This window comes from Falco biarmicus, chromosome 4, assembly GCF_023638135.1.
Source record: "Falco biarmicus isolate bFalBia1 chromosome 4, bFalBia1.pri, whole genome shotgun sequence".
Lineage (NCBI taxonomy): Eukaryota > Metazoa > Chordata > Aves > Falconiformes > Falconidae > Falco > Falco biarmicus.
In genome coordinates this window covers 68,329,330-68,465,775 of record NC_079291.1, presented here as the reverse complement: position 1 = coordinate 68,465,775, position 136,446 = coordinate 68,329,330, and the positions used below count along the sequence as shown (strand labels likewise).

Here is a 136,446-nt window from a genome sequence, read left to right as displayed (position 1 = left end):
TTGCTTTTGTTGCTCTTAAATTCTAACCATCTCTTGGTCTTGAACGGACTATGTGCAACTTCTCCGTTGGAATAAAAGGATACTCTTATCCTATTCTGAGTATTTGATCAACAGTGTGTTTAAGCACCAGCTGGTGGCATGGAGTTGGGTAGGCACCCTGCAGGCAGCACTTGGCTGGATGAGGCTGGGAGTACCTTGGCTACTAGATTTAGTTCTGTCTCAGCTGCTGGCTCTGAGTAATGGTACGTTGTGTTTTCCTGTGATACCGGCGTGTCTGGAACACAGTTGAGGACTTGGAGTTGATCAAAATGTGAGCTTCCATGGTCTGTGATGAAGACCAATCTCTTTTGGACTGTGACAGTTCAGTGCCTGTTGCCTGTAACCTTTCACTGACTTTTTGGTGAGAGCCAAAATGGAGACCTGTAAGTCATCTACGTAGATTCAGAGGTTCGGAGACTAAAAGGAAACAAGCATCGTCACCTGAAGGGGACAGGAAAGGTGTAGCTTAGTAACGATGTCTTGTCTGCTTTAGTGTAAGAAGCTGACTTCACACTGTGTTAGTTTAAATTGTTGCATTTATAGTTGTGCTTTTTCCTCATTGACAAGTCTTAAACGCCAAGAAATCGCACGAACGTTTTTCTCAAGATCCTGGATCAGCCTCGTTCCGAGTGGCTGCAGCGGCCGCGAGCTTTGAGGGTTTCTGCTGTCCTTTTCTCCGCAACATCCCTGTCCAGCTGGGGGATGCCACGTATTCAGGTGTGGGGGCGAAGGGAACGTGAAGGGGAGGTAAACTGTTGCTGATGACCGTATGTTGCAAGGCAGAACCTTAGGAAGAGCAGGGCGCAACTCATGTGGTGATTTGAAATGTATGTTAGGCACTGAGTTTCTGATGCAGTGAGTGAATTTAACTTGACACCGAGTAGTTTAGAACTTCGTATCTGCCTCAAAAAATGTTACCTTTTTGCTATGGCAGTAAACTCCAAATTACTGGAATGTCGTTGAAAATGCCAACTGTGTTGGTGAAGATGAAATATCCTTGGTTTTCCATGTGATTTACTGGTGATTGCAAGAGGACTCCTCCCAGAGTTACACTGGCAAGAAGTGCTCTTGTGCAAAGTGCAAGATGTCGAGTGAAGCTGCTGTGGTAGCATCCGGCCTCGCAGGGATCAGCTGAAGCTGAAACTGAAGAATCCTTTGAAGAGCTGTGAGATACCAAAAGAGGAAACGGCCGTGCAGCTGGTGGTAAAGTGTGACCAATTTGTATGTTTAGCAAAGCTTGAGAGCTGCAGCCTTGCAGTAATGTTTGTACAGTGCTTTAAAGTTGTAAAATCCTGTATAATTCTTGATTCATATGGCAAGGTTTGAGCTTTGCTGACTTCTCTGCTAGACAGAGTGATGTACTATTAAAGAGAGTTGGCAGTTCCTTCCTGTTGTAAACCCCCGTCTTTGTTCCCTCCGTGTCTTTTAAAAATGATTGATCTTGTTGGTTTTGGGAGCCTTTGAAATACTCAGTATGTTTTTAGGAGGTAAAAGAAAGTTGCCTTTTTAAATTAGCTCTGAAGTGATGGTGAAACAAGTCTTAAAAGCAACGTAACTTTGTCAGACCGGTTGGGGTTTGCTTGTTCTTGGGTTTTTTTGTTTGTTTGTTTTGTTGTGGTTTTTTTTGCTTTGGTGGCTGTGTACAAGCTGTATGGATTTCTGATACCCACAGTGAGTCTTTCTGCATCGCATCCGATCTGAAGCGAGAGCTCCCTTCCTTCTTCCTCTTCCAACTCACTTTCCACGCTGCTACTGGCTCAAGAGTGCTGTCCTCGAGCTATTGCACTTTGATCCTATATTCACGTCTGTTTAATACATGGTAAGTGTATTGGGTTTGAATGTTGCATGGAAGATCTTTGCCTAACTGTGACTTCCTGGTGCCTTAGTGCATTGAAAACAACAAAAAAATGTTATAAAACAACAACCAACCAACCAACCAAACCCTGGGGTTTTGCTGATCGCACTGTTTGTATAATACCTAGCTCCTCTGACTTCCAACTCTCTTGTTACAAAGTGACTGAGATTTAGTGACCCTCAGGGGGTTTTTGTATATGTCTGCATAGCGGTATTTTTATTGTTTCTGTTACCAATGTATACTAAAGGTTTGGGTTTTTTAATGAAAACTTGAGATACTTGTCAGAGAACAGAACTTTGGGGTTTTTTTAGTTGAATAGCGCATCTTTTTGCAGAAGTCATAGTAGCAGTAATGTGTTTCTTGATGTCATGGGGTGATGAGTCTGTCCAGGAGCAGCCCCTGCCAGTGGGCTGTCCTGTATTAAAGAGCACTGGAGCTTGTGCCCAATGTGAGCAGTTAGATGTGCGCCGAGTAAGTTTAGAATATTAAAAAGTTAGGCACTGCCTTTTTCTAACATAAAAATACACTAGTGACTGATGTGCAGGGAAACTGAAGTTTTGGTTAGGTTAATTCTTGGTATCATAGGATCACTTTTTTAGGGGAGAAGTAGTAACAAAAAAATATGTAAGAAAGGATAGGCTTTCACACCTTCTGCGACTCTGCGGCTGAGGGAGCAGGTAACTGCGTCTGAGCAGCAGATCTGTGTGTTTGGGTTGATGGATTGCTTCCCGGGTCAGGTTATTTGGTCACAGTCTGTTCAGTTGGGTCACGCTGGCATATTCAGCCTCCAAGGTGTTTCCTGTTTCTGTCATGGGGAGTTTTTCGCGTTGCCCTCAGTGACCCACTGTGCGTTCGCTGTCGCCTGTGCTTTGAGTGTGTGTGGGGGACCTGCCGGCGTCGCTTCCCACGGGTAAACACCAGGAAGTGCAAAACGCAGCAGAATGTGTGGCTGGAAAGTTTGGGTTTGTCCAAGGCCGTGGAAGGCCGCTAGCAGAGCTTACAGAGTTTTTGCAAACACATGCAAAAGTTTTTGACAAGCCCTGAAATCACGTTGTGCCGCAAAGAGCAGCGAGCGGCTGCGACTCAGCCTGGACTGGGGCTGTTGTGGGTCTAAACTCTTTACCATGGGAGTATTTAAGGTGTGGGCAGAAGTTTTTAGAGGTATTTCACTACCAGGATGCATTTAGGTGTGTTTCACTGTAAAAGGACAGGCTTTTAGAATAACCTAGGTATGTTAGATCTGATTTTTAAAGACAAAAAAAAAAAAAGAAAAAAAGACTAGTTTTCTTAGCCTTGGCAAGAGGTGAGGCACCAGCAGTGTTCTGGTTCAGGTGCTGGGATGCCCATCCCAGTGACTGTTGGGAACTGGTTGCTGAGTTGGGGTGTGATGAATCCAAAGGACACACTTCACCCGACCGCTGCTTTCGGTCACCCTGGTAAATGTGCCAAGCTGTTAGTGAGCTCCGCGTGCGCGCAGCCGTTTGGGTTGTACCCACCGCCCTGTGTGGGGAAGGCGGCGAAGTTGGCTTCGGAGTAGGATCGGCTGGAAAATGGGTTTCCTTCCCCCTCCAGTGCGTGCCTTATGCAGTGCGCTTGTCGGTGCTTGGACTGTTTCCTGTGAGGCAAATGCTGAACATGCTGGATGTTATTCTTAAACTTTTCACTCTGCTGGGTAGTTAGAACAGGTGTCGCTTCAAAGCTTTATTTTTCAGCGAGCTCCTCGACACTGGCCTTAAGGGCAAAGACTAAGCAGGAATCTTGGATTTTTTTTTCTAGCACTGCAGCTGTCAGCTATATTACCACTTACTGTTTCCTGGCTTGTCTGTATACCACTAGCTTCGGGGTTTGTTTTTAGGATTTTTTACAAAGACGTGCATATCTATAATAGGAAAACAAATTAGTTTTCGTGGATTAATGACATCAGCCTGGCAGCAGAGGAGGTGCGCAACACGCTGACCGTGACCAGAGGGGTTCTGGCTGATCTCTCAGTCTCAGGTGTTGGTTTGCATCTTTGTGGTGTGTAACAGAGTGGGAAATCCTTTTCTTTAAGGCAGAGAGGGTTGTGTTTACCTGAGAGCAGCTAAGGGTATTTTGGGGGGCTGCGCCGAGGATGTGCTGGCCTCTGTGCCCAGAAGGGGATATTGCATCATGGCTCTCGCCAAGCACAGACTGACCTTCATGCCGTGCTGACTGCGCTTTCGGCGCTCTGCTGCTGGCTGGCAATGCCTGTGCCCTGACAGCGCAGAGTGCAGCCCTGGGCTCTCGTCTAACAGCCAATCTGAGGTGTTTGCCACTCGGAATCACCCACAAAGGCTGAGTCAGCAGCTGCCCAGGTGGGCTGGCTGTGCCAGCTGACAGCTGACTTACGGCTCTAATGGTTGTGTCCAGCCTGTGCTGAATGACAGTGGCTTGCAGAGCTCATCCTGAAACGCGCGTGCTGGCAGCCGAGTTATATTTTATATAAAAGACGTGTGTCAGCTTGAGAGTTTAATGTCAGGGAGGAAATAGGACTTCTAGAATCTCATCTTTTTTTTAACTGCTGGGGAAAAAACCATCTTCTAGATACTGAAAAGACTGAAACTGGCCTGCAGGGAAGAACATCCTTGTAATTGAAACAAGGGAATGAAATACCAGCTTTCAAATTCTTCTTGGAGATTCTGTTTTTAAAGGCAAGGCTTTCCTAGCGTGTCCCTGAATGTGAAGAACTAAGGCTCCCTACGTGTGTGATTTTTAGAATTGGGTTGTTCTTGGAATTCTAAAAAAAAAAATAATCTTACTGGCTGTCTTAATGCTTTTTGGAGGCATCTGGGTGGCTTTAACCTTTACGGTAGAGTTCCAAGATTTGCTGATGTAAGCCTGAAAGTAAGTATTCAGCTGACGAGATCGAAGGGCAGCACTGTTAAAACTCGACCCTATTTCAAACTGGGATATTTTTCGTATGGGAGGTGGCTGGCTGAATCACTCGGGTGGCACAGGGCGAGTGGGCACGCCTGTGGACCGTGGTGGCAGATGAGGTTTTCCACAGTTTGTCACCTGCTCTCCCCAACCGGCTCCTCGGCAGCGTTCAGAGGCGAGACATGGCCCCGCTCCTCAGCTTGCCAGCCCCGCAGGGAAGCGAAGCTGCCTTACAGCCACCTTGTGCGCAATGAGGGTGGTAATTTGTGCTCTTTATGCTCTATCTCTGCTTTTAATTTCCTCGCCTTGATGACCGAAGCAAACTTTACTTGGCTAGTGACTAGCAGTAATGTTTCACTTTGCCTCGTTGCTCCCAGCTCCATGAACATCCCCAGGATGATTCTTCCCTGTTCGCTCTTCAGTGAATTGCAGTGCTGCAGTCCCTGGGATGCTGCTGTTAAACACACCCAGTGCTTTTTTTTTTTTTTTTTTTTTTGAGACACATGATATTGGAAGGTCTTAACAGGTCAAATACTCTCCCCTGCTTTGATAAGCAGCAGATGTGTGTGATTGAAAAGAGGTGAGGGGCTGAGGAGCGTCGAGGCAGTGGAGTGAGCTGGTGGAGAGCGGGTTTGTTCCTTACTGATGGCTCTCTGGGATGCAGGGTTATGGGATGACTAATCACTTACTGTAAGAAATAGCATGAGATCTGAATGGATGGTCAGAGCTGAGTCACTGCCTTGTCCGTGCTACAGTTGTGCTGATTTCCAAACGCATTCATTTCTTATTAATCAGCACACAGTGTGCCATTAATGAGCTTTATTGGGTATTTTTACTGAAAACCGCCCCATCCTTGTCCGGTTGCACATCGCTGCTGGGTGTCTGAGCGTGGCTTGGAGCCTTCTGTTGTCCGCAGCTGCTTTTAACTCCTCTGGTCCGTTCAGCACATGCAATCCCAGGCTGGCTTTTGCAATGCAGCGTCGAGCTTTTGAGTCTGTGTTATTTCCAACCTGTCTTTGCAACTTGAATTTTCCTCTTTTGCAAAAAAAAAAAAAATATTGTCTTGTGGGGCTGGGAGGAGGTGGTTTTTTTCTTGAAAGCTGCATGTTGGCAGAAGGGCTGCCCTCGTGGAGTGACTGTAAATACACTGTTAGTTGAATGTCATGGCCATTGGATTTTTTTGCATTTATTTTTAAACTATTCCATGTTTGATACTGTGTATAATAAATTTGCAGAATTTAGAGGACTATAACTTTCTTCATTCTTACTCTGCCTGACCGTGCACACGAGGTGGGGTTGACGGAGGGTGCTTTGTGTCGAACCCCGCCGGTGGGGCTTGTCCTTGTGTTGCTGTCTTGGAGCTTTGCCCTGCGTTAGGGATGCTGTCACCCTTCACAGTCCTCTCACGTCCCCTTCCACCTTCCCCCAGGGACAGGAGACCTGAGCCTTGTCCCCTGAGCAGATGCGCTGGGCAGGCTGCTGCAGGCAATTAATTTACCCCATGCCTCAGGCTTGTTGAAATATATTTTTATTGCATTTCTGCAGGTTTTACAAAAATATGACAAAATAAATTAAAAAGAAATAAATAACCCCCTTAATTTCTTTTAATTTCAAAAAAAATAAAACAGAACGGAAAAAAAACCCACAACCAAAAAACCAAGCAAACCAACTTAACTCTTCCCTCCTTAGTACAGTAACTGCCCAGAAGAGTGAGATACCAGACAGGCGGCTGTTTGTAGAAATACTTTGTATAGAGAAATGTTTAAAAATGCCCTGGACTTGCAGGGTCCTGGCAGCACTGGGACCCTGCCCTCCCCTCCAGCAGTGGGGCAGGAATGGATGGTACCAGGACTGTTACTCTCAGGAGGGAAATGGGCCAAAAGAAACTCCCTTTAAGACCAGCGTGTGTTCAGGAATAGCGCATCAGAGCTGGCCCCGACCAGCCAAACCCAAGCAGAGAAATTAAATGAGATGGAGAAAGGGAGAGCGCTGCGTGCGTCGCCTGCAGTCCTGCCCCATCTCGGGGTGCGGGCAGGCTGGCGTGGGGCAATCTTTGGGCTCTACAGAGCCCCAAGGACCAGGCAGCAGGGTGCCAAGCCGAGGCAGGGATGTTTGGGGTCACCTAGTACCCCCCAGACAGGCTGGGGTCTTTTCTCCTGCTATTGCACAACGCGCTGCTGCTCCCGCCCTGGGGCATGGCTGCGGTGGTGCTGGGCTCACTGGGTTTCTGGGGACCCATGTGCCCCAGTTTCCCAACGCTCCCTTTTCCCTGGCCTTGCCCCAGAAACCTCTCCCACATCCTTGGCTCCTTGCGCTCAGGAGAGGGCAGGGCTGGCATGGGAGGGTGAGGAGGGGACCAGGAGCGTCGTATGCCCCAGGGAGGGGGCTCTGTCCGACCTCCGGGGCTGTCTGTGGGGAGCCAGCCCTGGCCCTGGGGACAGCAAAGCACAGGGCTGTACCCAGCTAACGTGGGGATCTCGCCCCCACTGGGAGCCCACCCTGGTGGGGATGGGGATGGTGCCCTTGGCCCCAGAGAGCATCTCCCTGCCTGTGCTGGACCATCGGTGGCACTTGGGCTTCCATGCTGCAGCGCAGGTGAGCGGAGCAGCAGGTAAAGCCTTCACCGCCTCCTGCCCTTATTGCTGTATAAAATGGCTTGATTCAAAGACCCCAAAAAAATGACATGACGTGTAGAAAGAGATGGTGGGGGGCAGAAAAACAACCTGACGTTTCCTACAGCCCAGGCCTTGGGGAGAGAGGGGTGGCAGACCCTGTGTGACCGCCTAGGCCTGGACCAGGCACAGTGATGGGGTGGCCGCCCAGGCGCCCCCCTGGCTCCCGGCAGCCCCCTGCCACCCCCCCCCACCCCCCCCCCGTTTGCTTTGGAAATGGTTGGTGGCTGGTGGGCAGTGAGCAGAGGTGGTGGTCAGGAGCAGGAGGGAGCTGGCAGGGCTGGATGTCCCCAGCCATGTCAGCTGTGGGCACCGCGTTGGGGTGCCACCACCCCGTCCTGCCCCCTAAAGCAAAGCAGCACCGAGCAGAGCCACTGAAAAGCGAGGAGCAGCCTCCTCCCCACGCAGTCGGAGCAAGGACAGCGGCTGTTAAAGCACGACTAGACCCAGCGATGGCAAACCCTTTTTGCCCTGGCAGAAGCCAAGCTGCTCCCACCCCCCACCCCTCCCTTGTGGAGAGGTCACGTTCCCCCCCCCCCCCCCCCCCCCCCCAGCCCTGCTCCTTCTCCTGGGCTCCGGCATGACCTCCACGTGCGAGTGCCTTATTGCAAAATAATTCCACAAAATAAGAAAGTGGAGAGGGGAAGGGACCATCCCAGCTCGTGTTGCAGTCGCTGGGGCCGCTGCCCACACCTGGCCAGGCTCTGCTGACCGTGGCACTGGTGCCAGCTCTCGCCTCTGCTGCCTCAAGCCGTCGGATGAAGAAGGGGAGAGAGTCGCTCGCGTTGGGTTTTGTTTTGGTTTTAGTGCAAGAAATGCTGCCCATGCATGGGAATCCAGGTGGCTGGCGCTCGCTGCTCACCCCCCTCCCTCCCGGCCATCCGGGCTTCGGGCAGGAAAACGTCCCGGTGCTGGGAAGGAATCCACGTGGAGGCTGCCAGGAGCAGGACGGAGCAGGGCAAGGCGCCAGTGCTGGCGGGACACCAGGCGGTGGCTGCGCGGCGGGGACTGTAGGCACGGGTGAGTGGAGCTCCTCTCGCCGCCGCTCCCACGAGCACTGTGGTTGCATCGCTCCGCGATGGGAGACGTGGTGCTGAGTCTGGCGGGCTGGTCCTGGGGGATATGGCAGCACCACGCTCCCCTGTGTCTCCTTGGGCCGGACCATGGCATCTCCCTTTGCTGACTCCTTGGGGTGATGCTGGTGGCCGGGACCCCAGGCTCATGGCACAGAACCAGACCGGGGCATCTCCCACCGGTGAGCATGGGAAGAGCCGCAGGAGGGAAACCTCTTGGGATGCTCCATCCAAAGCTGCGGCCAGACCCTGCTGCTGCTCGCACCGATGGCGCTTCGCTCAGGTCCTTGGTGCAGGATGCGGCCGGACCCCCGCTGGGGCTGGGGTGGCAGCAGATCCCAGCAGAGGGGCTGGAGGGATGCAAGGGGACGCGGCAGAGGGGGATGGTGCAGAGCGAGGGGCCAGCGCTGGCACCAGCCCTGCGTTCCCTGCAGCAGGGGACAGCGAGGGGCGGCGAGGGGGGGACGATGTCCACGGCTGCCTGGAGGAGGGCATGGGCAGCCCCGGGAGGTCCGGTTAGAGTTTATAGCTCCCGCTCTCGTCCTCTGCCCGGCTATCTGGCTCCTCTCGGCTCCCCTCTTCCGGCACCCCGTTGAGATGGGACTTGCTGGGGACCAGCCGCTCACCCGTGTCTGCCGAGGGGCCGGGCCGGGGCTGGGGGGAGGCAGTGGCCACAGCACCGTTGCCCCCAGCCCCTTCGGACTTGCCGAAGTTGAAGAGCTTGCTGGGATTGAATGGCTTGGTGGGCGACTGGACCTTCTCGGTCCCTGCGTCCCGCTTAGTCTCAGGGGATTTCAGGAACTTGAAGCTGAGGAAGCCGGGGAGTTTGTTCTCGCTGCCAGTGGGTGACTGGGGGGACCTGGCAGTGGCTGTGCTGCTGGCCCCGGCCCCCCCGGAGAGGAACTTGCCCTGCAAAGGGATGATCTGCTTCAGCTTCATCACGTTGTTGGTGGCCAGGAGGGAGCTGGGTCGCTTGGGCTTGTCGGAGCCATGCGAGCTGCCCCCGGAGCCCTTCCCCTTGCTCTGGCTCTTCTCGTGGGCCGGGTCCTGCCCAGCAGCCTCGGGCTTGGCATCGTCGCGGCTGGACTCGCGTTCCTTGCGAGCCTGGTACTCAGCGTGCCGCTGCCGCTCCTCCTCCTCCCGCTTGCGCCGCTGCTGCTGCTGGAAGTGGTGCTGCGCCTGCCGCTCGTGCTTCTGTCAACGGGGAGCCTGTCAGCCCCAGGGACACCTTGGGGAGCCCACCGGCCCCGGGGACAGGGGGTCCCAACTGTGTGCTCGGCCCCAAGGAAGGTCCCATCCTGGCATCGCCTACCTTGAAGGCCTCGCGGCGCTGGTACTCCAGCTTGGCCATCTCCTCAGCTACCCAGGCAGGGATGTCGGGGATGGCCACTTGGATGATGTACTTCAGGAACAAGGCGAAATGCTGGAGGGGGCACATGGGTCCGGCTGAGCATCCCCACCCCGGCCACCACCCGTCCCAAAATGCACCCCACCAGGGATAGGGGACCAGAGAGACCCTGCAATAACAGCCTGGGGGACCCTGGCCCGTCGCATTGCTCGGCAGCACCCACCGCCTGCAGGGAGCTGCCTGGGGTTACAGCAGAGGGTTTAGGGCTGAGACCCCCATCCCTGGAAGGGAGGGTCTGCGGGAATCCTCGGCTGGCTGAGCCAAGATGACACCTTGTCACGCGCAGGGAGACCCTAGTGGAACAGCCAGCCACAGAGTGGGCGGCAGGTGCACCGTACCTCCAGCACCACCACGGAGATGATGGCTCCCTCGGGGCTGAGCCAGGGGAAGAGGCGCTGGAGCTGCCCGCACTGGGCGATCAGGTAGCAGTTGACTACAATAGCCAGGACGCCCATGGCCTCCATCACCTTCTGCAAGAGTCATGGTGCCAGGGATGAGACCCTGGCCAGCTGGGCCCCCCCGGGGCCCCCCGCCACCCCCAGCCCACCTGCCACTGCCCGATGCTCTCGACGCGCTGGCCGAAGGGCCGCTGGAGCCCCGTGCACAGCTTGAAGGCGTCGCTCCGGATCTCAATGATGTTGTTCACTAGGGCGCACATGGCAGCCAGGGGGAAGGCAGAGGAGAAGAGCACCACGTAGCCAAACTGGATGAACATCTCCTGGTAGTCCTGGAAGGTGTCCTGGCAAGGAGGAGGTGGAGGAAGAGCGCACTGCAATGGGGCTGTGGGGGTACACTGCACCCCACTGTCCCTGTGCCCTCCCGGACCACTCACCTCATACTTCTTCATGCAGCTCTCCACCTCTGCCTGTGTCAGCTGCGTGGAGTAGTCTTCCTCTGGTGGGTCGATCCACGACGCCCGGTTGCGCTTCCGCCCTTCCTCCTCTCCCTCCTCCTCCTCCCGACTCTCAGCCCCCCGCCTCCTCCGGCCAGCCCGTGGGACCACTGCCGGCTCTGCCGCCTTGACCGGGCTGCCAGGGGGACCTTCGGCCTCATCCTCATCCTCACAGAGCTCGAAGACAGACGCAGGGTCCATGCCCTTCTCCACCATGGTGGGGCTGCCCTCCTCCAGGAAGCTCTCATCCTCGGGGCCGCCGGGCTCCCCACCGCGCCGCTCTGCCTTCTCGATGAAGCTCACCTTCTTCAGCTTCAACCCGCAATCCAGGGCGCTCTCCTCCTCCGAGTCCGACTCACGCCGCTCTTCCTCCTCCTCCTCTTCCTCCGGCACCCCACAGCCCCCGTTCAGACACTTCTTCTCCCCCCGAGACCCCTCAGGGGGGGCTGGGGGGCGGCAGCGGGGGGTGAGCAGGCAGAGGACAGTGTGGGCGAGCTGGCGGAGGCTGCGGAGGCTGAGGTCCCCCCGGCGCAGCCGGCGGTACAGGTGGGGCTGTGACACCTCCCTGACGTTCTGCAGGAACTGGCGGGTGATGAGCAGTGTGGCCAGCATCTGCACGGGGACATGGGGCACACGCTGTCACCTGGGGAGGGAGGACAGCACCCAGGGCAGGGTGCATGTGTCCCTGCACCCCCATTGCCTGCCCCTGCGGGGTCCCTGCTCCTCCCCGAGGCCATGCTGGCGGAGTGGGACACCCAAGCCCTGTCCCCCCCCTCCTGTGACCCCCCACCCTGTCGGTGACAATGGATGGGATGGGACCTCAGCGGTGCTGGGGTCATGCGTGCCACTGCCAGCCAGAGCAGAGCTGGGGACACCTGTGTCCCTCCCGGGGGCAGTGGGGGTCCCGAGGTGGGGGGTCCCTCCCCGCTCCTACTTTGGATACTCCCAGTCTCCAGCAAAAGCCCAGGAGGCCCTTAAAGAAGATGAGAGAGAGGTGGAGGTGGAGGAGGATGAAGGGAAGGAGAGCCTCTCTGAGCTGACGCACGAGGCTTTGGGAGAGAGAGAAGATGAGCAGGAGCTGTGGAAGGGACAGAAGAACAGACAGACAGAGAGAGACCGTGAGCAGGAGCAGGAGCTGGGGACCTGGCGCAGCCTCCGGCCAGGAGCACAGGGACATGTGGGGACACCGGCCCCCCGGGAGGGCGCGGGGGGTGGTGGTGGCAGGGGTGGCTCGAGGACATCCATCTGTCCGTCCAGGTGATGCCAGGGGGGCTCAGGCTGGCCCCGCCGCCCCTGGGCATGGCCCTTACCTCCTTCAGCCGCTCCATGTCTTTGAGGTAGAAACCGATGTAGAAAAGACTCAGGTATGAATTTACAAACTGAAACTGGGGGGGAGGGGGGGGTGAGCACAGGGCAGCTGCCGGGACCCCCCCCGGTCCCTCTGCCCCTCCCCCAGTCCCCCTCACCAGGACGATTTTGATGATGAGGTGTTTCTCGTAGGCACTCTGCAGGCGGTAGTTCTCTGCAAAGCAGAGGAAGGGGTGTCAGCGTGGGGCTCAGGGAGGGGTCCCAGCACCCAGCACCCAACCCTGCCAGAAGCACCCCCGGGTGCTGCCCCCACGCACCCATGTCGTTCAGCCAGTATGCAATCTTCTTGTAAACCTCGTCGCAGGCAGTGACGATGACAGCCAGGATGATTTTGGGGAGGAAACGGATGATCCGGGGCAGCTCCTGGATGCTCAGCACAAACTCCTGCAGGGGTGAGGAGGGGGGCAGGGTCAGGGGCAGGGGCAGGGGCAGCACAGAGGGGGCTGGCAGCCCAGAGTGGGCAGGATGAGGACCCACCTGGAGCTGGAAGCAGCCCAGCATGAGGAGGAAGACGAAGGAGAGGCAGGTGAGGCAGACGGGGAGGCTGACTAGGCACTGGAAGAGCAGGCGCTTCCATGGTGGGTAGTAAAACTCCTCTGCGCTGGTCACGGGGCTGATTCTCTTAATGCCCTAATGGGGGGGGTACAGCAGTGTGTGACCCTCCTTGCGGTGAGGAGCCCCTCTGTGACCCCAGTTCTGGTGGGACCCAGCACAGACCCCCTTGGATGGCTTGTCAGGGTCAGCAGGGCTCAGCCAGACCCCAGCCCCAAGGACACCCCCCAGGCATGGGAACTGCACCTCCCCAGGGCTCACCCTGAACTGGGGCCGGGGCTCCTCGATGGACTCGGCCGGGGTGTCCAGTGTCCCCCACTTGTAGGCGAACTCGGCCCCACGGCGCTTCCACTCCTCGAGGAAGAGGGTGGCCCAGATGACGTTGAAGATGGCAAAGACCACACAGCAGATGTCCTGGCTGGTCTGTGGGACGGGTGGCACCAACTGCACCAGGGTCGGTCCCCTCCTGTCCCCAACACCCCCCCAAAGCCCTCGGAAGCCACATGGTGCTGCCCCAGCCCCACCACTGTGGGCTCAGGAGCCTCCCAGCTCAGCAGCCATTGCAGCATTAAAGCATCATAGGGAAAGCCCAGAGCAAGGAGGGATGGAAACCCCTCCACAACCCCCACACAGGGATGTACCCCGTTTCCTGACCCTCCTCACCTGGTCACTCTCAGTGAAGGTGTAGAGGATGGAGCCAAAGACAGCGGGGTACACCATGGCCGAGGTGTAAAAGCCCAGCCAGGCGAAGTACATGGCGATTTTCACCCCGAAGTAGTCACAGATCTCATCTGGAGGGGCCAAGCAGGGTGTGAGCAGGGCTGGGACCTCCAGACCTCCCCCCCCATGCCACCCCCTCGATACCTTACCGAGTGGCTGAGCCTCGCAGACTGCCTGCACCCAGGACTTCATGAGCCGCTTGAGGATCCTCTGCTCGTGCAGCGGGAAGACCTGCTGGATGACGCCGCGGGCTGCCAGCTCTGGGACTGCACCGCGGGACACGGGCTGAGGGATGGGCTGGGGGGACACCAGCAGCCCGCCCCAGCCCCCCACGTGTGTCCCCGGATGACCCTGACGCAGACGGCTTTGGGCAAGCACAACAGGGGGGATGGTTTTGGGGTGACCGTGGCACACCGGGCCTCTGTGCCCAGCCACAGCACAGCCACTGCCCACCCACCACCCTTGTCCGGCGCACAGCCCCGGGGATGGGGACACGTGGTGACAGGGGACCTTTGCTGGGCTTGTGTCCTCCGGGGCTACCATGGCACAGCTCGGGCAGGGGGCGAGAGGCAGTGGGGTGGCAGTGCCGTGCCGTGCTGTGGTGTGCCGTGCTGTCCCATGGTGTGCTGTGCCGTGGTGTGCCGTGCCGTGGTGTGCTGTGTGATGCCACGGTGTGCTGTGCCGTGCCGCGGTGTGCCATGCTGTGCCGCAGTGTGCTGTCCCGCGGTGTGCCGTGCCGTGCCGTACTCACTGATGGGCTGCCCCTCGAGGAAGTGGATGTTGTGCAGCGACTCGCCCTGCTTGGCACGCAGGTTCTCCAGCCAGTACCTGATGATGTTTTGCCGTTCCTGCAGCACCGCAGTGGGGTTGAGCCCCGGGCAATGGTCCCACTGCCCAGCTCCCGACCCCTCTCCTGCCACACCCGCAGCCCCAGCCCCTGTCCCCTCCCCACACCCGCCTTGTACGCGGCGTGGGGCATGGCTGGATCAGTCTGCAGTGGGGCTGGGGCTCCCTGATCCCCTTCTTCACCTGGGGAGGGGGACAGGACCTGTCTTTTCTGCCCCATGTCCCTGCATCCCTACATCCCTGCATCCCTACATCCCTGCACCTGCACATCCCTGCCCCATGTCCCTGCATCCCTGCCCTGTATGCCTACATCCCGACATCCCTGCATCCCCGCATTCCCACACCCGCGCATCCCTGCATCCCCACATCCCTGTATGCCCACATCCCTGCCCCATGTCCTCACATCTCTGCCCTGCATCCCCACATCCCTGCATCTGCACATCCCTGCATCCCCGCATCCCTGCATCCCCGCATCCCCACATCCCTGCATCCCCGCATCCCCACATCCCTGCATCCCCGCATCCCTGCCTCACGTCCCTCTGCATCCCACCTGAGAGGTGAAGAAGTAAAGCTCATTCTCGATGTTCTCATAGATGTAATCCTCCTCGCAGGAGAAGCTCCGCATGCCTCCGCCAAACTCAGCTTTCACTGGCTTTCGCAGCCCTATCTCGTCAGCCCCACGCAGCAAACTGCAGGGAGATGGGACGCAGCTGGGGACATGGCGGGTGACACAGTGGGGACTGAGGATGTGGCTGGGACCCTACCTCTCGTAGGTGGCGGTGACAAAGAAGGCGTAGACATGGGTGTGCTTGTGGTGCCGGACCTGGACGATGAGCTCGGGGATGCCGAGGCGGATGTGGTTCAGGAGCCAGAGCAGCGTGTGATCGTCAGTGGTGTCTGGACGGTGATGGTCAGCATGGTCCACGTCCCCCAGCGCAGCCCATCCTGGTGCTCACACGTTCCCATGTCCCCTGTCCCTCCCCACGTCCCCCATCCCCCATCCCTCCCCACATCCCCTATACCTCCCCGAATCCCCCATTCCTCCCTACATCCCCCATTCCTTCCCTTCCTATGTCCCCCACCCATTTTCACATCCCCCATCCCTCCCCATGTCCCCAATCCCTCCCCATGTCCCAAATCCCTCCCCACATCCTCCATCCCCACTGCAGCTCTGTGCCACCATCCGGCCGCTCCACACCGGCACCATCAGCCCCTGCCCCCGGGCATCTCCCTACCCGGGAAGGTCATGAGCACGTCGCAGTTCTCTGTGGGTACCGTCTTCATCCAGGCCTTGTGGGACATGATGTAGCGCCCGGCTTGGAGCAGCCGCTTCCCGAAGAGCTTATCTGCCAGAGGGAGGCAGGGGGTGAGCAGCCACGGGACCGCGTGGGGCAGCCCCCACCCACAGCCCTGGGAACCAGACCCCCAAGCACCGAATCAGCTGTCAGCGCATGGGATGGGTGCGGGTACATGTCCCCAGCGGTGGCCACTGCCAGGTCACGGCCCCACTCCCTCGTGGTGAGGGTGACGCTGGCCCTGGCTCAGGTTTCTCCTCCAGCAGCTCAGGGTGCCCAAAAAGGCCCCGACAGCTGCCGGGGAGGAGCTGGCGATGTGTCCTGGCACCCCTGAGGTGCCAGCTGCCGCGGGGAGCCCCGGGGTGCCCCCCTGCAACCCCCCAGCTGCTCACCTCTGCCCGAAGCCCTTCGGCAGGGCCAGGATCTTGCAGGGCTGCGGCTACGGGAGATGGGAAACCGCAGGAAAAATGGGGAGAGTGAAAAAGCAGCCGGTCTCCATGGAAACCCAGGGAGGCCCCGCGCCGCCGTGATGAGAGGTGGGATGGGGACAGTCCCCAGGGTCCCCTTGTCGCCCCCCGGCAGGGGCCAGTGCAGGGACATGGCCCCTGTCTGCTGCGAGGTGCCCACACCGTGGGGACAGGCTGTCCCCATGCCCAGCGTCCCCATCGCACCTCCTGGGGCTGACAGGGACCAGGTGCATCCCAAAACGCTGCCTGGAGCTGGCAGGGATGACAGGATGAGGCTCCTCGGTGGTGCTGGAGTGGGTGCCTGCCACAGCACCTCGTGTCGTCCAGCCCCACGCTGGCAGTGTGCCCAGCTACCTCCCTGCCTCAGTTTCCCCTCCGGAGCCAGGGTGGCAGAGCCAGGACTGTCTGGGCTGACCGATGCCGGGGGGGGGGATGTCATGATGCCCGGGGATGTCATGGCCTCTCCAGCTGCCCCAGGGCTGGGAAGGTCCCTGGGTTCCGGAAACTCCGCTCACCCCAGGACCGGCTGGCCCCGAAAAACAGGAAATGCCAAACCTGCTCCGGTAGCTCATCCCAGGGAATGCACCCCAGGTCTAGTCCCCCCAGACCCCCCTGAGCTGGGGGCAGCACAGCAGGGTCCCACCACCTGGGCTGAGACCCAACAAACTCATCGCCTGAGCCGCTGCCAGGAAAGGGCCACGGCGCCCAGCTCTGAAAGGCCACCCTGTCCTGGCACCGTGGGCGAAGGCCAGGGACAGCGCCAGGCTGCCAGCCAGCCACCCCCAGAGCGGGCCCGATCCTGCACCCCACGACACAGCTTGCACCGCAGGCCCAGGCTGCCAGGGTGCTGGGGCAGGGGCACGGTGCTGGTGGCGGTGGCTCGGCCGCGCTCGCTGGGCAGCTCGCCGATGCCGGCAGGGTGATCTCACCCATCCTGAATTATTTACACCACGCCGGGAGTGGTGTAACCCGGCCGGCAGCGCAGGTGGCACAGTGGGGGCACCGTGGGGGCTTGGCCGGGCAGCGGCGGAGGCAGCCAGCAGCACCCGCACACGCGTGTGCACCCGCGTGCAAAGCACAGTGATGCCGGGGTGGGTGTCCACCCTAAGGCGCCCACCCCAAGGCCTCGGCTCTGGGTGCTGGAGGGTCCTTCCCTGCCCAAGGTCATGGGAAAAGAGGTGGCCAAGCTGCAGGGGAGTCCCCAGTGCTGCTCTGCCCCCTGCCCTGGCTGGGCATGGGGGGGGCAAACCCTGCCTTTGCCCCGCTGCAGCCGCGGGGTCCTCCTGGCCCCACTGCCAGCGAGAGCGGCCCCCAGCCCCCTCAGCCCCCGGTGCCAGCACCAAACTGGCACGAGGGGTCCACCGGCAGGGCGCGGGGATGGAGCCCCGCAGAATCCCAGCCCACCCCCAGACCTGTGCCCCCCATCATGCCCCACGGCCCCCCGCTCCCCCGTCACGCCGGGGCCGTGCCGCTCACCTTGGCTCACCAGGATAAGGTCATGGGAGCTGCAGCGTGCGGGGACGGGCACGGCACTGCCCCGCTGTCGAGCGGAGCCCGCGGAGGGAGGCATCTGGGGGGGCGGCGATGCCGCCTGCCACGGGCGGCCGTGTCCCGGGGGGGCACAAAGTGGGTCACCCACCCGCGGGCGGGAGTCCCGCTCGGTGGCACGCGGGCAGTGGGCCCTGCCAGCACCGCCTGACCCGGTGGACCCCAGCCCGGCCGTGGGGATGTCACCTGCCCCCCGGGGCCACATGGAGGGGGGGGAGACCCCAACCCCCAGCCTGGGGACCCTGACTCAAACCCCCTGTACTGCACCTGCTGCCAATCTCTGTCCTGGGGGACACAGAGCTGGTCGGAGGTGGGCATGGGCCTGTCTCAGGGGGGCAAATGGACCTTCCCGGGGGAGCTACACGGTCCCGAGGTGACACAGGGGGTGCATGGACCCGGTGCTGGGGGGGGGCACTGGTTCGACTCTGGGGAAACAGACCTGTGCGTGGACCCCATTCCGGGGGGTCACGGACCAGTGGTGGGGTGGGGAGGGACACGCACATCCCTGGGCCCCGGAGAACCACAGCACCCCCCAGTCCCCCTCCAGGGATGGAACGCCGGGGGGGGGGCACGGAGCTGTCCCGGAGGGAGCACGGAGGGTGCTCAGAGCCCACTTCCCCCCCATCCCCGGGGAGCCGCATCCCGGACGGGCCCCGCCGACATCCGCATCGAGCCGCAGGGAGCTGCCCCCCCGGCCCGCAGCCGCCCCCCCGCCTCGCCGCCCGGTGCCACCTTACCCAGGACGCCGGCGGGGGCCGCCGGTTCCGTGCGCTCCTCCCCGGCCGCGGCCCGCCGGGGCCGGTCGCCGTCCTGCGCTGCCAGCGGCGGCTCGGGCATGGCGCGGGGCTCGGCGGCGGCTGGGCGGCGGGGGCCGGTGCATGGGGCCGCTGCCGCCGCTGCCGCCCGAGCCGCCGCCGCCGCCGCCGGGCGGGAGGAGGGACAAAGGCGGCGGAGCGGGGCGCCGCGCTCCCGGCCCCTTTAATTGTCTGGCGGGGCCGCCGCCGCCCAGCGCCCGCCGCACCGGCCACGCGTGTCCGGCCGCGCCCCGTGGGGTGGTCCTGGGGGAGCGGGGCGGGGGCTCAGCCCCCCGCGGGGGGGCGCGGAGTGTATTCCCCCCGCTGCGTGACCCCCGCAACACCCCAGCTGCGTATCCCCAGCATCCCCCTCCCCGGCTGCGTGTCCCAGCAGTCACCCCGCTGCGTGTCCCCCACAGCACCTGTCCCCAGCAAAACCCCAGCTGCGTGTCCCCAGTATCCCCCCCGCGACTGCGTGTCCCCAGCATCCCACTATGCCCACCCCTCCTCGGCGCTGCCCCAAGTCCCCAGCATCCCCCTCCCCCCCGACTGTATGCCCCCAGCATCTCCCCCCCACCGCCTGCGTGTCCCCAACACCCCCCCACCGCCTGCATGTCCCCAGCATCCCCCCCTGCTGCGTGACCCCATCAACACCCCAGCTGCATGTCCTCAGCCAGCATTCCCCTGCCTGCGTGTCCCCAGCGTCCCCCCTCCCCGGCTGCGTGTCCCCAGCATCCCACCCCGGTTGCAGTGTCCCCACCAGCCCCCCGCCCGATGTCCCCAGCACCCCCCACTCGGGATTGTCCCACGTCCGCAGTGCCCCCACCCCCGGGACTGTCCCCTGAATCTCCAAACCCCCTGTACCCTGCCTGCTCCCCCCACACCTCCCCGGGGTTGCCCCATGTTTCAGCATCCCCCACCCCGGGCTGCCCCTGCATCCCCAACCCCCTCCTACCCTGCCTGCCCCCAGGGTGCCCCCCATCCCCCCTGCCCCCGTGCCCCCCCCATCCCCCCCCCCCGGCCCCGGCATGGCACCCAGCCCTGCGGGTCAGGCTGTTCCCTGGAGTGCCTGGGCAGGGGGGGACACCGGTAACCCGACCGGGGCTGCACGCTGCCGCCCTGACCTTTTGGGAGCCCTCCTCTGCTACCCACTTCACAGCCCTCCTCGGGGTGGGGGGGCCCCTTCAGCCCCATGGGTCCTGGGGCCCAGCACAGCCTGGCCAGGGCCCCCTGTGAGCCCCCTCGGCAGTGTGGGCATTGGAGTGGGGGGCACCCCTGTGCCAGGTCCCGCTTGCCCCCCCCTCCCTTCCCCACACAGGCCCGCGGCTATTTTGGGGCAGGGGCTGGGTGCCAGCACTGACGAAGGGTGCCACAAGGAGCTGTCCCCAGTTGGAGGGGGGGGGACACAGGCTGGCACATCTCCCAGGACAGGCCACTGGCCACTGTCCCTGCCTTGGCTGGGCACGGGTGCTCCCCCGCTACCCCTGCCCAGGGGGTCTGGCAGAGCCCAAATCTGCCCTAGATCCTCCTGGGACCCCCATGGGCCAGGGCCAGCTGCTTGGTGGGCTGGAGAAGGCTGAGCTGCTCAGAGCTGGGGGGAAAGGGGGGGCCCATAGAGCTGCACCCCAGGGTGGGGAGAAGGTCCGGGCTGCACTGGTCACCCAGGGTCTGCACTGGGGCCTTGCAGGTGTGTGCAGGGCAGCATGCACCCGAGGACCCCAGAGCCCCCCAGGAGACACCCCCACTAGCCCCAGAGCTGGGGCCACTCCCTGGTGATGCTCTGTGGCCGCTCTGAGCTCCTGGACCTTGTCCCGTGCCCACAGAGCATGGGGGTCTCGGGGGCTTTGGGGGTGTCCACAGGGATTCAGCAGAGGAGGTGGCAGTGAGTGTCCAGCATCCTGGGGATTCCAACATCCCTGCCTGCACCCCTGCCTGTATCCCTGCCAGCATCCCAGCCATGCTGCTGTTGGCTCCTCCCTGCTCCAGCGCCTTTGTCTACATGGCTGTCGTGCCCCCCCCGCCCCGCCCCATCCCCGTCCCTGTCCTCGTTGTCCCCCCACTGCAGTGCCCACAGCCCTCCCCAGGCCCCAGCTACCACCAAACCACCAACAACTGAGTCAAAATTTTGGGGACTGTCGTGGGGGGGGTGGTGAAGACCCCCAGAGCAGGGGGGGGCCCCTTGGTCCTGGCTGCTGGTACCCCAAGCCCTGTGTACCGGCTGGCCTGCCTCCACCCCCCCACCCCCAGTCCATGAGCCCTGAGCAGGAGGGGAGGGGGACAGGGATAAGGTCCCCCAGGCCTGGGCGAGGGGGGACAACGGGGAGTGGGGAGTGGGATGCGGGATGGGGGGAAGGAAGCCTGGCGGTGCTTGGGGAAAATTTCTATGGTTCACTGAGCGGCAGGGCCGCGGGCGGCTGCGGGCTCTCCCCAGGTGCACGTGGCAGGGGGGCAGCTGGTGGGACCCCCCACCCCGCAGCCCAGGGGTAAGCCCCAGGCACCATGGTGGGGGTGATACCCCCGGGATGTGGTGGGGGTTCTCTGGAGGAAAAGCGGCTCCAGTTTCATTGGGTGAGGAGCTGGGGGTCAGCCACCGTGGGGTGTGGGGTGCTCAGTGCAGGGCCCCCGCCAGGGGGGCAGGGGTCCTCAAAAAGCTCAAGTGCTGCTGGAGAGCCCGTGCCAGAGTGGGGGCAAGAGGGCAAGGGGACCCCTACCCCCGAGGGGCGGGGACAGCGTCGGGTGCAGAGGGGACGGTGGGAAAGGAACTGAGTAAGGGTGGGCTCTGCTGGGGGACACACGCAGGTGCTGCACCCCTCCTCCGGACACGGGACCCCCAACAGCTCGGGGTCCTACGGCACTGGGGCGGGGGGGTGGGAGGGGCATTTTTAGGGTGCAGCCGGGGGTCGTGGGTATCCGGCTCCCGCCGGGCCCCGCACTCGCAGGGCGGCCCCGCAATACCTTGGGGACCCCCGGGGTGTGTGTGGGGGTTACTGCAACCCAGCACCCTGCGGGGGCAGCACCCGGGGGGCGAGGGGCGTGCAGCGCCTGGGAGGGTCCGGGGCGGGGGGCTGCAGCCTGGCAGCCCTGTCCGGCCGGCGCGGGCAGGCAGGGAGCCTAAGGGGGGGGGGGAGGGGGCGGGCAGGGACCCCTGCGGGGCCGGACAGCCCCTCGCCGGGCGGAAGCGATCGACTGCCCAGCTGCAGGCGGTGCGGAGTCATTGCTGGCACGCTGACCAATCAGAAACGGGGCCGCAGGGGTGAAGCCCGCCCCTCTCTGCACGATGGCCAATCAGCGGGAGCAGGTGGGCGGGGCTAGGCGCTGCGCTGAGGCCGCCGCGGGGTGTGGGCGGCGTGCGCCGGGGGCTCATGGCGTTGCGCAGGGCGCTGGGCGCCGCGGGGCGCAGGTGAGGGCACCCCGGGGTGGGGGTTCTCCGGGGTGGTGGCACCCTGGGGACGGGGTGCAGGGGAAGGGGTGCGCACAGGGGTGAGCACGGCGGAGGCTGCACCTTCAGGATGGGGCGGCGGGAGAGGGGGGCACCCCTGCACTCTGCCTGCTTGGCAGGTTGCAGGGGAATGGGTGCAACCTTGGGGGGGGGGGGGGGGATGGAGAAAGAAGAGCTGCACCCCTTGCTCTTGGGGGAAGGCACAGGGAGGGGGCTGCACCCCCGTGGGATGTGTGTCTGTGGGGTGCACGGGGAGGCGTCCCGGGGGGTGAACGGGGGGGACTTAGAAAATCTGTCCTCATGCCTTAAGCAGTGCTGCTGCCGGAGCAGGGCAGAGATGCTATTAGCAGCCTCTCAGCCCCATGGCGGGGGGGGGGGATGGTGCGGATAGGGACCCCCCCCTCCATGGGGTGCGGATAGGGATCCCCCCCTCCATGGGGTGCGGATAGGGACCCCTGCTCCATGCCCCCCATTGCAGGTGGGCGCGGCGCCTCTGCTCCGCGGCGGGGGGGGACACCATCTTCGCCGTGTCGTCGGGGCAGGGCCGGTGCGCGGTGGCCGTGATCCGCACCAGCGGCCCGGGCAGCTGCGGGGCCCTGCGCTGCCTCACCGGGCGGCGGGAGCCACCCCCGCCCCGCCTGCTGGCCCTGCGCCGCATCCGCGACCCCGCCACCGCCGAGACCCTTGACCGCGGCCTCGTCGTCTGGTTCCCAGGTGGGGGTCGGGGGGCGTCCCGGTGGGCGGTGCAGGGAGGTCCCAGTGCGCGTGGTGCTAGGGAGGGTCCCGGTGATGGGGGGGTTCCCGGTGGGCGGTGCTTGGGGATTTCCCGGTGTTTCCCGGTGCGTGTTGTGCCGGGGATCCTGGTGCCCGGTGCTGGGTGTCTTGGCGCCTTGTGCTGGGGGTCCTGGTAGGGCATCCTGGTGAGTGGTGGTGGGGATCCTTGGTGGTGGGTCTCAGTGGCCAGTGGTGGGTCTTGGTGATCCTGGTGCATGGTGGTGGGTTTCGGTGCCTGGTGGGGGTCTCAGTACCCAGCGGGGGTCTTGGTGCCCGGCACAGGCAGGGCTGAGCCCCTCTTGGCTTCCCTGGCACCGTGTAGTGGGCTCAGCACGGATGCCCATGGGGATGCTCCTGATTCAACTCTGGTCCCTTTGCACCGCTCCTGTATAGCTGCAGTACAGCTGCTAGTGTGTGTGGGTCTCTTCTGAGTCCCCCAAAATCCCTGGGGGGTCGAAGCACACGTGCTGCCACAGGAGGGGAAGGGATGGGGTGTGCCGGATGCGGCTGGGGGTGAGCTTCCAGTGGTGGGCTCAGCCAGCACCCATCCAAGCAATGTCCCGGCTCTGCAGGTCCCCACAGCTTCACCGGGGAGGACTGTGCCGAGCTGCACGTGCACGGGGGGCCGGCGGTGGTGAGCGGGGTGCTGCGGGCACTGGGTGAGGCTCCCCCCCTCCCTCCTCCTCCCCTCCCCTCTGGTCCTGCCCCTCAGGGTGCTGCTGGAGGGTGCCCCCTGCTTGGGGAGGGGGGCTCACTGTGGGGCTGGCAGGGCGCTTGCCTGGGCTGCGTCCCGCCGAGCCAGGGGAGTTCACGCGCCGAGCCTTCCGCCGTGGGAAGCTGGACCTGACGGCGGTCGAGGGGCTGGGGGACCTGATCCGGGCGGAGACAGAGGCGCAGCGGCGGCAGGCACTGCGGCAGATGGAGGGTGAGCTGGGCCGGCTCTACCAGCGCTGGAGCGAGACCCTCACCCAGGTACGGATGGCAGTCGGCTGCCTGGAGTCCTCTGCTCGGTGCATGGTGGCTTGGGGACATGATGCTGGGCTGTTCTTCCTGACCCTCCCATCCCACTCCAGGCTCTCGCCCACCTTGAAGCCTACATTGACTTCAGCGAGGATGACAATGTGGAGGAAGAGGTCTTGTCCCAAGGTGAGGGCTGATGGGGTGGGGGGGAGGTGCTGAGACACCCTGTCCCTGCTGTCCCTCCCCACCATGTCCCCCTGTTCTGTCCCCACAGTGGATGCCACCGTGCGGGTGCTGGAGCAGGAGATCGGTGCCCACCTGCAGGACGGGCGGCGTGGGGAACTGCTCCGCGGGGGGGTCCACACTGTCATTGCCGGCCCCCCCAACGTGGGCAAGAGCAGCCTGCTCAACCTGCTGTGTGAGCGGGGCGCGCGGGGGGCTGCTGGCAGCCTGGACGAGGCTCCCCCTCCCTGAGGACAGCAGCCCACCGTCCGTCCCCGATGCCCAGAGGGCAGGGGGGTCCCTGGCACTGTCCCCTGAGCCCTGTCATGTCACACACACCGCAGGCCAGCGTCCAGCAGCCATCGTGTCGCCGGTGGCAGGGACGACGCGGGACGTGGTGGAGGTGGCCCTGAACGTTGGTGGTTACCCACTGGTGCTGAGCGACACGGCCGGGCTCCGTGATGCTACCGACCCTGTCGAGCAGGAAGGGGTCAGCCGTGCACGGGACCGGTGAGGCTGGGGGGTGGCCAGTCTGGGGGTACCCCCTGCTGCAGGGGCTGGGATGGCTGGGAGGTGGCAGATGTAGCCCCTTGCCCTACGCTGTTGCCCCCTTCCCCAGGCTGCAGCAAGCAGACCTGGTGCTGGCCGTGCTGGATGCCACGGCGGTGCCCACCGAGCCGGCCGCCTTGGGGGCTGCCCTGGGGTCCCTGCTGCCCCCCACCTCCACTCCCTGCATCCTGGTGCTCAACAAGGCTGACCTGCTACGGGGGGGCCAGGGGGCCCTGCATGACGCCTGTACCCGGGGGGACACCTTGCCCCCCACCATCCTCTTCTCCTGCAAGACGGGCGAGGGGCTCGATCACCTCCTGGAGCTGCTGGCACGGCAGCTGGCACAGCTGTGAGTATAGGGGGGAACGCCGGCCACCCTGTCCTGGCCGGGGGGGTGCTGCAGGCTGGTTTCTTGCCCCCCCAGGTGCGGGGACCCCCTGGCAGGCTCGCCCAGCCTGACGCAGAGCCGGCACAGCCTCCACCTGGGTGACTGCGTGGCAGCACTGGTGCGGTATGGCCGGGAGCGCCAGTGGGACCTGGGGCTGGCGGCCGAGCAGCTGCGGTTGGCACGGCGGCATCTGGGTCGCATCACCGGCCACGTGGGTGCCGAGGACGTCCTCGACATCATCTTCAGGGACTTTTGTGTTGGCAAGTGAGGGGGGCAGCGGGGGTCCCCCCGACTGCCAGTGTTGAGGACCGTGGGCAGGGGAGCTCTTGGCTCCATGCTGGTATTAAACCGTGGTGCCTTTGGCAGCTCTGGTGTCGTTCCCCTTCCCTGGTCCCCAGTGCCGTGGGGCTTGGTGTCCCTGTGCTGGGCTGTAGTGTTTTCCTAGCCGGAGGGATCGTGACCTGAGCCCCAGACATGGAAAAAAACACTGGGAAGCGGCCCTGTTTCCTGGCCAGGAGGACAAACAAGGAGCTGGAGCAACTGGAAGGGAAAAGTCACCCTGACCTCCCCCTGGGGCATCCCCCTCCACACCGTGGAGTGGGGGATGCGGGGCTCAGCGTGTTGGCGGGGCTTATCCTTGCACCCACAGCCGTAGAGATGCAGCGCTGGGTACTTGGGACCCCTAGGGTCCCCAGCTTGGGGAGCTGTGGGATCCCCCCAGCGCTTGCACTCAGCACCGAAGATGGGGGTTTCCCAGGGACTTTGCTCTCCCCCCTGCCCCATCTGGGGCTCCCAGGCTGCAGATGTGCCTGGTGGTCCAAGATTCTTTATAGTGAAGCTCCAGGAAATCCTCTGGCACCGAGCAGATCCCCCTGGTCCCCCAGCCAGGCTGTGCAGGGGCAGCTAGGACAGCGGGGAGCCCCTCTGTCACCCCGATCCCACCCTGCCACCGTGCTCTTCCAAGGGCTGGGCAGGGATGGGGGGACCCAGTGATATCCCCCTCCTCTAGCAGCAGAGAGTGGTGGGAGCATGTGGCTCCCTGTATCCCAGGAGGGATGTGGCTTGCGGGACCCAAATGGGATCTGGGGGTGCTGGCTGGGGATGGGGGCACGCTGGGAGCACTGCATCCCCCTCCCGGGGAGGGGATGGCGTGCAGGCAGCCCGGCAGGCAGGAAAGGCCTTAGGGACAGGAAGGAGTGGGAAGCACGGTGTATCAGCCAGTGGCAGCTGGTGATTAATCACCACACTCTGGCCCCACGCCCCCGGTGTGCCGAGGGGGGCTCGATGGCAGGATGGGGGCTGCCAAGGCTCGGCGGCTCTGGGCTTCCTGCTCGCTCAGCCTTGTGCGCTTCCCGCCCCAAAGGGGCATGTGAAGCCAGGATGGGATGTTCCTGCTCCCCGTCCCGGCCGTGGGCCTCTGCACCCCCCCCCCCCCCACAGGCATCCAGACACACGTGCAGCGAGCTGTGTTGGTGCTCAGAGCTGGATGTATTTACAGCTGCCAACCGCCCCGTCTCCAAGTGTATAGGTACATGCATAGGGGGAGGTGAGCATGCGGGAGGGGGATGAGTGCAGGGACTCGGGGAGGGGGGGTGGGGTGGTCCTGGCTCCCGCGGTGCTGGCAGCCCCCCACCCGGGGCAGGGGGAGGACAGTGGTGGTGCTGGCTGTTCGCTCCCAGTCAGGGTTTGCCATCCGTGCCATGGGAAGCACCTCCCGGGCTTGTTCTTGAGCCCCTCGCCGCCATTTTCCGTGCACTGCTCAGCTGTTAGCTACTGCAGAGAGGGCAGGATCAGGCCCTCACCCCAGCACTGCTCACTCCCAGCCCCCTATGCCCCCCTTTCCCAGTGGAATCCCTCACCTGGGGTCCTTCAGGGCGGACGCGAACTGCTCCGTGATCTTCTGTGCCATCCGCTGGATCTCCTCCATGTTGATTTTGCCTGGTGGGATGGAGCAATAGAATCTGAGCTGGGTAGCAGTGGGGATGGTGACCGCCAACATGAGGGGGGGGGAGGGGGGCATCCCACAGTGAGCCCCCTACCCAGAACTCACCCATGTTCCCAAAGATGCGCTGGTTCCTCAGAGCATCCATGTAGGAGCCCGTGCTGGTGAAGGGTCCCAGTCGCCCGCTGCTCCCCGGCACCCGCGAGCCTGTGATGTCGAAGAAGGTGTCTATCTGTGGAGGAGAGCGGGTGGTGGCAGTCAGTGCTGGCACCTCTGGGTGAAGGGGGTCTGAGGGTGCTGCAGCGGCTTGTGCCTGCCCGGGGTGCACCCGCAGCTGTGCAGGATTGTGTTTGCAAAAGAAAGATGCACCTGCGAAAGTGCATGTGCAAAAGAAAATGTGTGTGCAAAAGGGCGTTTGCAGAAGTACATGTGCAGAGGAAAGATGCGCATGCAAAATTGCATGTGCAGAAGGATGTATGTGTCCAGCCCTGTGTGCTACCGGTGCAGCTGCGGAGGGTGCTGGGGGATGTCCCTGCACCCCAGCAGCTCCCTCACCTTCGAGCCCATGCAGATATTCAGCTGCTCCTTGAAGTACACAGCCTGCGCAGCGGCTCTGCTTTTCTCCTCCAGCTCCTTGCGGAGCTGCTCCTTCTCCGCCAGCAGCTTCTTCTTCTCCTCTTGGCCACCCTTGAGCTGTGCCTCAACTTTCTGCAGCTGCTTGTCCAACTCCTGCTTCTCTTTGGAGCAGTTGGTGTGACACTGGACCAGATTCATGTCACAGAAGCTTTTCTCCATGTAGTTGGTCTCCCATTCCTGCTGCCGGAGGAAAAGCTCCTCTGTTCGCTGTGTCAGCCGGCTGATCTGCTCGTGGATGGCGCTGCAGCTGTACGGGCTGACCATGTCCTTGATGCGCTGGAAGATGTAGTTCATGTCAGACTTCAAGGAACTGCATTCCCGCTTCAGCAGCTCCAGGTTGCTTTTGGTGGGCTTGTAGATGGCCTTGGTGGTCAGCAGTTCCCACTGGCAGTTCTCCTGCTCCTGGGTGGCTTTGGTCAGCATGGCATCCACTTGGCGGCATTTTTCCTCCACCTCCTTCTTGGCCAGGGTTTTCTGGTCCAACTGGTGTTGCAGCAGCACCCTCTCGGCTGCAGGGTTGCGGGGGCACAGAATTAGGGTACGTGGTTTTCCCCCCCTCATGACTCCCACCCCACATCTCAGGGTAATAACCCTGCCTAGCCCAGGGAGAGGGCAGACCCCCCCATGCTGGCTGTGGTGGGTGCCAGAGAGGTGCTGGGGGTCTCCGGGGGGCTGGGAGGGGGAGTGCCCAGGGGTGGGGGGGCAGGTGTGTGTGGGTCTCTTACCGCTACAGTTGGCGTCGATGCGGCTACGGTTCATTTGACACTCATCCAGCTTTGTTTTCTGGAGGAAGATGATCATCTTCATAATCTCCTGCAGTTGAGATGGAGGGAGGAAGAGGAGTAGGTTCAGAGCGTCCTGTAAAGACCCCCCCCCAGCATCACTGTGCTCCCTCCCAGGTGCTGGTGAGAGCACTGGGGGCTGGTGGGGGCAGCGGATGAGGAGGAGGGCTGCGAGACTGGAACCCCTTTGGCCAACAGCTGCTGTCTGGATGCCAGGGCTGAGACCTGCCTGGGCCTGGGGGGGGGGACACATTGGCATCACCGGTGGGCTCTGCCACCCCCTGCCCTCTTGTCTGCACCTGCTGATGCTCGCAGAGCTGAAGGGGGCTGCAAGAAGCTGGGACCTCACAGCACCCCTGGGTGCATCTCTGCCCCCAGTACCCAGGGGGCTTTGCCGTCCCTCCCTGGGGAGGGGGTGTCTCACCGTATTGATGGAGTTGGGTGCCTGGGTGCTATTGCACTTATCCAGGTCCCGTTGCACCTTCTGGGTGAGGACCTGCAGCCCTTGCTTCTCCTTGAGGGTGGCGTTGAGGGTGCGCGTCAGGTTCAGGTTCCTCCCGCTGAGGGTGATGATCTTGTTGTAGCGATCCTGCAGCTGCTGCTCCAGCAGCCGGAGGTGCGTGTCGGTGCCCGCCTGCGCGTTGCCGTACACCATGAACAGCACCAGCCCCAGGATGATGAGGAACTGAATGAGAGAGGTGAAGAGGAAGATGTACTTCACATAAAACCCGCAATCTCGCTTGGGCATTGCTTCCTTGGCCTCCAGACCAAACTTGGCCATGGGGTAGCTGCTCTTCTCCATCCCGCTGATGCTCTGTGCACCCCACCCCACGGCGGTCCCTTTCAAGGGCGCCGTGCCGGGGCGGAGCGCGCTCTCGCCGCCGTGTTTATATTGCTCTATCTAATATTTCCTTCTGCTGGGTTCCTTCCTGCCTCTCCGGATGCCTTGGACAGGCCACGTTATCGCGACCCAGCTTCTGTTTGCAGGAGGACTATTGTTCCTGGTTGCTAACAGACGGGGGCGAAGTCTGGGACCTCAGTCCCCCACCCCAGACTGGTGGTCCCCTGGGACCAGCTCTCACCCTGAAATAGACCCGGGCATGGCGGGTGCCAGGGATGCCCGGGGAATGAGTCCGCAGGGGCAGCAGGGTGGTCTGCGGCTGCTGGTGCTCGCTGGTGGGTGATAGAGGGGGATCCCACCACCTGCACTGGGCACCCCGGGTTGGTCCTGGTGTCACATCCTCGTGGTGAGACAGTGGCGTGTGAGTCACCGCTGGACCCAGCTGCTTGCCAGGTCGGTGGCACGAAGGGAGTGATGCTCCACATCTGCTCTCCTGCACCTTGCAGGCAGCTTGTGGGCAGGGGAAGGATGCAGCTGTGGGGTGGGCTGGGGCATGTGGGGTTGTGGGATGAAGCCACCTGTAGGAACCTGCAGCTGTTGTACCCATGGGTGCTGTCACTCTGCAGAGCCACCATCCTGCCGTGGGGCCTGGGGAGCTGATTCTGGTCTCTGTGCCTTGCTGGGAACATCTCTGCTGGGCAAGGAGCAGCTGGTGGAGGGGGGCAAGGGGCAAATCCAGACCTTTCTGTGCCCATCTGCAGCATGGCTGGGTCCCCCGGCTGCTGAGGAAGCCCTGACTGAGCACAAGGAGCGCAGTGGCCCCAGCCCCGTGCAGGGATGGCCACACATGCCAGCATTGCTGCCACGGTGGCCCAGAACCATGGGTTTGCAGCCATCTCCCCCATCGCACTCCAGGTCTGGGGTCCCCTTTGCACCACACTGGGCTGAGGGGTGAGGGGTGGGGGTGAGGGCTGGTTTGGGGACAGGCTGGGGACACGGAGGGGGCTCCTCAGTGCAAGGAAAAGGGGTCTCATTGGGTGCAGGCAGCACCGTGGCGGGGACTGGAGGGAGGGGGGATGCTGCCTGTCGGACCCTCAGCACCAGTGACCACAAACCAGGGCTGGGCTGAGCTGGACCATGCTCAGATCCTGGCCACGGCCATTACCACCCTGTCCCCATCCCTCAGGAGCCCTGGGCTGCAGTGGAGGGGCTGGCTGTGCCCAGGACCCCCCCCCCAGCTCTGCAGGATACCCAGCCTGGGCTGGGGGGGGCTGGCTGGGGGGGCCGAGGCGTGAGGCTGCACCAGGCACTGACCCCGAGCCTCTCGCTGTTTCCTGCCTTCTGGCTGCGTCGCGGTCCCTGGAGACCGGGAAGTGTCTGTGATAGCCGGGATGGTGTCGGTCCCGAATCCATTCTCAGCTACTGCTGTTTCCTTCCTGAGCTGCAAATAACAGTGAGTCACCCCTGGCCCCACCAGGGATGCTGCCGGGGCTCTGCTGGACCCCTGGCCCTGGCGCTGGCCCTGGGACCCTGGTGCGCTGGTGGCTTTGCCAGTTGGATGCTCCCGCCAGCAATCCACCCAAGGGCTCCTCACAGCCTCCTGGGGTCAGCAGGAATCCCGATGGGGCAACTGCCCCCCACGGTGCTGCAGACCCACCCTCTGTCCCATTTTCCAGTTAGCACCCCTCCTATAATTAATCCTTCCTATGCCAAGGGCTCATGTTGCGTTGAGGTCGGGCCATGGGAACGGCTGTGCCTTGTTGCCCTCCCCATCCCAAACTGCTGCAGGGCTGGGGTCTCTGCTCTGGGACCACCAGGTCTGGGGTGCAGGAATGGGGCTGGTCCCCCCACAACAGGCTCCACAGCCCGAGGAGCCCCGGCCTGGGTGGAGACCTCCTTGCAGAGACACTTCAACCTGGAAAGCTGCCTGCCAGCACCCTCCCTGCCCCCTCCCAAGCTGGGGGGCAGTGGGGGGCATGGGGTGCGATCCCCCATGAGGGGTGCAGGCAGGAGGAGGCCGGATGCCTGTGAGCAGCCTGCCTGCCCTCTGCACAGGATATTGCAGCAGTGACAGCAGGAAAATCTGCAACTTTCCTGGAAACTTTCTTCAAAGCGGATCAAAGATGCTGGGAAGCGACTGCAGAACAGCAGCATCTGCTGATCCCTGTCCCCCCATCCTCAACTCGGCCCCTCATCCCCGGCCAGGCCCCCCAGGGTGTCTTTGGGGTCCCTGGCAGAGCCGGGTCCTGCCCTGGCAGCCGCTGGCCATCGCGGTGGCAGAGCCTGGTTAAAGCCCTGGGGTGTGTGTGATGCCCAAGCGGGGCTGTGGGGATGGCTGGGCTTGGCTCGGGGGGACAGCTGGGCTTGGGGGGCATGGCTGCGACTGGGGGGGGGGACATGACTGGGCTCAGGGGGATGGCTGGGCTTGGGGGCCATCACTGGGCTCAGGGGGGACATGGCTGGGCTCAGCTCAGGTGGATGGCTGGGCTCAGGGGGGACATGGCTAAGCTCAGGCAGGCATGGCTGGGATCAGGGACATGGCTGGGCTTGGGGGATGGCTGGGGGGGACATGGCTGGGATCAGGGACATGGCTGGGCTTGGGGTATGGCTGGGGGGGGACATGGCTGGGATCAAGGACATGGCTGGGCTTGGGGGATGGCTGGGCTCAGCTTGTGGGGGGGACATGGCTGGGTTCGGGGGGGGCATGGCTGGGATCAGGGACATGGCTGGGCTTGGGGGATGGCTGGGGGGGGACATGACTGGGATCAGGGACATGGCTGGGCTTGGGGGATGGCTGGGCTCAGCTTGCGGGGGGGGGGCATGGCTGGGTTGGGGGGGCATGGCTGAGCTCGGGGGGGTCATGGCTGGGATCAGGGACATGGCTGGGCTTGGGGGGACTGCTAGACTTGGGGGGGGACACATCTAGGCTTGGGGGAGAGCTGGGCTTGGGGGGATAGCTGGAATTGGGGGGTGCACAGCTGGGCTCGAGGGGACAGCTGGGCTCAGGGGGAACAGAGGGACGACCCAGTGAGCAGAGCAGCCTTTATTGCCCAAATGCCTGCCCAGTCATCCCAGTTTCTGGAGTGCACCGGGAACATGGCACTAAACCCTGGAGCTGGTTACAGCAGCCCCAAGCAGCCGGTGGGGAAACCGTTCCCTGGCTGAGCTAACACTGCCCACAAGCTGGATGGCTGACTGCTCCGGCCCAGCTGCGGCACTGGCATCGGGACAGCAGGATCGGGACACAGGGCAGCGTCACGACAAGAAGGCAGGATTAGGACACACGGTGGGATTGGGACACAGGGTAGGATTAGGATATACAGCAGGATCGGGACATGGCAGCATCACGACAAGATGGCAGAATCAGGACACACAGTGGGATCGAGACACACAGTGGGACTGGGACACACGGCAGGATCAGGACACAGGGCAGCATCATGACAAGATGTCAGGATCGGGACACACGGCGGGATCAGAACATAAGGCAGCATCACGACAACAGGATCGGGACACACAGCCGGATCGGGAAGCACGACAGGACTGGGACACAGGGCAGCATCATGGCAAGACGGCAGGGTCGGGACACGCGGTGGGATCGGGACAGGCGGTGCCCACCAGCATCCTTCGCCTGGACGCGCTGGCTCCGGTCGGACGCGGCCGGGCTGAGCCGCTGCTGGGTCCCAGTGCTAAGGGGCGCTGTGGGACTGGGAATGATGGGCTCAGCGGGGCGGGGGGGCCCGGCCCCAGCCTCCGGGGGCGGGGGGCTGCGGGGCTTCAGCCTTTCCTGCAAAAGAGGGGAATGCAGGGAGTGAATCCCTCCACAGCCCCCGGGTCCTGCTCCCCTGGGGACACCGGTGACAATGGCACATGCCGGCAAGCGTGCCCATGAGCACTCAAACTGGTGACACTGGTGAAGCCCCCTCCCCAGGCCGGGCCCCTCCCCTAGCTGTGCACCCACAGAAAGTACCGGGACGGGGGGCACCTGCGCCCAGTTGCTCGGTCCCTCATCCGCCGCCGCAGCACGTCGACCTCAGCCGCGTAGTCCCGTCTGCGGGTAGAGCGGAGACGTGTGAGGGGGGTGTCTCTGCCTGGGGGGACGATGGAGGGTCTCCGTGGGGAGGGGGGGCCAGGGCAGGGTGATGGAGGGGCTGGGCTGGGTTGGGGGGGTAGATGTTCTGGAGTGCCCAGCCTGTGGCAGGGGACAAGGACCTTACAGGGTGGCTTCAAGCTCTCTCTGCCGGGCCTCGCACTGCTCCCCACGTGCCTGCAGCGCTCGCTGCTGCTCTGCTGCCTCCTCCAGCTGCTGCCGCAGCCCCCGCACCTGCGCCTCGCCCTGCGCCAGCTCCTCTGCAGGATGAAGGGGACAGCGGGGTCACACGTACACCCCAACCCCTGACACCCCAAACCCCCACACCCCAAACCAGAGCCTGCCCTGCTGGGCATTGTCCCCAAAGGGCACGTGGCTGGGGGAATGGCATGGGGCTCCTTGCATGGGGGGGAATGGGGACGGAGACCTGCGCCCCACGCTGCTGCTGTGGGGGCATGGAGCTCACCTTGCAGAGCTGCCTTGTCACGGGCCAGCTCAGCCCGCTCGCGCCGCAGGGCCAGCACCTTGTCCCCCAGCACTGTCACATTGGCCTCCAGCCTGGCCTGGGGAGAGGGGACATGGCAGCATGGGGACAGAGGTGGGCAGTGCCCTCCCATCTCTTCATCTGCTGCTGGAGCCCCTCCTCACCACTGCCCCAAGTCCCCATGCTGTCCCCATGCTCCCTGGTGGCCTTAGGTTCCCCCGTCACATTTCTCAAAGAGGTAGAGACATGGATTTGGGAAAAATCACGCTTCCCTGGAAGGATGGCTCAACCTGAGCTTGGTGAGGATGCTGGTGCACCAGGGATGTTGCAGGAGTCCCTGGCCACCCAAGCGCCCAGTGGGTGGCATCCCTGGTGCCTGGGAGGGGACGGGGCTCCTCCCAGCCGTGTCCCTGAGAGGCAACAACCCAGTCCCACTCCCGGCGCCAGCCCTGGGAAGCTGGAGCACTTTTCCAGCCTCTCTGGGCCATTGTTTGGCCGGATGAACCCAGAGGGGCGGTGGGACCCGACTCTTCCTCCGGGCTGTGGCCGCAGCGCTGAGGCCAGGCCCTTTCCCAGCCAGGGCCACAGCTAAAAATACCTGGGAGGAGAAACGGCAGCTCCGCATCAGCTCCAGCCTCCGCTGCTGCTTTGGGATGGGGTAATTATATGTGCGTGGAGCAGCTTGGTCACAGCTAAGAATAGCTGCCCCAGGCCGGGCAAGGGCACCCAGGCTGGGGGTCAGCAGGAGCAGGGCAGTGCTGAGGGTCCAGGAGCAGCCGGGGCTCCCCTCTCGGGGTGTCCCATACAGGAAGGTGGCCATGCCCCCCTGGGGCTGCCTCCCCCTCATCCCGGCTCATCGTTCCAGCCAGCCTTTGCTCTCCAGGGCTTGCGTGTCTTGCAGCATCCTTCCCATCAGTGCCGAGGCTTTCCACAAGCCTGGTTGAAATCCTCCAGGGATGAGGCATCACTCTTGGACTTGGCTACTGAGCTCCCCCAGGACCCCCCCCTCTCCGCTCCAGCATTGCTCACCCCGTGCAAGCAGCCATATGGCCGAGGTCCCCCCCTTGTCCCCATCCCCGCCAGCACCTACCGCCCGCTCCCAGCAGGATGCCAGGCTGGCATTGAGCTTCTTGCCATCACCGCGGGCCTGGGTGAGCTCCTGCCGCAGAGCATCCTCTGCCTGTGCGCCCGCCGCCGCTGCCCGCTGCAGCCGGGCTCGCTCCTGCTCCAGCTCGGCCACGCGGTTCCCCAGCTCCCGGCTCTCGTTGGCCGCCTGTTCCCGGCAGCCCTGCAGCTTCCCCACTGCCTCTGAACGCCACACCATCACTGCCACCGCCACCGTCACCGCCGCCACCAGCACCAGCAGCATCGCACACAGCCCCAGCACCTTCAGGGTGGCTTTGGGCACGGCGGGGTCCATACCGGAGGGGGACATGGGGCTGCTCGCCCGCTCCAGCGGTGCCTGCCCGGGATGTGCCAGTGTCCCTGGGTCAGGTCACTCCCTGGGTTGCTGTAATTGCCGCCTGTGGGTTTTTTCTCACCAAACACCGCTTTGGGCTGCGGTTTCTCACAGGTCACAGCCCAGAATAGATTTGTTTGTGCTGGAGGTGGGAGGGTGCTCTGTCCCTGTGCCTGACCATGGGTGACAGCTGCAGGGAGAAGCGGGGATGCAGTTGGGGTCCAGTGGGTGTCAGGGATGCTGAGGCTGCTGTCTGCCTGGGGGGTTTCTGCATCACCCCCTTGCCCCTGCTGTGCAACAGGGTCAGGGTTCCAGGTCCCCAAGAAGTGCTGGAGCAACAAAATGCTGGTTTTTCAATAAGGTTTTATTACAAATCGGTTAAAAATCACTTAACTATGGAGAGGCCTCAGGGCAGCCCTGCCATGTCTCTGTCCCCTCCAGCCCCGGCCTGTCCTCTCCCTCGTCCTGGGCACAGCCCCTGGTGCCTGGACGGAAATCACCTCCCTGGAATGCCCCATGGTGAACTGGGTGGATTTGGCTACCAGAGAGTGCAGGGAGGTATGGCCAGTGGCCAGAGGCAGTCCCAGGGCAGGGGTGAGCAGGAGGCAGGGCTGAGTGGGCAGTGGGCTCCTGCAGTGGGCACTGTGCCCGCTGCCACCCCCAGACAACTGGGCTGGATGAGGACGGTCCCTCCTCACCCTACATCAGGGGATGGGGAATCATTTGGGCCCATGTTCCTGCTGCTGTGGGCTCACAGGAGGAGCATCCCGGGGAGGAGGAGAGCCAGGAGGCTGAGGGACACTGCCGAGAGCCTGTTCCCACCTGAGTGCTGTCTCTTCATGTCCTGCAGGTGGTTCTGCAGGAGCTGGTTCTGCAGCTGGAGCTTGTCCCTAGGGAGGGACACAGGGAGAGTCGGTGACAGAGCGCAGGGCTGGGGATGGCACGGGGGAGTGGGGGGCTCACCTGCTGCTCTGCAGGTCCTGCAGCTGCCTCTGCTGCTGGGCCACCTCTGTCTTGAGCGCCTTGTTCTCCTCTGCAGGGAGGTGATGGCAGGTGGGGATCAGGGTGTCCCGGGGATGGGGATCAAGATGTCCCCAGGGGACAGAAATCAGAGTGTCCCAGGGGACTGGGGATCAAGATGCCCTCAAAGGACAGGGGTCAGGGTGTCTCAGGGGATGGGGAGCAGGGTGTCCCAGGGGACAGGGATCAGGATGTCCCAGGGAATGGGGATCAGGGTGTTCCGGGGGACTGGGGATCAAGACGTCCTCAAAGGACAGGGATCAGGATGTCCCAGGGGACAGAGACCAGGGTAGCCCAGGGGCTGTTGCCCGTGCCCACACTCCCCTGCACCCCTCCCACCCGGGACTCACCTTGCAGCTGGGTTATATTGGCGAGTGCCTGCTCCAGCTCCAAGGATTTCCCCTCCAGCATACCCTGAGCAGGGGCAGAGGAAAGCGGCTGGAGGCTCCCGCTCGGGCACTCCCCCACACCATCCAAGCACACCCAATTTAGGCCGAGGGGCTGCAGGTTTCCCTGCATGATCCTGGCCCTCCACCCACCAGCAGGACCTCAGCACTTACCAGCCTCTTCCTGCAGGCATCCCTCTGCCCGCGGGCTTCGGTGAGGGACTGGTTGGTGTTGGCCAGTGCCTCCTCCAGCTGTGCCAGCCCCACCGAGCAGTTCATTGCCACCACGGAACCCACGACTTGCTGGCAGAACAAGAAGGTGAGGACCGCCGACAGCACCAAGACAGCTACCCCAAAGGCCAGGGCGCTACACCTCTTCCAAGACATCTTTTCTGGGAGCAGCCGGCACGGACTGCAGCCCACCATCCTGCCTGTGATGCCCTGCCCGGGCAAAAACACACGGTGCTGGCAGGAAGTTTAATGTTTGCCCCGAAATCGACCAGTTTCGTTTCTCAGAGAGGGACTTTCCAGGAAATCATGTGGTTCATTGCGTCCGGAGCGTTCAGGGAGTCGAGCAGCCACTCAGCTGTCAGGGTCCCTGCTGGGGCTGGGGCTGATACTGGCAGGGCTTGGGCATGCTGCAGGGGACCCCCCCCCACTGCAGGGGGTGATCTCAGCCCTGTGTCCCAGGCTGTGGGGGGCAGAGCTGGTGGGCTGCAGGTGCACATGCAGCCCCATGGGGCTGCCAGTGGGGCCAGTGCCCACAGTGGGGGGGGACACAAGGCAGAGCATCCCCCAGGGTGAGGGGTAATAGGGGCGGGGGTGGGCGTGGGTGGGCTGGAGGAGGGGGGATAAATGAGGGGGGTATCAGGAGCACGGGCTGCCTGTGGTATGGAGAATTAGGGATGCAGGGTACTCAGGGTATGGAGAATTAGGGGTACAGTGTACTTAGGGTATGGGGAATTAGGGGTATGTGGTACTGGGGGCATGAGGTACTGGGGGTACAGAGAATTAGGAATACAGGGTACTTGGGGTATGGAGAATTATGGGTACGGGCCACTGGAGGTATGGAGAATCAGGAGTATGTGGTACTGGGGATATGGAGAATTAGGGAAACAGGGTACTCAGGGTATGGAGAATTCGGGGTACAGGGTACTGGGGGTATGAAGAAATGGGGGTACGGGGTACCCAGGCTATGGGGTACCTGGGGTATAAGCTAACTGGGGTTTGGGGTGCCTGGGCTCAGGGCTACCTTGGGTATGGGAGTGTGGGGCAGCCAGGTGAATGGGTACCTGGGGTGCGGGGCACCCAGGGTGTGGGGTTACTGGGGGGGGTGGTACCAGCCTGCCAACCCACAGCACAGCCTCCCCCCAGCCCGGCGTGGCTGCCCCAGCTCTGGCTGGGCACGGGGGCTCTGCCAGCGCCAGGATCCCGCCCTGGCTTCTGGCGAGCGCTTGGTCCCGTGATGACCACGTCAGTCCAGGCTTTCACAGGACTTCCCCATCCAGAACACTCCTCGGCTGCTGTTCAGGAGGGTTTTTTGGGGGGAGAAGAGCTGGCAAGGGGGGGGAGGAGGAGGGTTAAAGGGTGGGGAAGGGCGGCGAGCCCTCCACTCCCATCCTTGGGGAGCAGCATCGCAGTCCAGCCACCGCATGGGCTGGTTTTTGGGAGGCCGGGAGCAGGGCTGAGCCAGCGCCTGCTCTCCTTCTGTTGGGGAGAAATTTGAAACGCTTTTTTTCCAGGAGTTATGCTAAAATCCTGGGTTTTTTTAATGCTTTTCCTGCTGTCATTTCTCAGCAGGGAAACAGCCCCCAAGCAAAGGCAGCACTGGCTGGTCCATCATGGCCCTGAAGGACCCCGAAGCACTCGGGAGGATGGGGAAAAGCGTCTTCCCAGGTCATCTCCCTGCCACTGTGTGGGACTGGGAGGAGATGGGGGGCACGGCATGGGATGTGGATGTGATATTTGGGTATGGGATACATGATATAGTGTGTGGACTGTAGGATGTGAGGTACAGGGTGCAGCATATGGGATGTGGGATGCAGGATATGGGGTGCACGATATGGGATACGGGATGCAGAATATAGGATCTGGGATGTGGAATGCAGGATATGGGCTATGGGATGCCAGATATGGGCTATGGGATGCAGGATATGGGGCTATGGGATGCAGGATATGGGGATATAGGATATGGGATATGGAATGCAGAGTGTGGGATGCAGGACTGGGGTGGCACTCTGCAGCCAGGGATGTCACTGTGCCTCACACCAGAGCTCATCACCTAAATAAATTCGAATCCAGCCAAGGCAATGCCTACTGGGAGCAACCCCAGCCAGGCTGGAGCTGGAGGGGTGCTAAGGTGGCTGGGTGTGGGGTGTCCTGCTGTCACCATGTTTCCACAGCCAGCTGCTGCTGCCACTGTCCCTGCCACTGTGACTGTGCTGGGGAGCCAAGACCCCAGGCACAGAGCCCTGGCACAGGCAACCCAACCCCAGGGATGCTTCGGCCGCATCCTGACACGTGGAGGCAGCGGCCACCGCCTCACCTTTCCTCCCCCCAGCTCCAGAAATAGCTGTTCCAGTTTTAGTATTTTTATTCTGCAGCTTCATGTGATAGAAAAAGCAATGGCTGTGAAATTGAAAACACACAAAATATTTACCAAACTTCAAGTTTTTGAGTCAGATTTTCAACATCTGGAGAATTAAAAGGGTCTGGCAGATTCGGTGAGCTGTCAGCGTAAAGCCTTTAAATATGTTGTTATTATTATTTATGGTCTGGAGCCTGGAGAGGAACGAAGGCCAAAGGTTTCAAAAATAGCTTGAAAAACGGGAATGGATGTTTTTTCCAGAACCAGCTCACTTTGAACAGTGAGATATTGAGATGCAACTCTTAAAAAATATATCTAAAAAGCAACTGGGAGAGGAATGTGCATCATCAAGGGCTGCCCCGAAGCCGCCCCAGCACGGTGGAGCTTGGCCATCCCCGTGGTGTCCCGGCTTGGGCTTGCTTCAGAAAGTGTTACGCTCCAAGCAGCCCCTCTCCCTCTTCCCAGTTTTCCCCCAAATCCTGGCTTCCAATGGCTGCTTTCCCAGGGAACAGCGATACCCCTCAGTGCATCCACTTTGGGAGGAGTCGGGGTCTCTCGCCTCTGGCTTGTCCATGTTTGAGGACCAGGGCTTTTTTCCCCTCCTCCGGCAGGTTGTCCAGAGGGAGTGCCGGGAGCGGAGCAGTGTCTCTTGGCCAGACGGCCTGGAATTCGGCAGCTGGATCTGGCCTGGCCCTGCCATAACAGCAGAGACGGGGACCTGGCACCTCCCATATCCCCCTGCAGCTGGATGCCCAGGGATGCTCTGGATGCCCAGGGATGCTCCTGTTCAGGGTCCCTGGGGATGCTCTGGATGCCTGGGGATGCTCCCATTCAGGGTCCCTGGGGATGCTCTGGATGCCTGGGGATGTTCCAGTTTAGGGTCCCCAGGGATGCTCTAGTTTTGGGTCCAAAGAGATGCTCCAGTTCAGGGCAGGGGATGGAGGAGATGCCTCTGCACCTGCTGAGACTGGAGCCTTGGGCAGAATGCGGCCCCTGAAGCAGCAGTGCTGGGCATGGTGCAAAGGAGCAAAGCCGGCAGGGAGAGGGTGTGTGGGGACCCATTTTAGGCTGCCAGGGGCAGGGGCTGGTGCAGTGGTGATACTCTGCATCCCCCTCAGCCCCTCACCCCATGGCTCAGCCCTGGGGAGGTAGTGGGGCAGCACAGCTCCCCCAGCCCCTTTGTGGGGCTGAAAGGAGGGTCCTGGGCACGCACAGCGCCTCTGCTTTTCCCTTTCATCCCTTGCCTGCGTCTGTTCCCTTTCAGCCTGAAACGTGGGTTTCTCTCCTATTTTGGGTTGGCTTTTCAGCTGCTTTCTTTTATTATTTTAATTTAGGCAATGTCATTATATTTTCCATTATTAAAAAAAAAAAAAAGAAGAAGAAAGAAAGGGAGCTGCTTCCCAAGGTGGTTTCCAGCTCCCGGCTGCTGCTCAGAGCTTTTGTTCCTGGCCAGCACCAGGACGTGCTCATGGGGTCCAGCGTGGCAGCACCCCCTTCCCACCACCCATGCCCTGGGGGGGGCAATGGGGCTGTTGGGGGGGTGTACCCCAATGTGGGGATGCTGTTGGTGGGGGACCAAGCAAATAGCAGCCCCATCCCCACTGCAGGGGCCCCAGCAGCACCAAACGACGTGCCGATGCACCATCCTGCTCATTTACGTTGGGCTCCGGCCATCCCTAATTGCTGGTGGGGTGGGACAGGAGCTGCCAGCTCCCAGGCTCCTTTTTCCCTTCCCTGCTTTGCTATTCCCTTTTGGCCGGGGTCCGGGGGGTAACAAGAAGCAGCTGATCCTGGCCCCCCCAGCCCCCCCACCTGCCTTTCTCATCACCACAGGATATGCATCCCGCACGGAGACTGGTTCTTGCCATGCCCCCTCGCTGGCATCCCATGGTCCTGCCATCCAGGAGCTCTCCTGGGATGTTCCCATCCCTGTCTCTGCCTTCCAGGCATCAGTGGAGCTGGATGGACCCACCAGTGCTGGGGGCAAGCGGGGCAGCATTGCACCTGCACCTGCACCTTGCACACCCCAAAAACCCACAGCCGGGACCCACCACACCCCATCGCTCACCCAAAGCTGGGGGGGGACCCAAGGACGTCCTCGTCCCAGCCCCAGCCACCCACCTGCCTGTCGTGATCTGAGCCAGGAGCATCACCCTTGCCAAGGGGCTGAGAAGGCAAAAAAAGAGTGATTTGGGGGTTTTTTGACCCCAAAGTTGATGTGTTGCTGAAACCCCCTCTCGGTTCTCCATCCTACAGGCTGCAGGTTCAGAGTGGGGTCCTGGCGGGGCTCCCCACACTGGTACCCTCCATGTAGCCACCGTGGGTCACGCAGAACCACATGCCACTGGTTTCTGCTAATGATTAGGGGAATTAGAGACAAAAGCGTCCCAGCTGGCAGCCTTGGACACTCAGCCGTGTAATCAGCCCTGGGCTGGACTGCGAGGCTCAGCACAGCACTCAGCAGTGCCTGGAAGCCAGGAGGGGCCAGGGGGTTATTTTGGTACCTGATGATGCTCTGCAGCACAGGGGTGGGGTGTGGGTCTGGCTGGCCCTGGCCACTGTGGGGGGCGTTTGGGGCTAGGGCTGGGGCTGAGGGGCTCCTCGTCCCCAGGGCTGGAGGCTGCAGGACCCTCAGGATGGGGCCAGAGGCTTCAGCCCCCAAGCTGAGAGTCCCACACCCGGGGAGGGGGGGCAGCGGGAGGATTTTGGCTGCAGCCCCCAGCCCAGCCCCTGACCCCGGGCGGGTTTCCAGCCCTCGGGAATGTGGGGCAGGGCTGGACACCCAAGCATGGGCCTCCCGCAACCCAGGCAGATCGCTGTGTGTGTGCCCCTGGCTCCTTCTCCGTGTCCCTGGGACTAGGGGGAGCCCCTGACACCCCCTTGGCTCTCCCCTGCACCAGTCCCCCCACAGCTCCCAGAGCCCACAGGACCCATGGCATGATGCTGGAGGTCCTGGCCGGCGCTGGGGCGGGCTCCAGCGAGGTGGAGCAGGGTGCAGCTGTGAGCAGAAGGGGCTGCAAACAGGGGTGTCCCACTGGCCCCTTTGCATGGCTGCTTTTTGTCTTTTTTCACCCATTTTTCTTCCCGATGCCATAAATAGCAGCAGAGCTGCAGGAGCTGCTTCCATCTGCCCTGCCTGCGCAGCTGCCTCCGACCAAGCCAACCAGATGGTGGAAAACAATCCTGCCCGCTGGCACTCCCCCCGCCCCCCCAGCCCTGGCCCCAGCGCTGGCGACAGTGGTGCCCGATGGGGAGCATCCACCAGCCTCCCCCCTGGCGAGGGACGTGGCTCCCGGTGGGGCAGCACCCAGCACCCAGGGGCAGGCAGCACCCAGGCACAGGCAGCACCCAAGGACAGGCAGCACCCAGGAGCGGGCAGCACACAAGGACAGGCAGCACCCAGGAGCAGGCAGCACCCAGGAGCAGGCAGCACACAAGGACAGGCAGCACCCAGGAGCAGGCAGCACCCAGGGGCGGGCAGCACCCAAGAACAGGCAGCACCCAGGCACAGGCAGCGTCCAAGGACAGGCAGCACCCAGGAGCGGGCAGCACCCAGGTTTTGTGGGGGTGGGAGCCCTGCTGTGATGGGGTCTCCGCGTCCCAGGTGCCCCCTCCCGTGCTGTGCTGTGGCGTCGCCCACCTGATGTGCCGGCGCCTGGCTGCGGTGGGTTCCCACCCAGGCGGGACGGGGAGAGAAGCTGGGATTTGGCCGCTGGTTTGGCACCCACCCGTGCCCCCCCGGGTGTCCCCTGTCCCCTTTGATCTTGCGAGCGGCCACATCCAGTGTCAGGGTGAAAAAATGCCGCATCCCGGCCAAACCGTGTTGTAAAAGGGAAACGTTGTCCCGGGAGCTGGGGGGGCTGGCCCCATAAATGCAGCCTGTTCCATTACAGCATCCGCTGGAGCCACGGCTGGGAGGGGGCATGGGGGGGGGTGCGCACCTGCGAAACCCACCCAGCACCCTGAGTCAGGGGACAGACAGTCATTAGATGGACAGAGAGACCCCTGCCCGTCACCACGGTTGGGGTCACCCACTGGGTGCCCAACTCCTGTGCTGGCTACATCCCTGTGCTGGGGCATGAGGGGGGCGGGAGGGTGTCACGGGGCTGGATGGGGCCCCCCCCGCAGCTGCCACGTCCCCTGGCCACGGGGAGCTGGCGCGGTTCCCCCCGTGTTGCCGCCAACCAGCTGAACGACGACCAAGGCAAACAGGAGGTGCTGGGACGGTGCTACCGTGCAGGGCGGGAGGCGATGGGGCAGGAGTTGGGGGGGTCACACATACACGCGTCTGGGCACCCCCGGAGAAGCCCAGCAGCCAGGCGGGTGTACACACAACCATATATTTCATAATAAATAATGTACAAATCTGCACGCGCCCTTGGTGCGTGCCAGCACCGTTGCTGTGGGGGCGCATCCTGCCATCGCCTCTCGCTCGCTCCCCTGGCCCAGGCGCACCGCAGGACTTAGGGGGGGTGTCCCTGCGCTGGGGAGAGGCTTTAAGAAATATCTTTTTTTTTTTTCTCTCCTGGATAAAAGTTGGGGCAAAATGCTCCTCAAGGGGAAAACAGCCTGGCTGGTGGTAGCAGGATGGGTGCAGGATCAGGCCCAGCCAGGCTCTGGGCTGAGCTCGGGTGAAGGTGGCAGGGATGGAGCCTGGCATCCCAGGCACGCCACGGAGCCCCCGCGCCCGGCCGGATAGCTGTCACCGCACGTTCCGGGGCAGAGCGTGCAGGGAGGGCATTTTATCCACATCCTTCAGTTTTTCCCCAAAAGAAACCTCACGTTTCCTTGTGGGATGCAGGGCAGGGGTGCAGGGGGTGCTCCCGTTCCTGGCACCTTCAGCCATGAGTGCCCCGTTGCTGGACACGGGGCAAAGCACCGGGTGGGGACCCCTTCCCATCCCAGCCCCTTCCCCTATTTGCTTCCACCCCCTCTTTTATTCTTTTTTATTTAAATAACCCCCGTGGGGCCGTGGCTCTGCTGCCGGCATCACCGGCACCGCAGTCCCTGGGGCTGAGCACCAAGAGCTGCCCCACACAGGGCTGGGGGCAAGGGCAGGGGCAGCACCGGGGGGGGGCTGGCGAGGCCGGTGGGGGCTGCCTGCTGTTGCCCCCCTCGCCACAGCCCAGTGGTACCCTGCCCTGCTGTCCCCTGGGGTCACGGCAGGAGGGTCCCACTCCACGTGTCCCGTGTGTGTCCCCCTTAGTCGTTATAAATGAGTGCGGTTAAAAGCGACGGGGAAAGGGAGGGCAGAGCTGAGCCGGGGAGGGGGCACAGAGGGGGGGTGCGGTGTTCATGGCTGCCCCCGGATCTGGCCCATCCTCCGCCGGCTGCTGGGGGTCTGGCGGGTGGCCGTGGGGCCTGGGGCTCGAGCGCCGGAGGCAAAGTCCATCACCTCGGGGGGAGCCCGGCGCATCTCGCTGGTCCCCATCTCCCGCCGGATCTCAGCCAGCGCCTCGGCTGGGGCCGTCAGCAGCCGCTGGAAGAAGCTCTCCCGCCCTGCCGGCCGCTCCTGGCAGGTGAAGGTGACAGCCGTACCCGCGTCCGCCTTCATCTCCCTTGAGAAGCCATCAGAGGTGCCATCAAAGCAGCGGCCGATGGCGATCTCCTTGGCCAGCCGTGGGTTCTGGTCCGTCACCGTGTAGATGCCATAGTTGTGACCCAACGGGTCGACCGGTGCCAGCATGGTGAAGGCAGCTGTGTGGTTGTTCTCTGCCACGGGCGGGTGACGGTTCAGGTACTCCCGGAGGAGGCTGTTGACAGCTGTGCGGTGGCAGCTGCCTTGGGGGATGATGGAGACCAAGGTGCGATCCACCAGGCTCTGGTCGAAGAGCATCCCGCTGCACTTGAACTCCACGCAGGCACCTGAGGTGTTCTCCAGCAGCATGTCCCGCACGCTACGGGTGTCACGCAGCCCATAGAGCTGCCCCCGCGTGCGGGGGTGGCTGCCCCCCACATTACGGGACCTCACCATATACTCCTGCGGCCCCTCGATCTGCACCTTGATGAAACAAGCCCTGAACTCCTGAGGGTTGGGCCACCACGAGAGGTAGTCGCCAGTCCAGGAGGTCAGGTCGCTCTCCTTGAAGGGCACCACATTGTACTCGTACTTGTCCACCTCCACGCGGTAGAAGCGGAGGTGGTTGGCGCTGACCGGAGCCTCCTCACACTCCTCGAGGCTGCGGTAAGGGTAGATGGGACCATTGGTCTCATCAACGTTGTTGGGGTCAGGCTTGGCCACGTTGATTTGGAAAGCTGTCTTCTTCAAGTTGGGGTCATCGTGGTCCAACCGGCGGTAGCCCAGCTTGCCCAGGTAGGGCTGGGACACCCCAACTGCATTGGGGTTGAGCTTGGGGCTGGAGGCCACAGCTTCCAGCTCCTCGCCGCCCAGCGTGGCCGTGACGTATGCTGAGTAGGCATCGGGGCGCTGGCCATCACAGAAAGCGGGCAGGCAGGCGCCATTGGGACCTGTCACCACGCTGTCAAAGCGCCCCCATGCCCGGGGATTGGCAGGATAGCCGGGCTGGGGCTCCAGGTTGATGAGGCTGATGACCACCCCTTCCAGTTGCTCATAGGGGTTGAACTTCTCATTGCTGTAAGCCCTGACCTTGACAAAGCAGCGACGGTCCTCCGGCACGTCCAAGTTGAAGAGACGCCGCTCCCGGATCTCCAGGTTCCCCACCAGGAAGGTCCTCTCCTCCCTCTTGCCCCGGCTCCCCCCGGCCGGGCGGAGGACACCTTCCTCCTCCCACAAGCCGGTCTCAGGGTTCAAGGACCACAACTTCATCTTCTGCAGGTGTTCTGGCATCCAGACCTGCCCCGCGTCCATCCGCACCTCCACTGGCCCCGTCTGCAGCACCGCACCTGTCTCCCCTTCCCGAAAATCCACGGTGAACATGCCGTAGGTCCGCAGAGGAATGATCTCTCCCTCAGTGTTGGCGAAGCTGAGGTCGCTGGAGGCCGTGCTGGCTGTCGCCATGTCCCTGGGGTCCAGGAAGGTGACGCTGGCTTTGACCGTGCCCCTGAAGACCTCCCCAGAGGGACGGAGGAAGGCACCAGCGGGGAGGATGAGCTCCCCAACGGGCTCCCGGCCGCTTGCCTCCCCCAGTGGGATGGCGTTGCTCTGGCTGCTGTCCAGATCTACCGGCTCCTTCTTCCGCAGCATCTTGACCTCCTGGTAGACAGCACCACCACGGCGGTTGAAGGGCAGGACTTTGACAGCATCCACGAACCTCTGCTGCTGGTCTACAAAGCGAGCCACCAAGCGCTGTGTGTCCGGTGGCACCTCGATGGTGAAGGAACCCTTGTAGCCAGTGAAACCAACCTTCTTCCCACCCAGGAAGATCTGCCCAAAGCGCAGGGGCTCGCCAGTGTCAGCTGCTGTCACCCGTCCCTGCACCAGGACGCGGGGCTGGGCACAGGGTCCACAACCGCACTCAGCCACCACCTTGATGGGCAGCAGGGAGCCGGCGCAGGGGATCTCCCGCATCTCCATCCTTCGCACCCCGCAGCAGTGCCCCGCATCTGCCCCGCACCCCGACTGCTTGGCCAGGCTGCTGGCACACGGGGCAGGCGGGCAGCGCCCCACATTGTAGTAGCGGGAGCCGGCGGCATCCTGTGGGCACTCACTGGGCAGCTCCACGAGGCTCGGCTCAGGCTCCGGCTTGCAGCTCTGCTGGCCCTGGGCTGGGGGACACAGGGCAGACCAAGGGTTAGGGTGACCCTCCCCACCACACCCCCCATCCCAGGGTGATGGTGTGGCTAAGGAAGCCCATCCCATTCTCACCCAGCACGGTGAGTGGTGCTGGCGCCGATTTGATGGCGCCTGCCTCGGTGCTGGCTTTGCAGTGGTAGGTGCCAGCCTGCTCTGGTGCCAGCCCCCGCAGCACCAGGCGGCTGCCGTAGCGGTACACCTTCCGCTCCAGCAGCGTCCCGTTGTGGTACCTGCAGGGATGAGGATGGGCTCAGCAGGGATACAGCTGGGTCTGCCTTTCCCCACCATCCCCAATGCCAGCTTTCTGCTGCCCAGACCCTGCTCACCAGTAATATTTCTTGGGTACCGGGGTGCCCGAGGCTTTGCAGCAGAAGGTCACCTCCTGCCCAGCCACCCGCACCTTCGCCTTGGGATGCAGCACCATGTAGGCTTCTCTGCAGGGGAAGAAGGTGGCAAGGAAGCAACGAGCTGCAGTCCCCCTCTTGGTTCACTCCCTCACACCGTGCATCCTTTGGGGATGTCCCTTGAGGGGGTGCACCGTGCAGCCCCCACCTCACGCCGCGATGCTTACCCAGCCTCTGCAGCCTCACATGCACCACCGCCACGCCAGAGCCGTTGGAGACGATGGATGCCAGTCCCGGGGCAAAGCCCTCGCGGTGGATGCTGATGTTGGCGGCAGTGCCCTCGCACAGCCCCGTCACGGGTGAAGTGCCCGTGGGCATCGCTGCGGGCCAGCAGCACCGGCGGGCGGCCCTCCAGGTAGATGTGGGCGTCCGGCAGTGCCGAGCCGGTGGTGGAGACGACGGTGCCCTGCAGTGTGTGCTCAGGGCAGGCTGCGGGGGTGGCACGGTGCTCAGACCTCATGGCTGTGGCCGGCGGCGGGGGGCCACACGGGTTGGGGGCACCGGGGAGGGAGTCCCTGTGTCCCCAAGAGCAGGTACCTGGGCAGGGCGAGGGGGGACATTTCTGCACCTCGGTGGGGCGGCCGGTGCACGGCATCTTCTTGGTTTTTTTGCAGCTCCGGCGCCGGACACGTGTCCCAGCGCTGCCACAGCTGTGAGAACAGGGGCCCCAGGTGCCCCACTCCATCCACGCTGGCTCTGTCAGGGAGACGCCGGGCAGGCATCGGGCACCACGTTCCCCCAGCCCGGGGTGGTCCCATAACACAGGGACACGGGAGGTCCCCAGACAGGGAGGGTCCCTCCAAGCCACCTGTGCCCAGCCAGCCCTGGCTTACCCCTGCCAAGCTGTTTTTACCAGCACGGCCTCTGTTATTGCAATTAAGCTGATGATGCGCAGGCAGCAGCAGCTTTGCCCAGGAGGTGGCTGCACCGATGGGGAGGCAGCTGCTGTGCGCCAACGGCCCCCTGGGACCCCTCGTGCCACCAGTGGCATGGGCAGAAGAGGAGATGGAGGTGGCTGGCTTCAGGTGGCAAGCACTGGCTGGGGGGCAGGTGGGTGCTGGTAGTGCCGGGGTCCCTACCTGGGCAGGGGCCGGCACTGCACGGCGGCGCTCACAGCTTTGCCCTTGCACTTGACCTCCTTCAGCATGGCCACCAGCTGGGCATTGACGCATCGGCGAGTGCGGGTCTGGGTGCCGCTGCTGCCGCAGGCGCTGCGTGAGCAGGGACTCCAGGAGGACCAGTGCGACCAGTAGATATGCTCTGGTGGGAGTGGGGAGTAGAGGCATTATCTGGGGCCCACCACCCACGTCCAGATCCATGGTGTGCACTTGGCCCCTGGGATGATGCCCAGCGTCATGCACCCAAGGGGTGATTGCTGGAGTTGGGGGGGGTCTGGTGGAGTCGCAGCACTGCAGCACTCGGTGGGATGCAACAGCGGGAGGGGGTGTGAAAAGCAAGGGGGAGAGCACAGCAATGGGTATGGACCCCCCCAACATGCCAGCGGGGTCCGGGGGGGTGGCACTCACCCAGCGGGCAGAGGAAGCGGATGTGGTAGTTGGAGCAGGTCTTCCCCTGCGGCTGCTCCTTGTTGATGCACCGAAAACCCTTCTTGGGGCTGACGTGCACCACCTCACCCACCTCCTCGGGCAGCTCCCACTCAGTGGTGCGGGCCTGGATGGCCACCGGCCGCTCGCAGACGCGCCCACGGTAGTAGAAGCGAATGGCCTCCAGGCTCTCGTAGTCCCCATCCCCCCCAGGGTGGTCGATGTTGAACCACGATGTCCACTCAGCTCCTCTGCCTGGGACAGAGCCAGCCCTGAGTGAGCGAAAGGGGAGCAGCCCCCCACCCTGTCCCTAAGCATCCCAGGGTGCCACCAGGGCTGGGCACAGCTCAGGGATGCCGAGGGCTGCACAGGCAAGGGACAGGTGGATGAAAGTGTGTGGGGATGGAAGGCGCCAGGGGATGCAGCGTGGGAGCCACGGGGAGCGCAGGGTGTGCACAGCATCCCTGCTGCAAGGGTCCCGTGGGGACACTGCCACGGAGGAGGTGGCACTGCCAGGCTGGCACGGTGGGTATTACCCCATGCAGCCCCTCTGGGGGGCTCTGACTGCAGGTCCCCCAGGGCACGGTGTCTGGCGGGGGCTTGGGGACAGCCATACCTGCTGTGTCCAGGTCGAGGTCTGCCAGGCTGGGGACTGCTTTCCAGGGCTTCCCTGCCGTGCCGCTCTTGCCCGGCTCCGAGTTGTTCTCTGTGGGCTCTGGGGAAGGACATGGTGAGAGCACCCAGTGCCAGGGCACCCTCTGCCCAGGGCACCCAGCGGTGCTCAGATGGTCCCTTGCCAAGCCGTGGGCACTGAAGCAAAGCGCAGCCAGTGCTGGGACACACCAGGTCTCAGTGGGGATGGGGACTCGCCACCCTCAGCACCCTGCCCCCTGGCAAGGGGCTCCAGGCAAGGGGCTCTGGGCAGGATTTACCAGCTCCATGGGGCTAGGCCGGTGGTGTCACCATCCGGGGTGGACAAGGAGATGCTGCAGCCCCCTGGCCAGCCAGGGGTGGATCAAAGGGCAGCTGAGGCTGGTGCTGTGTGGCGAGTCCGGCTGTACCGGGGGCCCATGCCATGTTCATGGGCTGCTTGCCACGAAATGCTCCCCGCAAGCTCCCAGCTGCCCTGGGGCAAGATCATCCCCAGGGGTGATGTGGGATGGGGAGACCAGCCAGGGTGCCCACGCACACACCCACCACGCCAAGATGACAGCACGAACCTGGCGCCACAGCAAACCCTACCAGCCAAAGCGGGAGGCAGCAGGAAACTGGGCTGTAAAACCACAGCCGGCAAGCGGGGACACCACCACGGCAGCAGCTGGCCCGGGGGGCTCGCTGCATGCCCCAGCTGGAGGGTGGACCCCCCAGCTCCCACTGGGCCCAGCCAGCCGCATCCCAGGATTGAACCCAGGGAGTGGGGTCTGCAAGGGCAGCGCTGCCCGCCTGCCCCTCATGCAGGTTGATCCCAGGTGCTGGGCTGGGGGCTTCAGCCAAGCTGGAAACGACAGATGAGGGGAGCAGGTCCTGAGGAGAAAACTGGCCCCTGGTGCCTGTCACCCACAGGCACTGGGCAGGATGCGGCCAAGCAGTCAAGACACCCCTGTGCAGCCTGGCACACCCTAAAGTACCCGTGGGGACTCCACGGGCGCCCCATGGCCATGCAGCGGCACCATCCCTCCGCCAGCAGCAATCCCACGGTAGCGGGGACCTGACCCTGCCACCTCCTGTCCCTTCCCCAGGTGGCAGGGATCTGGGGGACAGCGGGACCCGTCACAGCCTGCACTGTGCAGGTGGATGGATTCTGTCCCTGGACCAGGGACGGTCCCAGCTCAGTCTCACCCAGTCACTGCCCTTGGCACCTTGCAGGGACCCCACGGGTCTGGGGGGCTCAGCACCAGGGGGCAAAAGCCCCATAGAGCAGCTTGTGGTGGTCGAGCCAGTTGGGGCTTCCCGCAGGTGCTCAGCCATCCAGCGCCGCAGCTGGCAGAGCTGGTGGGGACGTGGCGCAGGACACATCCCCATCCCTCTGGTGACATGCCCCAGGGAGGGCAAACCTGCCCCAAGCCTCGCCAACGCGTCCTCCTGCCAGCAGATGCCGGAGGGACTGTCCCCAGCTGTGGTCAAAACCCTGGCGCACCTCTGATCCTGGCACACATCTGGCCCCGGCACACATCTGGCAAGCACTCAGCCCCAGCCCCATCCTGCCCCGCATCACCACCGCCAGCCCCCGGGATGGCAGGGATGCCCCCGGCCGGCAGCACTGACAGGTCCCTGCGCCGTGGTTAGCCACCAGTCCCGGCCTTACCTGCTGCCCTGGCACCATGCAGGGCGGCGAGAGCCAGGAGGGCCAGTGCCAGCTCACCCATGGTTGCCTGTGCCGTGGCAGGGCGGCCGGCAACTGTGAGCGCGGCGGCACCGTTGGTCTATATATGAGGCCTTTCCCCCTTGCGCCGGCAGACAGCAGCAATCGGCTCCTGGCACTCAGGACCGTCGCTCTGCCGGCGCTGGATCGGTGTCAAGAGGGAAGCGGGAAGGCGGCCTCCCAGCAAGCCGGCGCGCGCTGCCACTCGCTGCTCCAGCCCGGGAAACTTGAGGGTTTGTTTTTGCAAAGCTGCTAAAATTGGATGCACTTGGGAATGCGGAGGGGAGGGAAAGGGGAAAAAGCCAAGCAAGCCCAGCCTCGGCGCTCCTTGCGGTTGGGGTCAGGGTGCCAGCGCTCCCCTGGCACCCGCTGCCGTGGGGCACGGTGGGCTGGCGGGGCCGGTGGGCGCCCGTGCAGTGACCTGGCCGCGTGGGTGTTGCCAAGCTGTCCGCAGCCCCATGCCGAGGTGGCGCTGAGGCCGTTGCAGAGCTCAGTGCACCCATGGCCCCAGCTGCCCCCTGGGATGCAGGATGCAAAGCACCCAGCGGCGCTGGCAAGTGATGGTGACTGGGGGGGGAGGGGGGCGATGGGCTGGGGACCCTCCCCAGGGTCACCTCCAAACCACAGCTCCCCACGGTTGGGGACCGCAGCCCCCTCCCACAGCCCCGCCAGCGGAAATCCCAGCGCATTCCCTGCATTCCCCAAAACTCCAGCTGCACCGAGCTCCCCAGGGGGGAGGCAGCTCCCAGTGCTGGTGCGGGGTCAAGAAGACCCTCTCTGCTGGGACAGGGCGGGGACGGTCCCCAGCGGTGGCTTGTCACTGCTCTCCCTGTTAATTAAAAAACCCTGTAGCGAGGGGGCTGCTGCTGCGGCCCCTTCCCCAGTGCGCTTGAGGGTTTCAAGCTATGGGGGAATGCAGCAGCAATGGGGACCCCACACCCACCCATGGGACCCCAGGAACTGCCCACATCCCCATGGGACAGGCGACAGAGGAGGTCACATGGGGTCTGCCCCTGAGAGCAGGTTGGTGACAGGTCCCAGGGGACACAGCACAGGGGGGCCAAGCTGCGCACGGGGCCATTCCCTGGCATGGACGGGACATGGAACCAAATCCCGGCACAAGCCCCCAGCTCAGCCCTGCCATGAGGCCACTGTCCCCTCACCCCGTGTTCCCAGGCAGACATCGACCCCAGGGAAGAGCCACCAAGCGCTTTATTGCTGGGGGGGCTCGCAGGGCCACCACGCACTCGGTGCGGGGTACTCAGGCAGGTTGAGCTCAAACTTCTTCTGCACGTCGTAGGGGAGGAATCGCCAGGCCACGAAGTGCTGGCGGACCCAGGAAGCGCCGAGCGCACTGCTTGGGTGCCGCCAGTGACACCAGCACGTCGGGGCATGATCCCACCACTGCTCCCGGCCTCCACGTCCCACCCTGCATGGCAAAAAAGACACGGGGAGGGGTTCAGGGCACCCCAGGGGACACAGCGCTGCCGGGCACCAGTTTGCCGGTGGAGAATGCTCTGGGTGGTGGAGGAGGGGAGGGCGCAGGGAGGAGGGGGTGCGTGTGTGTCCCCCCAGCATCGCTGCCTTGCACCGCTCCAGCTGCATCCTGGCACTGTGCGGGGTTTTGCTTGGTGGGGATTCACCAGCAGCGTGCCGAGAGCTCCTGTTTGCTCCTGCGGGGGGGGGGGGGGGGGGGGGGGGGCACACGCGGTGTGGGGGTGTGATGGCAATTCCAGGCCTGGCCACCAGACACCCGGGTGTTTTCAATTACATCATGTCTCAGTTCAAGGAGTTTGTTATTTATCGTGGATGCCCTGAACGCATCCGTGGAGAGCGGCTGCCAGCCTGGGCTGCCGGCAGGGATGCTGCCAGGCTGGGGGCGGGGGAAAGCTGGGGGTCCCGGGGCTGTCCCCACCTGGGAGGGCTCCGCAGGGGCTCCCCCACCACCCAGGCGCTGAGCCCAGGGTGATGCCACAGTGGGCTGGGTGACAATCTTGGGGTGAGCACAGAGCTGGGGGGGTTCCATCCTGCCTGGGGGGATGCTGAGCATGGTGCCAGACCTGAGGGCACATCCAGGCTGACGATGGGGATGCGGATGAGCTTCAGGGTGGCCAGGATGGCAGCGCAGGGCTCCCTCCCCTCGGTCGCCTCCGCCTCAGCTCCCAGCACGGCGTCCACCACGGCGTTGTAGGCATCATTGATCAGCTGCACCTGGGGGGGGACACGGTGGGCAGCGGCTGGGGGGTCCCCCCACCCCCCTATGGGACAGGCACCGAACCCCACACAGGGATCCCGTCTTCCTGCATAAATAGATTCATCCAAGAGCTACTGCCAAAAAAATCCGCCCCCCCCCAAGAAGCCAAGGCAGGGAGGGGGGGGTGAGGGGCGCGGTGGTGCGGCGGAGCCCAGCACGCCGAGACACGCGGCCCTGGCCAGGGCAGTGCTTTCGGGTCACATTCCTCCCACCGAGCCCGACGCTTCCAACAACAACAGAGCCGGTGGCTGGCGGGGCCGCGGCAGCCGCCGCTGGATTTCATGGCATCCCCGGGCTCCCAGCAGAGCCGGGGGCGGGGTTGCGGGGGGGATGGAAGGAATAAAAAAAGAATAACAAACTCAACCACGTCAGCCAGTGAGCACGGGGGCTCCAGGGGTCTCACCTCGGTGGGGAGGTAGGAGAGAAGGGGATGTCCATCTTCTCGCACTGTGTCGTGAAATCCCGGTACAGGGGGTCCGGGGAGCGTTTGGGGTAGAAGATGGTGGGCTCATAGTCCTGTGGGATGGAGAGTGGGGATGCGGTGTGGGAGCCTGGCACCACTCGAGGATGAAGAGGAGCACGAGGGAAGGAAGATACCTACAAAGATCCGCAGGTGCCGGGCGCACACCAGGCCAATGGCCCCATTCTGTGCCGGGCCACAAACGACCAGCACCGTGGGCTGCTTGCGCGGCAGGGACGGCAGCGGGAAGGCCTGCCGAGAGGAGACAGGGATGTCATGTCACTGCCCAGCCCCGTCCCTCTGGGGCAGCCCTGGGGATGGCACCCAGCATCGGGGATGTGGCGGGGGACCGGGGCTTGATGACCCACAGTAAGGCTGTGCTGCTGGGTGGGCAGCGTGGTGTGTGGTGGGATGGGGACAGCACCCACAGTAGGATGGAGACAGCACCCATGGCAGGAGGGGGCATGTGATGGGGACAATGCCCACAGTGGGATGGGGATGGCACCACAGCAGGACTTGGATGGTGCCCAGGCAGGACAGGGCCCATAGTGGGATGAGAATGGTGTCCATGGTGGGATGCAGATGGTGCCCATGGTTGGATGATGATGATGCCCACGGTGGGATGATGATGATGCCCACGGTGGCATGATGATGATGCCCACGGTGGCATGATGATGATGCCCATGGTGGGATGATGACGATGCCCACGGTGGGATAGGGAAGGTGCCCAAGGTGGGCTGAGGACGATGCCCGGGACAGGATGATGCCCGTGGCGGGACGGGGCTCCCTGCCAGCCTGCAGGGAGGTGGCCGAGCACTCCACATACCAGCAGCCTGCAAAGGGAGGCTCTGTTTATCCATTGACAGATTTTTTCCTGCTCGCAGAGCCTGGCTCCTGGTCCCATCCAGCCGCCAGAGACCTGAGCAGCACGGCCCGCTCGCAGCGCTGCGGTGCCGGACAAAGCCAGGCTCGCCTGGCCCTGGCCCTGCCCTGGTGCCAGCCTGCATTGTGGCTCCAGGGATGCACCGGGAGGGGATCCTGACTGGGGGGCGGGATGCCCAAACTGGGATCCGCGGATGCTCTCCCTGGCTCAACACCATGAGGAAGAGGATGCTCAGCCCCACTCTCCCCAGCTGGAGCTGGTGGTGGAGCCAGGGGTGCTGCCGTACAGGGGGGGCCCTGGAGGGGTGGGCAGCCCCGCACTGTGGGACCTGGACCAGCCTTGGGGCAGGGACCAGGACCAGCCCCAGGATCCAGAGAGGCTCCAACACCCAAATATTTCCCCTCCTCAGGCAACTTCTCTGCCCTCAGAGAAGGGAAGGGCAGAGCACAGTCCAGACACCTCCAACGGAAAAGCTGAGGCAGGTGGGCGCGGAGCTCGGCGGCTGCCGAGGCACAAAGCTGCCCTTGATGCTGCACCTCCACTTGCCCAGCTGCTGCCTCCTCCTCCTCCTCCTCCTCGTCCCATCCAGCACGAGCACTCGGGGCTCACCACACCAGGGGAGCAATGCCAGGGCTTGAGGAGCCCCCCAGCACCCTCCTCCCCACGCACAGCAAAGGCAGCCGGTGCCTGGCAGGGGTGGATGGTGGAACCCACTGGCCCCGGGTGACCCCAGTTCACCCCGGGGGGGATAACAAAGGGCAGCTGAGGAATGCAGACACCCCACCCCCCACCCCGTCTCCCAGGGTGAGGCTGCAGCCCTGGCATGGCCAGAGCATCATCCCACTATCCCTGTGCCTCCATCCAGGGTGGGAGGGAGACCACAGCTGGGGTGGGAAAGGCCACACAGGGGGACAGGGTGCGGGGGGGAGAGCAGCCGGCAGCCCCCCCACCCCGGCGGGGGGGTCTTGGGCCCCACTGGCCACCTCACCTTGGTCACGGCCATGGCACAGGCGTGTCCCCAGATCTCGATCAGCTGCTGCCGCCCAAACCGATAATCCTCCAGCAGCTCCTTCTCGATGGCCTCTGCCTCCGCCTTGCTGCGGGGGGAGCGGACAGCAGTGAGGGCAGGGACACCCCCCCGCCCCAGCACTAAGCCCCTTGGGCCCCCAAGCATCCCCGCGGTGCAGGGCAGGGGATGCTTGGGGGCAACGGGCAAGCGGGCTGGGGGCTCACAAGGCTGAGGGTGGGCATGGCCGGTGGCTCGGGGCTGGGGATGCACACGGCCGGCACATTCGGGAGCCCGGCAGCACAGGGGGGGGCTGTATTTCGTGCGAGGCACGGCCTTGGCAGCATCCCCAGGCTCGTGGGGATCGGGCTGTTATATAAAAGCAAACAATGCTGCGGTTGTTCCTGCGCTGCGAGCCCAGGAGCTGGCAGGGTCCGGGAGCCTCCAAATTGGACAATAATTGCTCACATCTGTTGGCTCACCTGCGCCGCGGCTGGAACAGCATGTGCCGGGTCCAGTGAGCTGCTGTGCGCTTGTCATGGAAGGGACGTGAAATCTGGCCCCTAGGAGAGGCCGCAGTCGGGATGCTGGTGGCCCAGGGAGGAAAATTTGCAGCCTGGGGGGCAGCTGAGGGGCCCCGGCCATGCTCCTGCTTTGGGGATGCACACTCACACCTTGCTCGGTCCTAGTCGCAGGGAGGGGACCAACTGGCCCTCCACTATCTGCAGGAAGGTGTGGTGCTACCAGCCCTGGGAGCTGGGGGGAACAGGGGCTGGGGGCTTGCTGAGTCCCTGGCTGCAGGGTCACCCTGCACTGTCCAGGGTGACCCCATGAGCCAGCCACGTCCCCTGGGTGTCCTGGCAGAGCCCAGAGCCCCCTGTGTCCCAGCAGAGCCCGTACCAGGCTGTCCCCTGGGGGTCCTGGCAAAGCCTGGAGACCATTTAGTTCTGACATCCCCTGGTCGTTCTGGCAGAGCCCAGAGAGCCCCCTACTCCCCAGCCACCGTGGCTGATCCCACCCTGTCCCCTGGCCATCCTGACAAACCCCATAGACCTGCCATGCCCTGGTCACTCTGGCAGACCCCTTAGACCCTGTCCCCTGGCCGTGCTGACAGATCTCATTGACCCCACATCCTCTGGCTGTCCCCACAGGCCCACCCCATACCCCCTGTATGCCTCGGCAGACCCCACAAAACCCCAGTGCCCTGCCCAACCTGGCAGACCCCCAGAAGAAAAAAAACCCTCACCCTGCCCCATGCCTCCTCTCCTTTCCCATCCTGTTCATCCCATCCCACATCCCATCCCCAATCATCTGGTGCCCTCTAGTGAGTCCCAGCCTGTCCCCAGCCCCACACCAGGGGCAAAAAGGGGGGAAAAGGGGCCAAATCCAGCCCCTGCTCCCTGGTCCTGTGCGGGGCCTGGCAGAGCCCAGCTAGCCCCAGTGCAGCTGTGTTGTCAGTCACCCAACAAAAGGCGCATTTTTGGCTCTGACAAAATTCCCCACGTCTGCTCCAGGGGAGAACATTGCCCGTAATCACTGCTGGCAGGGAAACCTGGGCTGCGGCCCGGGCTGGCTCCCGCGGTCCTGGCATCGTCCCCAGGGAGGGGGGGGGACACACATTGTGGGGCTCCCCGAGTCCTGGCTCGCTGCCCACCCCGGGAGCAGAGTCCCCTCCAGGCGCTCTGGGGTGCACGTGCGCTCTCGGCCCTCCCCGCTTTGCGGTTTGGCTTTGCTATAGGGGCTGGGGATGCAGGGGGGGACATGCTGCTCCTGTCCCCTGTGCAGGGGTAGGTGCCCCACTGAGCCCTGCTGAAACCCAGCAAAGCCCAGTCCAACGCAGTTTAACCCAGTTACTGCTGCCTCCTGGGGCGTGGTGGATGGCCAGAGCTGCTGCTGCACTGGCGGGGCAGAGACCTTACTGGGAGCGGGAGGGGGAGGAGCTGAAGGATGAGGGGTTCGAAAGCATCCCTCCTGTGTCCCCTCCTGTACCCCAGTTCCAGGGGCAGGGCACCTCGCATTCTGCATCACTGTTCTGCAACACGGCTCCGTGTCCTCACTCTGCATCCCAGTCCCACATCCCAGTTCTGCATCACGGCTCCATGTCCTCCCTCTGCATCCCAGTCCCACATCCCAGTTCTGCATCACGGCTCCATGTCCTCCCTCTGCATCCCAGTTCTGCACCCCAGTCCCATGTCCTCCCTCTGCATTCCAGTCCCGCATCCTAGTCCCATGTCCTCCCTCTGCATCCCAGTCCCGCATCCCAGTCCCATGTCCTCCCTCTGCATCCCAGTCCCACATCCCAGTCCCATGTCCTCCCTCTGCATCCCAGTCTCACATCCCAGCTCCGTATCCTCCCTCTGCATCCCAGTCCCACATCCCAGCTCCGTATCCTCCCTCTGCATCCCAGTCCCACATCCCAGCTCCGTATCCTCCCTCTGCATCCCAGTCCCACATCCCAGCTCCGTATCCTCCCTCTGCATCCCAGTCCCACATCCCAGCTCCGTATCCTCCCTCTGCATCCCAGTCCCACATCCCAGCTCCGTATCCTCCCTCTGCATCCCAGTCCCACATCCCAGCTCCGTGCCCGCCTCTACACCCGGCTCCGTGTCCCGGTCCCACATCCCGGCTCCCTGCCCGCCACTCGTCCCCCCCGCCCCGCGGGGTGCAAGCACGGGGAGCTGGGGACGCACAGGGGTCCCCAGCCCCAGGCGGTACCGGAGTCTCCCCCGTGCCGCTTCCCGCGCTGGGGCCGCGCGTGCCGGAGCCATCCCAGCATCCCTGCCGCAGCCATGGCGACCCGGGATGCAGTTGCTCTGGCAACCGCGGTTATTTGGGTACCGGCCCCCCCCGCCCCCGTCCTCGGGGGTGCGAGAAGCCGGGCTGGGATCGCCCCGCGGGGAGACATGCGTGGGGACAGCTGGAAGGGGGGCTGGCGGCACCGGGGCGCTGGGGGCATCACGGGAGGCAGGAGCCGAGCCGGGGGGAGGGGGTCCCGGGGTAGCGGGTTCCCCCCCAGCCCGTCCCGGGGGGCAGCGGCGGCGGGGGGTGGGGTGGGGCAGCAGCTCCAGTGCGGGCGTACGGTGAGGGGCGCAGGCACGGCGGGACCCCAGACCCCCCTCGGGGCTGCTGGCATCCCCCGTCGGGGGGTCCCTGGGGCCGGGCTCACCTGAGGTAGCGGGGCGGCTGCCGGGCGGAGCCGGGCGCGGAGCTCATCCCGGCGGCGGCGGCGGAGCCCTGCGGGAGCGGCGGCAGCAGCGCGGACCCCCGGCGCTTGGCGATGCCGCCCGGGGGAGGCGGCTCCGGCTGCCCCCGCCCCGCCCGGCCCCCCCTCCCCGGGAGCATCGCCCGGGCCCCAGGCCCGCCCCCGCCCCCCCGGCTCGGTTTGTGGTGGTGGTGAGCCCCGAAATCGCCTCTACGCCCCTCCCCCGCCCCCCCCCAGACAGCGGGCGGGGGCGGGGGCAGCTGCCTGCACCCCACAGTGATCCACAAAGCACCTTATGCCCCCCCCCAGCAACTGGGACACACCAAACACTCAAAATCGGTGTTTTGCACTCAACCCCGGTGGGTGCCACCCTCAGCAACCGGAGGGTGGGCTGAGTGCGTCCCCCGCCCCTCCCCCCTCCACCTGCCAGCCCCCAGCTGTGACACTGGGGGACAAGCCCTTGCTGCAGGGGACCCGCAGGGCCGGGGCTGCAGCTACCCAGCCCCCATCAGGATGTTTTCAGCAGCCGGAGCAGGGCCCGGCTCAGCCACGCAGCAACCGGGGCCGATCCCCTGCTCCCCCCACGCTGGGGGGGCTCTGGGAACAAGAGCCAGGACCCCCCAACATGCAGCAGCAGGAAGAGCAACACCCCCCCCGGGGCCAGCCAAGTGTCCCGCTCCAGGACACGGAGCTGCACCAGGAACATGCCGACACCATGTCTGACACCGCGGATCTGTGTAGGTTTAATGACAGATATTGGAACAGGCAGCACTGGGCAGCCGCCGCCGCCCCCCCACGGCACCAGGGGATGCCAGAGCCCGGTGAGCGCGGTGCCGGGCTGTGCCAAGCTGGGCCATGCTGTGCCGCGCCTCAGACATAGTACTGCAGCCCGAACTTCTCGTTCTCCACCTCGCTGGTGGGGCGCAGGTAGTAGAGCTCCTCCAGCGTGGGGGGCACCCAGCGGTCGGTGTGGTACAGGGATTCGCCCACCTGGGGGGGGGGGGAGAGCGGTTGGGGGGGGCAGCCGCAGCCCCCCAGCTGAGCGGTGCCCCCCCCCCCCCTCTGGCTCCAAGCCCTGGCAGGCAGCAGAATGAGCTTCACTGCTCAGCGTAGCCCCCTATGCCGCTGGTTTCTGGGGGCTTCTTCAAGCCTGGGTGATGTGAGCGTTCCCAGAGATGTGGCACAGACCCAAATCCGCTGGGGTGGCCGGTTCCGCCCCCCCCACTGTGCCGGGCATCACCAAGGGGCAGCCAGTGGCACGGCCCCCGCCCAGCCCCGGGGCACCTGGGTCACAAACCTTCCAGCCAGGAACATCCTTCATGATTTTGGCCTCCTCATCCAGGTTCTGCCGCAGCATCCGGAGGGTCCTGCGAGAGAAGGGGAGGCTAAGCCCCGAGCAGGGGGGCACAACGCCCAGTGGGGACCTCCCCCATGCCCTCGGTACCTGCGGTCTGACTCTGCCTGCAGCAGCGGCATCAGGGCAATCCGAGCCTCCAGGTCCTCGATCAGCAGCCGCCTGCGGTGGGATGGGGGGGGAGGGGGGGCAGGGCTGTGAGCTGGGGGGGGGAGCACCGCGGGGAAGCACCGCTGGGGGGGGCTGGGGGTGAGCACCGGGGGGAGGGGCTGGGGGGGCCGGGAAGAGCCGGGGGAGGGGATGGGGAAAGCAAATCCCAGGGGGGTGGAACCGGGGCGGGAGAGCAAGGAACCAGAACCGGTGAGCCCACGGGTGGGAGCGTGGGGGGACGCCCGGCGCAGGGGGGACACAGGATAAACCGGGGCCACGGGATGGGACACAGAACGACCCGGCGGGTGACCTCGGGGAAGGTGGGGGGACAAACCCGCGGGGCTCGGTGAGGGGGCACGGGACAAAGATGATCGAGGGGAACCCCAGGTGGGCGGGACGACGATCGCGGCCGCCGGGAAGGGACGAGACCACAAGACGACCGGGGGGGGGCCCGGGGCGGGGGGGGGCCCGGGGTAGGCCCAGGGGAACCGGGGGGAGCCCGGGGCTGGGGAGGCGGCACCTGCGCTCCCGGTTCCACTTGATGAGCGTGTAGTAGCCCAGCAGGAGGCTGCCGATGCCGAGCGCGAAGAGGCTGTACCCTGCGGGGGCGCGGGTGAGCGCGGCACCGGCAGCACCGGGGCCCTCCCCGCCGGGCCTCCCGCCCCCGCTCCCCGCCCTCCGCCCACCTGAGAGCCCGCGGCGCGGCAGGTGCCGCTTGTAGTCGATGGGCCCGTACCCGCCCGGCGGGGCCATGTCCTGCTTCACCTTCGGCGCCGCCATCCCGGCGGCCGCGCAACGTCACTTCCGCCGCGCTCGCGGCAAGCGCTCTGCCGGCCGCACCACGTGACAGCGCCGTCCGCCGCTCCTTAAAGGGGCAACGCGGGGGCCAGGGAGCGGTGGGGCCAACCCGCCGGGCGCGGTGCGCAGCTGGGCGGGGGGGCGGGCACCCGGTGGGCAGAGCGGGAGGCGGCCGCCGCCGCGAGGTGTCGCCGAGCACCCGGGCAGGGGGTGGGGACAGCGGGGGTGCTCGCTTTGCTGCGGGCGCGGAGCCTGCACCCAGGGGTGCTCAGTGCTCCGCGTGCACGGCCGGTACCAGGGTCCCGCACTCCCCACATGCACTCCCGGGATGAGGAACGAAGAGTGGGGGGCACCCACCTGCAGGTGGCCCCCGGCTGTGCGCACCAAAAGCGTGCACCCTGCAGCAAGCGTGCACCCAGCAGTAAGCGTGCAAACACTTGAAAACATGCACCAAAAAGTGGGCACGCACCAGTAAAGTGTGCACCAAGAGTGCAGCCATGGGCAAGCATGTGCTGGGAAGTGTGCACCAAAAAGTATGCATCCACCACTGAGCATGCAGCAAAAAGTGTGCAAGTGTGCACTGGAAAGCATGCACCCACCAGCGAGCACGCAGCAAAAAACCGTGCAAGCGTGCACTGGGAAGTGTGCACCAAAATGTGTGCCCCCAGCTGCAAGCATGCAGCAAAACCCGTGCAAGCATGCAACGGGAAGCATGCACCAGACAGCGTGCATCCAGCAACAGCCATGCAGCAAAAACTGTGCAAGTATGCACTGGGAAGCATGCATTAAAAAGCGTGCACCCACCAGCAAGCATGCAGCAAAAAACATGCAAGTGTAGTGCACCAAAAAGAGTGCATCCACCAGTGAGCATGCAGCAAAAACCAGGCAAGCGAGCACTGGGAAGCGTGCACCAAGAAGTGTGCACCCACCAGCAAGCATGCAGCAAAACCTGTGCAAGTGTGCACTGGGAAGTGTGCACCGAAAAGCATGCATCCAGCAATAAGCATGCAGCAAGAAACATGCAGAAAAAAAAAAAAAGCAGCAGCAGGTGCACAGGGCAAGTGTGCCCGGAGCACACTCACACTGGAGCACACATGCAGCAGTGAACAGGCTGTGGGCAGCATGGCCCCCCCAGCCCCTTGCACCCCAAACCTTGGCCCTGCTGTGTCCCCCAGACCAATGGGGCAGGACCTGGAGGGCCCGGACCCTCCCAGCCCCCCGCCGGCCCTGGGGTGGTTCCCCTGCACCCCCAGTCCTGTAAACCCTCGGACACAGATCAAGGTCACTCTTGTCTTAATCTCTAATCGCGCCGTAATCCCTCCGCTGTGGCGGGGACATAATAACTTTGCAGCTGGCGAGGCCGGGGGGGCACCCACCAGCATGCTGGGGGGGGGGGGAATGGGCACCCCAAGGTGGGGGGGAAGCCTGGGCCAGGCCCACAGGCAGCAGCTCCCCACTTTCTCCAGCACCGCCCTGCACCCAGCCCCCCATGGGATATGTGGGGCTGGGGGCTGGATTGCTGCTCATGGGGCCAATCCTGCCTGGGAGTAGCGTGTGCCCAGCTGGGGGAGGGGATGGGGGAGGGTGAGCCCCGGGATGCTCCGGGATGCCCGTGTTCCTGGCGGGATGCACCGGGGGATGCAGGAAAACCTCCTGCTCCTTGCCCCATCCCGAATGACCCTGGAGCTGGGGTCTCCCCTGCATCTGCTGTGGGTGGTCCAACCTTTAGGGAAGACCAGCCTTCCCGGGATCAAATCCTTTCACGGCAGCTGGATTCGCTGGTGAACCCAGCTGGGAGGTGGGCAAAGATCCTTGCGGGGAATGAGTGGCCACCTCTGGGCCTCGTCATCCTGCCCCCACTTTTGGCAGTGACCCCCGATTCCCACCGACACCCCCCGGGGCAGTGCACCGGAGTGGGGCAACACAGGCATTATCTCCCATCCAAGTGCTTTCCCAGTGGGTGCCCCTGGAATAAGCAGCACCTTCAGGCACGACTATACATCCCGGTCTCCATCCAGCAGCTTCTGGGTCCATTGAGGAACCAAACTGATAGAAACCTGCTGCTTCCACCGTTTTCCCAGCTCTGGGAAGACAGAGACACTGGTGGCTCATGTGGAAGCTCCCGGAGCTGATGAGCTGGGAAAAGGAAGGATGGGGAGGGGATGGGAAGGCAGCAGTGGGCTGGGAGGTGGGAAATGCCCCAGGACTGTGGATGCTCCAGGGAAAGGCTGGAGAAACCCCCAAAGCCACGGCCGGGCTTACGGCCTGGGATCAATTAAAGATGCTGGACGAGGGGAAGGGATTCAGCCTGATCCCCAACAGCTGGGGGTTTGTTTCTGGATTCGGCGTGTTGAATGTTTACCTGGGGCTTTTTCTGCTGGTAAATTATCATAATGAAGCTGGCGGGACTTTGGTGGGACACCTACACACGTTCCTGGATCCCGCCTGGCTGTGCGCAGGGAGGGAGAAGAAAAGCAGGAATCAGTTGGCTCATTTACAAAGAGAAACCCCCATCCCTGGGTGGCCGAAGCCCCCAGCTCCCACCTCAGAAGCCAGATTTTTGCCTTTTAACTCCCACCAGGTCTGGGGGCTTTGCAGGACCCCCAGACCTGCTGCCTTGGGGGGTCCTGGGCCGGAGTGGGGGAGCTCAAGGCTGTGGGAGACTCCAGCCACTGGGAAAACCGAGGCCAGAGCCTTGCCCAGGCACCAGCTCCGTGCAAAAGCATCCCGGGATGTTTCACGTCACTGGTTAATTGCCACGAGGTGTAATTTTCCTGCTGCCTCCCGGTCCATGGGGAGCCGCGGGACCCCGGCACTGCAGCCCTGTGCGCTGCCAAGGACCCCCAAACCCCGCGGCACAGGCAGCTCGCCTGAAGAGCCGTGCGTCCTGTCCAGGCAGCATGGGCAGGAGCAGCGCTGGGATGTGGGAATTGCTGGGAATAACGTGCCTTGAAGTTGCTGGGAATAACATGCCTTGATATCAAGGGAAGAGCTGCCCAGTGAAGCGGGACTGCTTCAGGCTGGGGGCTTGCATCCATGGGTGGGTCATAATCCCCCCCGTGCATCCCATCCAGGCAGCACGGGCAGGAGCAGCACTGGGATATGGGAATTGCTGGGAACAATGTTCCTTGATATTGGTTCCCTTGGGAAGAGCTTCCCAGTGAAGTGGGGCTGCCTCGGGCTGGGGACCTGCATCCATGGGTGGGTCATAATCCCCCCCAACCCCAGTTCCCCCCAAGCCAAGAGCCCCTCTTTGCTGTGCAGCTTTTCCTGGACACCAAGGACCGTTATTCCCAGCAGTTCCCAGACCGTGGCAATGGGCTGTGCTGGGACCGGCAGTTGCATCAATGGGATTATTTCTGTACCACAGGGACAAGGAACGCATGTGATGGGTTTCCCACATACTGCCTGAACTCAACCCTCCGTTCACCCTTCCCAAGGGCCGTCAGCTCAACCCCCTCATAAATCCCATCAAACGGCTCCGCTGGCCATTCCCAAGCGCAGGAGCAGCCGGATGAGCAGCACCGCGGTGCCCACCCTGTCATCCCTCAGACCCGGCGCCGATTTCAGCCATGAACACGATGGCGTCGGTCCCTTCCCGGCAGGATGGCAGCCACCGGGAATCACCCCCCAGGGCCGGCGCTCTGAACACCCTCCGGCTCCTGATCCCGACAAAACCGAGGCTTTACTACTAAAAAAAGGGAACAAAAAATTCAGTTCTTTGCTTTTCAGCAGCAACTGTTTCACATTTGGGTTGTCTGACAAATTTCCTTTTCAACGAAGAACCTTTATCCCCTGGAGCGGAATTCCTTATTCAAACACTCGTCATTAAGGCATCTGTGGAAGGGTTTATTAAGCTCTGTATTCCCACCCGGAGGGGGAGGGCTTGGCTCCTTCCAGCATCCCCTCACCCACCCTGCCCCGCACCCACCCACATCCCATTTATCCCAGTTTGGGATGGCCCAGGACACATCATGCCTCGCTTCCCCATTACCACCAAAGCCCAGAGCAGGGGACCGACACAAAAATCAGCTTTTTAATATTTTACTTGTATTTAAAAGTGGTTTTACCCATCTCTCCCTGGTTATGCCTTCCACCTGCTGTAGCTAATGATGGAGAAGGATTCTCTCATTCATAATTTGTATTTATGATTTATTTTTAATAACAAAGGTGGTATTTAAGGAGCCTGTCTTCGTACGGCTCACAGCCCGAGCTTTTCTTTGTTCCCTGGCTGAGACCAGCGCGCCGAGGCGCGGGATGCGACGGAGCAGCTCCCACCTGCTCCAGCCAGGTGAGACCCCGCCGGCGGCTTCATTTGGAGCGCAGGAGCTGATGCAATCCCGTCCCGCTGTTACACAGGGCCGCGTCACACTTGGGACCCGGCCAAGGCATTTGTAAGATCCAAATGAACCTCGAAGCCTCTTTGCTCCCGAGGGGATGAGGGGAGCAGAGCCGGAGCTCGGGAGCGGGTCCAGGTGCAGTGCTGCCCTGGGAAGCTGGGGGAAGGGTCTTCTCTAGCTGCTGGGAAATGGGAATAAAATGGGTTGTGGACAGTGTTGCAACGGTTATCGGGAGGATACAAACCCTGGAGGTGACGTGCTTTGCTGATACCCAAAGGGCCTCTTCCTCCTCCTGGTCCTCCTCCTCCTCCTCCTCCCAAGGGGCTCAGCCCCTGCCCCCACTGCACACCTATAATTTCCAGTGGCTGAATTTCCTAACACAGCCCCTAAACTGGGAGTTTTTCCCAGGGTGGAGTGGACTTAACCCTTCAGCTGCCAGCAATATCTCGATTAGCCCGCACAATCTGCGCAGCAGAATCGCCTCCGTGACTTTTGAGATGCTGACCGGTACCTGCTGACTCTGCACCGGTACCTGCTCCAGGTGCTCCCCCCCCAAAAAAAACAACTAGGTTGGGATATTGCCACCTCCTGCCACTTTAATCCACAGCAGATCACTGGGTTTGCTACCAAAATAGCGTTAATAGCTTGCACTTCAGCAGTTTTGCATAAAAAAAGACTTCCTCAGCAAGAGCCCTCACCAGCACAGCAGTTACACAGCTTTGAGGAAAACAAAACAGCTTGAATTAAACTGGTTCTTGAATTAAACTGGTTCTTCATCTAAACTGGTTCTTGAACTCACATATTCAGAAATTCAGAATTTTTTCCAGTTCTAGAAGGTCAGAAAAAGCTCGTAAAGAACCCCCCAAAAAACCCCAACACCCCCCACACACATGGTGAAGGTCAAACGTTTCCAACCCCACGAACACTGCGTTGGGGTCAAAGTGGAGCCAGGTGGGTCTGGGGTACCTGGTGCTGCCCCATGCTGCTCTCGGTCACTGCCGTGGACCCGCAGGGCTCCCCTCGTGGGGAAGGGGCTTTGCCCCTCGCCATCACCCCCTCCTTGCTGCTCTACCCCCGCGCGCCGCCAGCAGCCCCCGCAGCTCCTCCCGTCACCTCTTGCGCTTCCAAAACAGGGTCTGACGACGCCAAAACGAGTTATTCCTGCTCACACCCAGTTATTCCTGCTCACACCCGGAGCAAAGCACTTCCCAGCCTCGGCGATTCCAGGCGGTGCCATCAGGAAGGCGCAGGAACCATCACTGCTCTGAAACAGCATCTTCCCACCGACCTCAGGGACCGCGGCTGGCAACGGCCACAATTTCGGGCAGGATGAGGCTGGGATACTCGATGGGGACTGGGGGGGCTCCAGCTGTGCCCAGTGACAAGCAGTTAAGTGTCACGGACACACAAATGCCCAGGGCTTGATCCAGCACATCCCTGAATCCAGAGTTATGGTCTGGCCCCTGCCAACACAAACACACACGCTGCATACACAAACCCGAGCTGAAAAAAACCCCAACCAACCCCAAACGTATTTTTTTCCCTCCCTTCAAGCTGGGCACTTCCCAGGCAGCCGAGTGATGCTCCAACCACTTTGTTTTTTAATCCAGAATTGGGGCCAGAAATATTCCGGCAACGTTTTTGTTCAAGTTTGCGATGCAAATCTCCCCTTTCTCCTCCTCTCCACTGGCTTGTTGAGTTATCCTGGAGGATTTAAATAAACTTACGGACGTATTGAAGGATTTCAGGAGGTGCACGGGGTTATATTCCCAGTTTGGGAATGGCAGAGTGAGTGCAACCGCAGCGCTTCAGCTCCCACCTGCTCTGTGGCAGGCAGGGAAAACTTCGTTGTTCCAGCGTCTTCGGATGCTGACCTGGGAGTCAAGTTGTTACGACAGGACACGTACAAGGGATGGGACCCCAAGGGTCTCCGAGGGGCAGAGGTGGTGATTCCAAGTGAGAAGGGCTGAAGAGGCGCCAGGGTCTCGTTCTTGCCTGGAAAACTCGTGTGCCAGCCTGCATCCAGAGACGGCACCTGGGAGGACATTTAATCCGTTTGGTGGTTTGTAACTTCAATCCACAAAATTCCACGTAGACTTTGCCTTCTTCCTTTCCCGGTCTCCCATCAGGGGGAAGAAACTGTGCAGTCACCAGCGGTGGAAATAAGACCTATATATCGATCTTTATACATATATATACATATATCTTTACATATATATATACTAGAAATAAGAGGCAGACCCAAGGCTTTGTCCATGTGTTTATTGTCAGTCAAATACTAAAAATCCCTCACGATACAATATACACAGATATCCATTTCAGATTCTTCCACCACTGAGACTTCTCAGGTTTTAGTGGGAAATTAATTTTTTTTTTTAGATTTTTGTTTTATTATCAAAGATTTAGAGTCACAATAAATACGAGTGACAAAACCATACCCTGCGCTGGCGTAACGTGACTGTTACGCTCCTTTGTTAGATGATTATAAATTTTTTCTAGTTTTTTTTTTAAAAAAAGCACAATGCAAGTTCTTTTGCTAAACGCAATATATGCAGAACTCTGCCTTAAGCAGACAAACACTACTGCAGTTCCTTGAGGTCTTTTTGCATTATATATATATATATTTATAATTTTAAAAAATGCCTTCTGCGATCCCCTCCTTCCAAAAGGAGAGGGTGAGAAATGAGCCAAGTGCAGTTTCTATTAAGACCTGCCTCAGCCTGCTCTGCTCTACTCACTTCTGCAGCACAAGTCCCCCCATTTTCCATTCTGAACTGTACTTTGGTAATTTTTTTTTTCTCCTTAGGAAACAAAACAAAATAAAAAAAAAAAAAAAAGAAGAAAAAAAGGAAAAAAAAGTGACAACTAGGTCCGAGAAGTCAGAGGTAAGTGAATGCTGCCCTAAAGCGATGATAGAAATAGCTACAGAAAAAAAGCCAACCCCAAATTATCTCTAATTTAAGATTAACCCAGAGTCTTCTGGCCATTACAGCTGGATGCCACATACAGGAATCCCTAGAACACAAACATTAGCCAAGTCACCATTTCCACAAACTGGAAACGCTGTGTCAGCCAACTGCACTCTAAAAATACAAGATTCAACCGGGCCACTCGTGCTCCTGGGCAAAGGGCTGCGACCTCGCCAACGCTCTGAAATCAAACCGGTAATTGATCAGGTTATTAAAAAAAAAATAATAAAAAAATTACAAAAAAAACCACACAGCTCCCAAATTGCAACACGGGTTTCAAATGAAAATCCGGGGTTTTATTTCACAAGTTGCTAAAATCTAAGTACAATAGTCATTTTCATTATTACTGTATTATAAAATCTTGTAGTCGCAATGTCTCAAAGAAAGGTTATATGGCTTGCAAGAACCAACGCTGCTCTAACCCTCTCCCCAGGAGAGGGGGGAAGCAAGCAGCATCTGAGCAATGTCAAACCAGCTCATGCAGCAGTTTGCAGCGAAGCAGTGGAGGGTCGGGGAAACGGGACACGATGCCGGGCGCTCCACCTGAAGGATCCCGATTTACAGCTTCAACTGTCGAGCAGCACGTTCAGTCTCTTGTTCTGAGGGAGCTTTAAGTAAAATGGTCTTTTTTTCCAGGAGAGGGCCGGTGGAAGGGACTTTCAGACAGCTCTGCAGCAGAACTAGTAGCCCTTATGGAGGCAGGAATCCCAAACATGACAGCAGGAGAAATAAACCAAGGATTTGTTCTTAAAAGTGTGTCTAAACCCCCCTCCTTCCCAATTCCCAAACAATTTAACCTTTAGGGCGTAACACCATTGTGTGAGTATTCCAGCTAACCAAGCTCTTCTGTTTGTTTGCTGTTTTTTTTAGTTAATTTTTTTTTATTTTTTTTTTTCCTGCAAGAAGGGGAACATACAGATGCGGGGGAGGAGGTTTGGAAAGACTGTAGCAAGTGTTTTAACGACTAACTAAACCTAGCATGGTACCTTAACCAGCCCAGTTCAACACTGCTCAACTGAATATGCAGTTTTGACTACAAAGGAAGAAGCAATTCTGCTGGCATTTAACGTACGTATACCACTGCAGTCTGCCCTGTGTTTACCTTAAACTCTGCAGAAACCCATATGCAATAAATATATCCTCTAAAGTTACCTGCAACACTCCAAGAACCACAGATTAAAACAGATGTCAAAACGGATTTGAATCCCGACAGCCCAATATATACGTAGTATCTTCTCTTCACTTACAAAGCCTTCCAAATAATTCTACCCTGACACGTTAAGATTGTATTTGTGGGGTTTTATTCGGCATGAAACGAAAACAGATTGCAGTCTAGCATTGCTGAGGGAGCAATGTTTGTAAGACGGTATGTGCAGACTCATTTTTACTGTCTGTTCCAAAGCCTAAAATAAGTCTTCTCAATTATTTTCAGGCTTATTTTAAATCTCCCCTATCCATTGTGCTGAAATTAAAATTTACAAGCTGCTTGTACTGAACTGGCGGTATCCAAAAAAGGTTTTGACATAGATTTTGAAACAGGCAAGTTTAATACTTCTGCCCCTCTTTCCATTCCCCTTTTTTCCAGCACCAGCTGAAGCTAAAGCTACCCCAACGCTGGAAAAAAAAGATGGTGGAAGTTGTCCAGGTTTCCCAAAAAGGCATTTTGAATTTTAGTTTGAGGAGTTTTGCTCGTTCTTTTTAAACAAATGTACTCAGGTGATGTAACAGTGCTAGACATTTGCACCAACGATGAGATAATGCAGGCAATTTGTCAGAAGAGAGAAAAAAAAAAAAACAACCCCGAAAAAACTCCACACAGGTAAGGAACTGAAACTGTTTCATAATATTTCAAAGTGCAAAAATAAAATGCACTCAATTTCTCTCTCCACATCTCCCAATCCAAAATATCTTGGAATGAAAAGGAAAAATTAAAACCTCAAACCAATTCCTCTCATCCCCATTTAGCTCTTAATATACATTTGTAAAACAAACAAACAAAAAAACAAAGTCAAATTGAAATTCTAGGGCTTTATACAGCAACAAATACCATTTTGCAAAACTAGGTTTTCTATAACTACTGAACAGTTTTCAAAGTATCTAAATACTGATATTCACACAACAGAAGAGGGGCTAAAATGAACGTGTTTTTTTTTTTTCACTATGCAATAGTTAGATCTGCAGGGGGACCACCCAATACAGTTATTGGTTTAAAGTTAGATCTAACAGCAACTGCTAAGAAAATAGATTCAGCATAGACTGAATAGTAACCCCTCCCCCCCCTTTTTTTTTTATATATAGATATATAGATATATATATATAATTTTGCAAATAATTCTCATCAGCACTACTTCTAGTACTGATATGCAACATAAGTAGTAAGGCATGTATTTCAGCCACTTGAATCCAACTTTAATTTGGGAGAAGCACAGGGAAGAAGGAGGGAAGATGATGAGAAGGGAAAAAAAAAATAGTAAAACAACAAACCAAAACCAAAACCTGGACCTGATGGGTTCGGATTTAACCTGTGGAATCCCCAAAATATATTAAACCCACGTAGAAACCTGTCCTTAAAGCAGGGTTATACCTAAAGCTCTATCAAAAATGAAATACTGAAGTGACGGACAGAGGAGCATGCTTGGTACGCCTGGAAGAATGGAGCTCTAGAGGGATCAAGGGCGGCAGTTGGGCCCCCCAGGACGTGCTGCCACAGTCCTCGGGCCACCGCAGCATCAGGAACAGCCGCATCTTGGCGAGCATCGGCAGAGGAAGGAGCCTGCGACCGGACGGCAGCACCCCGCTCCTCTGCTACCTCCACTTGCCCTTTCTGATTGCGTGCAGCTTCTGGAATTCCTTTTTTTTTTTTTTTTTTTTTTTTTTTTGAGTAAAATTGCTCAAAACAACAACAACAACAACAACAAAAAACCCTCCAAAAAGAAAATAATCAAAGCCAGTTTCACTTTTAAGTCTCTGGGAACATATGAAAGGCCCAACTGCTCTTCGCTGAATTAGAAAGACTGAACAAAGGTGTTTGTCTATTCAGTAAATTAGATTTTTAGACTATCAACAGTTCAAAGTCTATTCAAAACAGAATCCAACAAAAGTGAGAGACTCCTGCACTGGTTCCCACCTACCAGACAAGTTGTGGTGGCAGCCAGTCCCTTAGGAAAAAAAAAAACATACTCAACTGGAATTTGAGTTTGCAACTTATTTATCATTAGCTCATCATCAGAAGATTTGGAAACACTATAATCTGTAGACTGCCTTCCTGGCTGGAGGAGGGGCAGGGAAGAAAAGCCAACGTGAACTTGGCTTAGCTATATGCATCTGCAAGACAGGGTTGAAATTCCTCTCTCCTTGAACTGACATCCGTGCTTGCTCAGGAACGAACACCAAGTTCCTGGTGAACGGGTAGTTATTAATAAAGAAACTGAAGGCAGAGAGTCGTTTAGTCCTCCTTTTGTGCTGGTGACAAAAAAATCCAAACTAAATACATAAAGCAAAAAAAAAAATATTAAAAACAAAAATAATATTCTTCCCCTTCCCTGACAGCCTTCATCATCAGTCAATCATAAGAATCTGAGAACCAAATGAGCTTAAGTCTTTCCCACCCACGTGGTGTCTTTTCATAGCAGGGACAGCAGCACTCGATGGGATGAGGAGTGGTCTTCTTGCATCCTATAAAGCCTGGGGCATATCCAGCTGGGATTAAAGCAGATTCCACTGTAATGTGGTATAAAAAGGATGGCAGAAACAGGAAAGTCTTCCTCTTGGGCATTCCGCTGCATTATTTCCACGTGGCGGACTGTGGGATGGACCGTGGGGGAATCATATCCAGGAGATATTCACGCTGGCGGTCTACTGCTGAAGATGACTTGTGCACAGCTAAACTAGGATTGACGAAAGGTAAAGCCCCACCTGACGAGACACAAAAGAGAAGAAAGAGCAAGTGTCACAGTATGATACAACCACGGGAGAAAACACTGGCAAACACACACTACTCGCATTTTATCCAACATGAAAACAGATCATCTAAGCATGGGGCACAAAGGTCAGGCGCCTTCAGAAGATGAAAGCTTCCAAAATCATCTGAACAAAGAGGAGCAAGGTTTGGTACCAGAAATGAAGATTTGAGCGGGTTAGAGCTCTCTGCAATGAAATTACAGTTTAAATGATAAATTAAGCTGTCAGAGGAAAAGGAAAAAAAATAAAATTCAAAAGAAATGCATTCAATACTGGGCAAGAAAGTAGATCACAAAAGAGCTACTTGCTACAGTGTTTCCTTCCTTGAGATCCTAATTACCATTTAAGAAAAACAAATGACTTCTCAAATCAGATTCTCCAATACATATAAAAAAAAGACTAGATTAGAATTTGCAATTTCCATTCGTTCAAAGCAACAGCTTTAGTTATTTCAACCCTTGAGGAACGTGGGGAGTGCACACTGTAGCCTTACCTAGAGCAAAACCATCTAGTTACCTGTGCTGCTTTTGGCAACCAGAAATGAAACAATGGAATTAAACGCCCAAAACCAAAAGCCAAACTCCTGCAGCATGGTACAGACTCAACAACGAACAGTCTGATATGACATCTATTTATAAAATGCATAAAGCAGTAGTTTTTATTCGGTAGCATCACCTGATGGCCCGTTTTGATGAGCATAAACCGCACCAAAAGCAAGGGCCAACCATAACACAAGCAAAGCCTTGGCGTCGCCGGACTTTCATGCAGAAGTGTCAACGAGAAAGCATCCTTACCCAAAGAACTATGAGTGTTGGATAGAGTGCAGCTACTAAGTACAAAGAAAAGAAACTTTAGAGAAAAATCTACCTGTATTGATGGGAGTCTTCTTCCAGGCGGCAGCGCTGCCCTTGCTGACTGGTCTCTCAGCATGCTTACCTGGCCTACTCCCAAGTGCTGCTGCAGACGATGCATTCTGCAACTTGGGTGACTGGCTAAATGCATGCAACACTCCTCGTGGAGCTCCAGGAGGACCTCGAGACATCTGGCTAGAAGTCTGGCAAGAGAGCAAATGGTAAGACAGGCACAGCAGTTTTCTCTGGAGTACAACAGCCTTGACGGAGCTTTACTGCCCCTCTCCCCTGCCTTGGCTGCTTCTGCCAAGCCTGGAACACCTCACTAGTGGTTCAGGGCTGAAAACTTCCCAGGCATCTCTACAACAAAGTAAGAATCAGCTTTCTACTTCTGAAAGCACCTGTGAAGATGAGGAATGACCATCAACTGCAAAGCAGCAAAAAATGTGCAGTGTCAGCACCTCCACTGGCAAGCAACACTACTTCCCTGTCTTAAATAACCAGCGCCTCGATTATTCCAACTCAAAGCAGCACTTACACAGCTTCTGGCTTCCTCCACCTGAAAGGTGGTTTTACAAGGCATGTCAGACCCGGTCTCCATCATGGATGGTTGCTACCACCACCTTAAAACTTCACAGGCAACACTAGATGTTCCTGGCTCAAGCCAATTATTTTTCCCCCCCCTAACTTAGGTCAATTTACTCTGGTGGTTTGGGTGCTGGAGCACCTCCTTCCATTTGGTACACCCTTAACCCCCACCCCCCACCCCCCAGGAACAGATTTAGCAGGATACAACTTAAACACCCTGGTTAATTATGATTCTGCAGAAGAACACCACTCTCTTCTGTTCCTCAGGAACAGAGAACCTAATTTAGGTGTCAGGTCCCCATGTGACAAAATGTTAACACCGTAACCAGCCTGCTTTTAAGCTTACACTCACACAGACACACCGTGGAGCTTAAAGAAAGGAAATTCACGCATCATTTTCACGCCCGCACAGTAAGCGCTGGCGCTGGGAGCAGCGGGACCCCTGCCCCGTCGCCACCAAGACCTGGTTTCTGGTAGATAGAGCCTCACCTGCTTGAGCGAGTGGTGCTGCACAATGGGGTCTGCCTTGCTCTGTACAGGAGACGCAGTCTGTTGCAGTATCCTCTGCTCAATCTCCTGCTCTTGCTGCAGTGCTTTTACGAAGGCAGCCTTCAGTCGGTTAGTGTGCTCAGCTTTCAAGGCCTTTTTCTGATTCGATGTCATGCAGGTTTCGCACATAATGGTTCCGTTCTTCTCCTCCCTCCAACGGCAGGTGAAGTCAGTCTTACACTGAGCACACATATAGGGCTCGCGAGATGCTACAGCAACCGAAACTTTACCTGGGGAACACAACCAGCTTAGCTCAGCTCCAGCTGCGGCTTCCATGGATGAAGGAATACTTGACAAACCTCCTAATATTCCAGCATTAAAAAAAAAAGCCCACCCCAAAGCAAAACCTCTACCCTTAACTCCTCAGTCTGAAGCCTTTTACGTTACTAAATCTTTAAACTCTTTGTGCGTGTAGGTACCCAGCAGATACGTCTTTAGATACCAGTTAGAGAATTTAGTGGTGATGGAGAAACAAGTGCTATAGGAAGCAAACAGCAACAGGATGCGTTTTAGAGAAATCTTTACAATCAGTGCCTATGAGAAATCATAATTTTTTTTTTTAAAGACTCTTCCTTTAGACTTTTTAAAATAAACATTTTAGACATTTTTAAAAATAAACTTTTAAAATAGCCATTTAATAATGGTTTTCAAATAAAATTTTAAAGAAAGCAGTTTGAAAATCATTGAAGTGAATCCTAGATTTGACAAGAGTACGGCAACGTAACCAGTATGGCAATTTAATGCTGTGACACCTAAAACTCATTGCCGCCTGCTATCGAGGTCAAGTCCAGATGGGGAAGATTCTCTCCTCACCCCTGAGGAACTTTTTTAATGCTCTCTCACCTTGAGTTTCCAGCAAATTCTGCACAACTTCTTCCAACCCGACTAAGTAAATAAATTCGTTATTAGCTGCACTCGGCAGGAAGTTCATCTCCGGCGCAGGCGGCTTGGGAGGAGGGATCTCCAACAGTGTCTTCTCCAGCTGCTTCCGCAGGGCGAGCTTGGCGGCAGCTTGCCGGCTGGCTGGCGAGTCATTGGAGTTGACGATGGAAGTGGCGCTGGTTGTAGTAGCATTAGCCTGAGCAGATGTCACGGTTGTACCTTTGATTGAAGTTGGTGAAGCCTGGGAGGAAACACGACACAGCGCGGTGACGAGTGCCAGACGTTTGGACACGCGTGCTCCTCTCCCACTGCGGGGGAGGTGATGGTGGCTCTGGTGGCGCGGGGCGGTCTGTGCGTGGGGATGGCTGGCTGCCTGGGGCTACGGCAAAGCCCCTGCATCCACACCCTGCTTCAGTAGGTGACCGACAAGCCCACAATACGTACGTTTGCTGCAACACCACACCTGTCATCTAACGCTCTAATTTTTTTTTTTAAAGAACTTTCTTTTCCTTCATTGATCATTTTTATATGGCAGTTTTAGAAATTCTGAAGAAAAACCCCCAGGAGTCCTTTTCCTTATGATTTTGTTAAAGCACTGACTTGAAATTGTTTTGTTTATCTATAGCACCTGTACAGCAGTGTCAGCGTAGATGTTAAGTCGCTGCTTCAGTATCTCTTGGCGTTCCAAACAGCCCGTTCTGAGCTCTGCTTACCAGAACACTCACTGACACTTCTTAAGGAAGAGAGAAGAAAAAAAACCACTCTAATGGACACCTTCACATCGAAATGCCAAATGTGAAGTGAGGCACAAAATTCAGTTCGCTGAAATATTACAGAGTGCTGGGAAGAAATGTGTGTTTTCCTTCACTGCTACGTGCAGGAGGTTGATGTGAGCAGAGGAAGGGACTGCATGGGAAGAGCAAGGAGCAGGACAGCTGTAGTAATAAGCAACCACATCAGCCAGATGCTGGCAGGCCACACCAATTAGATACAGTAACTGGGATAATCAGTAATTAAAACCATTTATCCCTTCCTCTGAGGTTAATGTTATATTTGGCACAAAATATCTTCAGGAACTCACCTGCGGGATATTGACAAGCAGGCTGGTGTTGGGGACGTTGGCGACGCGGATCAGACCCTGCTGGATAATTCGCTGCCCCTGAATTTGTACGCTGGGGACCGATGCCCGCGGTGCCAGCAGCAGCGGCGGCGGCCCCGTGCTGGAGTGCTGTCGGATGTTGTGGATTTGCTGCGAAGAGACAGAAATGGGCTGATGCAGTGGTGCCAGGAACAGCGGCAGGGATGAGGGATCGGGCAGTAAGTGGTGGGAGTTGAATGGGGTGACATGGGACAGTGGAAATGAGGCAAGGCAGGGAACGCAAAGAAAGCGAGATAATAACATCCATGTCAAAATGGGATGTTTTTCCCTTTCCCTCTGTCAAAATGGAACAAGTAGAACGTAAAATGAGAAGAGATGCTCCCATGTGAGGCCACCATATTGTGGCCAGAACAGCTGTGCCACAAAAACCATAAATTTAAGTTTCAGAGTCAAATTTTTTAAAAATGTATAGTCGTTAAGCCCGTTTCATTTTAAGGGCATTAGGAAAGCTATTTCTCAGAATGAGTTTTTCTCCACAGTCAGAACAGAAAAGAAAATGAAATACAAATCTCTACCTTCCTCCTTAATGCTGGCTGTGCAACAGATCAAAGCAGACCTTTCACTGCAAAATAAATCCTCATTTAACAAGGAAATATTTTTTTTCCTGGTATCCCACGGAAGTGTTAATTTTAGAAGACTGTATCAAATTAAAAACTGCTTTCCTACTCCTTTACTGACACCACTATTTTCTGTTATAGGTGATAAAGACCCTGCAAAGCAGCACTTTCAGACTTCCAGTCGACTATCTCATTTCAGCAGCTCTTATTCAATGGCAACACAGACACAAGGGTGGGGGGGAGGGGGGGGGGAAGAGAAGAACGAGGGATTGTGTTTCATTTCCTCAGCTGCTGCTCTCCTAAAAAGCAGGTGAAGCTGGAAGTCTGTAAATTAACTTTCCTAACAAAGGCATACAAACTGCAGTGGCGCAGCTAAGGGAAGGAGGCAGACGGGTAAGGCAGCACCCTGCATCCCACAGGGTTTTCTCATGCTGCACTGGAAGCGTTGCGGGACAAAACCAGCATGATGCAGGCATCTTTCAGTGGCAATGCATCTAGCCACATTAAGCAATTCCAGCAAGAAATTCATAGGTTCCTTCCAGACAAGCAGAAAGATGATTAAGAAAATAATTAAGATGCATTAAGGGAAAACAGAGCAGATCGACTGCAAGGTAAATACTCACCTGTGCTCCTCTGACAAGAGGTGGCATTACTATCTGCGTGTTTTGCTGAGTTCCTAATTTTGATGAAGTCTGCTGCCCTCCGCGGACCAAGGGAGGAGGAATAACAGTGCCTGGTATACGTGTAGAAGAGGTCTGCAAAACAGAAAATAGTTTACTCGCATTGTTTTGTCCTGGAAAATTTATACGCATGCTCTCTTCTGCAGCTTAGCGTGCCGACAGAGCAGCACCTCAAACCTTACGCAGCCATGCAGCCGTGATGGCAGTCTGGCTACATGCTCGGGGACCGTTCTCTCTCATCCTGCACGGAATTCAGAAGAGTAAAGAGCCAGCCTGGACAACATTTTCCTCTGCCCTCCCACCACTGGGTTTCAACAGCTGAAGAACTGCTGTGCTGAGACACACCAGCAGCACACCAGAGCCCCAGCACCAGCGGGGAGCACGGCTCTCCCCTCCGCTGGTGGGACAGGTGCTGCATCTGCCTGGACTGTAGAACAAGAGATGGCCGGGCTGGCTTCAGTGCACTTAATGTCAGGGCGGGGAAAATAATAATAAAGGTATATGGGGGTGTGGGGGGAGTAAGAGAATGGGGAAATACTAACTGCTGCCTTCAGGGAGAAGCATCGGGCAGACAGAAGCTGGAGATGCGGGAACCCAGGGAGGTGAGCAGACTGGGCATGTGCATGTATGTGGGAAAGGGGGAAAAAAAGAGACAGGGAAAGGGGAAAGCTTTAGGAAAACTGAAAAAGAAAAGGAATCAGGCTAGAGGAGTTTGAAAAATTGCTGCCCATGATTCTTGGGCTGCAGACTGCATTAAATCCTCATAGTTCCTCATAACACTATAAAAAGTGACACGCTTCCAGGTATCACACTCCTGCAGAGCACTCACGCTACGCAATCGAGCCCGAGAAGCGCTCACTGCTCAAGAGCAGCAAACCTCTCCGGCCCCTTCACATGGCTTTATGCACCTTGCCACTTCCCTCGCTCAAGCCCCAACCTGACCATCACCTGTGAACAAAGCCTCCTAAAAACACTAAGGCTCCCATTCCCACCAGTCCGAATGTGTACACACACGTACGTATTTAGGCACGTGGGAAGTTTTATCCACTTCTGTTAAGTCTTTCAACTGAAGGCCAAATGTTAACTCAACTCCTACACACAGGAATTAGTAAGAGTTTTTACAGTCAAGCAAAAGCAGATGGAGGTTAGGTTAATTTGCCCAAACATTGCAAATTAGACAGAATCACTTCAATTCTGATTTCTTAGCTCCCAGCTCTCTGCTCTGTCCAACCGAAGTTTCACTGTCTGATCGCTGAAGATTTAACTCGTGGTCCAGTTCCTCTGAAAGTGCTGTCTTCAGTGAAGGCAACTTGCCTCAAGGAAGAGATTACGTCAACTGACAGATTGCTTTTAGGTTTTGTGAATGTTTCCTAAATGGATAGCAAATTTACCCCTTCCCTCAAGTGTAGCGTTCTAGGGGACCTTGAAATGAAGAGTTGCCATTTTCCAAGTGAAAGCATTTTGTGCTGAAGCAGTTTTGAAATTTGTTTCAAATTAGCCCAAGGTAAATAACCAGAAATGTTTTAAATTCAAAAGCGAAACAAGATACTAGACTCAAGAGGAAGATTAGGTTGACAGATGTCAATTGCCTCTGCTTCTTTTTTTTTTTTTCCTTCCCCAAGGCTTTCCAACATTTCATTTAATTTAGTCTGAACCAAGATCTTTCCTACCATCATGTGCCATTCAGCCACCAAGCGAAGAGAAAATCGTATGATTCACTCAGCTTTTACAGTTAATCACACTGAGGGCACAATTACATCTCTTGAGGGTACTGCAACAGGCTGCCACAATATTTCTGTGTCATGACTCCATGGCATCCTCTTTCGCCAAAGGTTGTTAGTACTAGTATGAATCTATTTATCAGCAGAGTGGATCAGGATGATCAGCCACCAAAAAATAAGCTTATGAGCACTGCCTCTGTGTTGACATCCTACTTTCATCTCCCTCCCCAGCCAGCCTTGAAAAGCTTATGGTGGGGTTTTGGGAGTTTAAACAAACAAACAAAAAATTCCACCTGGCTCCAAGCCATTAATACGATGGGACTGTCTTTCCTGTTATATGCACCTTCTTCTCTGCTCCATGCCCTAGACCTGGCAGCCTGGCCCACCCCACTGACCTGGAGGGACGGCTTGCCAGCAGGAACACTCTGCGGTCCCCGCACCAAGGGCGGAGGGGTGGCCACAGCACTCCCAGAGGAACCAGCAGGCTGGAAGAGGAAAAACCAGAAAGAAAGCACAGACGAGTGTAAGGCTGTAAGCAGAATTACAGAAGCTCAGGGAATAAAAGTGTTTACCTCCTTGCGCCTCAGCAAGAGAATCTTCAAAGACTGTGGTTTTCCCCCTCCCCCAGCCCTTTCTTCCTCCAACCATCTCAACATGCGTATTTAAATGAAGAAATCATTAGGTAAGTATAGATAAGATTACACCCGGAAAATAAAAGAATCTATACACCAAAAGCAGAGCAATGTGGAAATCTATTTCAGCAGTCTCAGCTTCGAGCCCACTTCACTCTTATCCACCGTTACTACTAGTGGCAGTAGTACATCTCACTACATCTCAAGCATAATGTTCAAGCATAATGCAAAGTGAAAAAAAGTTTAGGAAAAAAAGACTTGAGATATTAGGAAGTTTAGGATAGTGTCCGTTTCGCCCTAGTTAGTTCAAACACCCAGAGCTCACTGCTCAGCGTTCAGCAGCGAGCTGAGCGATGCAGGTACTTGCATTAGTTTCCATCCCACCTACTGAAGCGCTCAGGAAGTCCAGGAGAAAAGACGCCAGTAAAGCAACCAAAACCAGCCAAGAGAGCTGTATGCACATCCATCTGCACCGTCAAGTGCACTTAAATCTACACATTGCCCCCATCACAATATCCATCAAGTCAGCATCACATGCTGTAAAATAATTTTTTTTTATTTGCTATTGTTACCAACACTTGAAATTTAGCCTGTGCCTTGACAGCAGCACGCGGGGTGCTCGAACGCCCCCTCACCTCCCATCTCCTCTGCTGCCACCCTCCACCTCTACCCTTCAGTGCCAGCATGGGTGGCACGTGGTGTGAGCAGACCAGGCGACCACTCTGACTCAGGTAGAATTTCTGCTGGGTTACAGTTTCTGCTGGGAACAGCTCTCCTCCCAGCACTCCGCACACTGCGCGCTGTTGTGTCAGATGAGGGGTGGGGACAGAAGAGGAGGGAGGGAAGGGAAGGGAGTTCAAGGTGGGAGGGCCAAACCATTCCTTCCAGGGGCTGCCTGGATCTTTTTGGATGATGCAAGTGTGTAGCTAACTGTAGACTTACTTCAGTTGGCAAGACCTGGAATCCAGACCTGGGCTTCTGCCGCAGAACGCAGCCCTCTGCCGCCAGCTCCCTGAGCCTAGGGTTCAAACACTTTAACTCTACCTGTCAGCACATTTGTTACGTGCAAGAATCTCTCCCAAACGTATTTCAGCAATCCCTCTACGCGGCATTAAGGACTGGATGGAGTGTTTAATAATTGGAAGTAAATTACATTCATCAGTGCATCTGAGTTTTAATGAAAAGGTCTTTGGTTTTTGAATACATTTGATAGGGTAAAACTGTTTTGCTGATTGGTCTTGGCAAGACAAAAAAAAGAGGAATTCTACAAAAAGGAATGGTTAGCAGCATAAAGCCCTATAACACAGACATTTTATGAAAAGTGAGATATGCTTTATTTTAAAGCTATTTCATTTCCACAGGTTATGGCAACTGCCACAGTCACTGAAATTTCTTCCCCTCCATTTCAAAAGACGAGATGGTAAGTATCTGTAGGAAAATAAATACCTTCTGAGTAGTGGTTTCCTTCTGGATTTGACTTTGCCGTAACTTTTTCAATAGAACAAGCTTTGCTTCTTCTAACCGTAACTCTTCTTTTAGTTGTTTAATCATTCTCTCACGCTCCTCTGGACTGCTTTTCTGCAGGGCCAGGTAAGGCAATAGAGGATGGGAAAACAGGGAGGGGGAAGAGGGAAAAGAACAGATACCATACAAGTTACAACATGAACTTACAGCATTATAATTGTCATGTATGTCTTAATATCACCGACATGCCTGCAATATACGGACACGAACTGAGTACAGAGAAAGAACTCGGAAAAAAAAAAAAGCATTTTCACTAGCAAAACAAAGTCAAATGAAGAGTCAAGACAACAAATCTGTGTTATGGTGTGCTAAGGGACATTGCATCCACCAAAATGCCAATTCTGAAAAAGATGCACTTTTGAAGCATATAAAAATCAAGGAGTTAAGAGTCTGGAAAAAGTCAAAAAGGGTATCAGCCTTTAATGGCTTCAAGATTCCCCACTTGCAAATCCATCTTTATAAAACCACGTGTTCACGTGGCCCTGTGATCACAGGTGCCTCTGTAGAAACAAGTGGTGTGTTTTCTTCTTTCTGGTTGGCACAATTTAAAGTGTGTCAAGACAAGAAGACTCACCATGAGTGCCTCTGTGTTGGTCTCTTTTAATGCTATTTTTGTTAAACCATTCATTCTAGGGCTAGAAGGTTCATTGTCGGATAACACTATAACGTCCGGTGAGGGGACCCTCTTTTCTCTTTTAATTTCACTGCAAATCAAAATTAAAATACAGAGAACACGTTAATAAAAACAAGTAAGCAATTACTTCATCCTGCAAAGCAACGTTATTTACAACCTTCTTCTAGATTAATATCAAATGTCTCAGATTCTGAATAAACCTGACGGGACGAGCTCCATCGATTACTGCTCTCCTTGCGGGTATCAAGCTGCGCAGTATGAAAGCGTGCCACGAGGCAAGATGCAGCCACAACACATCACGATGGTGAATTCCTTCAAATGAGCAGCTTTTCCATCAGCCTTCACTCCCCTCAGAATTCCAGGGCTCTGCTTGCACCAGGGGAAGACCATATCCCAGCCCCAGGGACAAACAGGTCACTTGCTGCTTCTCTTTGGTGTGCCCAAGGCAGAGCCATAGCCCTCCTTTCCTCATCCCTTTCCTAATGCAAATATCTGTAAGCTGTGACTCTTCCTCACCCAAGTTCCTGAATCTGAAGGAAACCCAACACAAACGATACACACCTATTCACCTACCTAAGTTTAAGTACTTTATGGCATTATTTTCTTTCAACACCAATGCTACTAAATTTTTTCCCCACTATTAACAGCAGAAACTTCTAACAGCCTCAAAACCGATGGCACAGCCGTGCAACTTCACCCAAAACCACCGAAAGGTCCAGACTTATACTGAATTTAACTCTTTACTTGGCTTTAAACGCTCCATGCCTTGAGACAGCTGCACCTGAAGTCCCGACCTCTTGGCTCCATCACCTACTATTATTATATGAGAACCAAATCTTAAGTGACACGAAGCAAAAGGGACAGAGATGACGTGATGTGACAACAGCCGCCAGTCCTCTCATCTGCTGCACAAGTTGGTAACTGTCAGATGACCTTTGGAACCAGGATTTGGGATTTCAAACTAGGAAGGGCAAGTATTTTAGAGCAAGGTTTGCAGCATGTTTGCTGAGAGATCCAGCAGAAGCTTCACAGGAATGGAACAGCAAAGTCTTCTGCACTGCCCAGGAAAGGACAGTGCCTGGGAAAGGGCCATCAACAAGAATTTTAGGAGAATGTAACACAAGTATTTGTCTTTTAACCCAAAGCCAGAAGCAGGAACAAATAAAGCTTATAGTGAGAACCTTCCGTCTTACAGTTATTCATTAAACAAAATGCATAAAGAATTTCCATCAAGCCAGACGAAGCAAATACGTAAGCGTGGCTTGTACCATTCACAAATAAGAGATGGGGCATATGAGCTTTGTACTTTTAAATATCAGGCTATTACTTCTTAGACTAAACAAGAATTTATAGACCTAACTGACAGGCCACATTTATTAGGAACCCAACGATTAACAGAAATTAATCCTTATTATCTTATTTAGTGCTGCAAAGGCTATTCACACAGGGTAACGGCGCTGAAGAGCTGTGTGCCCTGCTGAGCTCTATGAAGCTCACCCCTTCAGTACACACAGCAGGTCAAACGGTGGTTTGGACACTGCAAAACCCACCTCAAATACTGCAAACCCCAACTTTTAAATTACAATTTCCATGCCAGTGGAAAAATTAAAAGTAGAGGAGTGTCCTCTAGAGGGCACAGCGAGCCAGTAAACTCGAGCCATTGACACTCCTGGGGTGGTTTCAAAATGAACAGCGGCACAGGTGAAGGATTTCCAGCTTTTTCCTGTACCTGAACGCACCAAATGGGCTCAGATTGCTCTTAGTGGGGAAGCAACTGGGTCGGGCCAAGCTCGAACCGGCTCGGTAAACTTTTGCCGGCAACGGCAAAGAGCAGCCGTGCAGGGGATGCACCGACGTGCCAAGCTCGGCACTGCTGAGCCCTTTCCTGATGACAGCCGGGCAGCTCCACGTGAAGGACAGACTCAATGGGCATCAGGCACTGGCCGTTCCTCCGCAAACTTTACGGTTAAATCCCTCGTGAAAAGCACAGGTGGTTAAGTTGGCTGAAAAGCGGAGGATCACAGGAACACGAGGATCTGAGCAGCCAGCGTTCCCAAGCTGATCCAGCCCGCTCTGGGAGGACAAGGGCTTGTCTTGCCCACAGCACCGCAGGGAGTGGAGCTGCCCAAAGCTACGGGATCAACAGTTACAGCCCCAATGCATCTGCAAACACGTGGCGATGGGAAAGATTTTATCCGGAAAGGGATGATGACCCTGCCAGCAGCGACGCTTCGCCCCCTCTCCGAGCAGTCGGGCTGTGCTGTGTGGGGAGGTTGGCGGGAGCTGGGAGCTGCTCAGGGTCCATGCCGGAGCCACCGCTGCCACGCTTCGGCCAGCTTTGCTCCAGCCGAGGCGGCAGTGCCTGAACCGGCTCCATGGCGGCACCGGGGCTGTCCCCTCTGCACGGCGGGGCCTCACGTGACACCGAGCACGTGACCGCCACAGCGAAAACCATGGCAACGGCCGGTCCCAGCTGGTGCTGCCCAGCCGTCATTTTGTGAGGTGAGGTCGGGCTCAGGTGCTGGCAGAGAAAATGGAGTGGCCGTGCCCAGGGGTCCCCACCACCCCCGGTGCCCACCGCCCGTTGCGGGCACGTGCGCCAAGGGGCACTTCTCAGGAAAATAAGGGAGAAATGGCAAAATAAAATAAAAAAATAATTTCTGAAACACCGCAAGGGAGTCACCGAGCACATTGTGGAGTTCTGGGTTTAATTTTCGGGCTGGACGAAGGAGACATGAGGCCGGGTGGCCCCTGGGACAGCACAGGGAGGAAAAGCTCAGCCCTGGCCCAGCTCAGGTGCTGGCACGGAACGGAGCCACCCGCAGCCCAGCAGGACCCACAGGACTCTGCACTCATCGGCCACCCAAGCACTTCTGGAAGCACAAAAAGCCACCACCGGAGCGAGGAGGAGGAGGTGGGCACCGTGTGGGCCAAGCCGGGGTCTTGGCCGAGGGGCCACTCATGCTCCCGATGCAGGACCGAGCACCGGCAGCTGCTCCCAATGCTTCGGGCCAGCCCCCAGCCCACGCCCAGGCCACCAGGAGCCAGGGTGGGCATCGGTCCGCCCGGCCAAGGCCAATAGCGGCTGCCTGGCCACACTGGGGTACCACACACGCCTTCCCCCACAGTCCTTCCCGGGATGGGCCAACAGCATCTTTGCCAAGGAGATGGGTCAGGGGTCCCCTCGGCGGCGGGGGTCCCCTCTGTCACCTCCACACACTTAGAAGAGAGCAACATCAAAGCAAGGCATCTATACAAGATACCGCTGCTTTGCACAAAACAAAAAAAATCCAAACAAAAAACCCCCACAAAACCAAGGCTGCCCAAGCCATTTTGCGGGACCACGACAGGAGATGTGGAACAAGGCAGTAAAACCTTGCCCCAGCAGCTCTGCCATCAACCCCATCCCTTACTCGGGCTGTGAAGCAGGAGGAGATGAGACCAGGAGTGCCCATCACCAGCCTGACAGCTCTCCATCTAAGGGCTTCCCTGAACCCGCACGGTTTCTCTGCTTTGCGAGGTACATTATGATATTCCTGACAGCTGCACTGTAAGACACTGATCTAATAAAAGCTGCATTAGCAACCGCTGCGTTCAGAGTTTTCATGTATTTCCACAAAAGCCTTAGTTGTATCTATTTACAACCATCTCCCTCCACCGACGCTGAGCCTGTTGACATGCGACCTCACAGAGGAAAACCCTTCTTGAAAGAGAGATACTATATATATATTTTTTTTTTAAGGCAATGCATATTGACCACAGCATTGTTCAGACTGCTGTTGAGTATCTCAGGATTTATATCCTCAGCGGCACAACCAACTGCAGAGTGAATGAGGTGGCACAAGGCTGAACGCCAGAAATGCGGACCAGAACTCTGCAAAACAACCTTCCTTCAAAAAGAAATTTGCTTTACTCTTTTGTTAGCCTGTGTGTAAAGCAAAAAATTCAAAGCAGATGTTTCAAAATAAGACAGACAATGGAAATATCACCACTTGCAGAAAAATACTGCCACCAGCAGTTAATAATTTGGGATAACTGCCCTGATACTATGACCTTTATCCTTTGAAGCCATCAGGCATATCCTTTAGCTAAATAAAGACATAGTTCTATTATTCTCCCTTCAGCTTTCATAAGTGGTGTTGTCTCAATCATTTGGACTCTGCGCTGGAAGATGAAGGCAGGGTTGCTGCCCAGTTACGTACACCCGTTTAAGCATTTGCAGCAATAAACCACAATCTAACAGAGACCTTACAGAAAGTTTGTGTAAGGAATCAAATGCAGACCTCCGAAGTCACCAAGTATCCTAAGAAAAAGGCCACACTTCCTCCAATATCCTCTTTTAAAACCTCAGAGCACAAGGACAGATGCATCATGCTATTCAAAGAGTTTTCCTTGGTGTCTTGGAGCATCCTGTAGCAATTCAGAGCACATCAACTATTCCAGAACAAACCAAACCAAACCAAACCAAGAAGCTACTTCCCTGTGGGAACACTGTATTTATTTGCTGATCTGAAGAAAAGAAGAAGGTCAGGTGGCCGAACCCAGCCTTGGAGGTCTGCTTCCACTTAGCTGGGCCAGAGGAAGATGAATTAAATTTTTGTCTTCAAGATGATACATCTGAGGTCTTAGGGACCTTGGTGCGGACTCAAGTTTTTTCCAACAGATTCACATTCCTGTGAGACAGAAGTTTCAATGGAATACAACCAAGGAAGGCAAAGTTAAAACTTAACATTAGTAAAAGAAAAAGAGACACCCAGGAACTACTGGCTCTGGTGGAGGGTTTAACTTCAGAGGACTGGAGCTTCACAACATCAACAGAAGAGCTCCTGGATCTCAACAAGCATCTCTGCATATGTTCCTACTGATCCAGAAGCACTACACAAAAAATAAGCTTCCTTTTACAGACCAGATCCTACCCATGCTCTAAAACGTCCTTCTGATCACTCTTCCAAAAAAAAAAAAAAAATTTTTAAATGGTAAAAATAAAATCAATGCAATGCTCACTTCGTTCAAGTTACAGAACTACTGACCCGAAACATGCAACGCCCCACTGCAGAGCAAGAGACCCCACTGCACAGCCCCATCCTGCGGTATCCCCCCATATTCTGCCCATCCGCAGGTCACCGGAGACACCATCACAGTGGTTATTCAGAATAAAGCTTCATCTGCATTAGCAAATACGCAACAGTTTTGTCTCAGTCCATTCAACAACCTCTTGTATACTCTCACCCAAAAGTAGCTGGCAAGAAAGTAAGACAAACAAGGAAAGAAAAAACCATGCAGTGGGGAATTTGTTGTTTGTTTGTGGGTTTTTTCTTTTTTTTTTTTTTTTTTTTTTCCTGGAGATGTTTTATCTACGTGAATTAAAGAAGTTGCAATGGATCTAGTGACTGTGGTGTGAAACTGAAGTAGAACAAACTTCGCCCCTTCCTCCAAACATAAAGGAACGAAACTTTACTCAAACTATGTGTGCATTTAAAATAAAACATTAAAATTCCCCAAGAAGTTTTGGCACAGGTTTTGTCACATCCTTTATAACGCGTACCAGGAGGCACAGACACAACCTACATAAGATGAAAAGGAGATCTACAGTATGGGGCTGTGCCATATTTCCAGGCTTACTAATGGGACGAGAGGAGCCTACTGCTCTTTACTGGCACTGCCGTGAACAGCGTTCCCAGTAAATTCCAGTAAAGTGGAGAGTCTGGTCAGCCAACACAGGCTGCATCCCAACGTCCTTAAGCACATGTTAGAATTTCAGCGTCAAACCCAACCATTTAGGAAGTTGTAAGTGTGATTTGGCCAGATTAAACAAAACAGAAACCCCCAAAACAACCTAAAACCCTTCAAAGCACCAACATTTAGCATCCAAACCCTACCACGAAAATTTGGAGCACAGCCACCAGGCCAACTTTCCTACAATCTCAAAACAATCTCTATTAGATGTTACTTTTAATTATCCTGCGTAACAAAGGGATGAGATTATCCTGAGGTTCCAGAGCAGTGCAAGATTTTTCAAGCACACAAATCATAACCAGCAAGATCTAAAATTAAAGGAACTAAGGCATTCAGATAGATTATTTGACAGCACAAACTATACGGATGCCTACAAACTCTTCACTCTCATCCTTCCTGAAAAATGGAGTTTTCATTTAAGCAAACAAGCGTGGCTTAAGCCAGGCCAGCTCACATGTAATTTGAAGAAGTGAGATCTTCAAGCTGCGGGTAGATTTGTGTGTACCCCACATCAGGAGATGCAAGCAATTATTGGGAAAACAAACCAAATGTATCAAATGCAGACTTTTGGGCTTATCCAATGGGCTTACATTTCAATTAGAAGGAAAATCCATACTCTGTAGCTTAATGTGACAAGGGGACACAACACATACAGTGTTCTGGAATGTGGGGTTCTTTTGTTTGTTGTTGGTTGGTGTTTGTTTTTTTTTTTTAAATAAAATCCCAACTGATACAAATCCCGTAGGAATAATTTCTGTTTATCAGCCAGCCTTAGCTGTTTTTGATCAAGCCACAATTAATACAGATAAGATAATTAACACGCTAATGTACCACTCTTGGCAAATAGTGAAAACACAGAAAAACTGCAAGATGTTCCACAGCCTAAAAAGTTTTCCAGTTTGCTTTACGGAGGACGTGTTCACCCCAAGATTGCTATCAAGACAAAGCAAGAACTGGGCATAGACAGACAGATAGATAGAAGCCAACTCTTGTATTCATGTTTTATTAATAATATCACCCTCACCACTGCCATCACACTTGAGTGCTGTGACAAAAGCATTTTCTCACTCTCTCTCACTTTCCCTGTATCACTGAGAAGCTTCGCTTTCTAGAATTCTGAAGTGAAACATTTTTTGATATTATCTATTTGGAGAGTTACTATAATTTTGAGGATTTCAGAGGGCAGAGCGCATCAACCAAGCACAACACAGCCGCTCACAGGGTCAGGTAGTATCCTTCCTGTAAACACTCCACACCTCCCAGCAAGGTTTTCCTGCTACCGGGACATCGGTACACTGCTCCTGAAGGATCCTGATGCTTTTGCCCTAGAAGCAAGGACAACGTGTCATCCTAGACCTGTCTGAGCACAGCAGCTCCTGTCCAGATAGCCAGTTACACAACTGTGTCCAGAAGGATCACGCTTGGTCTCTGCCAAACCTCACTGTGAGCACACCAGGAATCAGAAGCTGAACCAGGGCTCTATGTGTGAGTAGTTCGGTTGTGTGGCTCAGGGAGGAGTACTAGAAAACACCTTGAAAAACAGTCAGAACAAACGTTTGTAGGTGGAGGGTGCTGCATCTGGAGTACGCCAAATGCACCGTGACGCAGCAGGCAGCACGACCCAAGAACGGCTCCAGGAGAAAGCCCCAGCTGGAAGCAACTGATGCTCAAGGCAGGGCAAATGTGCTAAAACTGTGTTTAAGGGGAAGGAAGGAACAGAGGAGAGGGGCAGAACAGAGGAAAGGGAAAGCAGAGCTTGAAAGATGTCAGGATTGAAGCAGCTCTTTCCCTCCAGCACCCGTGCTGATGTAAACCAGTGCATCCACAAGCAACGCGACAGACGTGGGACTGTTTTACCATCCCACTGCAAACCAGACGTGTCCTTATCGAGGCGGGAGGACTCTCCTTCCTCCCATTCCTTCTCTGCAGTAGGTCTAGGATAATTACACACCAGGGCAGCTAGCTCCCAGTGCTGCAAAAATGCCAGGCAGAGGAGCAAGACTTTGGTTTGGCCTTGGGTGACCTCTCATCAAAGACTTCTACCACTACAGACTTTCTTCTGTTTCGTCTGGCATCAGAAAATGTGCTCAAACCAGACTATTTTTAAATTTAGCTTCAAGGTTTAGGGGAAAAAATATATTAAAAAGAAAGGTATTTTTAAGTTTAACATGGAGATATGGCTAGGTTTGTATCTCAAATCTTGAAAAATCAACTGATTTCAGAAAGATAATCCATTCAATCAGCTTTACGTCAGCTAAACTGTGATTATTGCTGGGCCACCTTTTCCAAGGAAAATATTATGTTTGTCGTTCCAAAAGCGTTAAGGAAGTTTAAAAGCCAAAGCACCATACATCACTAAGCATGAATTTTACCCAAGAAGTTTGTAGCAGTTCAGTCATTTTAAGCAACAGCTCTTTTCTCATCTCAGAAAATCAGCTCAACTGCTTGAAAGACACAGGTCTCATGAAAGCTGGGAGCTAAATTCCTCTGAAGATCAAAGGTGTGGAAAGGTAAGTCCCATACTTAAAAAAAACCCCAACCCCCCCAAAACAACAACCTTATGAAATTAAGATCCACCTTCCCTACAAATGCCAATTGTATTCATATATATGCAAGAGATGGGACCCATCCAGAGCCAAGCTTCCTCTCTATCACTGGCATCTCCAGACTCCAATTGCATTTGCTTGGAGATATTTGCATCCTGCGGCCGGCCAGCTGCTCAGCACCACATTTGTGCTCTGGGAGCAGAGCCACGCAGGGACCGAGAGAGCTTGGGAAGCTGCTGCCTTACTTCCAGAAGTCTGCAGAATAACTCAAGCTCATTTTTGTCATTTGAGATGACCGAGGTTTTAATCCTTCTCTATTAAAAATTTTATACCAATAAGTGTTATGAAAGGTGTTCCAACTTAAACAGTATCCAAAGAGCTTACCCAAAGCCTCAGAAAATTCTTAATTATATTTATTATGATTAACTTCAGTGGACTTGAGATCAGACTGCCTCCTCACGCAAGCATATTTTTTTTGTAGGGGAAGCCTCTTCTACCGCCTTGCCGAAACTGAATGCAACAATATCCTATTACCACCTGAAACAGGAACGCTGTACGGAGGAAGGATGTTCTCTCGTCTCATGTAAATAGGTGTTATTGTTCCAGATGCTCTCTGGGAAGTTAAGTGTACAGCCCCTTTTCATCATCCTGTTCACACGTCTTGCAACAGAGACGGACACCAACAAAGCAGAAACACTGGCACGCATTTCAAAAAATATTATAAATTCACCAACAGCACATGCATGTGGGGGCAAGTACTGCAACAAAAGAGTTAGAATACCTGATTCTAATTTATTCAATTTTTGGTATGAGCAATCTTTTTAGATATTCTTCAAAACAAAACAAAACAAAGAGCATGCATACCCGGGTTAATTAGTAGGTAGCAATTACACTAGAAGACACTTTCAGAGATTTACTCCTAGTTAGCACAATACAACTGCTTGACATGGAAGTCACCCATTACCCCAATTAACTGCTTCTGTGCAAGACACAAGCACCTCCTAAATATCAAATTGAGCAACTTGTGTCATTGTCCCTCTGGCAGAAGGTTTGTGGAGAAACCTGAAAACTACCACTCCCCCTCAGTCACACTGATGGAGGATGGTCGTGTTTTACATACACTGAAGCTGTATTTGGATAAAGTAATCAGGCTCTTGCAGTCTAAGTTACTTCTCTTAGAAAAGCATCAAAAGTCTGGAAGAGTTTCCAGATGAACTGCCATTAAACATCAAAGATACCAATTTTCTTAGTAGCAGCCATAGGTGCCCCTCCTCCCAATAATTCCTGCGCTGCTGATAATGATCTGGTGTTTTCAGTTTCACACCTCAAATCTGCCCTGCCGCAATACCCGACATCCAAGTGAACACAGATTACTCTGAGAACCGTTTAAGCGATTTTGCACAGACAGGCAGGTCTCAGCTCTTACGTATCCACCACTCCAGCATCACCTGGTGTCAGAACCAGGAACGAATGAGGCTTCTAGACTCCCTACTCCACATGTTGCATCTTACTGCACTATAAAGAAAAAAGCAAGACCTCAAAGGGCTAACTAACATCAGGACCACAGAATTATTATGCTGGCACAGCCAGAATCTGGGTTAGAAATGTGGTAGAAGATTTGGAATCTGGCTTTAAAGTGATGCCTGTAAATCCCTATGTCAGAACCACCCAATTCATGTGTGCATCTCACACACAAGTCAAAGGAAGAGCTTTATTTTTGTTGTAATGATAAAATTCTCCAAAGCGATAAAGAACTTTGAATTTATGCTTTCAGGTGTCAAAATTCAGACATGTTAAGGAGGCTGAACTTTCAAAAAAGTATTAAGAACTTGCCCTACAGAGAACTGCTGCAGACAGGTGCTGTCTTTTCACAACGCTTCTAGTGTCAAAATCCACAAGTTTCTTCAAAAAGAAAGCCAGACTTATCCACACATACTGCTCTGTCAGGAAGAATCACGCTGCAATTAAAACTCCTCTGTTTAGACAATTACTATCTATTATTTTTCCTATATCACAGCTCAATTAAAAACCCCAAACCACTCTTCCTCACATAAATCTCAATCAGTAGCTCAAAGCGCATCCTCTTTGTAACTTATATGTTTTTCTATTCAAGACCTTATTTCTTTACTCAGCTGCTCATCACAGCTGCCACTGCTGTCAAGGCTCGGGGAAGAAAAATCAGTAAAGAAGTTACAGAGAAGTAGATGCTGAATCTCATGTGAAGGGCCAGAGCTGCAACATACATGCAAAATTTTAATTCTCTCTACCTTTAAGGTGCAGAGAACTTCTTCCTCGTGCAATCCGACCACGTTTTGCTGTGCCAGTATCCCAAACGTTACAGTGCAACGGCAGCACGTAGGTCATAACTCACCTTTTTGAGGTACTCATGTCCACAGGCTCATCTCCCGTCTGAACCTCCACTTTAATGGTTGCTTTCACCTCTCCACCTTTTAATAATCCTTGCACTTTTCCAGCTCCAGGATCAGTTTTTATTTTCATGTCGCCTTCAGCATTTATATCTGTTCCTAACAGTCCTTTCTCCATTTTTATTTTTTTACTGTCCACATCGTTATGTGTTATCTCACGTTCTAACGCTCGTTTCTGACTTCGTGTTCTGCATGCTTCCTCTGTCATTGTGAGGCTCTGGGGAGAGAGGAGACACAAAGGAGTTAAGAGCACCGGCAAAAAAAATAAATCTAAGTTGGACAAAACACCTTCATTTCAAAACAGGGCAAAGTACAGCGGTTACTGCAAAAGAAGCTCCAAAAGAGCAATAGAAGTGTTGCCGGTATGCTCACTTACCCTATCTCCAACATACATCTCAGTCTGAAGCTATTAAGCACCCGGCATCACTGTACTTACACTTTTTATGTCAAGCAAAGACAAACAAACAAAAAAAAAGGAAAACAAGAACACACACACAAACCTCACTAAGCATAAACTAGAATCACCGAGGAGGAGAAAAAAAAAAAACAACCACCCAACCAACACAACCCTGCATTAGAGTACAGGAGACTCTACAAACCCCCACGAGGAAAAAAAGTTTGGCTCTTTACCAAAAGGCAGAAGAATGTATGTATTTGCCTCACATGCAAATAAATGCAATTACAAAATTGTAGATTAGGATCTCCCTGGGACTGCTGCCATATCTTTCTGAGGACCTAAGCCTGATTGCAAGTTTCGGGAATCAGAGACTCTGGGGAGAAGGACCACCACACCCTGCGTGAAGGGAGGCTTCCATAGCTCTTGACAGCCTGCTGCCAGGCTAAGGCACTGCCATTGTAACGCTCAAGTTGAGACTTTCTCCCCTCCTGGAGAAGGAGCCAGGCTTTTCCAGGCAGCAGAGGAAGCACTGGGCTCAGGGGAACCAGGCTTAACCCCTCGCCTGCCGGAGCCATGGCAAGTTTGGCTCCTGGTGGGCTCTGCCATCTCAGCCTGCACTTCGGTACCTGCGGCCACCCATCCGTCGGACGCGGAGCTGAGTCAGGCTTTGATCCCATGACATCACTGGGCTCCACATGACCCTTCCCAGGATGCAGCCTGCGAGACAAAGCACTTTCCAGAAACCAGTCTGAGCCGGCAGCAGGCAACCCGCAGCGGGGCTAACCCCGCCGCTGGCCGGCACCCTGGGATGGAGCATCCCTCCTCCTCCTCCGGCACCCACTGCTCCCCTCGGGATGCTCGGGGACACTGGGCACCAAGGGGGTGGCCTGGGGCAGGGTGGGGGGAGAGGGAGATAATTACACACACACCCCCCTTAAATTTTTTTTAATTAATTAATTGATTTATTTATTTATTTTAAGCATTCCTCCCATCTCTCAAGATTTTTTTTTCTCCTCCTTTTAAAATGGGTTCCAAGTGTAAGGCCATCACACAATAGTTGAACAAAAGTGTCTGAAATGTTTTTAGCAGCAAGAGATTAACATAATTACGCAACATAATTAATCTCTGCTCACCCCCACCACCCTGTTATTCAATAATGTCACATAAGCATTATCTGAAATTGCCATTTCGATAGTGTAAGCTCCATGCAAGTGGCCACGAGTTTCTCTGCATGGTGTTGGATGAAACATATATAATTTATTTTTTTTAAGGGTGGGAGGGGAGATTTAAAATCACAGTCGGTACACAAAAGTGCCTCCCCCTCGGCTGATCTGCATTTACAGCGTGACCGCGCTTGAACCTACAATAATGGGAGAAAGGTGTGTTTTACAGAAAGGCGAAGTTAATGTCGGTATTTATGAAAGCGAGTAAACAGCACCGAGCCCAGGCACGCCACCAGCAGCACGGCGATTTTCGGCGCAGCTCGGTGTACCCAGGCTGACAGGCAGCTTGTAATGATACTAGCACCTCGGGTTAAGTATCCCTGCTGCCGAACAGCAGTGTAACTCTTTCCCCCATGAATAAGCCACCAGACAGTCTGACTGGCAATAGCAAATCTTATTCCTATTAACTCTGTGTAAATGCCTCTGAACCCAGGGCTAAAACAAAGGACCGGCCACCTATCGCCCAGCTTACGTATGCCGTGATGTGCTCTTAACCACAGGGACTTTCTTGAAGCAAGACTGCTTAGTTAGTAGGAAACCTCCTTAAACCCTGATCTGGGTATATTTTCATTATTTTCATATTCTTCAGCCTCACAGGGATGAGAAGCCGCAAGATGTACAGATCTCAGAGCCACAGTGGCACTTCAGGCACTCAGGCTCCAAACTTTAAGAGCGTTTTGTATTTTCACTCCTTTGTTTTTCCCAGTTTCGACTGGGATGGGGAAAGGCAGTAGCTGCACGGGGGTATTTGACACAGCATCACACGCAGGGCTGCCAGGCAGGACTGTGCACTCACGGCTGCATCTCACTTACTTGAGCAAGCATCACGAGCCATGGAAATGATCTACATCTCATCTTGGCACAAAGTTTTATTTAAAAAATCAACGCAGTCAAAACCCTAATGTAAAAACAGATTACGCATACTGAATACTTCACCAAGCAACTGTTTTCTAGCTAACCAAGACAGCTCACGCTGGAGTGCCAGAGGCAGGCGCTGAGCACCCTACCCACAGCACTTCCAGAGGCAAACCCTTCCCACGCAAACTCCTTACAAAGGTCAGACCGAACAGATAAACAACCTTGATGAAAACGCACAACGTACCTTTCCAACAAACCTCTCTCCCATTACAAATCTCAAGGACATCGCATCTTGCACCCCATGATTCCCTGACGAACTAGCAGCAGCCATTTCTCCTTGGAACGCCATCGCCTCCTTATCAGACACCGAGAACAAACTTGACTTGAAAACGGCCTCAGCTTCCCTGTGCGTACCCTGCTCCCCCAGTCACAAAGGGACACCCCCCCTTTTCCTTTGAGGAACAGTACGGCTGCTACACCTTTTCTGCAAATCAAAATTCCGTCCAATTTTTTTGTTAAAATTTCACAACGTCTTGTCACAACGACATAGGCTGGGAAGCTGGGACAGCGACTGCTGGAGAGAAGAGTATCCGTGGCACAACTGAAACAGCATGTTGGGAAGATCTACATTACTGGAAAGACCTTGGGACGAGATTGCACCAAGATTTTTACAGCTAAATCTGAAGATTGCAAGTACAGGCTCAAGGTTTTTATATACTATAATAGAGAGATCTGGTTGCACAGTTCCCCTGCCACAATAGTGATTAAATCATGTTTATTGCAGATGAGCCCTAAAACCAAGCTCCCTAAAACAGTTTTAACCCATTTAAGAAATGGTACCAGAAAACAATTTGCTAACGTGGCTACAGATGCAGAGACCTAAAGGAAAATTAATGTAGCACTGAGAGAAGTGGAGGAGAAAAAAAGATAAAATAGCAAGAAGGATTTCTTTAAAAAGAGCTATTCTGCCTCTCTTTTCAGGAAGAGAGGTGAAAACTGGTAATGTCAGAGACTTTGATGGGAATGGCCTGGGCTGATGGGCCCCATCTCCTGCAAGTCAGAGGGCACCAAGAAGCAGGTATACAGCTGAGGTGAGTCTGTGGCAGGATCTATTTCACACGACAGACTACAAAACTCTTCCCCAAACAGCCTGAACTCAAGGTCTGTAGGAAAAGATTAAAACCAGAGAGATGCCCTGGAAGAAAGAAGGAGGAGGAGCGCGCCTGTGAGGATCTGCACCAGCAGGGACGGTGTCCTCATTCCCAAACCCACCTGGGAGGAAAACTCTTTTTTGATGGCAAATCTGCTAATTTGCTTAATCTCCATCACCCAAGGAGGGCATGCCAATCACCACGTGAGATTTTACCACCACTATTAAACAGTATCTTACCAGTACACTCTGTTGACCAGCCCTCAAGTCTGCTGGATTTACTGAGATCGCATCTTCACCAATTGATTCCACTAGACGAGAATAAATCAGCTGGATGTTTCAAAACATCCAGGTTGTTTCAAGGATAACATATCACTTCTGAAGCTATTCCCAAAATCCCCACTTCTGCTTCTCCACCGTTAACAGGAACCAATCGACATGAACAACAAACAGCTTTGATTCAACCCAACTATACCATCTATTTGAAAGAAGGAAGGGGAAGTAAGGATTACACAGTAAACTAAGTTTTATGGAAGCTTCTGCTTTTTATGACAAGGAATGGCATAGCTCGGGGTGGAGCGCCCGGGACCTGAGCAGCAAATACTCAGCTGTAAGTGCTGTGGCTGTATCAGATTAACAACTATGATCAATTCAAAAGGCAATTCAGTATCCCATATAAACCACAGTGAACTCCTTGAACTGCAGGCCATTACACTGGTCACCCTCAAACCTTGTAAAAAATTTCTCATGTGCAGCTCCACCGTCCCCCGAGCAAACCAACAAAAGGCAAAACCCAAAATCTCTGGCGTTCACAACCTGTTTCCGCTAGCCCGGTACACATCGTGTATGCCTGCGATGCCACCTGTATGCTTTCCATCGGGAAAAGGGTCAAAAGAGCAATCTTGCCATCTTCCAGACCTTTCCTCTCCCCAAAGAGCAGAGCAGCAAGACCAAGACGGCAAACCTGGTTTAACCCAGCCAGTGTATTTTCCAGCAGGGACACGCGGGACACTGTGACACACAGCCCATCCCCTCGCAAAGGGCTGAGGATGCTACAGCCATCACCTGCTCATGCCTCCTTTTGCCACTGAGGGAAAAGCTCCAGAAGAGGAAAAAGCTCACAAGGTTCCAGTTTAACACTTGGGAAATTAATTAGTTGATGCTGATTTTTCCAGATGTGTGGTCCAGCCTAGAATAAAGCCAAGCAGCTGCAGAAGCCATGCCCGGCGCACCTGGCTGCTGCCTGACCAGGGCATGAAGAGGCAACTGGGGTGGCAGCTGAAACAGGTTTGGTGCACAGGCACACAGAGAACACCAACACGGTACATGAAGACAAAAATCACAACCGGGGGGGGAAAGCAGCACACTTTGCTTGCTGTTTGTAACGTACACTTCCCCTTTTCTCCATATCACATTCAGAGTTATCCGTATCACCTCCTCTCTCGTCCCATGATTTATAACTTCCTTGTACAAATTCCAAGCGATTCCTTCACGGAGAAGTTCTGCTTACTTTTCGCTGTTTGGCACAACTCGGTAGTTTGAAGTGAAAAGGACCGAGGTTAAAATGCCATCTCAACACTGTGCTGGAGCAGTCAGCGGTGCTGGCAAGCACCAGCAGCAGACAGGGGCTCAGCACCGACCATTGCAGACAGGCTCGAATCCCACTGCAACCGCACACCAACCCATCCAGCGATGCAACACTTGCCCTTTTTGGTAGCCAAAAGCAACGATCAACAACCCTCTTCCCCAGCATGGTCTGGAAAATTTTACAGCAAAAGCCGGGGGGGAGACGTTACAGAGGAAACGGAGAGGTTAAGACGCATTCGGAGCCCCTCAGTGAATATTTTCTAAAGGCAGCTGATCAAAAAGCTAGCTGTTCAAAAACTTTCTGACTCTTTGAAGAGTCACTTGCGCCCAGCACGATGCACACACCACAGGCCTCCTGCAAGCACAGCCCATGCAGGCACCTCGGGTCATCCACATGCACCCTCCCATGATGCTGAGAAATTAACTTCTCGTAGCAGAATATAAAAATTTTCATTGAGAACTCACATTTTCAACTGAGCTTATCTTCTCGTTATGCTCTAAGTGGGGTTTTTTCCTACATACTCATTGATCACTAAGCCCTAAGTGAGATGTCCTGGAAAAAGTCATTAAAATTTTTATATGTGTGTACGTACTACTGGGTGCATGTGTGTCCACATGTGCATGCGTACAAGTGTGCATACACATGCACACAGAGGAGTTGATGACCTTATGTAGATGTTTAGAAAAATAAACCTTAGACAGCCAAAGAAAGAACTAGACTTTTAATTTTTTTAAAGTCTAAACTAATGCAACAGCAGTAGGACAAGAACCCTGGTTATTTTGCAGGTTGGTGTTGGGGAGGGGGAAAAATAAATCATCCCACAACTGATTTCAACTGGCCAACCAAAAATCCATCCTTTCCCGGATGAAGGCAACAAAAAAGTGTGAGAGCAGGCAGAGGTGGGTTGATCATTTTTGCTATCTCAGCCATTATTTCCATTCCACGAGACCTAAAAAATGAGAAGAACTGCAATGCCGGAGCCCCCTCCAGCAGAAGGGACGAGCAGAGGGGACCTGCTCCGCAGCCCACTCCCTGCTCCCAGCGGGAAGAGGCTCCCAGCCCCTGGCTGGCTGAGCACTGCAGCCCACCAAGGGTTAAGCCCTGCCATTTTGGTGCCATTCACCGATATGTCCATTAAGGGTGTTACATAACAAAATGGCAGCCCTTAACCCTTCCCTTGCCGGACTCCCACGCTGCTCAGCTGCATGTGCTCACCCAGCCGGCCACCACAGCACCTCCCGCCTGCACAGTCCTGCCTCCCTTCTTCACTACTATTATTATTTCCCTTTTCTTTCAGCATTCAGGAAAAAAAAAAAATTTAAAATAAATGAGCTTGCTTAGGACTGTTAAGTACTTGCAATTAAAAGGAGGCAGAGCCCACAAGTTTCCTCTGTGCCACGGGTGTCGGGCATCGGAGGCAGCAGAGGGAAGTTCTCCAGCAGTGGAGCAATCCACCAGCAGGGAAGCATCATTTCAGGGATACCAGCCCAAGGAATGGCTGACGGAAATGAGCCAAAATGTGGGGTCCCGGGATCCTACCCTGTCCTGAAAAAGCCACAATATCCCCACGGCTGCTCCCAGCTTCAGAGGGCGGCAGCACCTGCATCAGCTCCTCCTGTACCTCGAGCCTCGCAGAAGCTTTTATTTCCATCCGAGTGACCAGGCACTAAGACACACGCCATGCCCACGTTGCAACCGCTCGCAGTCATTATAGTGCAAGTAGGAAGCAATTCAGCCCGGGCTTGACTAAATATTTACTGAAATGAACAGATAAACATTTGTTGAAAGGCACTGAAGTTGAGCTCGGAGCACCAGAAACATGAAGTTCAGTATTTGGCCAGAAATGGGACTTTGGTAGCTGAGGTCCCACTTCAGCAGGAGTCACCCTTCCGCTTTCCCCGGTATTTGTGTCAACTCACCTTAAAAAAAAAAAAAATCACTACTATGACCGAGTTTGGCTCCGTTTGTTAGTCTGGAGTCTAACCACTAAGGGCTCTGTGTAACAAAGAGAGAAGCATTCACAATTCTTAACAGAAAGCTCAATGTGCCACATCGATTATATTAAACATGTAGCTGTGTAAATGGAAAATAGCTGTTGCCTGTAAAAATCAATCTATTAATTTGCTAAATTTTTGTTAAGAACTTCAGAGAAGTGTTCGCTATCAAGCTTATCCTAGAAAAAAAATTGTAATAAAGCAACTGAAAGAGCTGCGTAAAATAAGTTTGTTCTCCTAAATACCTTTTACTAGTGTTGCTATTCTTTCCTTGGAGTATCCAGCCTGCAAAAAGCACCCCCACTTCTCTGTCCTGCCACAATGACACAGATTCCCTGCCTCGCTCCGCAAAGCGGTGCCAGTTTTTCGCATGCTCTGTGGCCGTGATTCATCGCTGTAGTTTTCAGGAATGAACTGCACGGTTCAGTACGGAGTTGGTTCATTGTCACCCCGAGCTTGCTGGGGGAATGCAACCGCCCTCACGCAACGCAGCCAAAGAATAATGAAATCAAAGTCATTTTTGTTAAAAGACACCAGCTATTATCAGAGGAGCAGCGTCTGACTCCACCTCGGTGAGCCAGGCTCTGCCTTTCTGCAAGGTATGGACCCTCCAGTCACATCGATCCTCACAGATATTAACTCATCATTAAAAACTGTTTATCCAGGGTTTATTTGGACTCAAAAATAAAACCTTTCACTTAAAAAACTACAACCTGATTTAAATTTTCATTTGGTGGGAAGAGATTTAAATACTAAGCAATGGTACCATCCATTGCAATCAGATCCCCTCCCCTTCTTCGACCCCCCTCCCCATTTAATGTATGCTTCTTATTAGAGGAGGGATCTAGGTTGGTTCATTTATTTTAATGCAAGAGCAGCAAAATTAGCATCTTTAAATACCCAGTCACAACAACAATCAGCTTTTCCAGCACCACATGCTGTGCATATTATAATACGGGCAATTCCTTGGATTTTCTGCATTTTAAAAACTTAAAGGGAGGCTTCCTGTGGACACAGACCATCCAAACTGGCTTCAGCATCACTCCTCTCCAAGAAATGCCGCACCGTGGACTCACACTCAACCCGATATAAATTATTTAATACAGCCTCAGTACGATTATAGAGGGAACTGGTGTAAGTAGACACAAAGGACAAGGCACCAGAAGAAAGATCTATACAACTAAGGAGTTTTCTTATTTACCAATCAATATTCTAATTCTTCTAAAGAGATCTTTAAAACTATTAATTCTAAGGTCCACTGCTTTGGGTTTAAAAAGTGTTTTTAAAGGGCACTACTTACAGCCACTACACAAGGGATCTGTTTGACCTGAATTCTCCCCCAAGTTTTACAGATCTATTTTTGTCTAGAAACTACTGGGCAGGAAGTCTGCTAATGACTATGTCTGGGCTTTGTATTACCAAAAAAAAAAAAAAAAAAAAAAAAAAATCACGGAGATTCCTCAGTGCAGGATAACCATTAAATACCAGCTTTGATTACGGTTCAAAACACAGTAGTTGGATAACAAATGAATTGGCAAAATAAGATTGTATTCGTGCACGCTGCTCTACAACTGCACAGAGCTAGGTTTTTCAGATGTTTTATGGTGAAAACTCACTGAACGAGAGAGCAGATTAAGAAATTCCCAAGCTATGGTCAAGACATCTAAGTGCGACACTCTCTGCTACTCTCAGCGTTACTCTGGCTGATGTCATTAAGAAAGGTGTTTTTTTATGATTTCATTTAGCCATTTGGTCTCCTGAAAGATGGCACTACTTTACAAGATTTGGGAACTTATGTAATAAATGGCCCCAAAAATCAGTTTTTCCTCGTGGCTTGCACAATGTTATTTCTGAAGCCAAATCTGGTAAAACATAGTAAATCAAAGGAGTAAATCTACAAGCAGAGACATCAACACCTACACCAGGAAAACTGAGACTGGAAGAAAAGCAAAACCAGATACACTTAACATCGATCACCAGAGCCTTGGCAATACATGTTAAAAATACCCCACTGGAGAGATCCTTAAATTGCTATTTATAAAATGCTTTATTTAACAACACAGTGGGACAGGTGAGCACCATCACACACAGGACAGCTGGTCACCAGAGCTTTACTCTAGCTACCACCAAGCATTGCCAGAGCTACAAGGTATCTTGCAGAAATTTTGTTCCCATTCACAATTTTTCTTCTGGGGGTTCCACAAATGATCAAAGTGTACAGAAAGACTCAAGGGAAGACTTTCTGTGTGCTTGCTTCTGCTTCTTCTCTTGTTCAAGACCGACAGCTGTTGTGACTGCCCAGTTAAAAGGAAGTGAAAGTTCTTTGTCCCTTACTAAACCAGGGAGATTTACCTATTTTGGAGCATGGATTAAGTGTGAACTAAAAGGCAACTTTCGGTAAAGGGAGAGGAACCAAATTCTGATCTGAGTTTTATCTCTGAGGTCCTTTACAGCTCTTCCTCGTCCTCCTGGACAAGGCAGGAGCTGAAGTTGCACAAGACCAGAAGACCACTCCATCCTGCCAGCACAGCTCCCCACCTTCTGTACTGAACGAGGGGAGAGGGGACGTCTGTGCAATATTGAGAGACTTATCCTCCATCCCATTCACAACTCCTACCTGTCAGCGAAGTTCATGGGTTCCAGGTGGGATCCCGACTAGTCTGAAAGTGACTGCAGCGAGGATCCTGGGGAAAGAGACAAGCTGGTTAGCATAGCTGGTGATATGCCCACCATTCCACCCCAAACATGCTTGCCGAGAAGACAGTCATCTTTAAACGTCGGTACCCGTGCGAAAGATGAACAGTCTGCATTCTATTATTTTAAGGAGAGGAACCACAAATCAGACTTGTGTTCGAATGCATTTGGGTTTAAAACAAAAGCACACGCAAAAAGATTTTAGAATTACTTCTTTTCCTATTCTGTATTTTTTCAGTCTTTGCTTCTAAAGTTAAGACTCCAGGAGGAAACCAACTGCTTCTTGGTATCTCTGGTTTGACCTGAACACTTGCTGGAAGCAGTATTCCCATTTCTAACTGACAGTTTCCCTTGAGGAGGAAGAGACCTGCGAGTCCTGCACTTGTCCTAACAGCAAGTACCACAGAAGCTTGCTCGGGGAAGTCTTAAAGCAATTGCTGTGCCACCTCCCCATTTTACTTCTCTGACAAAAGCAGTACGGGTCCATGTGTGCGTGCAGGAGAACACCATTTGAAGACACATCTTCAGAGTGAAACTGGTTGCTTTTAATTTGTACAACAAGCCAGCAGGCCCCTGGATGAGCAGTTTAATAGCAAGTAAAATGCAGCCAACAAGGCAGTATTTGCCCAATGTTACCTACATGAAGGCAATATTACTTAGTACTTAACCAGCAGCAACACCGCGAGATGCAAACGAAGAATCAGCTTTGGACATGACGCCAGAGTCACACACATGCTCACGCACAGGCTCACTTCAGCAATTCAGTGACTATTTGCTATTTTCACTTAAAGGACATCAGAGCAAGTTTTAATGCCAAGCTGGACACACTGGGTAAATACAGGCAGAGGTTTTGGTGGGGTACCACTACCCCCCACAGAATTATAGAATCATTTAGGTTGGAAAAGACTTTTAAGATCATTGATCCAACTGTTAACCTAGCACTGCCCAGTCACAACATCCATAACACAGATGAAGCCACTTGTCCCCCTGTTCCTGGTCCCACTTGAGACCGCATCACCGTTCCCTGCAGAAGCTTCCATCAAGTTGCACGTGAAGCAGAGAAAGAAGGGGGAAATGACTGCTCCAAGAAGTTTTTGTCCTACAGGACAGTATGTAAAAATAATTCTAAAATAACATGCTCATAGGTTTATCTGCTTCTTACTCCAGAAGAAGTTCTGCTGGCTGATGCTTGCTTATGCTTTACAAAAATCCTTTTATGAGCCTCTACACACAGCGTACGATATCCAAACCTCCCTCCTCCCTCTCTGTGAAAACACTGAGGGAAGAAAACCTCAGCCAGTGTACCCTGGTCAGTTAGAAAAATCAGCTGCTTCTGCCATTCGACTGGCTTCGCAGTTACCCGCGTCAGCAGCGCACCCCGAGTCAAACCCCCCTTACCACAGCCTGCTGTTACACAGCACAAAGCAAATCAGCAGCAACATCCCCAATTTTAGCAGCAGGGCTGGCCAGGGCAACGCACGCCGACACAACGCCCGTGCCGGCTCTGGGGGCAGCCGGCAGCAGCACTGGGCTGGCAGTGGAGCACAGTAATTGATGCACGCTGCCTGCCAAGGCAACTCCTTGGAAGCTCGGCCTCTTATTTTTGCTAAGCCACCAAGAACTGAGTCATTTCCCTCCTCAAAAAGTTGCAGTTATTTTCTTTTGTCCAGAAGGCAGGACAACAGCTCACTGACTTCTAGTCCTCCTTTCTGGATAGGGAGAGGGGGCTGTAAAGGGTCCCCCCTCCGACACCCCCCTGAGGATCAAACTCCAGCACACTCAGAGGTCATCTCATCCCAGAAAAGCTATGCCCAGCGCATCTCTGTCTCACTATTTAAAGCACCCCAAAAGGTTCCAACAGGTTGAAGAAATTACTACAAAAGCACCAAGCTAGAAAATGAATGGATATGCAACTGAATTCTGGTCCCTGATCTAGAGGGCAGGTCTTGCTAATTATAGCTCATCCTATTAGTTCAATGCTTTTCTAATTAGAAGCCCACTGCAAACCATTGCAACAGCAACTCCAGGGCCCTCAACAGTGCTATAAAACCCAACAGACATGGCAATATTTCCACGCTGCTCCTTGTGCATCTGGCCCAGGCACGAACAAACACTTCTTCATCACTGAAGACGACAAAAAGCAACACACATGACACACACGGCGTACCAGGTCGTGACAGGCACTGTAGCACAACTGTGGTAATTGCTAGTTATGACGCTATTGCAGCCAGCAGGAAGCCACAAGTTGTAACACTGCTTGGGGGGGGACACCACCCCCTTCCCCCCCAAAAAAAAAGGAATTGTTATGCTGGGTAGAGATAACTGCTGCACGGGTAAGGTCGCCACGGGAGGAGGATCCTCCAGGCATCGGCGCTGCACTGGCTGGGCTGAAGCTGGCTTAGCTCTGCCGGGGGGGTGACAGACAAGGCACCTCCAGCACAGAGGGAGCCTGCACTTTGCAAAAAGTTTTCCCCAACAAAGAACACGGTTACACGAATGAGCTCGGCGGTAAACTCGCCTCAGAGTGCTCCCCGTGGTTTGGGGGAGTTGTGTAGAGATTGTTCCTTCCGACATGCTCTGGACATGGGAAGCCTGAACTACCGAATCGTATTTCTGAGGCTCTGGCCAGCCTCCATTTTTAATGAACTGTAGCATTAAACTCCCATAGTGCTCAGTGTCATGGGACTAAAATAGTTTTCATCTTGTGAGGACACCAGAAGAGCAGTTTAACCGCTTCAGTGCCACGGGATGCTGGCAGCATGGGACCAGGGCCACCTCTCACGCTGACCCACATTCAGCGCATGGAAGTTTCCACTGAAACCCAGCAGAGCGCCAGCGCCGTACCACCCAGGGAGGCAGCGGGCACCACCGCCCTGGATCCTGCTCCGGATCCCACGCTCCATCCCTCCGCAGCCACCTCCATCCGCAGCTTAGCCTTCTCCTCCATCTCCAAGATGGGAACCTTGCTTTTGCAGCACATGCCACTAAGGAAAAAAGGTTAAAATCTTTTTATACAAATATTTAAGGATTAATTTTTAAAGCAGCTGTTCCGGGAACCTCCTAGGAAGCAGGCAATTAAACAGTTAATACCAAGAAGGGAAACTCTAAGCAGCACCTCTAAGTTTTGACAGCACTTCCATCAGGAAAAGTCACTGTAGAAGGTTGGGAGAAGCAGCAGAGCACAGGGCTGGACACCCAAGCTGCGGTACGGTGTGCCGTGGTGCCAGGCTGCTGGCACCTAAGGGCACTGCCTGTCCCATGGGTCCCGCATCAGCTCCTCTACTGAGAAGGAAAACAAAACCTTTAGTACTCCAACACTCTGCCGTTTCTTCCAAAGGCTGGATGTTTCATTTAAACAGAACTGTGGTTCTTATTCTGGTACAGCAACTTTTTAAGACCGTAAGAAGTGAAATGTTCAGGAAATTAAATGTTCAGGACAGTGTCCTCTGGCGTCACCAGGACAGAAGTCAGACCTATTTGCTCAAAGCCCACTTCGTCACTCATATTTTTATTTCTCTATGAAATGATGAAGGAAGCTGTAGACTGGAATACCAGGGTCCGCATTTTTAGCAACATTACTGAATCGCGTCAACACTAGGTAGAGTAATTACGATCCAGTAAAATTCAAGAGAGATTTAGCCCACAAAACAGGGTTTTATAAACATTACATTTTCAGAATAAGACAGGCTACAGATTCTCTAAGAAGATTAAGGCAAGGAAACTATGACACAGGTACCACAGTTTAGCATTACTGCTGTACATACCTCAAACAACCGAGATAAGAAAACTTCTGTACTTTTTGGAAGGCTAAGTGAACTGGTCAGCAGATTAAAAAAAAAAAAAAAAAAAGGAAAAAAAAAAAGTCACATTTCAGTTTAAATATTGACAGACAAGGGGCTAGCTTCTGTCTCATATGTTCAGGCTTTACTTTCATAAACGTTTTTTAATACAAAGTCTTCGAAGACTTAATTGGTCTAGGAGAACTCAAAGTATCAAATTGGCTTTTTTAAGCACCGAAATACCAGTTGTAAGCATTTCTGTACGCTCCAAACCCACCGGTTCCTCCCTGCACGCATCACTACAGCATTCTAGGAAAAACCATAGGTCAGAAATAACAGTCATGGTGCACGTCTCACTACAGCATCAGCGAGCATTGTGGAGCAGGAAAGCACCTCTCTGGCTTTTTATGAACATGCCGATCCATTCTTCACCTGGCATATATCGGCGTTTCTCCAAATATTCAGGCGTTGCTTCCTAACCTCTGTGTGCCTCAAGGTTCAGGTGAAAGCTGCCAAAACACCCTGCATACCTGGCTCTTTGGTTTTAGCCTCTCCCCAGTGAAGTGCCACCTTGTAGCAAAGAAAACAGCTCCCTTCAGATGCTCATTAATACCACCGCTACCCATTTATTGTGCACAAGTCAGATTGCAAATCAAACCTGTTACAAATTAAGAGTCTCTCCCACTCGCTCCTGAATTCCTGTGCCAGGCAGAAAACATACGACTCCCCTCCGAGGCCATCAATAGCATTTATAATTACAGCTTTCAGATCAATCCCTGCACTCCTGGGGCAGGAAAACCAGGGGCTGGAGTAACCCTTTAGTTAAGCTGGTCCGTAGACGGGGATCAGAGGCTGCGCCAGCCGGCGAGGGCACCATTTGAGGCAGCAGCAGAAAGTCAGATATAGAAAAACTACTTACTGGCAACAGCTGTTCCTCCAGCACGTCACCCCAGCACATCCTCCTTTTGGAGAACACTTATTTTCCAGCATTTTTTCTCTACTGGATACCAAGGGCTGCCAAATCCTATCTATGGAAGTGCACACAGCCTTCCAGGAGAAACTTACTTCTGGATCTGGGAGAGTATGATCTACTAATTACGCCTGCTACAAAGCGCTGCATACAGATTTTGACACTACTTTAGCAAAACTAGAGTTCGGTGTTACTCGGCCCTCTCCAATCCTGCCACCCACATATACTGGCTTGTAGGAAAAGAGGAAATCTGGGAGTAAGTTTTCCACCAGAAAATCCAGGCTGAACCTTTTGAAAAACACTGGTATAATCTAATCTCTTGCAATCAAAACTTACTGTTTTGAGACCAAAGTGCAAGTGCATTTTGACTTCTCTCATTCCTTGGCCTGGAGTACCTTGGTGGTAACTACGCTACCAAGCTCCTTTCTCCCTCCTCCAACAAGCCCCACGATCTACCTGTGCTATTACCGAGATTAGCCAGAATTCAGTCAAGTGTGGATACCTGCAAGATGCAAAGATAAAGATGTTGCAATAACACAGTTCAGAAAGAAAAAAAAAAAAAAAATAATCAACACTAACTGCGACTTTTTTTCTTCCAGGAAGCCTGGCTATTCAAAGCCTTGCAAATCTGGCTTTCTGTAACCAGAGCCTGGAGTACCCAATTACTGCTGTTCTGCTCAGCAGTTCACAACACTGAAGCACCCACAGCAAGTGCAACAGAGTTTACGGATGCTACGTGGAAAATGCAACAGTGGCTAGCCCCGCGCGGAGTCCCAGGTCAGCACAAAATGGAGTGCATCTCTCTGCAGGTTGATTCAGAAGATCAGGCAGGCTCAAAATACCCAGATCATGATTTGGTTGGCTACTCATGAATAGGAACACCCATGATTGTCTAGGGTTGCACCACTACAGGCTCTAGCAGACACAAGCATGCCGCTTGCTTTTCACTCATCATACAATTTATGTCTTCAAACGGGGGTGGAGGGGGGGGCAGGATCCCCAGCAAATCTCTGAAAAAATAATGATTCCTCCAAAAGTCCAGAGGAAACAGCTCTAAACACTTCAGTTTCATAAAAGCAAGAACAATGTGTTAAAAAGCTGACATTTCTAGATAAAGTTAACCTTTGAGCAACCCTTTGGGGAGACCAGTTTTGTTCTGCTTTGGTTTCAAGAGCTGTATTCCCTTGTACAGAAGCATCTAAGCAATGTTGTGCTCTCACCCAAAGGAACAAAAAGGTTTGATAAGGAATTAGGGAAGTCCAGAGAGAAAATACTATTTTCTGTCATTAATTTTACAATTAGTAGTTTCAACTGTGAAACGGGAGTTAAGTCAGAGAAAGGATGAATCCACTGATTAAGAGGGCTGCACTGAAGCCAGGTCCAAACAGTTTTATACATCTGTTTCAAATCTATCCAAGTTAATCTTTGTAATTACTATATGGGTAGACCTGACTCATTAAATCAAAATCTTTGCAAGAGGCTGACGACTTGCAGGAACAACAGAAAAACACCCTGCATGTCAAAGAGCAGCCAAGCGGGAGACATGAACAAAGCTGTGCCCGTTTCAAGAAGAGGAACTGTAATATTTACTGTTAAGCAGAAGGAGAGAACACCAAGAAGAGCTAAAAATAGATTCAAGAGTTAGTTTGGGGGTCCTTTGTTTTAAACACAGCGTAGTTGGAACTAGTTTTCAGTTACTCTGTATTTATGGCCAACTATGTTGCTCCCCACCCACGGCCAAGATCTCCCGGATTCACAACATGAGCAGCAAGGGCTCCTATCACTCAAATCTCCGTCATCCAGATCATCACCACCAGCTCTGTGGCTCTGACGCTGCAGGACAGACATGCTCTGTGTCTCCTTCGAGATGCCTGAGCCCGCCCGGCGGTCCTCCATCCACACCAAGCAGTTGCAATGAACTGGTTTTAATCAAGAGTGCAATCTAATCACCTAATGGTGCCGGTCTCTACAGATTGTTGTAGAAACATGTTTTTCAAGAACTGGAATTACTATCTTCTGTTTTCAGACGCAGAATATATTTTTGACAAAGGAAGGGGGTGTCTCTTTTCTATGCAAAGAGGCAGCATTATGAAATGCATTTTCAGAACTGTTTGGCAGAGTATTAAACAAGGGAAGAGGGATGCGCGCATGAATTTATCACCTCTTTCACCAAGTGCCCAACAACCCCAGGGAAGAAGACTGGAAAGTTCTGGATCTCGCATTAGGAGACAGGGAGACCAAAATGAGTGGCAACGTTCAATTCTTTTTTAAAAAATAATAAAAGCAGGTGGCAAACTGTTATTTCTAGCTCCGGTGGAAAAAAACCTGTTCTACTTTCATCACCGAGTAAGATGTGCCTTTTGTATGCATCATGTTTGCTGTGGAATGCCAAATTTAGGGACACGCTTTCATCTGCTTTGCCAGTGCTCACTGCTGCAATGAAGCCTGGCTGTGCTTTGCGGGCAGCTTGTGCTCACCAAGTGCCAGTGACTTTAATTGGGCATAACTTGATTCCTCCTGAATAATCTGGTTTGTGCCTACCTGTCTTTAGGATCAGCTAGTGCAATCACAGCAGTAATCTTTGGGATTTTTTAAAACAGAAATTTGTTGGTTTGGTGGTTGGTTTTGGTTGTTTTTTTTTGGGGGGGGGGGAGGTGGAGCTCTAGACACCATCTTCCACTAATGACACCTTCTTAATCTCAGTTGTAGGAGTACATTAACAACCCGTAAGCTAGTAATTTGGTAGCAGCAATTGTAGCTTCCCCACCTATATTATTTAAAAACCTAACTGAGGGTGTGTGTAGAGAATGACACTGCTCAGAAATCCAAATAAGGGAACGAAATGGCAGCTTGGCAGGGACCCAGCGGCCACACCTATTTACAGGGGAAGCCAAGCACAGCCACCATCATTAATTAATTCAGAAGCCTCCGCACACAAAACTTGATCTGGATGCACACTGCATCCCCCACCTGAGATCAAAAGGGAGCACTGCATGCGCTGAACGTCGCAAGCTGGGCTTGCACGCAGCCACGTCTGCACTAAACACACGGAAGGCTGTGGGGCTGATGCTGAGCCCCTGGTCCTGCAGTTAGAGGGGAAAAGGAAACAAAAGTAGTCATTGTCATCCAGGGGATCGAGGGCGATTTTTACTCTCGAGCAAGCCCAGCCACTGGTAACAAACTTTAAGGGTCCTTCAAACCAGAACAAGCGGAAAGTGAACAGATACCCAAGATGAGAAAGACGAAATTGTGACTCTTGGTTACCTCAGCAGGTTTATGTAAACCAACATTTAACTTCCACAAAAACATGAGGGCATTTTGGGTAAAAAAGCCAGAGTTGTCACAATTACACTCAACAGCATGTTGCAAAGGAGATGTTCATATTAAGTTTGTGAATCTAAACGTCCTAAGGGATCAGTACCACGTGCAATATTAAAATGAGTCTTATTTTATTACTTCTATACTCTTCATCACCATAATTCTTAAGCACCTCACAGAAATAGGTTACCCATCAGGTTTGAACCGACAGGATCCACATGCTTTTGTTCCCAAAGCCAATTCTATCACTTAGAAGTGCTGGCTGCTCCTTAAACCATTTTTTCAGGTTTAAAAACAGTTCTCGGACCAACAAAAGGAATGAATACCTCCCTCTCTGTATGCCTCTGCTAAAGGAAGAAGGAAAAGCAGCGGAATCTTAAATCCCTTCAACAGAAACGAAGGGAATGAAGATGGCAGGTAACAAGTCTGGAGGTGTACTCTGCCTTCCAGATGCCACCTTTCCTGCATGGCACAGAAATGCACGATCACAATAGCAAAACTTGCGTATTTATTTAAAGATGTCAAGTAAAAAGTTTACCTTCTTCAGAATTTAAGAATTTCAGAGCTTTTCCCTCCACAGAATACCTTACCTATGTGCCATAGACTAGACCATTCCCAAAGGCACCATGCTTTCAGCATGGTATTCTACGTTACCAATTCATTTTGCTCCTTTTTTGACTATTCATAAACTTTCCCACAAACAGTATTTGCAAAATACATTAAGACCTATTGATAAAACAACCAAGAAGTTCATCTTGGTGATCCACCTCTTCGATCCTCCATCATAGCCCACAGACCAGTAGCGGTTCCTACAAATTAGCAATCTCTCATGAATTGCAAGACATTAATTTAATGCCAGCCTTACCTGTAAGGGCTACCTATTATCTTGCAGCATAACTTCAATGAAAATAAGAATTAATGCACAGCCAACCCAGATTAGCCTCAAGCTGAGCTTCTGAAAGTTATGCAAAGATTCCTTTTCAGGTTTTATGGAGAACATCATCTCCTCATTGGGATCTTCCCTTTCAGAAAAAGCTACACCATGAGCCACAGTCTTCTTGCAGTATCACCTGTTTTCAGGAATAGGTACGGAAAAGCTGTTACAAACATAGTCTTGCTTTTCCCCTCTGACTGCAAAAGTGAATTTGAATTTAAAAAAAGGTCTAAGACACCCAGCTCCTGTCGCAATTATGGAGTTCATCAAGACGTTAAAAGCACACTTCTCCCCAGCACACACATGGGCCAGGAAGGAAGGATACTGCCCACAGAGCAACCTCAGCTCTTCACGAGCACAACCCACAGATGGAGCGAAGCCTCGCTGGATACCCTCTGCAGACAGCAATCAAAACAGGCGGCTTGATTACAAGGCAAGGGTCTTCTACCGCTAGGTGCTTGCTTTCAAAGACTACCTCTCATGAGCCTTAAAAACAAATGAGCAAGCCAGCAGAAAGCAAAACTGGAAGTCCATAGTCAACAGCATTCTACAGAGCTTAATACCAGCACCAAGTCTGCAGCTGGCACACATGTAATTTCACTATTTTACAATGAAAACCAGAAAATTTTAGATTTACATTGTGTATGCATCTCAACAGGTGGTTGAGCATGTCGGTACATACCGCAACACTAGGGACACATGTACAACTGCAGTACCCAATTCTGGTGGAGACAGGATTTTCTAAGATCCTATTAAATATGAATGCCTCCAGTTTACTTCCTCTAATTCTTACAAGCATTTCAAAGCTTGTGGTCACATGGTTATTTCAGCAAATGAACATACTGGGCACCGTGAAAAGGCTATGGCAAGGAAGTTGCTCCCACTTGCAGCAATAGGTAAATCAGCATTAACATGAAAACTAATGATTCGATTTTCTGACTAATTTTAGTATTTGGGAAGCCTTCACCATTTGTAGCATAAACCAAACTAAAAGAAAAGCTGACCACCTTTGGCAGTATTTTCCCTACAAAACAGTCACAAAAACGACTTTGCGGCTGCAGTGAGGCTTGCCCTGTTTAAGCAGCATCCCATGCCAGTGCCGGGCTCCGTTTGGTCCAGCCACGCTCTGGGCATTTAACAAATTGCTGCTAACAACCGGGTCAGCTGCGGGGTAACCAGTGCGCAGGAGACGCAGTTTCAGTAGCTGACATTGACAAAAGTCTCTCCATCTAGACTGAGTCAGGAAACAAGAAACAAGTTGACCAGCATCACTCAATTGGAAGTGTTCTAACAACTTTTTTTTTTTAAAAAGGGGTGTGGGGGATGAGGGGTGGGGAGGAAAGCTTTCCTGAATGTCAGCTCCTATAGTCTTACAGGTAACAAAATTGGGTAGTCGTACCCAAAGTGAACGAGACAGGTCATGTCAAAATCAATTTCAAGACTACTTGCAAACTCAATCAAGGCTTCATTATTTCTTTTTCCATTGAAAAGCTACAAAATAAGCCTTTATTCCTTCAACTCCAGCAATATGGCACTTTAATGCAAAGGCCCCACCACAAACTCCTACTTATTTTGGATATTTGGAGGGCGCGGGGGGGGAGGAACTGCCTTGTGATCAGCTCACACTTACCTACATACTTACAACCCTGTTCATCTGGTCTCCCATGAAATACAACCAAAAAAACCCAACCACACTTTTGAGGTGCCGCCTAACATTCTTAGAGGTTGTCGTTACCCGCTTTTGTCAGACCTTTGAGTAACAACATTTACATTAAAGAATCAGCAATTATGATAAAAAGAGTTAGCAGAACCTCCTCCTGGCTGGAGAGGCAGATTATCTATTTTCACACTCTCTGCTGGAACTATCCAAACTATTTACACAGTTAAACAGCGATAAGCACTTTGCACTTGAAGGGATGCAAAAATAAGAATATACCATACAGTCTTGCTTACTACTAGGTGGTTTAGAAACTTCCTCAGGTGCCTGACTCTTAAAATACTGATTTACATTCAGCTGAAGATACTGGAAGTCGGGGGAGAGGGGGAGGAATGGTGTTTACTTCATGTCAGGGCTTATCTCCTGCCTTGTGGGAGTGCTCTGTTACAGGCTTCTTTTTTTGTTTCCGTCCTTCCAGCTCCCATTCACACCGCTGGAGCGAGGGCAACAAAAAGCACATATTGTTATGGATGACTGGAAGCGTGGTGGACTGCCTCCCGACTCCCAGTCCCCACGGCTTGGGCTACTGGGTCCAGAGAGATTTAAGTGTAACCTTCTAATTTAGTTTGGTTCGTGTTTATACAGGAATAAGCCCAAGTCAGAAGGTGACGCATAAGACACCAAAACTCCAAGACGAAGCGCTCACACACTGATCCCTTTTATGCTGCAGCAGAGTTCACTACAGGGCACCACAAATTAGCAGGGAAACTGCATTCAAGTTATTAGTCACCTCATAATTGTTACAAGGAATTGGAGACCAACTCTTACTCCGGCCATGTTTGGAAGAAAGCCTTTCTGGCAGAGCCTGAACTTAATGCCGGATCATCTGGAATACCAAACTTGCCAACGTCTCTGAAGTGGCAAGTCATGGCCAAACTACCTCACCTGGAGGGTCACCCAAAACCAGTCCCAAAAACTCCTTTACTCTTGCAAAATACTGTTGGGTTTTTTTTTTTGTTTGGGATTTCTTTTGGAGAGAAAAAGGGGGGAGGGAGAGGAGAGAGAAGGAAAGGAAACAAAGAAGTAGGAGAATGAATAGAGGCTGAAATGCTTAACTCGCTCATAAGAGCAAAAAGATAAAGTTCAAACCAGAATTCACGAAGAAAGAATACAAGCAGAACAGACTGATACAAACGCAGAGGTGCACGTGTTAAATAGTGCTTTGATACCTAAACGAGACTTGAAACTCCTGGAAACTTTAAGACTCCATTCTTGTGATACAACCCATTTGACATATTAATGGGAGCAGCACCTGATCTAGCTGTGGAAGACTTCCGAACGGGAAAGGACCCCTGCCGCGTCAGGGCCAGCGGATCAGCTTGTCGGAGGCAGGACCCAAGGAATCCAGTCGATGCCCAAGGGCTCTCCAGGAAGGACAGAGGTGAATGGAAAAACAGCCTCCCAAAATTGAGCTTTCTCAAAAATAAAAGACAAGGTCAACATGCCTGATCACAAGTTTCCACACGTGTAGGTTAAAGGCGCAGAGACTCAACCCTGCTGCCGGGAGAGACCCACCAGCTGTAAGGGCTATACAGAAAGAATTCTGCTGAGCTCAAAAATTCACCTGACTGGAGCACATCACCAACAAATGAAAGTTTGAAATAACGAACACGAAGAGTCTGGGGTGAAATCCCTGCTTCCCTTGTTCTCGGGGTTTGCCAGTTCCCCATCAGACACGTGCTGCTCCTTCCCCATATTTGTCTGGCCTTCAGCGTCCATGGCTGGCTGTTAAATTTTACTCTCCTTAGACCTTTCAGGTGTTTGCATTTCCTAATACACCAAACTGGCATTGCAGATCATGAGGTAAACTTGATGACTCTTCCCCATCTCCACCCCCTTCTCATCTTACATCCTACCAGGAATTCTCATTTGAAAAACAAGATGATACCGGGATCAATAATTTCAGAGAGAAAAGCTAAAGATGATGAAAGTTAAAATAAAAGGAATTGTTGTTATAAGCCACATTTTGCATGCTTCCTTTGTAACACATGCTTATACCCATTTTGCAGATGGGATAGCCAAGGCATGGAGACGTTTAAGTGACTTACCCAAGGCAACATAAAACTTCTCACGCAGAGAGGACAGGGAAGCAAAGGTAAAGGTGAGAACAAGGTACTACAGCACACAGGACATCAGCTGCTCCCGAGCAGTATGATTTTCTAGATGCAGTAATGGACAAACACCTAGCATCTGCCCACTGCACCCCCAAACTGCGCTGGACCTAACAGCTGTGGCCAGACACCACCCTGCTGCCGACCAGTACCATCCTGCGCTCGAGCTGCAATGCTGAGCTGCATCAAACCCTACTGATAATAAAGACAAGGAGGAGAAAAGGGCATTGCTACAGCTGCACGTAGTGAAGGTTTTCCACTTTCTGCCTTATTTCAGTATGTTGAAACTGCAACACATTAAAACATTGTTTTCTTGAGAGTCAACACATCAAAAGCAAGCAAAACTTTCTTGCTAAACCTTGATTTCACCCCATACAGCCCAAATGGCCTAATCAGATATTTTTTTTTTCTCTCCTCCAAATGCCCTCTTCACTCGAAGACAGTGAACCGTGCTCATGGAGTGAGAGTCGCGCCGCTGCTTTCCAGCCTCATCCACAGGAGAAAATGAGGAGCATAGCGGACAACAGGTTAAAAAGCCCCAGCACAATGAAGAGGTGCTCTGTAATTAAGAGGTAGGAAAGCTGTATGGGGAGAATTCCTGCCTGCCTCATGGTAGCCACAGCGTCCCGAGGTGATGCCGAACAGGTCACCCAGATACACACACAGATGCTTGCGGGCAAACACCAGCTGCTTACTGGTGCCCCACTGGAGAGTCCCAAGACCTGACACACCAAGAAGTCAAATACCAAAGAAGACTATTAAAGGCAATGAAAGGTAGAAATGCCGGTACCTTAAGGAGCCGGGGAAGGAAGAGAAGTGCTGAACAGCAAAAAGCCGACATAGGAAACTGCGTATTAATAAACCTTAACCTTTGTTCTGTCCCTGTCCTATAATGCTTGCTTTGGGCAATTCACTCTCCTTTTCCCCCATCTGAAAATCGGTACATGATTCATTGACACTGAGGTCCACTGATGTACACAGGGCATTCAGACTGCACGGTGCTAAGCAGATAGAAAACATCACAAAGAAATGAATAACCGCAGAAATTCCAGGTGGTGTGTACGAAATAAAAGCAGGAACCACTAACTGCCAGAGTATTCAACAGATGTCCAGCTACCCTGGTGAAGGGATGCCACAGAAATGCAGAGACAAGAGCAAGAGGAGGGAGAAGGCGGCTAGAAAAGCCTTAAAAAAAAAAAAAAAAAAAAAAAAAAAAAGATCCCAAGCAAGTCTTTACACTGATCAATCATCATATGAATGCATAAATAAGCAGAATGTCTATATATAAAGTGCCAAGCTCTAGCTTCTAAGTTTTAAGGGCACAAATCTAAAACAAGCAGCATGGGTGGCACAGGGAGAGCTGGGACAGCGTGATGGAACTATCAAGGACAGACTTTCAAAGAAGAATACAACTGAAAGGCTGTCCTGGAGTTTCTTAGTCTGTCAGCTGCACATACTTCTCTGAACATTTATTTTGTCTAATGCCAAGAGAAGAAGAAAAGAGTGCTCACGTACCATATTTTTTTTCCCCTCCCAATCAACAAAATATGCTAACTACATTGCACTTCACATACTGGTCTACAGACCGTGTGCTGTGATACCTCAAACATGAATAGCATTACACAAAAGCAAACGTTACTTCCCCAAGTCTAAAAATAAGCCTACCATATTTTCAGATACCACAGTCTCCAGGAACATTTGGAGTGGGGAAAAAAAATAAAACCCAACAAAAAAACACCACACCACACCACGCGGTTCTGTTACTTTGATTATTATTGAAAAAGACATTGGTCGTTCTAAGAGGAGGAATAAAAAAACCTCCACATCACAGTTCATTTTTCCTTTTATTTCATAATGAGACCTCAGCACATGTATTTTAAGTCAAAAGGGGAATGCACACACTGCATGTTTTCTTCCCAACTTTTTCACCATGACCTACTGGCACAGTATTGATGCTCAGGATAAAAGCCTGTACCTGCACAAGCACATTTTCACACATGAGCCCTGTACAGAGCACACAGCTTTCTACCTCACAAGACACATAAAAGGGAAACATGGTGCTTTGTGAAATGCGAGCAAAATACGCACACTGCTACTCCCCTCAGGAGTACAGCAGTAAGAAACCAAAGTATGAAGCCTGGAGAAGAGCTCACAGTTCATATGTGCATAGTATAAAAAAAAAAGAAGTTCTGATGCCCAAATATTTGAATTCTTAAATGCATAAGTATGCTTAATACCTACTATCCACGAGTAACAACTAGGTATCGCATCTAGAAGTTTGTGGTTCAAAACACGCTCAGTGAAAACATTCTGAATTTAGTCAGCAAAACAGCATTTTCCACTTGGAACTTACACATAAAGCGAACGCTCCATCCAAATGGAAAACCTGAGCTTTGCTGACCGGTACGACATCTTGCCATTTCTGTCCTTCCCAATTTCTTGTACTAGATACCATCACTTTCAGGTGGTTGGCAACCAGCCAGGGACTTCACAACATGGACACCATGTCAAGAGGTACCCCTGAAAACCTAAGACAATTTCAAATGTGGCCTCCTTACAGCTGCATGAATTTTAGACTTAATTTTCAAAATACTTCCAGCACTATCCTCAAGATGTCAGAAGTTGAATTCTTTTATGCCAAGCGTCATTCCTTCTTCTCCCCCCCCTCCCTGCCCCAAAAGTAGCATAGCAGAAGTGATTCAGTAAGAAAGTAAGAATGCTTATAGCCCATACAGATGGGTAGGGCTAACAAAGAGCACACCCAGAAATAGAAGTGTAAGACCATAAGACAGTAAGCCCAGAGTTCCTCCCACAATTACAGTTCCTTTGACAGCAAAGGGATAATTCCAGTCCAAACCTAAGGCCGTGCAGAGCGGTCCCTAGCAGGGCCAAGGTTGTACATACGTACGCGTGGCCGAAACAGGGATCCAAATCCTTCATCTTGCCCTGCATAAACCTCACCAACATCACACAATACACCAGCACCGTCTGAATGGGAACCAATGATTTTAAACAGCTCCCCATACGACTACTGGCCTGTAATTACTACAAAAAAGTTGTAACGCAGCTATATTAAGTTACAGTATTAGCATACTGACACTGCATCATATGCCAACAGCGTTGCATCATCACCCATTGATGTAACCTCATGACTATGTAATGCTGTTAGGGATGGTATTAGCTGCTCCTCTGTGCTTGCACCTCTGAGGGAAGAGAAATACTTTGGGGTACCTGCAGCCTGCTCCACTGCTGGACACCCAGTGACCACAGAGATACCACCCTCTCCCTTCCTGTGACACTCAGCAGGGCAGCTTTTAATTCCAAGTACAGAACTCGGTCCTTTTCACATTCACACGAAGTTCAACCAGAGCACATCAACCGGTAACACGCACTCTTTTTCCAAGGGGGAGCGAGAGGAGCATCAGCCTGCTGCTTACCCACCGACAGCACGCAAAGGGGTGAGCTTTTGCCGCCTGAGCATCACTGCGCAGCCCTCCCCCTTTTCAAAACCAGATAGCCGGGGGTAGAAGAAACCCAAACTAAACAGCTCCCAGCCCAGAAAAGTGCGTGTTTTGTGATCCTACCTGAGATGCTTAACCACAGAGGCTTGCTGCCTCCAGGATATCACATCACACTCTGGGTTTTTCTGTCCATAGCTCAACGATCCTGATGCACCAATGGCTATGCCAACAGCAAGTAACTGAACATGATGTTCAGGAATATGCTGTTCCATACATGGCACAATCTCAGATGGCTGTAAGGCAACAACTGGGGGCAAGGCCCCCAGTGACAGCCAGCTCTCCCTGCCACACACAGCGTGGTCCCTGCTTGTAGCGCTCAGGGGGCTATCAGCCTCCCCACAGTGCAAGCGCCAGCAAGCATCAGTGTGGCATCACCACCACGTCCCAGTGGGTGCTGTCCCAAGATTCGGTGGGACTGACCATTTGTCACCAGAGCCAGGCTCGTGGAGCACACATGAACCGCAATGCAGGAGCACACCGTGCAGTTCACTTACACAAACACTTCTCCACATGCTACACATCCCTTTATCTCTTACATTCTTCTGCCACCTCCTGCCTTGGGTCCCCTACCACCTCGTCCTCTCTGCTAACAGCATGTCTCATACGCTTCTGCTTCTTCCTACCCCCATCTCCTTCCACTGGGAGATGCTGGTCAATAGTTTGGCTGGAAGAAAGCAGGGTTTCGTTCTCTTCTCCCGCTGATGTATGGCAGCTTCCAGCCTACTGGCATGTCTCTTATTCCCAAAGGCCCTTCTTCGTTTCACTTCCTGTGTAACTGTCTCTAGAAGCAGCTCTGCTACCTCTGCTTCCAGCTGCATTCACAGGCGAGCGAGCAAGAGAGAAACATGAAAGTCAAACACCTGCAAAAGAAGCTGGAGATGAGGATCAGGGCAATGGCTGCAAAGGGACTGCCACAGTTAGCGCCGTACCCAGCAGGTCAGGAACCTCTGTCCGGGAACAAGGGGTTTACTGCACAAAGTACAAAAATAGAAGAGCATGGGGCAGCCAGAAGAAGAGACACAAGCGAAAGTAAAACCCAAGACTAAGAGTGTGTGCAAAATTTGGAAAAAAAAAAAAAAAAAAAGTAGTAAGCAGATGCTCCAGAGACAGACGCGCGTGCGTCCCAGCTTATAGGCTCCCCCAGCTTTGTCGGTGGGATGCAGTGAGCGATGCCCACCAGGCTGCAGCCCGCAAGCCCCGACCCCCGCCGCCGAGCGCTGGGCACCGGGGAGCTGGACGGTGCGTGCGGCCGGGCAGCGCCGCTCCCCGGGGACTGTCCCGACCGGGGCCCAATCCTGCCCGGCCCCTCCCGCGGGCGCCAGGAACGTGCAGTACTGGAGAAGCCAGGGCACCGGCGCAGGGCGCCCGGTGGGACCTTCACCCGCAGCCCCAGCACCGACACGCCAGCCCAGGGGGCGGCGGCTGCGCGCCCCCCTCGCTGCGGGGCCGGGGGGCGCAGCCCGGCGCACCTTGAGCCGCAGGAAGGGCGGGCGGGCGGGGACTCTTATTGTGACACGGGCCGCAGCCTGGCCGCCAGCCGGGCCAGTGCCACGGCGGGGGCTGCCCGGGGCGGGGGCTGCCCTGGCAGCCCGCTCGCCCCCCGCCGCGGCCCCCGGGGCCGGTCCCGCCGCCTCCGCTCGGCCGTGCCGCCGGCCGCGGGGGACAGCGGGGTCCGGGGCGCCCCCAGCCCCGCGCCCTCGCCCCAGCCGGCCCGGGCGGCGACGGAGGAGGAGGAGGAGGAAGAGGAAGCAGGCACGGCGGAAAGCCCGTAACAACTTTCCGAAACAAACGCCTCGCAAGCTGCCGTCCCGGCGCCGAACAAAAGCCGGCGGCGACCCGGGTCGCTCGGCCCCGGGCTCGGGGGACGCGCCGCGCCGCCAAACTTTCCCTTCACCGGCGAGGATGCCCCCCGGGAGCCACGCTCCCCCCCGGGCTGCCCGCCGCGGGCAGGGGCACCAGCTCCTTCCCTGGCAGGCGGTGATCGACCAGCCCGCCCGGCGGCCGGAGAGCAGGACTTTGCACTTTTCCCGGGACAGCGAGGGCTGCCGGCGGTCCCCGCACGGCCGGGCTCTCCCGGAACTTCGCTGGGAACGCAGAGGCATCCCCGGCGGCTGCCCTTCCCCAGTAACGCCGCCGCCGCCTTTCCCTCCCCAAGACAATAAACCCAACGAGAACTTTTAACCGAGGCACTCACACGCCGCGGCACGCTGCCCGCTGCTCCCCGCGCATCCGGACGCCGCCGGTCCCGCTCCCCAGCCGCCGGTTCGCCTCCCCCGCGCGCCTCGCCGCCCCCTTTTCCGCGCCGCCAGGGATCCCCGGCTAATCCTCTCCGCCGCGGCTCCCCTTGCCAAATAATGCGCTTCTCACACATGGAGTCGCGGCGTCACTCGACGGAGCATGCGCGCGGCGGCCCCCGAAACACAGGGCGGCCCGTCCTGCGCCGCAGCGGCGGCGGGGCTGGCGCGGCGCCGCGGGGACAGCGGCGGCGGCAGCAGCAGCAGCAGCAGCAGAGGCGGCAGCAGCAGCAGAGGCAGCAGCGGCCGCAGCGCGCAGGGGCCCGGCGCCGCTTCCGGGCAATGGTGGAGCAGGTCTGTGACCCGGGGCACCATTGGCCGGAGGGGTCGCGGCACATGGCAGGCGGGCGGGGATTGGCTGCGGCGCGGGCGGGGGGCGCCGCCGCGGGGGGCGCGGGTCCCGCCGCGGCGCCTGGGGCCACGTGGAGTGGCGGCGGCGGCGGCCCCGCCGTGCCCGGCCCGGGCGGGCATTGTTCCTGCGCGTCGCCGCTGCCGGGCCGGGCGGAGCGGGGCTGCCCCAGGCGCCGCGGGTCGGTGCGACGGCAGGACCGCCGCTGGCACGGGGCTGCTCTCGGCGCCACTTCGCTTTTCCTTCCTGAGCGTCTGCAGGCGCTGGCGAAGGAAGCGGATAGCAGCGGCTGCCCGCGCCCGGCCCGCTGAAGGGCACCGGGAGGAGAGCAGCCGGGCTGCGGGAGCGAGCCCGGGGCAGGTGGCGAATGCCGGGCAGGGTTACCGATACTCGGAGGCCTGGCTGCCGAGCGCGGACGGGCGGCGGGGAGGCACGGTTCGGCTCGGTTTGAAACCCGTCTCGAAGACGGAGCCGATCCGCGCCCCACGGATCGAGAGAGACACTAAGCAACAACGCTAGAAATCGCTATTACACCCGAGAGCCTGAGGGTAGCTCACACTAGTGCCGCCGCAGCTCACAGTGGGTCAGCAAGCAGCAGAACGCCTGGAAATGCCTTTGAAATACCCAGAAGGGCAGCTCAGCCCCAGGAGCGCAGCCCCGCACAGCCCGGCACCCAGGGCCGAGCTGCAGGTCCTGCTGCGGGTGATGCGGTGTGGCCGCTGCACTGCTTGCCTCCCATCACCTCACAGCACTTTCAAAGGGCTTTCGGAAGTCTCCATCACCAGGTCTGAAATCCAGCTGGTAAATTTAGACCAAATTAATAGAAGAAATTCTGGTTTCTTTTTTTTAATATATATATTACCAATCCCTTTAACACACTTGCACATCTCTGATGCAGTTTTCCAACTAACTACTGCTTTTCTCCTGTCCATCAGCAGAGGCAGCTCACTGAAGACCATTCGTACCCTCATATTTCTTTGGGCTGTAATCCCCGTACAGGTCTGCCTGAGGCATGAGGATATGAATAACCTCTGCCAGTTACAAAAGATCCCAAATTCTTCTAGATTTTCTGTAGCGGACTCATGCCAACAAACCTCAAGACCTCCAGTTTTCCACAATTCTGGAAACAGGTTATTTTTGGATGTGGGCTGTTTGCTCCTAATTCAGCAGCCTGCCTGTATCCTCTTCACTAAGCCCAGTAAGTGTCTCAGGTTAATAATTTTCAGCAGGGCTATACACCACATCTCAGGGTCCTCCTTCCTCCTTAAAAGGATGAAGGCTTCTGGCTCTGCACTCGTATTTCAGACCCATTTTCTAAACCCTAGTTGAAGCACAAAGTTAAAACCAGGAGGGATGTCACAAGGAATTAGGGAAGCTACTCCAAAAGCGATATATCTACCAGACACCGTGTATGAATGCTCCCCACCAACACACTTCCAAGTGTGATGCTTATCGAAAGAGATTTAAGAAGCAGAATAACTTAGCGATGCTTTAGTTTTTTTCAGATTTTGGTGACTTAATTCTAAGGCTGAAAGTTAATTCATAGGTCCTGTGAAAAGACAGGGACACCCTTCTGCCTCTTTGTGGGTCACATCCCCTTATTATACCCAATATTCCAGCACAAAGGGTTTCCAACAGTCACAGTTCACTCATCTGCACCATTACTTTGCCTCCCAGTCAGCACATGATCCAGAGTCTTGCCAATTATTATTTTTTTTAATTAAAAATGACAAGACAACTCCTTGTAAAAAACCTGTAGGTGCCCTCTCAGAGAAATGCCAAGGGAGAGCTGGCACGGGAAGGGAAAGCCACGTTACCACAGCAGCCAGCTTGCTCTCCACCTTCCCACTGGGACCCCGCAGTGGGACCCAGTGGCAAAGCTCCCTCCGGCCCCTTCTTGCAAGAAGACTCCCAGGGAAAATTCAGTTTTAGCTGTTACAGGTCAGGTAACCGTAAGCCTAGATAACCAAACCACCCGCCTACAGGCCTTCAAACATAGTGCACAGAAACGCTACCGCAGACTGAAGAGAATGCTTTTTCATTTTTTTCCATCATCAGCTTACTTAAAACAGCGAAATAAGTGATTATTTAGTCAATACTTCAGAATTGTGTGTGGTTTAAGACCAGCAACTGATTTTTTTGGGTAATAAAGACTGGCTTCTCTTTGGGGGCAAAGTTCAAAATTTAGCAATGAGATGTTGCTGGGGGACGGTATGGGTGTTGCATCAAGAGGGACTGTCAATAATTCAGTCACCTGGAAGGTGCATCAGTGTTGTAACTGTTTAATACAAGCTGCTGTTATTTCAATGACAGTCAAGTGTGGCAAGTCAGTGGCTCTATCAGCAAGAGAAACGCCACAGACTTGTGTATTCCTAGAAATACATACCTACTGTCAAGTAACTTGTTCACAGCATGTTTATGTTAACTGCTGAAGTGAAACTAGTCCTGCTTTCAGGAGGAAAGTTCTATGAAACTGCAACAAATTATGGGAAAAAAGCTAATGAATCTACCTGTATCTGTCAGACTTTGAAAGAGCTGGGATTTGGGGTGGAATTCTGTCACTATGTATCTTGTGTTCAGGAAAAAATAAAGCTGACACTATTTAGGTCCAAACAAGCCAAACCAGACATCTGAAACAGTAATTAATAAATAGTATCTTATCCCTGGTTTAGTATGTACACACCTTTGCCAGGTAGAGAGTATTTGCCAGTACAAGAGTATTGCTAATACATGATTACAGCAGCCCCCCTCTCCCATTAAAAACAGCACCTAAAATCTTCAGAGCCAAGCATCAGCGCGCCTTTAATCCGAATATACTCCTTTTTGGGACCCAGTACCTTCAAACTAAATACTTGGTTGCTATGCATCACCGTATTACACCCTTATTAAAACAGCCAATATTACATTATTAACATTATTGGATTTTAAACTAAATTAAATACTACGTTTAAATTAAAATCCAATAGTTGAAAATTAGAGAAGCCATTTATGTAAGCAAACAGCTATACTTTTGCAAATCTTTCCCTTGTTACGAATCAGATGATGCACAGTAAAGCAATACCAGAACAGTATTACCTCACCGTTCCTCACCTGGGCCTTGATTAAAGCTACTCAATTAAGCACGGAGCAAAGCACCACGCGTCTGCGGTCAAATGGGAGAAGGAAAGACGGAGTTCAGCCGGCTGTCTCAACCGAAGCTGGCAAGTCTTGGGTGTGTCACTAAGGTGACACTGTTTGGAGGAGGGCATCAGCCGCACCGTGCTAATGGCACTCCCTGGTGCCTGGCAGCCTAGATGGGCTGCGTGTGGGTGGCTCTGCGTGGGTGGCTCCGGAGGGAAGCCGTCCCCGCCAGCCTTTCCAGCCAGGCATGCCGCAGTCACACACTCTGCCTGTTCGTATGGCTTTTCCCTTTTTATAAAGAGGTTTTACAAAGATCCAACCTAGCAAGCCGCCTTGAATCCTTACGTGCGCGTGATTTTGAGAACGTGGCATAAACCCAGAAAACGGCATAAATATTTGTTCTGATAACCACAACTGATACTACGTAGCCTAGATTCTACTTTAAAGCTGAACATCTCATCACAGAAGCAAGATTTTGCTGGAGCCAAAAAGTCCAACTGTTAAGTTGTTCCTCCAAAGGTATTTCCCGGATTCCAAATGCAAAGTCCATAGATAACACGGATCAAATACTTCATCCTTCCTGTGTATTTTAATACACTAACTACACTTTTCATAAAAATACCACCCAATACAGTACACGCTAGGATGTTAACTTTGCTGAGACAATAGCAGAATTTGGGATATGAGGGGAAAAACCCCACCAATTCAGGCAAAATTCACAAGTGTCCCTAAAGGAAGAATGAAAAACGAGATTAAGCTTTTTCTCAAAGCACATCAGAATGTAGGTCAAAGAAAAACAAGCAGTAAAGCTCAAGCCAGATCTGGTAGACTTGGTCATCTTCCTGCAACCAACAGCAGGCGTAAGAGGCATGGGAACATGCTAATATTGGCATACTAAACAGGCTAAACAAGTTCTTAAGCTCAATAGCCGATACGTGTTTTAGTAAAGGTAGACAACACAACTCTGAAGTCGTTTGATGGTCTAGAGGACCAAGAAATCAGGAGCACAGATCCTTCTGAAAGCTGCTTCAGATCGGGGTCTGTGTCTGTAAGGTTCACCTAACTGCCACCGTTCAGAAGATAAAACCAGGGGCTGCTGCTGGGTGTGCGTTGACCTGGAGTCTGACACTGGGACAAGACAGACTGCAAACATTTTTTTTTTTTTTTTTTAAATCAAAGCACACTCCAGCACCTTGTAAAGATATTTTTTTAAAATCTTTCCTATTGCTGGCTAGAAGTTTGAAATTAACAGACTACATCCTTAAATAGTTAAGGAAAAAAAGGATAAAATCGTAAGTGTGCTGTAACAATGCTCAAAATCTTAAGAATACAATTTTAAGATGGCTTATGCTAAGAATGAAAGGAATTCCATAGGCTTGAGACCAAGAGATGGTCCTTCACTTATTTTCTGGCAAAACTACTTTCATGCAAGTGCAAGTTGAGCTCCCACCAGCTGCTCAAGATAGAATTTCTGGTAAGTAGTTCAGGAATAGGATGAGATTGTAAACTGGTGCTTTTTGATGCAAAGAGTCTGAGACACTTCAGGATCACTATATAATCTGTACCACTGGGTCTGTTTGCCTGTCTCCCACCCACTGGGAGCAATGCTTACATGTGAAACATTTTCTGTAGCAAAACAGAACACGAGATTGGAAACAGGCAAAGTTCCACAATCTAAGCAGTGAGGTGAATGACCCGAAATAGAAATGAAAATTAATCTTTCTGGAACCGAAAGAAATTAAAGATCAGTAAGTTACTGGGCAAATGGAGAAAGCGGCAGATGTATGCAAATGCAGCTTGGTCCAAGACGGTGCCTTCAGGGTGCTATTATCTGACCCTGCCTCTAATAAGCACTTTTATGGTTGGAAGAGGATATATTAGGAGTTTTGCTCCAATGACAAGCGCTTCATGGACTATCGATTTTGCTCAGAAGTGGGAGAGAACAAAGTTCACCCAGCACTGCCGTTATTTAAAGATCTGCCAAAGAACATCTCAACGTCCTGAAAACTGGTCCACCAGAGAGTGTCGCAGATCCCTTCCAGTTCGTCTTCTGATCTGCAGCTTCGGACACAAATGTTTTGCTGGCAAACAGTGAGTCAGACCCACGGAGCCCATACTTGAGGGAATGGCTGTAAACAAGCACTTCTTCTGGCTTGCTCACTGATCATCGTCACATGGCTCATCAGTACTTGACCCCAATTAAAAGAAGAATTAACGAGTCGCAGAAAACTCCAGAGTTGCCGTATAATTTGACTTTCTGGAAGTTTTAACGGCCACAAACAGTCCTATGATAAGCAGGAACTCGACTCAGTGGGTGCACACCTACAAAGAGATGTCAGGCTCCCTTCCTGCCGATGGTATCAATATTCCCAAGAATCCCTTTCATCTGACCTGCCAGCCTATTTTTAACTGTCTCATCTGCAGCCGGTAAGTGTGATGCACCAAAAGAAAACCAGGAGTTCCTCACAAACCTCACCGGTTTTATCATTTTGTGCAAGAGATAAGGCTTAGTCCGTAAGTCTCTTCTCTAGCATAGAATCCTTTTCCAGAACAGACTATGGGTTACTCGGCACTGGGGGAATCTGCTTACAAGAAGTCTGCCAACCAGCAGCGGCTTGTTCTACATCAGCTGGACTGCTCATCACTTGACACTGTCCTTTTTAAATGAAAAGAGGGTTGTGCCACCGTCCACATAGGCAATCAGATGATTTTATAATTATCTGCTAATTTCCTCTCATCTTACACACACACACACACACATATTGCATTTCGTCTCCTCTAACTGGTAAGCTCTTCAGGGTAGGGGCACTCTGAGTGCTATGGGACTGCTGTGCTATTATTTTGTCTGATTTTATGAATTAATTGCTTCCAGAGTGCAATAATGAACACTTTCCAGTTGTGTATAGGGTTTTTTTTGTTGACTCCTGATAAAAAATATTTAAATTACTAATTCACACTAGTATCCATGTCCATACACTCTGAAACCCTGAGCGGCGAAGGCAGGAGAAAAGAGAGCTGCCGCACCACTGTTATTAGGAAGTCCTCATGGAATTAAAATGTGTGTGACATTTCCTCCATCGTGGAGAGCATTTTGGTCTTTACTGACCTCCAAATTAGAGGTAATGGGGGAAATACAAATACAATCTCAGTAACTGGTAGTTCTTACCAGTTGCAGAAGATAAGTGACCGAAAGCTCTATTGCAGTTACCCCAGTCTCTAGCAAACCAGCTTTTATCCTTGAGGGGACCAGGCAGGCTGCCTGGTGTACTTGGGCTGAAATGTTTTGTTTCTCAAGAAGATTAAGCAGCAGATCTGAACGTCGGACAACATGGCAGATGCCATGACTCAGACTTTGCTTTCTCCCTCTGACACACATGGGGTGTCCCTGTGCAGGGCTGTGGTGCTGTTTTCGGCAACTGAGAGATTTTGAGTTTGAAAGCCAGACTGTGCTGCTCAGCCGAGCTGTGAATTTTCAGGTTATCAAAACTTAAAACCCAAAGGGTTCAAAATTATTTTCCAAGTATGATTTGTGTTTATCTGCCAAAACGTCTTTGAAATTGCAGGAGGTGGTTGTTACTGACTCCAGGTTGTCGTTGTTAATAATACATCGTTATTAATCAGATTTGCACAACCCCCCCAGTCAGTGTTTACCAGTTGGCAAACGACGCAGAAAAGCCTGATTCAGGAAGGATTTGTTTTTACAGTTGAGACCCTGCAAACTAAGGGTTTCAGAGCGCGTAGGGAATGTCTTTCACAAGGTAAAGGGGTTTGTAGTTGCAGCCCAAAGAACTCCACCTAAATTCCACAGATGTATTTGAGCAATTCCCAGTAGTTTATTCTCTCAGTCCAGCATCAGGCTAGATTCCTCACAGAGATTAACGCGCGCACAATCAGATATCTGTCTGTATGGATGCCATGACATCGACAGTTCTCTGTGGTTTAACAGACGAGTTCTGGCTCTGTAGCCAGAAGGATGGGGTAACTGAGAAATAGAGTCGATGGAACATATTCTGTATTAATTTTAAGCTCTGCCTGTGCGAGACCCTTTTATTCCACTATACAGTTTTGATGAAAATGGGTACAAGATCCTCCAAAACATGGTCAGGTTACTCTTACTTCAGATTTCTTTAAATACACAGGCAGCCAAATGATTTATGCTCTCCCTGTAGCTAAAACCCATACTGTGTAAGAACACTGAGGCTGGTTGTGTATAAAGTCATCTTTTAATTGAATAAGCTTTAGTCTTTTTTTTTTTTTTTCCTTCCCCAGAATGTAAAGCCCTTCTTACCCCAAAGAGTGGGACTACTGGTTGGCTACAGACAAAAGCACTAAGCGTGGTGGTCGGCATGAGAGGTTACATTTCAGATGGTAATTAACTCAGCGCACTGATCATCTCCAGGACCAAAGTCAAGGCAGCATTGGAGGGAGCCAGGCAGAGAACTGAAAACAATGGTAGAAGTCTTGCAACAGAGAAGAAATGAACATAGTACAATCCTGGTTTAAAAGTGACTGCAATAAAAGGTAGCTAAAATGCAAAAAGTAGGAACTTTGAGCAAAACACATGCAGAATACTCTCCCTTCAGTAAAATCAAGCATTTTCCTTAGAGCTGTGAAAACGAGTGCCCAGTTGTTCCTGGTTTCTCAAGGCATCCACCCCAGGGATCAGCACTGCATTGACACCTGCATTGCATCCAAAGACAGCTGTGCCATTTTGCTACAAAACAATCTCCTTCATTATAATTAAATTTATTAAAATTTGTACCATGTCAAGGCCAAACAAGCAAGTTATCTGTACCTCTCAAACAACTTTCTTTTAAACTTTCAGAGGTGAATAAGTTTTGACAGCTCAACGTGACCTCAGTTTGCTGTAACTCATGTTGTTATTTTTTGATGATGAATACTCTGAGTCCTTTGTTACCTGTAATTCTCAAGGACTTGACTGTGTATTTATAAGATACCGAGAGAGCCTTACCATAAAGTTATGTTACAAGCAATCACGGGGACACTGATGTAAAGCAAAAGGCCTGAGAAAGCACCGCCGGGTTTTACTGATCTAAATAAAGTCAGCTAGGTGGAGTACGCTGCGTTTTGAAAACCTCTGTATTTTCACGAGGATTATGAGAGTCTTATACAATGTTTACTACAAGCATTTATTAACATTGTTCCTTCTGGTAATAAGATGTTTATTATCAGCACATAAAAAATGCCGTATTTTCCCCTACCTCCCTGCTCATTCTAACTGCAGCTCTATGAAGTTGCCTCTCTTCCCCAACAGCACTATACTAGGTCAGTTCTGAAACCTGCTTTCCTGCTGAAAAGCAAGGCTTATAAATTAGATTCATTTCTAAATTTAGTATTGATGGGATCAGTCATTACTGGTCTTATTTTTTCAGGCAGATTTCAAGGGAAAAGTACTCATAAAGCAGTTACCGCTTCTTGCTTAAGAGTTTACAGAAGTCCTGAACTATAAATCTCAGCATGTGCGTTGTGTTAGTTGCTGAGACCACCTTCGCAGAATTAACACAGCTTTTACTGGAAGGCCAAGATCAGAGATTTTCTTCTTCCAAAACAATCTCATATTTTAATAGTACTTCACAAATCGCGTATGCGGGTTCCCCTAGTCTTTCTCTCAGAAAACACAGGTTGTTCAAGAGGAACAAGAATCAGTTGAGGAAGAGGAGGAGAACATTTCTGCCAACCGGCAGACTTTGGTGAGCTGTTTTGCGATCTGAAATTTGTCCTGGGCAATGAATCCAAATACTTCTGGGAAAAAGACAGTGGGGGAGATCCCTCACAGCCATCAGATACTGCTACTGGTTACATGCCACTCCCAGTGCGCTGCCAAGAGATGGCTCTCATGAAAAAAAAGTCACATCTCTGTCACCAAAAGCTGAAGCACCCTTTGTTTTCCTTTGAAGAGGAGGCTGGTCCTCTGTCACACACTTGCTCTGGGTCTGCAGGGTGCAGAGGCACCAAGAGGGAGGAGAGGGAGTGCCACAGAACCACATTCCACAGTTTCAGTGCTCTAATGAATAATCATATACTTGTTTAATAACTGCAAAAAAAGGTCAGCCCAATTCTTATCATCAGGCTCTCTGGAGATTTGACATCCTTGGCATTGTATCCTAAGAGGAAGGAAATTTCTCACTTCCCTAGCTATTTCAGTTATATAAATCAATTGTTGAAGGATAGTTTAACTGGTCTGCGCATAGGAACCACAGCAACTGCGTTTGGGCTCAGATGGTCTTTGGAGATCCTTATCTATAAATTAAAAGATATAATGCTTTGTAATTTATCAGTAATTATATTGCATGTACATTGAAAAACTGGTGAAAACTAATAGCTAGAAAAAAAAAAAAATTAACTTTATGCTGTCAGTCATGGTACAAAGTCTGCTCCTTCCCTGACTGTGAAGCTGTTTGATCGGGGTCTTTTGCACCCAAAGGCCAGATGTTGTCACCAAATACCGACCATCCTCTTCTCTCCAGCCCCCTTGGAACCCCCATGCTTTACCAGCCGGGCAAGTGGGCTCAGTTGCATAAACTTAGAGAACCTATAAAACACTACTAGCAAGGGCGGTGGATTAGAAGATGGCACTTTCTGGCAAAGGGAAAGCCGCTATTGGCTGCAAAAACAGTAAAAAGATGCAAAAATCCAGAAAATATCTCTGGTAGCTCCATGAGCATAAGGCCATTGGTTTACTATGCCAGGCAACCGAAAAGCAAACACTGCAGGTATTGTTCCGGCATTTCAGCTTGGCACTAACACCCTGATTATTCACTTGCAGCAAGGAACAGATCTGTCCTAAGCCATGGGAGCTAAAGGGTGAACTGATGTCACGGCTGACATAAGGAACCTGTTGTAAAATGAAGCTATGATAAAGACACAATAGCTCATACATGGCGACAGTATGTTCATGTACCCGTTTCGAGAGAAACTGTGTTTTCCACAGTGTATCGTCACAACTAGCATTAATTTGCTTATTTTGCAAATCTAGAAAACTATTTGCTTAAAAGTAATGACTGAAGTGAAAAGGCAGGGAGGAATCAGTCATACAGTAGTGATTCTTGTCCTCCTCTGCATACTGATTTTTAAGCTTTCTCCTCTAACTTCGCTGAATGCCCAGAGAGTAGTATTTTCTTCTGTGATTAAGATGGGTCAACAGATTTGGTCAATGTGATTTATTTTACTTGGGTAAAAATATTTATTATCCTATTCTGAAAGTAACTTCTGGCATCTCTATACGTAACCAAACAAACAGGTAAGACCACTGGCCTCTGGAGGTACTCTCAGATGCTCTTCAACAGCCAGCCTACCCGTATGTGCATAGTGTGGCAGCTCAAATGCCTTCAGTTTTCAGACCTGGGCTACTAACCGCAGCAGTAAGGATTCCAAAAATGCGCATGCCACCTCGCTCCAAAGAAAAGGGAATTAGTCAGCAAAAGGGGTATTCTTATGGTACGTCTTCTCCTGTTGTTCTCTGGCTGCAACATCCATTGATATTTTTGGTTGCGCACCAAAATTGTGACACTAGATGCTCTGAGCCAGCCCAGAAACGAGGATGAGATCAAACCCCAGCACTCTGCAAGGAACGGAGGGCACGACCGGCAAGCCAGAGTAGGTAAATACTTTTCACATATCTTCCTGAAGAGTTTTTTCTCTAAGCAAGAATACCACATAGATATTTCAGACTATGGTAGTAGCCCACTGGTACTGCACAGTTCCTCAAGTGGAAACATGTATGTCCAGAGATGCAAATGGTCCAAAAGTTTTGAAAACTCTCAGTCTGTAATCCACTGTTCCAGTTCATTCTGCCCTTAGCAGTAAAAAACCTCCAAGTCTTCACTCCACAGCATTACACTACTACTAAGAAACATTTTAGGGTTCTCTCTCCTGTTCCCCCCTCAGGAGTGCTTCTAAAAATGTGGCTGCAACCATCGGAATTCCACCATTACTTTTAAATTCCCTGCCTGCCTTTTGGAAACTGAGACAGCACACATGCCGGTTGCCCTAGAGACTCAGCAGACTCTGAATTCAAGCTGAAGATATCAGGGTAGAAATCGGTTCACGTCCCTTTGGCCCAGACTGCTGAAGTCTTATGGGCATACAGAACATTCAGTTATACCTAAAACTAGCAACGGCGTTTTATTTTTTGCTGCAATAAGGAGGCTAACTTTCAGTGATTCTGCCTCTTATGTACAACCCTTGAAGCACTCAGACCGTCATGATGGAAACTGGGTAATTAACTTTGGGTGAAAGCTAATTCACATTCTTCAAGTAGCTTTCAAAAGCAAAGCTAGTGTGCTTGTGCTTGTGTACTTTTTTAAACAAAACGTTGTTATTTGTAGTCCCCAACTCCTTGCTTATGGACAAGTTTCTTCCTGCAAGACCCTCTGAAATTGCTCATGGCAACAGGAAATTAAGATGTTTAAAATGAAGCCAAGTGGGAGACGTGAAACAGCCTGCAGCACTTTGCTTGCTTCAGATAGTAGCCCACTAAACAGCAGGATTTAGGGACCACTGGTACAGACGTAATTGCAGGTACATTTGTGTGAGAACATCATCTGTTTTACTCTCTGGAAAAGTTAGTCACTGTCTGAACAGTATGCATACTCAGGCTCATGTAAGATGTGTCATTAAACTCTTGAGAAGGTCTGAAAAAAAGAAGTCATCTGTACCACTGACACAGAGATTAGAAGCCCAATCTACAGCTTAAAAGAAGACTGTCCACTGAAAATATGTGTTTTCTTTCTTAAAAATTAGCGCTCGGTGCAGTCATGAAAAATACTGAAGCATTTCACAGTTTTCTTTGTACTCCATAGTGCTTCGTGATCAGTGAATTCAAATAAGTATTTGTACCACCAATTTCTAAGATGTTTAGGAGTTATATTTAAGGGTCCTTCTTAAGTTAAGAGCAGGAAGAAAAGCTTTTTCTTCCCTTACACTTTTTTCTTGTTTGGAATTTGCTCCTAAAATGCTGTGAGGAGCCAAAATTTGTGAAGTTAGGTTACTTCTAAATACTTCAGCTGGTAATATTCTTTAACCTATAGCAACTGCCACAGCGCACATGGCTCGTACATATACTCCCTCGTACTCTCTCTCTAGCTTTTCACCACGCTTATCATGAAGATGGGGGAAAAAAGTGGAAGATAGATAGAAAATTAATAATGAATTAGATTTTTAAGAAGCCTTCTAGATACGTTCTGTGAAACATGGCAGATAGCTGGGGGTGAGGAGAAGGTGGCAGACCACAGACAGGATATAACTTTATTTTGAATAGAGTTTGTCTTGCGTACAAACTAAATCCCCCCCTCCCCAAGTAGTACAGAGATAAAACGCTGCCAAAAAAAGAAAGCGATCGAGGCAAACGCAATAGTGGTGTTTTCAAATTTGTGAAAATGAGCCTGGTTCTCACTCTTTGCACACATAGCCTTCACACATCTAGACACAGGGGGTATAAGGACTCCTCTTTGGCATCAGCCCCACAAAACACCTCCATCTTAAGTCCTGTCGTGAATTCAACCCATCTGGCACTCTCCAGCAAGCAACCAGTTTTTTTGTTCCTGCTTAGCAGGTCCCCTCCATAAGTGGCCTCACCCTGCCTGTATTCACCCTTTCTTCCCAGGGCCGCCTCATCCAGGGCAAGACCCCTCGATTTTTGCTGCCCCGTGGCAGAACTTTGTCCATTTCTGGAGTGCCACTTTCTCTTGCAGTGGACGTCTTGTTCCCCCCGAAGCACGCACCACTGAGGCTTCTCTCAGGAGTCCTGGTACCTTCGTTACCAAAAAAGCTGCCCCCTGCTCCTAGCAGCACTGTTCCCCCTGCAGCCACCGGCTCTCCCCTCCATGCCCCCTTCCCCGCCTGCTCCGCGGCTGGCTACACCCAGCCCGGCCCGGTGGCCCCAAGTTTTTTCCCGGATGCCCCATCTTTAGCATCGGTAGTTCCCTCCCCTCCCCCACTTCCCCTCCCCCGCCTTCCCAAGTCTCTGGGACTAATCATCTGGCTTTGCTGACATGCTCTGGTAGCTGTGCCTATCGGGCAACTCCCAGGATGCACTCTTCGCTCCTCCCTGGCACCCCCTCAGCCTTGCCCACCCTCCGCTGGTACTTCCCCAGCCCCCCCCCCCCCCTTTTTTTTTTCCTCTTCCCCCCCCCCCCCTCCCCTCCCCCCCCGGTTTGTGAGCGCTCCTCCCAGGCCCGGTCTTCCTCAGGCCAATTCCCCAGCGTCCCTCCGGGCCTTCCCCTCCCCCGCCGTGCCCGGGCCCTGCCGCCCCGTCCCCGCCGCCCGCGGGGCGCCCACACCCCGCGCCCCGGGGGGCAGCCGTGCCCCACAGCACCCCACACACACACCCCCACCGCTCCGCGACACCCCCCAGCGCAGCGACCCCCGCCCCTCCCGCCCCACAGCCCCCCCCTCCCGCCTCTCCCCTCCCCTCCCCCCCCCACCTCCTCACTCGCCCCTTTCCCCTCAGCCCCTCGCCCCCTCGGGGTGAGCTCCCCCCTACCCCCTCTCCCCGAGCGGGCCCCCCCCCTCCCCACCACCAGGTCCCCAGGGGCTGCGGGGGGTGGCGATGTCACTCACTCTCCTCAGCCCCCTCAGAGCCGCCTCCTCCTCCTCAGCGGGGCCCGGGCCGGACTGGGGCCGTGGGGGGAGGGGAGGCGGCTCCCTCAGGTGGCCACTGACAGGAGGCGGGAGGGAGGGAGGGAGGGAGGGAGGGAGGGAGGGAGGAGGGGGCTGCGCGCGCAGGGAGACCCGCCTCGCGCCGGGCTCCCTCCCTCCTTCCCCCCCCCTCCCCCCCCCCCTCGTGCCGCTCCGCGCGCTGCCGGCGGCGCGGGACTCCCGGGGTGGCGCGCGCGCCACCAACCGTCACCTCCCGGGGACGCCTTTCCCGCCCACCCCCGGTTGCTAGGCAGATTTGGGTAAACTTGCCCCTCCGCTCGCCTCGCCCCGCCTCCCGCCCGGGCCTCCGGGGCTGTGCAGGCCGCGCCGCCTGCGCGGGGCTTTTCTTTTTTTTTTTTTTTTTATTTTTTTGAGGGGTGTGTGTCGTGTGGGTTTTTATTATTTTTTTTTTAAAACGAAGTACGGATGACCGCGCCGCCCAATGAAAAACTGGGGTTTCCCACCCCACTAGCCAATGACAGCCAGAGCCCGCCTTTGGCCCGCCCCCTTACTAAGCGGTGAGGAAAAGAGGCGGGGCAGCCTATTGATTGACGGGTGGGCTTGCCAGTGAACCCTCCGCGGCCCTGGGTAGGTGGGAGAACGAAGGCCAATCCGCGGAGCAGCGCGTGGGGGGGCGTGGCCGGCGGTCGCGCTGCGCTGTGAGGAGCGGGGCTCGGCCACCCCCCCACGACCCGGGCTCCGCGGCGGGGCCGGCCCCCCCCTCCCCCCCTCCCCGGGGCCGGCACCGCGCCGAGGCCGACTGAGGTGATGCGCTGCCCGCGGGGAGGGGCCGGAGCCGCCGGCCGCGCTGGGAGGCCCCGGGCGGCCCTTATCCGGCCCGCGCAGGCCAGCGTGGGGCCTCAGATAGGGGCCGGCAGCGGGGTCGCCCGTTCCGTGGGGCGGAG

General features: G+C 54.5%; 11 protein-coding genes across 23 annotated transcripts in view; 4 read left to right on the top strand and 7 right to left on the bottom strand.

The window, feature by feature from the left end:
- Window positions 1-4,665, top strand: part of DDA1 (DET1 and DDB1 associated 1) — an 11,983-nt gene extending 7,318 nt beyond the window's left edge. For both annotated transcript variants that reach the window (XM_056337451.1, XM_056337450.1), the window contains exon 5: window positions 1-4,665. This exon is cut by the window's left edge and continues 771 nt beyond it. The gene's annotated coding sequence lies outside the window, so the exon portion shown is untranslated.
- A 3,356-nt stretch (window positions 4,666-8,021) lies between these two features.
- Window positions 8,022-18,647, bottom strand: ANO8 (anoctamin 8). The gene is made up of 17 exons (XM_056337290.1): window positions 18,368-18,647; window positions 15,556-15,666; window positions 15,085-15,217; window positions 14,871-15,009; window positions 14,226-14,322; window positions 13,624-13,740; window positions 13,418-13,545; window positions 13,016-13,177; window positions 12,680-12,832; window positions 12,460-12,586; window positions 12,301-12,356; window positions 12,145-12,219; window positions 10,775-11,446; window positions 10,490-10,681; window positions 10,281-10,412; window positions 9,847-9,957; window positions 8,022-9,728 (listed from the first exon to the last, which is right to left on the bottom strand). Exons 1-17 carry the CDS (start codon window positions 18,465-18,467, stop codon window positions 9,051-9,053), a joined length of 3,183 nt encoding a protein of 1,060 aa, XP_056193265.1. The 5' UTR covers window positions 18,468-18,647; the 3' UTR covers window positions 8,022-9,050.
- A 3,086-nt stretch (window positions 18,648-21,733) lies between these two features.
- On the top strand, window positions 21,734-25,186 carry GTPBP3 (GTP binding protein 3, mitochondrial). Its single transcript, XM_056337369.1, has 9 exons — window positions 21,734-21,824; window positions 22,342-22,577; window positions 23,210-23,296; window positions 23,407-23,609; window positions 23,711-23,783; window positions 23,872-24,015; window positions 24,164-24,329; window positions 24,439-24,717; window positions 24,793-25,186. Exons 1-9 carry the CDS (start codon window positions 21,787-21,789, stop codon window positions 25,022-25,024), a joined length of 1,458 nt encoding a protein of 485 aa, XP_056193344.1. The 5' UTR covers window positions 21,734-21,786; the 3' UTR covers window positions 25,025-25,186.
- Window positions 25,187-26,221: 1,035 nt separating this feature from the next.
- On the bottom strand, window positions 26,222-28,951 carry PLVAP (plasmalemma vesicle associated protein). 2 transcript variants are annotated; one of them, XM_056337379.1, is made up of 6 exons: window positions 28,541-28,951; window positions 28,060-28,147; window positions 27,254-27,843; window positions 26,807-26,930; window positions 26,616-26,694; window positions 26,222-26,526 (listed from the first exon to the last, which is right to left on the bottom strand). In XM_056337379.1, the coding sequence occupies exons 1-6, from the start codon at window positions 28,916-28,918 to the stop codon at window positions 26,523-26,525; spliced, it is 1,263 nt and encodes a 420-aa protein (XP_056193354.1). In that variant the 5' UTR covers window positions 28,919-28,951; the 3' UTR covers window positions 26,222-26,522. The 2 variants fall into 2 exon arrangements, with proteins under 2 accessions (XP_056193354.1, XP_056193353.1); XM_056337378.1 differs by having other exon boundaries at window positions 26,222-26,529; window positions 28,541-28,950.
- A 124-nt stretch (window positions 28,952-29,075) lies between these two features.
- LOC130148614 (uncharacterized) lies at window positions 29,076-31,322 on the top strand. Its single transcript, XM_056337424.1, has 3 exons — window positions 29,076-29,410; window positions 29,719-29,872; window positions 30,144-31,322. The coding sequence occupies exons 2-3, from the start codon at window positions 29,795-29,797 to the stop codon at window positions 31,026-31,028; spliced, it is 963 nt and encodes a 320-aa protein (XP_056193399.1). The 5' UTR covers window positions 29,076-29,410; window positions 29,719-29,794; the 3' UTR covers window positions 31,029-31,322.
- A 607-nt stretch (window positions 31,323-31,929) lies between these two features.
- On the bottom strand, window positions 31,930-36,971 carry LOC130148609 (coiled-coil domain-containing protein 194-like). 6 transcript variants are annotated; one of them, XM_056337415.1, is made up of 8 exons: window positions 36,568-36,966; window positions 36,358-36,421; window positions 35,951-36,020; window positions 34,619-35,877; window positions 33,511-33,607; window positions 33,172-33,304; window positions 32,925-33,005; window positions 31,930-32,741 (listed from the first exon to the last, which is right to left on the bottom strand). In XM_056337415.1, the coding sequence occupies exons 4-8, from the start codon at window positions 34,961-34,963 to the stop codon at window positions 32,732-32,734; spliced, it is 666 nt and encodes a 221-aa protein (XP_056193390.1). In that variant the 5' UTR covers window positions 34,964-35,877; window positions 35,951-36,020; window positions 36,358-36,421; window positions 36,568-36,966; the 3' UTR covers window positions 31,930-32,731. The 6 variants fall into 6 exon arrangements, with proteins under 6 accessions (XP_056193390.1, XP_056193391.1, XP_056193389.1 ...); XM_056337416.1 differs by having other exon boundaries at window positions 32,940-33,005; XM_056337414.1 differs by having other exon boundaries at window positions 31,930-33,005.
- Window positions 36,972-43,897: 6,926 nt separating this feature from the next.
- On the bottom strand, window positions 43,898-51,081 carry CILP2 (cartilage intermediate layer protein 2). Its single transcript, XM_056337469.1, is given in 11 exon segments — window positions 43,898-46,666; window positions 46,767-46,924; window positions 47,021-47,123; window positions 47,257-47,395; window positions 47,397-47,527; window positions 47,636-47,794; window positions 48,178-48,203; window positions 48,205-48,358; window positions 48,625-48,897; window positions 49,259-49,357; window positions 50,948-51,081. Coding segments are annotated over 11 exon segments (3,696 nt in total). The 5' UTR covers window positions 51,009-51,081; the 3' UTR covers window positions 43,898-44,273.
- Window positions 51,082-52,215: 1,134 nt separating this feature from the next.
- Window positions 52,216-56,054, bottom strand: YJEFN3 (YjeF N-terminal domain containing 3). The gene is given in 9 exon segments (XM_056337439.1): window positions 52,216-52,336; window positions 52,338-52,394; window positions 52,396-52,433; window positions 53,065-53,215; window positions 53,662-53,681; window positions 53,684-53,774; window positions 53,860-53,970; window positions 55,590-55,698; window positions 55,835-56,054. Coding segments are annotated over 9 exon segments (756 nt in total). The 5' UTR covers window positions 55,894-56,054; the 3' UTR covers window position 52,216.
- Window positions 56,055-59,527: 3,473 nt separating this feature from the next.
- NDUFA13 (NADH:ubiquinone oxidoreductase subunit A13) lies at window positions 59,528-61,155 on the bottom strand. Its single transcript, XM_056337458.1, has 5 exons — window positions 61,000-61,155; window positions 60,834-60,912; window positions 60,254-60,325; window positions 60,107-60,176; window positions 59,528-59,799 (listed from the first exon to the last, which is right to left on the bottom strand). Exons 1-5 carry the CDS (start codon window positions 61,091-61,093, stop codon window positions 59,680-59,682), a joined length of 435 nt encoding a protein of 144 aa, XP_056193433.1. The 5' UTR covers window positions 61,094-61,155; the 3' UTR covers window positions 59,528-59,679.
- Window positions 61,156-68,694: 7,539 nt separating this feature from the next.
- On the bottom strand, window positions 68,695-135,584 carry GATAD2A (GATA zinc finger domain containing 2A). 6 transcript variants are annotated; one of them, XM_056337342.1, is made up of 11 exons: window positions 135,464-135,584; window positions 102,693-102,759; window positions 92,811-93,082; window positions 82,098-82,227; window positions 81,446-81,577; window positions 77,590-77,721; window positions 76,332-76,499; window positions 75,212-75,491; window positions 74,309-74,598; window positions 73,248-73,434; window positions 68,695-72,335 (listed from the first exon to the last, which is right to left on the bottom strand). In XM_056337342.1, exons 3-11 carry the CDS (start codon window positions 93,071-93,073, stop codon window positions 72,205-72,207), a joined length of 1,713 nt encoding a protein of 570 aa, XP_056193317.1. In that variant the 5' UTR covers window positions 93,074-93,082; window positions 102,693-102,759; window positions 135,464-135,584; the 3' UTR covers window positions 68,695-72,204. The 6 variants fall into 6 exon arrangements, with proteins under 6 accessions (XP_056193317.1, XP_056193318.1, XP_056193316.1 ...); XM_056337343.1 differs by lacking the exon at window positions 135,464-135,584 and adding an exon at window positions 121,487-121,612; XM_056337341.1 differs by lacking the exon at window positions 135,464-135,584 and adding an exon at window positions 121,314-121,480.
- Window positions 121,489-129,961, top strand: LOC130148641 (uncharacterized). The gene is made up of 2 exons (XM_056337466.1): window positions 121,489-121,707; window positions 129,152-129,961. The coding sequence occupies exons 1-2, from the start codon at window positions 121,489-121,491 to the stop codon at window positions 129,212-129,214; spliced, it is 282 nt and encodes a 93-aa protein (XP_056193441.1). The 3' UTR covers window positions 129,215-129,961.
- Window positions 135,585-136,446: the final 862 nt, after the last annotated feature.

Coding starts and splice junctions, on each gene's coding strand:
- ANO8 (XM_056337290.1), bottom strand. CDS start 18,467: ATGCCCGAGCCGCCGCTGGCAGCGCAGGACGGCGACCGGCCCCGGCGG. Junction 12,220..12,300: donor TCATCATCAAAATCGTCCTG/GTGAGGGGGACT, acceptor CCTCCCCCCCAG/TTTCAGTTTGTAAATTCATA. Junction 10,682..10,774: donor GCTGCATGAAGAAGTATGAG/GTGAGTGGTCCG, acceptor CCTCCTTGCCAG/GACACCTTCCAGGACTACCA.
- GTPBP3 (XM_056337369.1), top strand. CDS start 21,787: ATGGCGTTGCGCAGGGCGCTGGGCGCCGCGGGGCGCAG. Junction 22,578..23,209: donor CCTCGTCGTCTGGTTCCCAG/GTGGGGGTCGGG, acceptor CCGGCTCTGCAG/GTCCCCACAGCTTCACCGGG. Junction 23,784..23,871: donor GGAAGAGGTCTTGTCCCAAG/GTGAGGGCTGAT, acceptor CTGTCCCCACAG/TGGATGCCACCGTGCGGGTG.
- PLVAP (XM_056337378.1), bottom strand. CDS start 28,918: ATGGAGAAGAGCAGCTACCCCATGGCCAAGTTTGGTCTGGAGGCCAAG. Junction 28,148..28,540: donor CACCCAACTCCATCAATACG/GTGAGACACCCC, acceptor TCTCAACTGCAG/GAGATTATGAAGATGATCAT. Junction 27,844..28,059: donor CATCGACGCCAACTGTAGCG/GTAAGAGACCCA, acceptor GCAACCCTGCAG/CCGAGAGGGTGCTGCTGCAA.
- LOC130148614 (XM_056337424.1), top strand. CDS start 29,795: ATGGCCACACATGCCAGCATTGCTGCCACGGTGGCCCAGAACCATGGG. Junction 29,873..30,143: donor TCTCCCCCATCGCACTCCAG/GTCTGGGGTCCC, acceptor CCCATCCCTCAG/GAGCCCTGGGCTGCAGTGGA.
- LOC130148609 (XM_056337411.1), bottom strand. CDS start 34,963: ATGTCCCCCTCCGGTATGGACCCCGCCGTGCCCAAAGCCACCCTGAAG. Junction 33,608..34,618: donor CATCCTGCTGGGAGCGGGCG/GTAGGTGCTGGC, acceptor CCCTCTCCCCAG/GCCAGGCTGGAGGCCAATGT.
- NDUFA13 (XM_056337458.1), bottom strand. CDS start 61,093: ATGGCGGCGCCGAAGGTGAAGCAGGACATGGCCCCGCCGGGCGGGTAC. Junction 60,913..60,999: donor GCCGCGCCGCGGGCTCTCAG/GTGGGCGGAGGG, acceptor GCGCCCCCGCAG/GGTACAGCCTCTTCGCGCTC. Junction 60,177..60,253: donor CAGGCAGAGTCAGACCGCAG/GTACCGAGGGCA, acceptor CTTCTCTCGCAG/GACCCTCCGGATGCTGCGGC.
- GATAD2A (XM_056337345.1), bottom strand. CDS start 93,939: ATGGGATCAAAGCCTGACTCAGCTCCGCGTCCGACGGATGGGTGGCCG. Junction 93,083..93,888: donor CGACGGATGGGTGGCCGCAG/GTACCGAAGTGC, acceptor CTCTCTCCCCAG/AGCCTCACAATGACAGAGGA. Junction 81,578..82,097: donor CCAACACAGAGGCACTCATG/GTGAGTCTTCTT, acceptor CTGGCCCTGCAG/AAAAGCAGTCCAGAGGAGCG.
- LOC130148641 (XM_056337466.1), top strand. CDS start 121,489: ATGGAGTCGCGGCGTCACTCGACGGAGCATGCGCGCGGCGGCCCCCGA. Junction 121,708..129,151: donor TCCGGGCAATGGTGGAGCAG/GTCTGTGACCCG, acceptor TTCCTTCCCCAG/AATGTAAAGCCCTTCTTACC.